The sequence below is a fragment of the Lissotriton helveticus genome, chromosome 3_1, assembly GCF_964261635.1.
Source record: "Lissotriton helveticus chromosome 3_1, aLisHel1.1, whole genome shotgun sequence".
Lineage (NCBI taxonomy): Eukaryota > Metazoa > Chordata > Amphibia > Caudata > Salamandridae > Lissotriton > Lissotriton helveticus.
The window spans coordinates 7,127,016-7,271,194 of NC_136061.1; the positions used below are offsets into that span (position 1 = coordinate 7,127,016).

The 144,179-nt window shown below is 45.8% G+C and overlaps 1 protein-coding gene across 1 annotated transcript; it reads right to left on the reverse strand.

Moving 5' to 3' along the window:
- Nucleotides 1-26,695: 26,695 nt before the first annotated feature.
- On the reverse strand, nucleotides 26,696-120,286 carry LOC144824374 (fish-egg lectin-like). Its single transcript, XM_078683486.1, has 4 exons — nucleotides 120,190-120,286; nucleotides 85,516-85,758; nucleotides 66,060-66,399; nucleotides 26,696-27,123 (listed from the first exon to the last, which is right to left on the reverse strand). Exons 1-4 carry the CDS (start codon nucleotides 120,239-120,241, stop codon nucleotides 26,979-26,981), a joined length of 780 nt encoding a protein of 259 aa, XP_078539612.1. The 5' UTR covers nucleotides 120,242-120,286; the 3' UTR covers nucleotides 26,696-26,978.
- Nucleotides 120,287-144,179: the final 23,893 nt, after the last annotated feature.

Sequence of the window (144,179 nt, forward strand, 5' to 3'; positions counted from 1 at the left end):
GGTTAGATGATAATATAAGCATGGAAACCCAAGCAAAGAAACTCTCAGGTAAATGCTTTGGATTACTACATATGCTCCGAATTACGGAAATTCCTTATACCTGGGCACCCCAAAATATGTCACCCATCAAGTCAAGTCAAGTCAAGTCAGATGATTTGTATAGCGCGCTACATACCCAGAGGGTCTCAAGGCGCTTGAAGAAGGGTGGGGAGTTACTTGTCGAATATCCACGTTTTGAGTTGCTTTCTGAATGCTAGGTGGTTCTGAGTAAGGCGAAGGTGAGTGGGAAGTGAGTTCCAAGTTTTAGCTGCTAGGTAGGAGAAGGATCTACCTCCCATGGTGGTTTTGTTGATGCGAGGTACAGTGGCAAGGGCTTGGTTGGAGGATCGTAGCTGGCGGGAGGGGGTGTAGAAGGATAGTCGTGTGTTGAGGCATTCGGGTCCGATTTCGTAGAGTGCTTTGTGTGCGTGGGTTAGGAGCCGGAAAGTGATCCTCTTATTGACGGGGAGCCAGTGGAGGTTTTTCAGGTGATCAGAGATGTGTTCTTTACGCGGGATGTCTAATATGAGCCTGGCTGAGGCGTTCTGGATGCGTTGTAGTTTTTTCTGGAGTTTTGCGGTGGTGCCGGCGTAGAGGGTGTTTCCCGTAGTCCAGTCGGCTCGTGACCAGAGCGCGGGTGACTGTTTTTCTAGTTTCGGTAGGGATCCAGCGAAATGTTTTTTTGAGCATGCGAAGAATGTTGAAGCAAGATGAAGAAACGGCGTTGACTTGTCTGTTCATCGAGAGTGAGGAATCCAGGATGACGCCCAGGTTCCGTGCGTGGTCCGTCGGGATGGGTGCTTTTCCAAGGGCCTCTGGCCACCAAGAGTCGTCCCAGGCGGAGGGGGAGGTACCTAAGATGAGGACTTCTGTTTTGTCTGAGTTCAGTTTCAGACGGCTGTGCTTCATCCATTCGGCTACTTCTTTCATTCCTTCGTGTAGGTTGGTTTTGGCCGTGTTAGGGTCTCTGGTGAGTGATAGGATCAGTTGAGTGTCGTCGGCGTAGGAGATGATGTTGAGGTTATGTTGGCGTGCGATGGCCGCGAGGGGGCTCATGTAAACGTTGAAGAGGGTGGGACTGAGTGAGGACCCTTGAGGTACGCCGCAGATGACTTCAGTAGCCTCTGACTTGAATGGTGGAAGGCGGACTCTCTGGGTTCTTCCGGAGAGGAACGAGGTGATCCATTCCAGTGCTTTTCCTTGGATTCCGATGTTTTTGAGGCGCTGTAGAAGGGTGCTATGGCAGACTGTGTCGAAGGCTGCGGAAAGGTCGAGGAGGATGAGGGCGACTGTGTCTCCATTGTCCAGTAGAGTTCGAATGTCGTCTGTTGCTGCGATGAGGGCTGTTTCGGTGCTGTGTTTGGCTCGGAAGCCGGACTGTGAGGAGTCGAGGGATTTGTTGGTTTCGAGGAATGCGGCGAGCTGGTTGTTGACAGCTTTCTCGATGACTTTGGCCGGGAATGGAAGGAGTGAGATAGGGCGATAGTTTTTGAGTTCGGTGGGGTCAGCTGTGGGTTTCTTCAGGAGGGCGCTGAGTTCGGCATGTTTCCAGCTTTCCGGGAAGGTTGCGGAGTTGAGGGAGCAGTTGATGACGTCTCGGAGGTGCGGTGCAATAACGGAGTCTGCTTTGTTAAAGATGTGGTGAGGGCAAGGGTCAGTGGGGGATCCTGAGTGGATAGAGTTCATCAGACGGATGGTGTCCTCAGTGGAGATAGGCTTCCAGTCATTGAGGATGATCAGGGGGGGTGGGGGTCCTGCAGGGGATTGGGTGGGTCAACCCATCGGCTGCAGGTGGTTCAGATGCTGCAGCACGGATCTTCCTTCAGATTCCGAGAAAACATTCAGCCAAAACCACTCTAAAGACTTTACACTGGCTCCCAGTTCAGACAAGGATCACCTTTAAAACACTCTGTATCGCCCACAGAGCCATGAATAATAGAGGACCTGCGGTACTAAGAAAACTGGTTGCCCACTACTTCCCAATCAGGGACTTAAGATCCTCAAAAGATCTTCTCATGCACCAAGGCAGAATAAAAAGGGCAGATGGGGAGGAAGATCTTTCCTTCTCCTGGTTCCCAAGATCTGGAACTCGCTGCCCAGAGAGACACGCATGTTAACTTATGAATTAACCTTCAGGAAGAGACTTAAAACACTGCTCTTTCCCTAAAAACCCTACCTGGCGAACTGAACAAGACCACCGTTGTCATACCCTCCTATCGCTGGGAAGCTAACGGGCAGCCATGCGCTTTATAAATCCATAAACATAGCCATCATTTCTTTGCTGCCTTTTTCTTGATCATAGAGTGGAACGTTGAAGAGGTTGTGTACCATTTGTGTGCTTAGTTTTTATAAATCTTACCAGTGTCAAAACTATCCAGCAAGAGCTAAAACAACAATGTAATCTACACACTCACTTCACTGGTATGTATATAACTTTTTATTTAAAAAATATACATTCGAAATGAAGATGTATACGGAAGTTCAAATAAAAAGAGAATCACAGTGACGTGAAAAACAATATATCAGATGCACTGTACCTGGCAGCAGGGATGTGTTTAAGATTGTGGTACAGTTAAAAATTAACATGAGCAATGCCTTTAAAAATGACCATTTTTAAATGTCTAAGAATTATTTGCAGAACAGCTATATCTATATCGTTTGCATTCTGCGAGTTGTGGTAGTTTTAGTCAATCAATCAATCAAAGCATCTTTATTTGATTCACAGAATCATCAAAGCGTAAATAAAATACTAAAAACATTGTTAAAAGCAGGTACAGTACATTAATCCTCTTATTATTTACAGTTAGCACCAACAAAAATTTGTAACGGTACAATATATTTACACAATTCAGGTCTTCAGGTAATTCTGTCGCGAACTCTTGATTCCCAATTTACTACTTTTTTGTGATATATTCCATAAAGTGAGAAGTGCAAACTCATTAAGGCTTCTTTAACTATCCATGATTCAGAAATAAAAAACTGCTTCAATGATATCGAAGAATAATTATAACAGGGAGTCTAAACAATGTGTATCCGAGAATTCACATTTTAAGCAACCTACAACCTAATCGCTAAAATCAAGGGTCAACCCCTATAAAAGCAGTATATGACAATGTAAGCCTTTTCTTCCTCCTCATAAAATTAATAGTCATAAAAATCTACTGACACCAAACACAATTAGCTTGGAGCTATCAGTTTTTAGTGCAACAACATATTGATGTATTTTCTAACACTCAAACTCCTGCCCAAAGGTGTTATCCATTTTCTTCTGGCATTTACATATGCAGGGCAGAAGAATACAACATGTGCGATATCCTCCTTGGTTCCTAAATGGCATAAGGTACACTTACAATCTTTTTCCTCATCCTGTGATTTTCCCCATTTGGATGTGAAAGCCTTTGTCTTGAGAAAGCCATATCTGAATTTCAGATATATCATCTTTGCCAGTTGGGGTTCAATTTCCTCTAAAAATGGCTCAAAACAAGGAGTCATTTTAAACATCAGGAATTGGGTTGTGAAGGTTCCAGATGTGCAATTTACAGTGACTCTGTGCCAAATAAAATATCAATAAAAGGTTTTAATTCTCCGCTTTGAGTCCGCATTCTTGGGTTTTCCCAGAATCTTCTCAGGCCTAAATCAAAAAGCCATTTACGGATATGAGCCAGCCAAGGAAAAGTAAGGTGAATGTCAAGTGTCAATAGTTCGCTCAATGTTTGTGTGTACGTTTTTAATTTCTCTGCGGTACATATTCTCACCCAGTATGACAAAGTCATCCAGATCGCCTTATGTTTGAGTCGTTTTATACCCTGATCATACGTTAAGGGGATCACAGGTGTATTTTGGGGAAGGGCGATTAATCTTCTTAAGACCTTATTTTCCTCCACAATTAAAGGGGAGAGGGATTCTCCCCCCCCCCCCCCCCCCCACAACTCTGAACCATACAATGCAGCAGTTTGGGCCATAGACTTATAAACTTCTAAGGCTGCACTAACTGCCTTTGTCATAGTTGCATACAGTTTCTTTATAACTGGTGCTGAACTTTGCAATAAGATAGATTTTGATTTCTTTCTCTGTGGGTTCCATGAGAGTTTTGAATAAATGGTTACCACTAAGGTAAACGAAACTAGAAACACGTTCTAGAATCACTTCATTCAGCATTATATTATTTTTGAAGCATTTATGGGGTCCTGTTGACATATATTTCGTTTTAACTGGGTTTATTTCCAAGCCTTTTCATCAAGCGTGTTTAAAAGATTTTGCAGTCCCTTTGGGGGTTGAGACAACAAGATTGTGTCGTCTGCAAATGCACAGATATGAGTCCCTCCTAGTTTTGGGGAATCATGTTGGGATTTTTGGAGTAACTAAATCATGTCATTAACATACAAATGAAATAGAGTTGGTGCCAGGACACAGCCCTGGCTTATGCCTCCCTTAACTGGTATCTCGTCTGTGAGTTCTCACCCTTTGCCCCAACAAACTTTTGCAAAATTGCAATCATGATGCCTTATCAGCTGGACTAAACACTCCGTTGGTACTCCCTGCTGCAACAAATGTGTCCATTATAAATCTGTAGGGATTGAGTCAAATGCAGCCTTAAAGTCGATAAAGGCAACATATAAATAGCCAGATCTCAACTTTGTATATTCCCAGGCTATATTTACAAGCCTAAACACTTGATCATTTGTACTGGTTTTCCTTCTAAAACCCGCTTTGCATCGGGAAAGTACATCCTTTTCATTCATCCAGTCATTTAGCTTATCTAAGATTTTCTTGGCATAAACCTTTTGCATTATGTCTATCAGACTAACAGGTCTATAGTTAGTGGCCTCCAGGATTCTGGAATGGGCTGCCCTCTGGCAATTGCATTGCAATAGAGATGTATGTACGGGGCCCACACCCCTGGTGGATGTTTAAGCATGTCCCCTGGTATCATATCGGGACCTGGGGCTTTAGAGGACTGGATAGCAGCTATAGCAAGTGTGGTATCTTCTATGCTGAAGTGTAATCGTACAATCTCATTTGAGGTCATGAGTCACTCAATACTACCTGAGGAATCTTTGACCTTTGCGATTGGGGGGGGGCATATAAATTAGCAAAATGTCTTTGCCTTGTGCAAGGATCTAAATTATAGTCTTGGACCAGATTAGTAACTTTACTACCATGGGCAATAATCCGCCAGAACAGGGACTCGTCACCGGCCTTTGAAGCTATTATCAGGTCCTCCCAACTAGCATCTTCCCAATTTCTATGGTATATTTTCATGGTTTTATTATATGCATTTCTTTCATGTCAAATCATTGGTTTGTAAGGCCCTAATAAGGCATTGTTTAGCCACTACACATTCTTTGTCAAAACATGAATTGGACAACCACATCTTTTTCCTATGATTAGTCTTCCCAGTCTGGGAAATATTTAGGTACGGTTTTATATTTTCTATCAGCTTCTGATGGATATGTGTTATAGGTATGACTTCCAAAAAAGGGGTTAAGAGGTCACTAAAAATAGTATATATATAAGTGAGAGGTTCTACTTGTTCCAGTATGGATGGCCATTTTACTGCCCTTCTGGTGTTACTCACTATGGGCAGTATAACCTCTATACTCAGTTCAAGTTGTATTGATGAGTGTGGCAGAAAACATTTTCCTGTGAGATCTAAACACAGTGGGAAATGGTCACTTTCTCGTCTATCATCAACTTTAAAATCCTGTACATAGGCCCAATGGGCTACACCTATCATGATATAATCTATACGGGATGAGGAAAACCCCCTCAAGAAGGTATTTGAACATTCAAGATCTGAGGGGGATCTGCTATTACAAGACCTTAGGCCTTTCTCTATAGTGAAATTAAATAGTTACATTGCAGAGACAGAACACCCCATAGTCTTTTCTGTCCTAAGAAGTGGGATCCCCATTGCTAGGTCTTCTTCCTCGAAAATGGTATCTAATCCCGACTAAGGTTCGTAGCAGCAGTAAAGTCGCCCCCAACTATAATGGGCTCATTTGATTTAATGGAGTCAACGACAAATGATGTATTAATGGTGATTCTCTCTAACGCTCCCTTAGTCTTATGTTCATATTAAAAAAATACATCCAAGACGTATTTGGTAACTTGAATTTTAAGGCCAGAATATCATTTGAATCAGTGGGTAAAGTTTCTAAAGTTGCATTTATGTGATTTTTTTTATCCGGATTAGAAGACCACCTGGTGGTCTTCCTCTATTTATTCGTTGGCCCTCTGTACTGAATGTTCTATAGCCTACTTAATCTAGTGGCTCCCTTTCCCAAGTCTCTTGAAAAAGAAAAAAATCAAAATTATCAATAAAACCCTTCAAATCAGGTTCTTGGAGTTTTTTTGGAAGCCTACCTAAGTTTCAATAAACCATCTTCACAGATCTGGTGTTGAGTATGTTGGCTTATTGACAGGATGGTCAAAAATAGTTATGCAATTAAGCCCTTGTGAGACAAGAACATTAGTTACCTGGCTTCCATCAAGGTTGTACTCTTCACGATATATATCCGATCTAAGTTGGTCTTCCAATTTTTTGCATCTTGGTTCCTAGCAATTGGACACGATATACCCCCCACTGTGGGATACAATTTTGCCTTCTGGTTCAGTCAATCTACAGCTTCAAGATTGTTTTGCCCCTTTGTAGCTTGTGTGGCAATATTACATCTGTCTATACAGGTTTTGTTCTGCCTAAAGAAAATTTTTGAGTTAAAGGAAGAATGAGTTTGTAGGTTCATAGTTATTAAATTATCAGCGATAGTTTCTGAGTAAAATTTCAATTTTACATCCTCCATATCCCGCTCATCTGCCTGTATCCGTTCAGCGTTTTTTATATTGGATCTTATTACAGAGAGGCACTGCCGTTTAGTTGTAATCCAATGTGTTTATTAGGGAGTCCTTATCTTCCCTAGTACCGCGTTTTAATCTTGGGACATTGGTAAAAAACACATTGTAAGAGTTTGGTATCCCCGGTGTCGAATGGTGAGTTGCCTGGTAGAGTTCATGCCTCTATTTGGGATGCCTATTCTCCCACCCTATTCCCTGGGTAGCTTGTATCGGCCTATTTGTGAGTTGATACTGGGTATGTGTTTGTACGTAGCACCTTTTGATGCAATCGGGGCACTCCAGAGTGATTATACATGTTAGTCGCATGGTGCTTTAAACTAGAAGGGGCTATAGGGTGTTAAAGTCGTATATTTACTCTGATTTAAAGCTTGATTTGGTAGGTGTTTTTTGGTATTGCTCTGGATGACATTCTAGTTAAAGTGTTTTCCGCCATAATGTGGTGAGATTTCTTCTCAGTTTGCTCTCTATTCTCCAATACATTGGTAACAGCTACCATGTTTACGTGTAAATGTGTTGTTAATACCTCAATCATCCATTTAAGAACCAGGACCGCTTCTTGAACTGCATTTACTTTTTGTGCAAAGATCTAACACAAGTGTATGGGTATCAATTGACTGTGTCTGAGCCTCCACTGTACTCCGGTTAGCTACGGATTATCCACTACCCACTTTTTTATTTGTTGCTCTATCTGTATTTCCTCCCGGTTATCTGCTAGGGGTAAATATCTATTAGAACACTCTATATTTAGAATCTCTCTATGTATCGGGCTTCCCTGGTTCCTATCTGTGTTATCCGGTATAAGGGAGGTTACTGAAGAAGGACTGCATCCTGTCTTCGATGGAGGTGTAGTTGATGGTTGTAAATTTGTCATATTATGAGCTTGGTGGACAATGATAGTTGGGCTGTTTGGTCTTACAATAATCACTGTGTTCCTTCTACTATAGTAGGATGAGATGTTGCTTTTTCCCTTAGTCCTTGACTTTTTATTGTTGGACAACATATTTTCTACCTCTTCTATTAGATTGTAGATTTTGTCCCATTATTAAACAGGGGAAGTGTTGTCAGAAATAAAAGTTAAGAAAATGTGCAGCGTCTGTAGATGAATTATAAAGAAGTAATACTTAGGTATGTATTAGGAAACATTTGTCAATGTGGTTTTTAACTTATATGACCCGTTTGTATATGCTTACATAGTGAGATATAGTTTTTGTGGTTGCAGATAGGTACATGTACAATGAGACTCTTGCACCTACTTAAAGATGCAGAGAACGATATCTTTTTGTAAAGATGGCCTGAAAGTGTATCTCTATTATGAAATTACATATATGTTTACATGGTGATTTATGTTGTTTAAGGCTTTTGAAAGTTTCATGTTTGTGGTGAGGGTGGTGTATTTCTTTAAACATGCTGGGCAGAAGTAACCTGAGACGAAAGTCTAACTTTACGACTTTTGGTATTCACAAAGGGCATTCACGAGTAGTGAAGTTAGACATTTGATCTAAGTTTACACCGAAATTCTAACTTAGACCAAAAGTCGAACTTTACTATTACTAAATTTAGGCTTTTGGTCAAAGTTAGACTCCCTGCGCGGTCAAATTTAGACTCCCTGCGAGGCCAGGCTGTTGGCATCAGTGGCTGAGACAATCAACCTAGAGGTTAACACTTTGATCAATCTATCCCTGAGGAAAGCCCCTGTGCCTCTGACCTGCAAGCAAGCCAAACTCTTGCCTTTGCTGAAAAAGCCAACACTTGATCCTTTGATTCCTATAGGCTACCAGCCAATTTCGCTACTTCCAGCCGTGCCCAAAGTCTGTCAGAAGGCGGTAAATAAACCACTTACTGCCTTTGTGAAAGATGAAGGCTTGTTCCATCCAGCTGGATCTGGATTTAGGGCCAATTATAGTACTGAGTCGGCCTTGGTTGAAGTGACTATGGCCATAAGAGAGTTTTTGGACACGGGCAGCAAAGTGGCTCTGATTTTATTAGACCTCCCTGCGGCATTCGATACCGCTCCTCACTCGCTGCTTCTGGCCCGGTTGATTGACATTGGGGTGACAGACTCAGCGCTGAGTTGGGTTGGCTAATTTTTGGCTGCCACAAGTTCTGTCCACCGGAGTCCCTCAGGGCTCTACCCTAAGCTCTCTCCATTTTAACATTTATATGACTCCTCTAATTTATTTGGCAGAGGAGCTGGGAGACAAGATCACCGCCTACGCTGATGACACGCAGCTCCTTTTCACTTGGAGTAAAGATGACTCTTCTCAGTTTCAGGCCAGAGCTTAAGTGCAACGAGGATAAGTCCAAAATCCTCTTGTACTGTACCTTTCCCTCTCAATTCAAAGAATCCCTATATACTAAGGTAAGTCGATGTGGAAGTACCTATATGGGTAAGTTAGTGTGTGTGTATATGGTGTATAGAAGAGTGACTGGGTATTTAAGAAACTGTCTACATGAGATAGTGAGTGTGATAGATTTTGTATTGGTGAGAGAGTGGATGTATCAGTGGATGAATGAGTAAGTAAGGGGCTTTGTGAGTATCTGTATAGTCGACTGAGTTGCTATACCAGTGGTTATAAATGGTGAATGAGAAGGTGCATGTCTCCCATGGTGTTCCACAGGGCTCGGCCTTCAGCCTCATTTTGTTTCATATCTACCTGAAACCCCTGATGAATGTCATTAAGCGTCATAATATTGAGATTGTTAACTACGCGGATGACACTCAATTAATTCTTTCTTTGGAGGGTGCTCAGTCAACCTCCCTTGATGAGTTTCACAGCTGCATGCGAGATACTACACTGTGGCTGAGAGACAACTCGCTCCAATTCAAGGCGTCTAAGACTGAGTTGCTCTATTGCTCCCCGGAAAGGATCCCCTCCGGGTTGCCCAGTAATTTTTTGCCCTCTGATCCCTCCAACATGGTACAGCCTGTGAAGCAGTCCGCAACTTAGGGGTGACATTTGACTGTAATCTCACCTTGGAGGCGCATGTGACGAAAGTAGTAGGTTTCTGTCTGGCTATTATCCGCTCTCTTCAGAAGATCCTACCTCTGCTGCCCCCTACGGCGAGCTCTTTGATAGTTCGGAGCACGGTACTTAGCAGAGTTGATTACTGCAATGCCCTCCTCCTTGAGTCACCAAAGTTTTTACTTGCTAGGATGCAGAGGTTACAGTCAACTGCAGCTAAACTGGCACTAGGCTGGTCTCGGCGGTCCTCTGCCTCCTTGGCCTTGGCAGAGTTGCACTGGCTGCCAGTGAAACAAAGATTCCAGTTTAAATCACTCTGCCTGGTATTTAAGGCCTTGCATGGAATGGGTTATATCTCCTTGCAACGCAAATTTGAGTGGTATGTTCCTGCTAGAAGATTACGCTCCTCTGGGGAAAAATTGATAAAAATCCCTAGATTAAAAAAAGTTAGAGCTGGTGGTAGATCCTTTGAGGTCGCAGCTGCTAAGCTCTGAAACATGCTTCCTTTTGAGCCGAGACAAATTAGTGAGCTTTCGCCATTTAGAAGGAAGTTAAAAACATGGTTATTTCCTAAGATTTAGGATCTCAGTAGGTTTCTGAAGGAGGTAGGCCAGGTCAATTCACTTTTAGCGCCAGGATGCCTGACAGGTGATAGTGCGCTTAAGAAATACAATAAATAATAATAAATAATTAGTGGCTGAATGAGTATTTGAGCAGATACATAAGTGTCTGTATGGGCAAGTGACAGGGTAAAAAAGTGTCTGTCTTGGTGCATCACTGGGTGTGTAAGTGGGTATATGGATGCGTATGTTAGTGACTGCATGTGCGAACAAATGAGTGTTGAGTCATTGTATGAGTGAACAAGTGATTGTGAGAGAGGTTGCATGGGAAAGTATGAGGCTCTCTCAGTCACTGTATAGGTGAATGAGTATATATATATATAAGTATATGTATAAGTAACTGGGTGGCTGTGTGAGTAGTTGTATGGGTGAGTTAGTGGATAAGAGAGTGAATATATGGGTGAGTGAGTAGTTGTTAACTCATTTACTGAGTCAATAGCTGTATAGGTGTATAAGTGGGTGTGTAAGTGTTTCTATGTCTCTATGACTAATTCAGTGACGGGCTGTAACGTTAAGTGTGTAGGTGCATGAGTGGCTATATATGTGAGTAAGTGGTTCTGTTAGTAGCTCTATGGGTGAGTTGATGTGTTACTGGCTGTATGGATGAGTGACAAGATGTGTGAGTGTTTGTATGGCATCTGTGAATGAGTTTGTTAGTGATTGTGTGGGAGTGGGTATATGAAATGTTGTGTGGGGATGTGAGTGGATGTGTCAGTGTTTCTCTGTATTATATCATCAGTGATGTAGTTTATATGTCATCAGTGATGTCATTTGAGATGTCATCCGTGTTGTCACTGACCATGTCATGAGTGATATAATATGTGAAGTCATAAGCAGTGCATTGTGGGGACGTGAGTTATAGTTAGCTCAGGTAACTATAAGTGCTGAATTTCACTGGTTTTGCACAAGTGAAATCTGAGCCTAACTATATCGTCCCTGTAACCTTTGGGTTTTTTCAGTTACTGTAGGATATGGACACCCTTCCTTATAAAGGCATCACCAATTGTATGCTGTATTATGTCATTGAAATGGAGCCTAGATGACCTCCAACCACACTATTTCAGTTTACTGATTGTAATCCTTCTTGGCACTTGATAGGTTATGATGCAATGTTTGTGTGATTGTGACTTTATTCTAATTACATGTTTCGATCCAGTTTAAGTTTTTAAATATAGATTGCAGTATCCAGGTATAATGTTAACTCCTTTATGAACGATGACAGCCTAAGTAGTATTTGTTTATGCAGTAATCATTTTGATCCCGGTTCATACTTTGTAATGTCTGCTTTCAATTTAGTGCCATCTGCTCTGTATTGTATGATTAACTGCACAAGAGCCTGTTAAAAGTGTTGTAAAAACATCACTCCTGGTGGCCGTGTGATATCATAAGCAGTCATAATACAAGTGCCACATCTAGACATTTTCACTTTTATAATCATAACCCTCCTTGGAACTTAGGTTCATGAAACAGAAGATAATAACTTGGTAGCTTAAAAGACAGTCTCTGCTTGAATTTGAGGTTGCTCTTGTCATATTTTCTCAATGCAGTTATAGTTTATAAATAGATGGTATAGTATCCAGATGTAATACTAAATCCTTCATGAAAAACAATAGACATAGCGGTATATGTTTTTACTGAAATCGATATTCGTCCTGCTTTAAAATTTGCAATTTCTGTTTCTAATTTACTTTCATCTGCTGTACATTGCTGTAGCATTAGAATGAAATATTTCCACTTCTTTTTATATGCCAAGATGACAGAAGATCTGATTAACAATTCTTGCTGGTATTGGTCTGTTAAGGTTTTTTAACCCCTCCCATGCTCATGACGAGTTCCGCAAGTCAAGAGGGTTAAACAAACTGTCAAATTTGACTCGTTTGCTTTCCAGTAGCATTAAGTAAATAAATTGCTCTGAAACTATTTCTGTAGTTGATGTAGAAGAACAATTTTCACACTCCTGGTACTGTGAGAAACTAAGTCAAAATAGATACTGAAGATTACCTTTAGAATTTGTGTGCATCTTCTTGAGTCTTTTAGGTGAAGAGTACAGAGCCATTGCGTATGTCTAGAAGGTCTAGAATATGAAATGCACTATGTGTTTTAATTCTATCACTGCAGATGTGTTGTAACAAATCAAACAGCGTGGAGCACAATCTCTTGTCTTTTCTCTGTTTATTTGCACAAACAACATGAGGTAATGTAAAAAGTGTTTTGAGAACCACATTGGCATAGCAGTTGACACCAGAAGGGTTTGACAACTGGTAAACAATAATATTTCCGGGATTGTGAGGTTTTTTTCCCTAAAGAATTTCCTTGTTCTGTTTCTTACACCTCTTCTCAACAACATTCCTATGATCCTTAGAAAGCTTTCACTTTGGGTAGATGATAGGTTTTTCATAAACTAGTTACTGTCCTAAATGAGAACAATAACCACTTCTCAATCAGAAATACTCTTTGACACAATGTGAATATGAATTTGCTTTACGTTCATCAAGGTCAACAAGATACAAAGTGGACGATGTTCTAACTTGTGATAAGGCTACATATGACATACCTTCCTTAAAGAAAGTGGTACAATTATTAATGAATATTGCATCTCTAATTAAACTATAAGATTTATGAATAGTCACATCATATGCTAGAGAAACTATGGAGTGGTTCCTCCATTGTTCACAAGCACCAAATGTGCAACAGTCATTATAATATGTTTTACACCATCAACCTGATGTCATATCTAGGTATTCAACCTCATTTCTGTTAGGAATCCAAATTAAAAGAATTACTTTACCCATAGTACCATTAACTATTCCTTCCTTAAAATTTTATTTTTGACACACAATTACTCCACAGGTTTGAGAAACAGATAACACTTTGCTAATACCACAGTTCCTGAAATAGATGTCTCCAATTAATCAAGTTTTGCTTGTAGTTTTTCACTTAGGAACACTGTCACACTCTGGAATTCCATTTTGTTGATTGATGTTAGTTCCAAAATGTCTTCTTTCTCCATTTTTACTATATTTTCAATAAAAAGGAGCACTCCTGAAGTGTAGGCATTAGGCAGACAATCAATTTCTCTTCTTGACTGGAATTGAACATTAGCTGTACTGCTGTCTTGTGTGTAGGAGATAGTTTCATTAAAAGTTGGCTTTCTAAACAATGGTTCACCTTTTTTGCTAGAACTCCTACGCTAATATTCCTCACTATATTTTCATCTTCCATGTTAGATGTTTGATACATAATTCTAAGTAGGTTTTTGCATTGGAAGTTTGATCAACTGTTTATGTTTCCAATACTTCTCAAGGAATTCTAAGTTTCATCATGGATTAGTGCCTTACATACATGCTGTCCTTTCACAGGATTTAGTTGTCCTTAAAATCTATTGCATTCTCAAGTATACAAAGAGAAGCATTATATTTAACACCATTCTCACCTCATCGATGAATGCAAGTTTCAATGTTATCATTTCTCTTCAGACTTCATGACGAGCTTCACCAGATAACATTTGGGACTCCAGTTAGTTGTCATGTTCTACAGGTAGCATATGTAGCCAATGTAAATTAATACTTTTAAGGTTGTATGGAGCTAATTCAGTTAACGCTGTTAGTCCACATGCCAAATTAGAGTCTGTAGGCCGCTGTAGGTAAGCAGTGAGAACTTCAATTAAAAAGCTTTTTCTAGCACCAGTTTAACCACTGATGTATACTAGTATTGACTTAAATGATATGCATTTACACTCTTTCTTCTCGAGGAGGAATCCATGTTCTATTTTCTCTTTCACCTCCATATATATTTATTTCTGGTCATTAATCAGTTGTCTAACTAACTGTTCCAAATCAACTTTTTCCTATCTTGCTTGATGCATTGCAGTCTCCAACCTATTTAGGGTTATGGCAACTTCATTTTCAATAATTAGTTGTCCAAGAGTATCTTGACTTAGAGGTCCTGAAATGTAGCAGCTTTGAGAACTCTCCTTAGCTTTCTTAGCAGCAATTGTTTCTTCCTGTTTAATCACATCATTCAACATTCTCAAATAGTTTAGAAACACTGATCACTGTATACTATTCTTCACAGTGTTGAAATATTCTTTGTAGCAGTCAAAGTCTCTGAATAATTCTGATTCAGAATGACAAGACTTGAGCATTAGTAGAAGTGCCAAATGGAAAAAAAACTCTCTTTTATCTGTTTGGCAACTTAGTTTTCTGTGGTTAATTAGACTTCTTGTTGTGTGTCAAGCCAAATAACTGTCACAACCCACTACTGAATATTTCCCTTCATCTACCTTTTCTGTTACATCATTTCTATGACTGTCGTGCTGCGTATTTCATAAAGACTCATGTTTTCTAGATGTGAGCCCCTTCTTGGAGTTTATATATATCCAACATATTTGTTTTCACAATGTCTGTAATTTCGAGAATATAATCTGCTAGGTCCTGACTTTCCTGGAAAGACTTCAACTCTCTATTTCACATGCTTGTATGACGTAGACTTACCAAAACAATTTCCCTTGACTTCAAGTACAAACTAAACTAGTTGAGTGCGGCCTATCACAGCATTCATAGTAATCCATCTCCCTATGTGAAACATTTTCAAACTAAAGCTGCACAATTTTTGGGTTAGACACTTTTCACTAGAAATCTCCTCCCACGTCTCCTTCATCTCTGTCCTATCCGATTTTGTTATGTAGGAAGTCACATAACGATCAACAGTGAAGGAATTGTCTTTTTCTGACAAAATGTATATTCACATTGGCATTCGACATTTTGAGAATCACAGGATGATAGTCATTAATATATTTGGAGACCTATGTTCTTCTTAGGTTGTATGTATTTTTGGGAGATTTGCGAGAAACTCTGTGTCTCACCTCAGATAAAATACTGTTCACTCTTCCTTTGGAATTCACAGGTCTTGGAAATCCAAACCTTGTGTAAAAGTTTACTTTGGCCCTGTATTTTTTATGACAGAACTTGCCATATATATGTGCTGTTTTGAAGCTCAGAACTTGTATCCCTGGCGCTTTGATACACCTCTGTAAAAAAAATAGATATCCAGAGATTTTTTATTTTTGCTTTGTGTTCTTGGTTCTTTAGAGAAGTAATTTAGCTTGGGTCGACATTGCTAATCTGAGCCAAATTTGTCTGGATGACATTTAAAAACATTGTGGATGTGTAGCAGTGATGATGTAATATTTCTGGAGCCATGAGACTTATATACTTCAATTTGATATCGAAAGACAGTTTTGGGGGGTAAAGTACTCGTATAGAGATAAAAAATAATTCCTCTGAGCAACCCTTCTGCCATATTCTAAAATGGCTGCTCTATAATGATGTGTTTAAGCCATCATATAGGTAATTTATTTTAATGTTGTTTTTGTTGCAGGTTTCCAGTTGATTCACATTCATAAACATGAGCAAAGCAGGTGGCGCTTTACCTTCTGACAGTTGGTTTCTAACTACAAAATCTGGTGACAAAAAAATATGTGTCATATGCCAAACTTATCCAAAAGAAAAGCTAACAGCAGCTGCCGCAGGACAGAAGCAAGTTTGAGATGTTACAGAAATACGGCAAGACAAAATTCACAAAATATTTAAACTGATGGGTAAATAGACACAACTATTTTATCATTATCACAACAAGATCTAGAAGTCATATACAGTGGAAATAGGTCTGGAAAGGATTTGTCAAAAATTTGCATAAACCCATGACCCACAGCAAGAATCCAAGTTGTAGGAAACTGGCTCTCTATGTAGTGTTTTAAAAGGAAGAACACTGTGCAGAGACTCCAGAGAACCCCTAGTTGGTCCGAAGGAGAAAATACAGAAAATTTGAAGGCAGTTTTTTCTGCTAGTGTGGGCTAGCAGCTAGGATTATCAGAGGGTAGTGCTAAGCATTAAATGGGATGCAGACTCAAGAATAAATATGATATTAAATTGTAAAAAATAAAGATGAGATTTGTATGTATGTTTAGAAACCAAAAACTCTGTTTTAAGGTAAGTACTTTTTGAGTTATGATAACGAGAGCTCAGTTAGGGAAGAGTATCTGCACTGAAACGTATGTTTTTGCGTCCCAGACTTCCCCATCGTTCCTAGCAGCTAGGGGTACATATTTCATCTGTCATGATAGAGCATACACATGGTTGCCCCTGACTTCTCAGGCACATGTTTTGTTTCGTTCCTGTTGCCTCCCACCTACACAGCTGCGGCAGATTACCACAAGACAAGGATAGTTAGAGGTGTCTTCAGTAAAGAAGACACTGCAGGACAATAATTGGGAGATTTCTTGAAGGGTTTTCAGCCGTTTTGGGGACCTATGGTTAACAGCAGGAACATAAGGCAACTGACAAGGGTGGTTGAGTCTACCGAAGTTGAAAGTTGAAACTGCCGGTGCCCTTAGTAACTTGACTGCTGAGCTCCAGTCGGATCGTCTTATGACTCTTCAGAACAGAGTTGCGTTAGATGTCATACTTGCAGACCGAGGTGTGGTATGTAAAGTGATCCAATCAAGTTGCTGTGTTTTCAGTCCAGATAACGCTCCGACAGTGTACCAGACCATTTCCAAACTGTATAAGATCTCTGAATCTATTTACGTGGATAAAGGAGATTGGTCATTGATGGGATGGTTCTGGGAACTGTTATCTGCCTGGGGATGAAAGATTCTAATGGTCATTGGGATGATGTTAGCCATTCTTTTCCTGTTCTGTCTTTGTGTACAGTGTGCTCCTGCTATATGTGGCCTCTGCGCTACATCATGTGTAAGGAAAGCTGTATCGAGGGACCAGCTAAGTAATAGGATGATGCTACAGCAACATCTCAATGAATTTATGAATATAGACCTGGACTCAGATTAGCGTGAGTGTAGGTTAATTGCCTATGTAAGGGCAAAAGGAGGGGCTGTGGTACTGAAAATTCTGGACCCATGCCAATTTCATTGTCGTATCGGGACGATTTTGGTATCAATAGACCGAGAATGACGAGTATACTATACACGAGTATTTTCGTCGTATTCGAGTAACAAGATCACCCTGAAATCAGAGATTCAGTCCTGAACCCTCGGCTTCCATTTTGTGCATGGCAGCCATTTTGTAGTTGCCCTCACATAGGCCGATGACTAAGGCCAAAATGAGTCTTAAGGACACATACACCTTTGCTGAACTTTTTTGTGACCTGGGCAAGCTGACTCCACTGCCTGAAGCCAAACCTGTTCGGCCAGTTCCTTTCCCAGTGGCCGCCCGAGATTAGAATCAAGGCACAACATATTATAAAACCCTTCATTGCACACAACTATGTCTAATCTTGCTCACACCTGTCTCTGTTCATTGCTTTATGACTTGCTTTACGAGGAGGAGGTGCCCGTTTTTATTGGTGGTCCGTTGATATCTGATGAAAATACTGGGCCTTGCCGGGTAATTGATTGTGGGCTGGACAAACAAAATATGGGCTTGTCATCATGACTCTGCTTTTTCTTTGTCGTGAAAATATGTGAATGGTCAACTGTAAATAAAGTATGTTTTGCCTGAAGCGTAATATTTTGTATAAAAAGGGTTGGCTGACTTTGTAAGATAGAGCAGTCTCCTGAGAATATACACCGTGTTGTACTTCTAGGATACCTGTTACTGGCTGCAGCCAATAAATTCGGTCTTTGACTTCACAAAGAAGACTCTGTGTTTCTGTAGTCTGAAACAGGAAGGACTCAAAGTCTTAGGGTGTGTTCCCTGGCACCGCTGGGTTCTGAAAAACCCAGTACTTCATGGTGCAGGCTGAGTGAGTTTCTCCTCCTCATCTAATCTTCCTGCTTTTCTGTTTACCATAAGTGGAGCAGGAAATGGGGCTTGGCCTTCCCCACTATCTGGAGGTTCCTGGTTTGGATTTATTCTTTTTTTCTTCTTATTGAAATTTTAGACCAGATATAAACTATGAACTCTTCACAAAACTGAAGGACCTATACTGATAGAGTGAACGAATCATACTCCCTCTTCTAAGTGAGTATGGATGGACTTTGGGTTATTTTTTTTTTTATATTTTAATTTTGGGATAATAGCCTGACCATACAAATTTCTTATATGTCCACGATATAGATTTGGCTGCACTTTTCAAATATATGTGATACAATTTTTGCGTGAATAGACCATCAACATTCTAGCAATTGGTGAGTTTGTAGACCTTTTGAGACTAGTTTCTCGGGTATATCACTTTTGTTAAACCTTTTTCCTGACCATTCTTTAAGTGTCCAATTAAATGGAGGTTTTGATTCTTTTGTGTTTTTCTGTGGTGATTGGTGGAGGTGACACCTGTTTTCGTGGGTCCTTGATCTGATCACCCTACATGCACTTTCTGTATTTTCTTGTGACACTGTGAATATGGTGAGACACTTGGCATTATGTCTATTTCTCTAGAACCTTTTCATTTATGATTGGTTCTTTTCAGCCACTTGTAGATGTTCTCTTGCTAGCAGGACACTTGAAAATTTGATACATTTTAGACATTGTGATTTTTATATTTATTAGATCATGTATTTTGAATTTTTGATTATATGTAACATACTTTCTAGCCCTGAAGAAGTCTGTGGTCTATACCACTATAGACGAAACACGTGTTGGCGGCTAGACCTCATGAGAAGATTATCAATGGAATAAAATGGAGAAATGAAGATCACTCTACTTGTGATTATTTGAAAACACCTTACTGTGTGTGTGCCCTTAGCTCAGGATATAATCTGTTTGTTAAGCTTATATGGTATTGTTTTCATTACCATTCTGATTGTTGGTAGGTGGCTATCACCGTATCCTTGGAGCTATTCAGACTGTGTTTAAATACTTTTGTCAGAACTCAGCGCAACCATCACCCAGCCACCCATCATTTATTGCCTGGTTTGGATTTAATTGGCAGCATCGCCTTTGAAGCTTCTTTCCTGGGAAGATCAACCTGATCTGGTGGAGGTGTGAAACACCTATGCCCAGAGGAGGTTATGTTTCTGTCCTTTGAGAGTGCTGGCTCTGACCCCATTAGGTCAGACATATATCTGGTTGGAACCGGCCGGAGGCCCCACTAGTGTTTGGTTAGGTTACAGGGAACCATGTGAAAGGGTCTCCTGTGTGAATTTATTCATAAATCTAACACTGGCATCAGTGAGGGTTTATTAAGACTAGAGGTTTGGTCCCAAACATCCTAGAAATCAGTGAAGCTATCATGGAGCTAGGAAACTCGTGTTATGGCTTCCGTTTCACTTACAACAGAATGGACGGGACATTGTAGGGGCAAATCTGCTCATACTGATATGCCCGCACATTGGATATAGAGCCCCCTGCCTTAGGGCTAAAGGCCTGCCTATGGGGTGACTTACCTATTTCTTGGTGGAGAGGCAGATCTGACCCTCTGGAGCTGCTGTACCTCTTCCTGCTTTGGTGCTGCATGAAGGTCATCAGAGAGCAGCAAGATGGCGAACAGGACTTCACAGGATCGGGGCCTGCGGTGAGCAAGGGAGTGATACCTTCACTCCAAGGGAACTACTCCATGATTTCTTGAAGGCTAGAGGTGCCCCAGAGTTCTTGGAGTCCTTGCATGTTTCTAAACAACACACTTTCTGAGAGAGGTGTGGTGCAGTGGTCAGAGTGTCTGACTCCGGATAGCAGGTCTCACAGTTCGATCCCTGGCAGCAACTCAGCTTAGCACCATGTGACTCTGGGCAATAGCTGACTTAATCTACCCAATGCTCCCAGCACCTTGAAACCCTTAAGGGTGATATGTTTGTACTTTACAAATATGAATTATAATTATAATGTATTATTATATGTTATGCATTGCATGAGTTGGCATGCCACACAGGGTAGGGTGCCATGTTGACTCTTCAGATTTTCCTGCCCCAAGACATGAAGCCTGCAATGACTGGTGCACAGCCTTGGAGAGAGGGCCCTGGGGTGGCAGAATCAGTGATGCTGCTCCAGAGGACCCCCTTTCGTACCCATGACCTAGGTACAAGGGGGACCACTTACTAGGGACTTACAGGGGTAACTGAAGATGTGCCAATCATGGGACTGTGCTCTGGGAAAGAGATCTGGCACTGGGGACATGGTTAGCAGGCACCCATTGCACTTACTGTCGTAAATTACAACAAGCATCAGGACAAAAGTGGGGGCTAAACATAGAAACAAGCACTTTCCTACACAAGTCTTCTGAGAAAGTGATGACAACCAAACAATGCCCATCCACTTACAAGATCGGTGGCTACCCCTTGTCCACCCCCAACAACTGATCAGGAAGCAGAAGACCTTCAATTTGTAATTTGTGGTTTATCCAGAACAAGGGCCAAGCGGTTTGATGAAAGAACAAAGTATAGAGTATGTGAGTCTCAAAGGTCCAACAAAATTGTCTTATTTGCAGCTAGTTTCTTCTAGGATGAAGTGTTCAGCTGGTTAGCTGACACAAACAGTGAGGTGAATTTATTTGCAGCAGATTTGTATGCCCACCAGAATTGCATGCATGCAAACATTCGAAAATGTGACTGCACAATGAGCGCCCGGCAGCTGCGTAACCACCAGCCTTCAGTTAAGTTGGCACTCTTTAAAAAAACAAATAAAGTTTTACAACCACTCAGTGAGATCAGTGAAGTAATGGAGATATTGATCAACATTGATTAAACTGTATCGCCTCTCCCCTTCGCAGCCAAAGTTGCAGAGAAAACAGTCAAAAAGGAACTGACACGATTCATCGAAGAGAACGCCATCTTCGACCCGTCTCTATCCCGATTCCGAAGTAATGACACCACCAAGACTGGCGTACTCGCTGCCATCAGTCAACACCTACGAAGACTTCACTGGCTCCCTGTGGAGAAAAGAGTCACCTTCAAAATCCTCACTCATGCCAACAAACTGCCTACACAACAGCGGACCCAAATACCTCAATGACAGAATCAATCTCCACGTACCCAAAAGAAACCTCTGATCCTCCAACGTTGCACTAGCCGAGACCCCCGTGCATCCACAGAGTCGGCAGAAGATCCTTCTCTCACATTGCATCTTAGACCTGGAGTGAGCTACCGGTAGACATCGGATGTGCCCCCTCCCTGAACATCTTCAGAAAGAGCCTCAAGACCTGGCTCTTCGGCTAAAACAGATCTGCGGATCCCCCCACCCCAGTGCCTTGAGACTCTCGCGGGTGAGTAGTGCACTTACAATCCCCCTGACTGATTGATTGCTCCATAATAATGAAATTAAGATTTTTCTGGTGAGAATGTACAATGACAGAACTTGATTTAGCTAGAATGACAAAAAGAAGGAGCCACTTATAGTGTTCTCAGCTGATTGGACTCCTAAAGTTCTTGCTGTGAAAATAAAATAATAGGATGCAGTAAAATCAAGAGGAAGCTTTTTAAGAAAAGTCCTTAAAGATTTAGCACCTGATTCACAAAAGTAATCTGAGACAAAATCATAACTTTAGGACTTTCGGTATTCACAACATGCATTTAGGCGTAGTAAAGTTATGAACACTAAGTTTTACCCACGCACTCATCACCAGCAGACTCGACTATGGAAACACACTCTATTCCAGCATCACAAGTCCCTACGGCAAACTCCAGACAATACAAGTTTTTTCCCTCGCTCACTTTTGTTGTGAAAATTTCCATGAAAGCTAACATAAGGGGTCAGGGTGAAGCTACTCTGACCCCATGTTTGAGAAATAGGGGTGTTAGTGACACACGTTATGTGTACAAAATAGATTTTTTTAATCACGCACGATGTTCGAGACAACGACGGGCCTGTCGGTGCAGCCCCCCAGGGTACCATCGCATGGATGTTGTGATTACAGAGCAACATCGCGATGACCACATACCACCTTCTTTTTCCAGCAACAGAAGCAGTGGTAACCTGCCAACCACTGAGTTAACTTCAAGTTCCAAAATTTGACTTCAAGCCAGCGTTTAATTAAATCCTTGAGCCTGAATACCCTCTTCCACCGATCTGACTACCTCTCTTTTTCTATCCTCTACACAGTCAGTACTGCGTGATTGTGGGGTTTTTCCATTTTCTTCATAATTATGCACCTATTGCACTTGTGACATGTTCCTCTCACTGCTACACAATTTGTATATTTCAACAAAAAAAATGCAACTACCTCAAACAGACCAAAAGTTAATTAAAATGTCTTTATAAATGTCACACATGATTGATTGGTCAGATATCTATTTTTTGTTGTTGCAGTTTTATATAACTCGAACTAGACCCGAAGGTTTCAGAGCTCTATACATGAGCACCAGTTGCATTACAGATGGACACATTTTTTTATATAAATATATAATTTTAGGCAGGGTGAGATTAACTGATTTGCCCAGAATCACAAGATGTTTGAGCATCCCTGCTGGGACTGGAACGTTCTTCCCCATTTTTAAACTCTTTACCCATCTACTGGATCAAAACAATTCCTGCATTATTAATGCGAATCCTACTTACAACAAATATATTGTTATGAAAACTGCAATTATTTAAAAAAGAAACCTGGAGGTACAGAACAAGTACAAAACATTTGACGTTTTCTAAGGTTGGATGTCTTCAAGCCTGCCAGTGTGGCACTAATATCAAACATATGAAAGGTGACCTCAGGTCTCAGAAGGATACTTTTAACTAGAAATAATTGCTACTAGGAGTCCACAGTGTTGAATGAGACCCAAAAATGTACATGAGTTTTAAAATGTAACCCATGTTAGACAGAAAAGGAGAGGGCCATGTCTTACTGCATGAAGTGTTCATAACTAAGTTAGTATTCTGCTGAGTGAAGCATTGTGGGAGTTACACAAAATATTGTATCCTGGGAGGTAGAAGGGACATTGTTGCTATACTGGAACTTTCCTGAAATACATTTCAGGTGACGCAGCTCAGGGTCTGATTAAAACCAAAAATCAATCCTGGAAAAAAATGGCCAAACCAAATTCCGCCTCCAGGGGGCAGTGACTATGATGGGGCCCCAGGGACATGGTGGGTCATGGCCGTCCATCCTGATCCTATAGCAGCCCTGGGCATGGATCATACCAGGGGAATGCCAGCGTGGCACAATGGCCAGTCCAGTCTTGACCATGCTTACAATTCTAGCCTCCCCTTTGGTTGGCACTTCTTTGTGCCCGCGGATTCATGCCCTGTGAGGTTATTCATTAACAGGTTCAATCCTCGGCCTCCGCAAACGAAGTAAAATGGCTCCAATTAATATTTGGGATGCTGTTTTGCAGAAAAGCAGTAGCCTCCTCCCAGTGGCCCCACAACTCAAGGGGGCCCTCCTGCAAATTGCATGCAGGGCCCCCCTCGCCCCGGACACAGTCTGGAGCTCTCAGGGCACCTCTATGGGCCCACCTAGTGCTCAGGGGGCCCCCGCACCGCAGGGGCTGCGGGGACTTTTGTTATGCCACTGCCTCCTTCCCACATCACTAAAGTTATCAAGTCTGCATCATAGTTGACAGCTATGTTTCCTCCAGTAAAGATTACATTGAAAAGATTTTAGGATGCTTGACTACCTTTCCATGGGTCACCAGGACCGGCTTAACCATTTCTGGACAAAGTTTCGAGCATTCACTATCTACTCATGTAGTTCTGTATAAAGGGCTCAGGACACTCCACCCACCTTCAATGGATTCTCTGGTCTGTATAAAGGGCTCAGAACACTCCACCCACCTCCAATGGATTCTCTGGTCTGTATAAAGGGCTCAGAACACTCCACCCACCTCCAATGGATTCTGTGGCCTGTATAAAGGACTCACAACACTCCACCCACCTCCAATGGATTTTCTGGTCTGTATAAATGGTTCACAACATTCCGCCCACCTCCAATGGACTCTCTGGTCTGTATAAAGGGCACAGGACACTCCACCGACCTCCAATGGATTATATGGTCTGTATAAATGACTTAAAACACTCCACTCACCTTCAATGAATTCTCTGGTCTGTATAAAGGCTCACAACACTCCACCCACCTTCAATGGATTCTTTGGTCTATATAAAGGGCTCAGAACACTCCACCCACATTCAATGTATTCTCTGGTCTGTATAAAGGGCTCAGGACCCTCCACCCACCTCCAATGGATTTTGTGGTCTGTATAAAGGATTCACAACACTCCACCCACCTCCAATGGATTTTCTGGTCTGTATAAATGGTTCACAACATTCCGCCCACCTCCAATGGATTCTCTGGTCTGTATAAAGGGCTCAGGACACTCCACCCACCTCCAATGGATTATATGGTCTGTATAAAGGACTCCGAACACTACACCCACCTTCAATGGATTCTCTGGTCTTTATAAAGGCTCACAACACTCCACCCACCTTCAATGGATTCTCTGGTCTGTATAAAGAGCTCAGGACACTCCACCCACCTCCAATGGATGCTATGGTCTGCATAAAGGACTCACGACATTCCACCCACCTTCAATGGATTCTCTGGTCCGTATAAAGGCTCACAACACTCCACCCACCTTCAATGGATTCTCTGGTCTGTATAATGGGCTCAGGACACTCCACCCATCTTCAATGGATTCTATGGTATGTATAAAGGATTCACAACACTTCACCCACCTAGAATGGATTCTCTGGTCTGTATGAAGGGATCAGGACACTCCATCCACCTCCAATGGATTCTGTGGTCTGTATAAAGGACTCACAACACTCCACCCACCTCCAATGGATTATCTGGTCTGTATGAAGGGCTCAGGACACTCCACCCACCTCCAATGGATTATCTGGTCTGTATGAAGGGCTCAGGACACTCCACCCACCTCCAGTGGATTCCCTGGTCTGTATAAAGGGCTCGCAACATTACGCCCACCTCCAATGGATTTTCTGGTCTGTATAAAGGGCTCAGGACACTCCAGCCACCTTCAATGGATTCACTGGTCTGTATAAAGGGCCCAGGACAATCCACCCACCTCCAATGGATTCTATGGTCTGCATAAAGGACTCACAACATTCCACCCACCTTCAATGGATTCTCTGGTCCGTATAAAGGCTCACAACACTCCACCCGCCTTCAATGGATTCTCTGGTCTGTATAAAGGGCTCAGGACACTCCACCCGCATTCAATGTATTCTCTGGTCTGTATAATGGGCTCAGGACACTCCACCCACCTCCAATGTATTCTGTGGTCTGTATAAAGGATTCACAACACTTGACCTACCTACAATGGATTCTCTGGTCTGTATAAAGGGCTCAGGACACTCCACTCACCTTCAATGGATTCTCTGGTCTGTATAAAGAGTTGAGGACACTCCTCCCACCTCCAATGGATTATATGGTCTGTATAAAGGACTCACAACACTCCACCCACCTTCAATGGATTCTCTGATCTGTATAAAGGCTCACAACACTCCACCCACCTTCAATGTATTCTCTGGTCTGTATAAAGGGCTCAGGACACTCCACCCACCTCCAATGGATTCTGTGGTCTGTATAAAGGACTCACAACACTCCACCCACCTCCAATGGATTCTCTGGTCTGTATGAAGGGCTCAGGACACTCCACCCACCTCCAATGGATTCTCTTGTATGTATATAGGACTCACAACACTCCACCCACCTCCAATGGATTCGCTGGTCTGTATAAAGGACTCAGGACAATCCACCCACCTTCAATGGATTCTCTGGTCTATGTAAAGGGCTAAGCATACTCCACCCACCCTCAACGGATTCTCTGGTGTGTGTATAAAGGGCTCACAGCACTCCACCCACCTCCAATGGATTCGCTGGTCTGTATAAAGAGCTCTGGACACTCCTCCCACCTCCAATGGGTACTCTGGTCTGTATAAAGAGCTCAAGACACTCCACCCACCTCCATTGGATTCTCTGGTCTGTATAAAGAGCTCACGACACTCCACCCACCTTCAATAGATTCTCTGGTCTTTATAAAGGGCTAAGGACACTCCACCCACCTCCAATGGATTCTCTGGTCTGTATAAAGGGCTCAGGACACTCCACCCACCTCCAATGGATTCTCTGGTCTGTATAAAGGGCTCAGGACACTCCACCCACCTTCAATGGATTCTCTGGTCTGTATAAAGGGCTCAGGACACTCCACCCACCTTCAATGGATTCTCTGGTCAAGCAAAGAGCCGCTGGAGAGCTTGTAAACTGCTTCTACCCACATGCACAGTGGAAGTCAGATCAAAGAACAACCATCAAATGTGGAAGATCTTGAGACACATAGGTTCATTGGTAAGGAGTCCTTCTGCAATAAACTTTAATGCTGACTTGTATTTTTTAAATGTTTGAGATTTTTATTGCAGAGTTCACTGACACAACAACAGATGGTGTGAGTGGGATTGTAGAAAGGAAATTCATTGTGTCAAGAACATGCAGGTAAAAATGTGAAAAAAAGATGGAGGTTGGAGGGGAGAGAGAGAGAGGCATCAGTAAAGGGGATCCATGAGAGAGACACATGCCCTGGCGCAAGAGAGAGGAGGACATGTCAAGGGCAGTGTGAATCTTGCTGATGGTGGATGCAGACGCTGGGACCTCTTCACTCGCTTTCGATTTAGAGAGCGCATATGTAGGTCTTCTGATCAAAGAGGACCAGCCAGAGCCGGTCCATATCTTCTGACACGTGTTTGATCTTGAATGATTTGAAGTCCAGCTGTTCCCAGTCTGTTCCAATGGGGTTATCATCGCTTATTCCAGTCCTAAGAACACGTCAGAAGATGCTTATTGTAGAGATCTGCTGGCACAGAATCAACATTTACAGTAGATGCACCTTTAGGACTCTGCAAGCCCTCATCCACCCCACAAGAGGCTTCTCCACCCTGGCTACAGACATTTGACATCCACATACTGGCGGAAGGATACTGTATACTAGAGCCCCAGACTCAGCAAGGACTGATGAAAAAACATTCTACTCAATGTTCTATGCAAAGAGTTTAAAGCAGTATTACCCACCAAATTAACAATTCTCAGAAAATGAAAGTGATGCTGAGTGGGTGTTCTTGTGCCCATGGTGGATGTGTAACCCATTGTTACAATCCATTGGGTTGTGGCGTGCTCTGCTGTCTGAGGTCATGGTGAAAACGTTGCAGAGATCTGTGGGGTCAGACATTACTGCAATGTGTATCCTTTCAGTATGGGAATCAATGTATAGACACCAAAGAGTCCACTTTATCAACAAACATCCGAGTGCCAGAGTGGGTACACATGGACACATGGCAGGTACATGGCAAGACTGACAGACATCCACAATGTGCACTGCAGTCTTTTAGGGTGAAAAGCAAGGTTTATCTATATAACACTTCAAACAATTGTGGAATTATTAGCAAGACCTCCTGGTGAAATGAAGCCGAGCAATTCTGTTGAAGCCCAACAGGTCAGGTCAATGCACAGGCAATGTGCAGCACAATGCAAGGTCTACCAGCATAACAAAGGACCCTGACCAGAACACCATTAATGAGCTCATAAGCTGCATCACTGATGACATCACGTGGGACACAGTAGCAGACATTGGCAAAGACTCCACCTATTTTACAGCAAGGTCCATGACTGATCACTGGAAATGCTTTTGGGGTGCCCTGGCATTGAACTTCTCTAGTCTCTCTAACTTAGCCACACTCACCTGATCTTAATTGAGGATTTTAATTACCAGGCAGAAATTCTTAAGGTGGGAGTCGAGGATATTGAATTTCTGGAGGTATTCTTGTCCCGACATTTCACCAAACGGATCCATACTCCTAGTCGTGACTCAGGTTATATTTTGGATACAATATGGAAGTGTAATATTAAAGGGACAGGGTCTTTTTCCTGTACAAGATATGATCATTCCTTAATTAGGCTACAACTTGCAGCTTCATATTTGCATAGTGATGCACTTGTGCAACTGGTGCCTTCGACTAAGGAATGAGATAGAAAAAGGCGTAATCGGCACCTGGGTTTAATGATGAACTTACACTCACAAAATCAATCTACTCCACTTAGAAAGACAGTGGCACAGGCAATAAAACCTCATGGCTTTGGGCTGCATATGTCTATTGAGACATATTAGGATATCAGCACCTTACTAAAGGCTTGAGGTGCTTAATATGGTACTGTAGCCTGCATTATCTGAAAACTCTATTATACCAAGTCACTGCACCCGCGTCTCCCCGCTACAGTGGTACCTAGGCTACAGGTTCTCAAGAATGGAGCTGCACGCCTTGCACAGAACACCCCAAAACAATCCATGCCACCCATTCACTTAAACATCACTATTAGCTAGCTGTTGGATTTAGGGTGCAATTTAAGGTACTCTGTCTTCAAGGCTCTAGATAGCCTTGGTCCTTCATTTATTTCCAAGAGCATTATATGATACTCTCCATCTCACACGCTAAGGGCCTCTTCTACACTCCTCTTGTCTATCCAAGAATTGTCACATCTATATTAGAAGGAAGGACCATTTCGGTCTGCACACCATTCATTCGCTGCCTTTCGGAAGATCCTTAGAAGCCTGGCTCTTTCCGTAAGCCTTTGCATGTGAACCCAAGTGAGACTCGCAAGTTATTGCCAGTCTCACACAATCTCACACTTTGGTGATTATCAGTACCACGCTGGCAGTCTGTGCAATTGTAACCTCAACCTCTTTTTGGCTGGTGCCAAGAAACCTTTTGTTGAATGTGCATTTTCTCAAATATCACCAACATAACAACACACAGCATCACGTGGAGTGTCACTTACAAAGCCATAGGTGACTTCACAAAGTAGGTCCCCATCACCTGCACTGCAATAAATCCCAGTGACTCCAGTGTGGTAGGAGTACACCGGAATCTAGTAGTATTTCCATATCAAACCTCTATGGGATGTGGAATATCTGCAAGCACTTAACATGACAACCCTGACCCCTCAGGGATTGTGGAAAAAGATTTAGAAAACACTTTTGCTCAGTCACTTTTGCACTCTTGTTCTCAGAGAAATATACTGAATACACAATGGGATGTTTTTAATATTTTTATTGAACCAGTGTTATTCTTGTATAAAATACACATGCTGCGATAATCTGTCGACAGAAGCAGATGAAAGTGATTAAGAGCACCAAATTAGTAAACTGCAGGTATAATTCCTCCATGGTGTTAAAACAGTGTGTATATGGAGGCATATCAAACAGGGTGGTAATTAAGGTTGGGCACATATTACTGAGTTCCGCTAAGCGGGACTCTGCGAAGTGCAAAAAAACTCTGCTGCGCTATGTGGAGCTCTGCAAGTGGTGGAGTTATTTTAGCTAAATTCTGTTCGCAGTGATTTTCAGTGCCAGGTGCTTGTCCACACTGTCCAGCCATCGGAAACTGTATCATGCACAGCACAAGCGGGTGCTGCTTCCTTTCTGCCGCTTGAGTACATTTTTACTCGAGCAGCAGCTTTCTCAATGAGAACGGGCAGTTTTTCAACGCAAGTGTCAGAGCATACGTGACCACTCGCAAAGAGAAATCGGATTGCCTGCACTGAGAAATCTCACCAGGAGATTGATTTTCCCCGCTCGTGCTTGCCAACTTGATATTAACTAATGCAAATGAGGAAAAAATCTTGCCGGGAGGTGGATTTTCCTCACTTGTGCAAAAAAACTTTGCCGCACGGACCTCTGCAAGTGAATCAGTTTCTTAAGATGAATGCCATTCGCAGTGATTTTCAGTGCCAGGTGCTGGTCCGCACAGTGCAATCATCGCGAACGGCATCATAGACACCGGAAGCGGGCACTGCTTCCTTTCTGCCACTCAAGGGCATGTTTCCTCGAGCAGCAGCTTTCTCAATGGGAACAGGAAGTTTCTCAACAGGAGGGTCACAAGCTTACATGACCACTCGCAATCAGAAATCAGACTGCCCGCGTTGAGAAATCTCGCCGGGGGTTGATTTTAGATGCACATGCTCACCAAGTTGCTGTTAATGATTTCGAACTATGAAAAATCTCGCCCGGAGCTTGATTTTTTTGCTCACCCTCGCCACGCTCGTCGTGGACCTGGGTCAGCAGACTCGATAATTCTCGCTTCAGTTCTTACTCTAATCAGGGGTTCCACTCGGCAACTCTGGGCATTAGCTTGCCTAATCTCCACAACGGCCCCATCAATTCCGGGGATGCCTGGCTCCACCTTAGGGACTCCTAGCAGGGACCATCTCACAGGGAAAGCCAGGATGGGTTCCCCAGAGTTATACAGCGCCAGGAGACCTATAGACGGATAGTAGTGCGCTTTACAAGCTCAAATACATTTGAGTTTGAGTTTTGAGTTTAAATCATTTGTAAAGCGCGCGTTCACCTTGCGGTGTCATGGCGCTATGGTTTACTGAATCTCAGAGAGCAAGAAGATCGGGGGGAGTAAGGAGGATGTATAGTGGGAAGGCTTGTAGAAAGAGAAAGGTTTTTAGCGCCTTTCGGAAATGAGAGTATTGAGTAGAAGATCTGAGGTGGGCCGGTAGAGAGTTCCAGAAGGTAGGGGCGAGTGTGGAGAATTTTGAGCCCCCCACTTTTTGCGCCTAAAGCGGGGAACTGTCAGCAGATGTTGGGAAGACGAGCGCAGTTCCCGGGCGGGGGCATAGGCTTTAATTTCTGAGGAGATAAAGGCAGGGGCAGAGCCGAGCCGAGCCTGAAAGGTGATACAGCCCATCTTGAACTGGGATCGTTCTCGAATGGGGAGCCAGTGCAGGGATTTTAGGAGCGGGGTGACGTGATGGAATTTGGCCAAGTTGTAGACTAGGCGGGCGGCCTGGTTTTGGACCAGCTGTAATCGCCGTATATTGTATGCGGGCATGCCGCAGTATAAAGCGTTGCCATAGTCTAAACGGGAGATGACGATAGCCAGAACGAGGAGTTTTAGGGCAGTGAAAGAAAAGAAGCGGGAGACCTTACGGATAGTACGAAGTGAAAGAAAAGAAGAGGACACCGCTGAGCTCACCTAGGAGTGCAGTGTAAGTTGATCGTTTAGCTTGATCCCAAGCGTTTTGACAGAGGAAGATGGAGAGGGAGGGGGACCTAGGGAGGGAGGCCAAAAGAGGGGGGTCCAGGGACTGGAACAACCACCTGCCAAGACCAGTTTGGTTTTGTCAGGATTTATTCTCAGGTGGTTCTAGTTCATCCAGTCCCGGATGAAGATCATAGTGGATTGGAAGTTTGTCATGGCGTCAGGGGATGGTGACAGGGAAAAAATAAGCTGGAGGTCGTCCGCATAGTTGTATACGGAGACCTCCATTTGCTGAAGAGCGAAGATCAGGGGGGCTATGTACAGATTGAACAGAAGTGGGGAAAGGGAGGAGCCCTGAGGAACCCCGCATTGTACCTTCCGCGGGTCCGCCGAGAAGTCACCCAGGCGCACCGCTTGGGTGCGGTCCCTGAGGAAGGAGGACAGCCAGACCAGGGCCGATCCCCCGACCCCGGCCGCCCTGACACGGGAGAGTAAGATGGAATGATCAACCGTGTCAAAGGTGGCGTAGAGGTCGAGGAGGACAAGGGCCTGGGGAAGGTTGGTGTCCATGCCTTCTCTAAGGTTGTCAAGGACCGATAACACCACCGCCTCCGTGGAGTGAGCGGGGCGAAAGCCGGCCTGACGGGGGGCTAATACTCCATTTTCCTCCACGTAGGAGGTGAGCGTTCTGGTCACATGTCGCTCCAGTACTTTCCTTAAGAAGGGTAATAGAGTGATGGGGGCGATAGTTGACCAGAACGGAGGGGCCAGCACCAGGTTTTTTGAGGATGGGGACGATGATAGCTGTTTTTAGATATGGAGTAACGATGCCCTGAGACAGAGAGCTGTTAAGAAAGGTAAGAGGGGGTTGCACACAGGTCGCGTAGATGTGCCTAAGAATATGAGCAGGACAAGGGTCTAGAGGAGACCCTGATTTGACCAAGGGAAGAAGGGAGAGGAAGGTCTCTTCCGTCAAAAGGGGGAACGAGTCAAGGCGTGTCTCGGCTGGTGGGCACCGGGGGTCAAGAAAGGCAGGGGAGGGAGGGGGGATATTAGCTATGATTTTAGAAATTTTGTCCAGAAAGTAGGTATTCAGGGAGTCGCAAAGAGCCTGAGAAGGGGAGGAATTGAGGGTAGTTCTGTCAGAGTAAGCGAGATTGTGAACAATAGAGAAGATTTCCCTGGGCTGGTTCTCTGCAGCCAAAATTTTTGAGGAGAAGTAGGCCGTTTTAGTGGTCAGAATAGCTTTTTTATATTGGGACAAGAGGGTTGTGTACTGAGCTTTAAGGTTGGGGCAATAGTGTCGTCTCCAGGCTCGCTCAGCGTGGCGGGCTGTAAGTTTTAGGGCCTTCAATTCCCCGGTGAACCAGCAGTTGGCTTCGTTCGCCCGTCTGGCGGACACTCGCCTGAGAGGGTGCGACCGAGTCGCAACCTGACAGAAGCCAGGAATTGATGGAGTCGGCTTGTGCTGAAATTGACAGACCGAGTAATCCTGGGCTGGAGGAAGAGGGTGTGGCGGACAGTGAGGCCGCATCCATCCGACCCCAAGAGCGTGCCCATATGTTTTTGGGAAGAGGAGGCTTGGTGGCTGGGCTAAGGTGTAGGGAAAAAGAGATAAGGGAGTGGTCGGACCTGGGACAGGGGGAGATGGACAAGGAGACTATAGGACAGTTGAGGGACCAGATCTGATCGAGGATGTCGCCCTGAATGTGGGTAGGGGAGTGGACGTGAGAGTTAAAGTTAAGGGAACGAAGGGTGTCTGAGAATTCTTTGGAAGTGGAGCATTCTGCACGGTCAGAGGGCCAAAAGTTGAAATCCCCTAATACCACAATGGAGGAGTTGTTGACCGCTAAGATGGCCTTGAGACCCGGCAAGAAAGAGTTGGGAGGGTTGGGGGGGACGATATATGAGCAAGCAGGTAAGAGGAACTTTAAGGGATAAGGAGCGGACGACTAAGAAGTCAGATGAGCCAATAGAGGGAAAAGTTAGAGGCTGAAAGGGGAAATCTCTGCGGGCGATCAGGGCGACACCACCGCCCGATTTGCCGGAGGGTCAGTCTGTGCGCAGTACGTAATATGTGGCGGGGAGAGCAGCTAACAGGGAAGGGAGGGAGCTGTCACAAAACCATGTCTCTGTAAGAAATAAGAGATCTGGTTTCTGCAAGTCCAGTAGGACAAAAAGTTCTTGGCAGTGCTTGACTGCTGAGCGAGTGTTGAGATAGTAGATGGAGAGGGTAGTAGGCTCGGGGGCAGGAAGGGGATCGGCAGAAGGGCTGAGGGGGGGAGGGGAGGAGCAGGGCGAGAGAGGGAAAGAGGGAGAGGGGCTTAAGACCGTCAATCCCAGTCTGTCAATGTGCTCAGCCACAGTGGCATTTACAGGCCATGGGCCTTGGAGTTTATGTAGTTGTGCAGAGGAGTATTGTATCGCCAGGGCATGGTGGGGGGGCCCTTGGCCCGGCTGGTCGCGGATGGGCACAGACGGGCTTGCCATAGGCGTGCCTTCGGCGCGCAATCGTCGCGCCCGCTGTGCTCGTCCGCTGCGCGTCCGAAAGAGGCACATGATTTATAGGGGGTAATGCGGTGGTGGGGGCGTGGCCTATGAGAAGGGGCGTGGCCTCGGTGCTCGCCGGAATGGCGTCAAGAGGTGGTTTTGTTAATTCGAGCCGCGGCAGCGTGAAGTCGGCTGTGCGGGGAACTCGAGGCAAGTGGTGAGTTGTTAAAAGTACAAGTTATACAAGTGATAAACAAATTTTAAAAAGAACCAAGTCGCGCTCCCAGCTTCCGCCTCAGGATGTTCGTGTAAACTGGTCTTGCGCTTGTAATCAGCGTCTTGTTATATGCGGCGGCGGGGGGCGTGGCCTCTGAGAAGGGGCGTGGCCTTGGTGCTCGCCGGAATGGCGTCAAGAGGTGGTTTTGTGAATTCAAGCCGCGGCAGCGTGAAGTCGGCTGTGCGGGGAACTCGAGGCAAGTGTTGAGTTGTTAAAAGTACAAGTTATACAAGTGATAAACACATTTTAAAAAGAACCAAGTCGCGCTCCCGGCTTCCGCCTCAGGAGGTTCGTGTAATCTGGTCTGGCGCTTGTAATCAGCGTCTTTTTATATGCGGCGGCGGGGGGCGTGGCCTCTGAGAAGGGGCGTGGCCTCGGTGCTCGCCGGAATGGCGTCAAGAGGTGGTTTTGTGAATTCGAGCCACGGCAGCGTGAAGCCGGCTGTGCGGGGAACTCGAGGCAAGTGGTGAGTTGTTAAAAGTACAAGTTATACAAGTGATGAACACATTTTAAAAATAACCAAGTCGCGCTCCCGGCTTCCGCCTCAGGAGGTTCGTGTAATCTGGTCTGGCGCTTGTAATCAGCGTCTTTTTATGTGCGGCGGCGGGGGGCGTGGCCTCTGAGAAGGGGCATGGCCTCGGTGGTCGCCGGAATGGCGTCAAGAGGTGGTTTTGTGAATTCGAGCCGCGGCAGCGTGAAGTCGGCTGTGCGGGGAACTCGAGGCAAGTGTTGAGTTGTTAAAAGTACAAGTTATACAAGTGATAAACACATTTTAAAAAGAACCAAGTCGCGTTCCTGGCTTCCGCCTCAGGAGGTTCGTGTAATCTGGTCTGGCGCTTGTAATCAGCGTCTTTTTATATGCGGCGGCGGGGTGCGTGGCCTCTCAGAAGGGGCATGGCCTCGGTGCTCGCCGGAATAGCGTCAAGAGGTGGTTTTGTGAATTCGAGCCGCGGCAGCCTGAAGTCGGCTGTGCGGGGGGAACTCGAGGCAAGTGTTGAGTTGTTAAAAGTACAAGTTATACAAGGGATAAACAAATTTCAAAAAGAACCAAGTCGCGCTCCCGGCTTCCGCCTCAGGAGGTTTGTGTAATCTGGTCTGGAGCTTGTAATCAGCGTCTTTTTATATGCGGCGGCGGGGGGCGTGGCCACTGAGAAGAGGCGTGGCCTCGGTGCTCGCCGAAATGGCGTCAGGAGGTGGTTTTGTGAATTCGAGCCGCGGCAGCGTGAAGTCTGCTGTGCGGGGAACTCGAGGCAAGTGGTGAGTTGTTAAAAGTACAAGTTATACAAGTGATAAACAAATTTTAAAAAGAACCAAGTCGCGCTCCCGGCTTCCGCCTCAGGAGGTTCGGGTAATCTGGTCTGGCGCTTGTAATCAGCGTCTTTTTATGTGCGGCGGCGGGGGGCGTGGCCTCGGTGCTCGCCGGAATGGCGCCAAGAGGTGATTTTGTGAATTTGAGCCGCGGCAGCGTGAAGTAGGCTGTGCGGGGAACTCGAGGCAAGTGGTGAGTTGTTAAAAGTACAAGTTATACAAGTGATAAACAAATTTTAAAAAGAACCAAGTCGCGCTCCCGGATTCCGCCTCAGGAGGTTCGTGTAATTTACATTTACATTTACAACTTGATGTTGGGGAACGCAGGCAAGGAAAAAAACTCTGCTCTGCTATGTGGAGCATAATTTTTCGGACCTCTGCAAGCTCAACTTAACACGGAGTGCCAAAAATTATTCAAAGTTCGCGAGCGGCGCGGAGTTCTCCGCCCAGAGTTAGTGGGCTACTCTATGTGGAGGGGCTCTACTAGTGATGTGAAGGTATGCACCATGTGGAGAAGCTAGACTAGTGATGTGAAGTTATGCATTCTTTTGCAGGACCAGTGATGTGAATGTGAATGTATTGACAGTGCTGAGGGTCTGGGCCACTGATTTGAAGGTATACATCATGTGGAGGGGCTGCAGTAGTGATGTGAGGTATGCATTCTGTTGCAGGGCTAGACCAGTGATGTAAATGTATAAATAGTTCTGAAGGGCTGGACCAGTGATGTAAATGTATATATCATGTGGGCAGGCTGGACCACTGATGTAAAGCTACAACCCATGTGGAGGGGTTGGACCAATAATGTGAAGGTATACATCGTGTTGAAGAGCTGTCCCACTGAGTTGAAGTTATACATTGTGCTGACAAGCTAGACCACTGAGATATAGGTATACCTCCGATTGCAGGGCTGGACTAATAGTGTGAAATTATACATTGTGTTGAAGGTCTGTCTCAGTGATGTGAAGGTATACGTCCTGTTGAAGGGCTCTCCCAGTGATGTGAAGGTATAAATCATGTTTAAGTGATGTCACAGAAATGTGAATGTATACATTCTGCTGACAATCTTGTTATATTCTATGTAGATGGCCTAATATAGGCTCAGGTAACAACCTTTCCTTTCACGTACATTCTCCCCTACACTACATGTATAATGGTTCTTGGTGACTGACTTTTTACCTAGATAACATATCATAACATGTGTATTTGTAAAGTACACGTTCATCACTACAGGTATCTTGGCGCTGAATAACAGATGTTTGCTGTTACCCAGCTCAATGGTACTCATTTTATCGACCTCAGATGGATAAAAGGCTGAGTGGACTCGCCTGGATTTGAACCTGTGACCATGAGATCGAACACAGGCCCCTGCAGTAGACGCATTAGTCAACTGAGCCACCAGACCCGGGTCTGCACTGCACGCAGGACGCTGGGTTTTCCTTAGTAAAAGCCTCATATATTATGCATGAGGATTCTTGGAAACTCAGCAGGACTACTATCTCCTGCGTAATAACTATGTATAAAGTTCATTCGTGACTTCATCCTACATCCGACACTGGCACAGGACGGTAGATCTGCTGAGGAGACCTGTTGGTATATATACATTGCATCTCACTGAAATAAAGGAGATCAGGAGTTCCATGCGACATACTGACACGATATGCTGACGTTCATGAAGGCAGACACTCCAGCTCGCAGTTGTCTGACATCCCTTGCGGGGTATCCAGCTTGAGACCAAGACGGGGTCACACAGTCTCTCACTTCAGGTAATGGGGTTGACTTTATCCTAGAGGGATTCTTGCTGAACACCTACACATATGCTAGGTACACCGAGGTACATCTAGTTAGGGTTGCATCGTAGGAGTACGCATTTTGTTGTCATGTATTATATATACCTGCCTATATTTATGATTTTAGCATAATGGTAAAAGTCTACCATCCTTTTACTTTCCTAGTGCTTCTAATCATTTATATCTGTTATTGTCTTATGGTTATTTCAGCACACCTATTTTACACTAGAATAACACCTGATCAATAAAGGCTTTTTCAAAAACATCTATACCATTTATTCTGTGTAACTCTCTGAGACAAAGTGAGCACGAGTGACTGAGCGAAAAATATTGCACTGTTTCCACAGTCCTGAGAGATCAGGGTTGTCATGTTCGATAGATGCCAAGAACTATTCTCTCCTTGGTAAGAGGAGTTTCTAGTGGCACTGTTATGTTATGTGATGTTATTATTGTCTTCTATATCGCATGGCTACTCAACAAGAGTGTCCCGGCGCTTTATTGACAGCCTAAGAAGGACAAACACAACACAGAGACACAAACGGGAACTGTTAAAAAAGGGAGTCTAAAGGGCAAAGAGCCAGGTTTTCAGGCCCTTCCTGAAGGCCAGCAAGTTCGGGGTGCTACGTAGGACCAGAGGCAAAGTGTTCCACAGCTGTGGGGCCCGCAGCCGAAAGGAACGTCCTCCAGTACGGGCCTTCTTCACACGAGGGACCAAGGCAAGAAACAACGATTCTGATCTCAGAGATCGTGCCGGATGGTAAAAGGCAAGCCTCCTTTGCAAATACTTAACCCCAGATGCGTGAAGAGCCTTATGGGCCAGGGTCAAGGTCTTAAAAACTATCCGCTTCCGGATAGGCAGCCAGTGGAGAGACTGCAAAAGGCCGGAGGCTCTGGCTCGCCTGTGAAGGCCAAATATGGCTTGCGCGGCCGTATTCTGGACCACCTGCAGCCGTTGCAAGAGGTACTCCGGCAGACCAAGGTAAAGGACGTTGGCATAGTCCAATCCAGAACCAATTAAGGCCTGTACCGTCGTCCTCCTGTGATCCTCAGAAAGCAAAGGAAGAAACTTCCGAAGCATCCTGAGGAGAGCAAAGCAGGTGCCAGTAAGGGCAAGGATCTGAGATCTTAAGGTCATACCATTGTCTATCTTGATCCCTAGGTTCTTAGCCAACTGAGACGAACGATCTGGAGGAGACATATCGGCAGGCCACCATTCCTGCCAGTCTGGATCAGATTGACAACCGAAGAAGAGTACCTCCGATTTATCTGAGTTGCACATGAGGCTGTTCAGCTGGAACCATTTTAAAACAGCCCCAAGGCACTCACGGATACTCTTCTCTCCATCAAAATCCTCTCCTTTCCCGCAGGTAAAGAGGAGCTGGGTATCGTCAGCATAGGATACGATCTGGGCCCCAAAAGATTCAGCCAATGCCGCCAGAGGGGTCATAAAGATGTTAAATAGAGTCGGGCTCAGTACCGAGCCCTGCGGGACTCCGACTCCCAAAGGCGGCATCTCAGCCGAACTGGATGTTCAGACCGTTTGTCGACGGCCCGCTAGAAACGATCTAAACCAGCTATGCACCGTCCCCCTCAGACCGATCTCATGGAGTCTGACGAGCAGACCCTCGTGGGGACAGTGTCGAAGGCCGCCGACAAGTCAAGCATTACCAGCATGGCTTTGCCGCCCGAATCCAGTGTCTCCTTGATGGCAACGCTGTCTCAGTACTAAGATTAGGGCGAAACCCAGATTGCGTGGGGTGAAGCAGATCGTACAATTCCAGGAAGTTAGAGAGCACACTGTGCACATGCTTCTCCAAGATTTTGGCGAGCGCAGGGAGGAGAGAGATGGGCCTATGATTGGCCAAAACCCCGGGATCGAGACCTGGCTTCTTAAGGAGGGGGATGACCATTGCCTGCTTCCAGGCCAGAGGGACCACCCCCCGGTACAAGGAGAGATTCATGAGGGGATTTGCCAACCGATTAACCACTGCCGCCATGGTCGCCAGAAATTTGGCCGGGCATGGGTCAAGCGGCAAGCCTGACTTAAGATTGGCCATGAGTGTCAATGACGAAGAAGCTGAAATAGGTGGAAAGTCTGACAGGACTGGCCCTGGAGGGACCGATGGAACTAACTCGACATCAGAGCCAGTGGTGATTACAACCTGCCCTAATGGAAAAGAGTCCTGCATTAGCTTTATCTTTGTAGTGAAGAAGTTGGCGAGATCAGAAACCCACAGCTCAGAGGGAGCGGTCTGGATCGAATTCGACCGCGGGGCCGTGAATTCCCTGACAATCGTGAAAATCTTCTTGCAGGAATTAGAAGCAGCCTCAATCCTCCTAGCAAAATAGCCTTTCTTCTCTAGGAGGATATCCCGATGGTAGGCTCTGACCGTAGTTCTATACGCGAGCCTGGCGGCAGAGTCGTACTGAGCACGCCAAGCCCTTTCGGCCACCTTACACTGCCTCCGAGAGGCCACCAGCGCTTCAGTAAACCACGGGGCAGAGACCCGTTTAGATATTGATCGGGGGGCCATCGCAGGGGCTAGATCATTCAGCCTGTCCAGAAGCCGTGCCTGCAGAGACTCCAGATCCTTGTCCAAATCCCTGATGAGGGGGCAAGGATGATCAAGAGATGCCTGAGCCAGCATATCTGGGGTCACCAGATGGTACGCTCTCGATGCTAGTCCATGTTGTCTGAGGGCCATGCTCGAAGGCTTCTTAGTACCCAATACATGAAAACTGATCAGCCGATGGTCTGTCCAGAGGACCGGTAGAAGAGCCGTCACCTCTATAGGGGATGTCGAAAAAACCTGATCCAAGGTATGGCCTTTTTCGTGCGTTGGTTCAAAGAGATAGGGGACTAAACCCAGAGAGGCCGTGACATCGGTCAATTTGATCGCATCTGGGTCTGCCTCCACTGTGAGCTAGCTGGTATACAGGCTAACATACTCGGTATGGGTGCTTAGAATCTGTCTGGCACCAATCCTACAGCATATGTTGTCTAAACTTGTATATCTTAAATAGGTTTTATACGAACTAAACAAAAAGTAATTGTAAAGGTATACATCCAGTTGAAGAGATGGACCAGTGTTCTGAAGGTATAGATTGGACTGAATAACATAACCCATGATTTGATGTCATACATGGTGCTGAATACCTAGATCAGTGATATAAATATATGCTCAAGGGCTGGACTAGTCGAGTTAAGATATACATAATGCTGAAGACCCAGTGTCAGGGATCGGAAGTGAAACTCTTACCGCCAAGACTTGCACAGGAGCAGAGTCGCTAATGTCCCAACTCCCTCCGAAGGATGCCCCAGAGTCCGTTAAAAAACATGACCCTCAGGTACCCCATGGGGGAAGGGGGAGTGGATAAAATAAGAAACAACAGAAGAGACCGCTCTAGTACTGTTATTTCTGCTTCTCTTGCTAAGTCTGTTCCGCAGACATAAACTTCGGAGAAGCCTTCAGTGATATCAAAGAACATACATTAACACATTTCCTAACCTACTCTATACTCTATCTCCATATCTTATCTATTATACCTTATGTTCCAGATAACTTGCTTCTCCTCTTTTCTTATTATTTGCTCTCTTGTCTTTTTTCACTTCTTAGTATGATGACAGCTGTTTTAACAAGATAAAGATTACTTCGGTATTCCAATTTAATTGTCTTTTTAAATGGTCTTATAAATGTACCTCTTACCATCTAGTTTTTACTTCATAGACTTTTAATCAACCGACATTCTTCTTTTAAGGGATCTGTAAATGATATCCTCATGAACCTAAATTCCTATCTACTTGAATTATGAATGTCTGACTATTATCCTAAATACCTAATGAACCTATACTAAATGATGCGCGCAAACTAATTTATTCTAATTACCCACATATTACCTAACCTATGAATTGTATTCCTAACCTGTATATTTTGAATAACTATGTCCGTTTCTTTACTTTCTATTAGATGTCCAAAAGGTCGCTATTCTCAGGTAAATACTCTTCCTGGGTTGTCTTTTCTTTCTTAATCTTCTTGATGAATTTTTAGAGTTCAAATTAATATTGCCTTTAGATTGAACATAGCATTAATGATCTTATCTCTGTTTATCTTCTTCTCCTCAGGAACCGCTCCCGATGGAGGCCTCTTGTTGAAGATACTACCAGAAGGTAGACTGAAGAAGGAAATTGAGAGGATGCGCAATTTTCCTTTGACAGGTAATGCTGGGTTTATTCTAAGAAATCCTTTCCGCTCCCGCTATCTTTAAATACGCGGTGAAAGAAAATGTTGAAAAATGGCACAACTACAGGAACGAGGAAAATATCTCGAAGCTCAGCAAACGTTTGTCCGACTTGGAAAACTTCTTTTGTGAATTGCGCATTAGTTAGTGATCACGCGCTTCACCTAAGCTCAATACCTGTGGAGGAGCATATCAACTAGACCGTCACCTTGTTATCTTGATCGGCTGCAATCTTGGAATTCCGCCGATGACTTAGATCTCTCCAAGTATTTTCCAAAGGATATTTTTTCTTGCCAACCCAATGTGAATTACATTTGAAGGTAGATGTTGCATTAATTGTCTGATGTGGAGTTCTGACAAAACACCCCAATAAAGGAGATCCTTCCATTCTTGGTTTGGTTGGAAATCTTTGGTGGAAAGCCTTCACTAATCTGGGGGCATGGACATCTGACCATCATTCCCAAGACCGTTTTTCAGGTCCATAACCTTTCCAATCCGCCAAATAATACAGTTGTCCTTTAGTCTTCTTGGAGTCCAGAATTTCTTTGACTTCATAATCTAATCCAGACGCAAATTGGATTGGTTTTGATGGCACATTTTTTCGAAGATCTGGTGACTTCTCTATTAGTAAGGAAACATGAAAAACAGGATGAATTTTCCATTTAGCTGGTAGTTTCAAATTGTAGGTTACAGGATTTACCTGTTTGTCAATCGGATAAGGACCTATAAATCTATGTAAAAATGTTCTGTTCCCTTTTAACCTCAGATTTCTAGTGCTTAACCAAACCTCATCTCCTTCTTGTAAACTAGGACCTACTCTTCTCTTTTTGTCTGCGTAAATCTTGTACTTCTTTTAGCTTGTTCTAAATGTTGGGAAGCAGTTGGATGAACCTTTTTTAAATGAGTTACTAAATCTCTTACTGCTGGGACAGATATTTCTGTATGGATAACAGTAGAATTTGGATGCCTACCATAATTTAGATAAAATGGAGAATAACCCGAAGAAACTTTTTAGCATTGATGTGTGCAAATTCTGCCGCCCAAAGGTAATCTGGCCAATCTCCATCTTCTTTCAAAAGGAAAAAAATCAGATACTGCTCTAATTCTTAGTTAACCCTCTCAGTCTGACCGTCCATCTCGGGATGGAAGCTGGTGGAATATCGAGGCTCAATTCTTAAACCTGCCAGAAAAGCTCTCCAAAAAAATGACAGGAATTGAGAACCTCGATCTGAGATGATCACTCTTGGAATTCCGTGAGTTTTGACTATATGTGTGCTGAAATAATTGGCTAACTGCTTAGCAGTTAGTACCCCTTTTAAGGCAAAAATATGTGCCATTTTAGAAAATGCATCCACCACCACCAAAATTGTAATATATCCTTGACTGGAAGGCAAATCGACTATCAAATCTAACGTGATGGAATGCCAGGGACCAGGAGGGGTGGGCAGGGGCTGCCAAACCCCTTTCGGGACCTGTTGTTCTAATTTTCCTGAGCGCAGATTTCACAAGTCTTAACATAATTCTCAATATAAGTAACCATTCAAGGACACCAACAATGTCTCTTGACTAGTTCCTCAGTTTTAGATTCACCTTTATGTCCGGCTAATAGGTTGTCATGGCCTTCGTACATTACTTGATGTTGTAATTCTTTAGTAGGTAAGTACAGAGTTCCTTTGAGATAAGGCAGTTGGTGTCAAATTTCTCTGTTGGGTTCTTCCTGGACCCACTTCTGCATATTCTCTGGACTAATGACTTGGACAATCTGTTCATTCACAGTGATGGGTGTAGTGGTACAAATGATTCTTGAATCTTGTATTATTGTCTGACTTTCTTCTGGAGGCTTACTGATATCCGTTCCCAACTAGGACAAGGCATCTGCTTTTCCATCCTGAGCCCACGGTCGGTAAGTGATTACAAAATCATATTCTGAAAAATACAGCGACCCCCTAATCTGCCTGGGCATTAAAGTTTTAGCTGATTTCAAAAACTTTAAATTCTGATGATCGGTAAAAACCATCACCTAATGTCTAACTCCCATAAGGTAATGTCGCCACTCCTTGAATGCATCCTTTAATGCCAGTAACTCCTTTTCAGTTATCATGTAGTTCACTTCTGCTAGTGTTAATTTTCTAGCTCGGTAGGCAACTGGATGCAGTTGTCCCGTTTCCTTTTGTCGTTGGGATAATAGTCCATCAATTGCTTGATCGGAAGCATCTGTTTCAACAAAAAATGGTTCTGATGGATCCGCAGATAAAAGTACCGGGGCAGAGGTAAAACTTTTCTTCAGCAATTTAAAAGCTTCTTCTGTCCATTTGAAACAAAATCCTTTCCTCAACAACCTTGTGAGGGGTAGTATCTGCCGTGAAAATTCACTGATAAACCTCCGGTAGAAATTTGCGAAACCAATAAAACTCTGCACCTCTTTCACACTTGCAGGATATTTCCAATTAACCACTGCTTTGATGTTTCTTTCGTCCATGTTCATACCGGTTGGTGAAAGAATGAATCTCAAAAATTTCACCTTGGAGACATTAAAAGCACACTTTTCTAGTTTTACAGATTGTCAATTCTCTTTGAGCTTTTGTGAAATTCTTCTCACTTGTTCGAGGTGCTTGCTTTTGTCATTGAAGTAAATTAAAATGTCGACAATTTAAATTATTTCACATTGATCGATGTACTCACTGAGGATATCATTGATAAAGTGCTAAAAGGCCGCCGGGGCATTACACAGACCATATGGCATGACTTGGTATTCAACTAACCCAAATCTTGTTCTGAAGGTGGTCTTTCACTTGTCGCCCTCTCTCATTCTAATCAAATGGTAGGCTCTTCTCAGGTCTAATTTAGTATATATCTGGGCTCCCTTGACTTGATCTAATAAGACTGAGATGAGAGGGAGTGGGTAACGATAATTCTTTGTGATTTTATTTATGACACGATAATCTATGCAGGTTCTCAGATCTCCCTATTTCTTTTGTACGGAAAACAAAGGCGAGGACACCGGCGATTAAGACGGCCATATAAAACCATTCGCCAAATACTTATTCAAATATTCCTTCAGAAGTTGATGTTCTTTTTCGGTTAATGCATAAACTCGGCTGCATGGCTGTTTGGCACCAGGTTCCAAGTCAATTTTACAGTCGTACACTCGATGGGGGGGTAATTGTTTGGCTTCTTTCTCATCGAAAACATCTGCAAAATCCTGGTATTCCGGAGGAATTTCCTGAGAATTAATAATGCACACTGATGCAGCTGTCATGCATAAAGAGTGAGCAGGATTCGTCTTGCAGCACTTCTCATTTCCCACAAAACAATTCTCCTTGCAGTAGGTAGAATCCATCGTTATTGTTCGTGCACTCCAATCGATGGTAGGGTTATGCTCTGTTAACCACGGTAATCCTAAAATAAGCTGGAACTGTGGTGCATCAATTAAATTGAATTGGATTATCTCTTCATGGCCATCATTCGAAATCAGTTGTATTTGTTCGGTATGGCTTTCAAATGGGCAGGACGATAAGCTAGTACCATCAACGGCTCGAACAGGTTCACTTTTGTTTTTTTTAATCGCTCTCAATCTTATCTTAGTTGCAAACTTTAAATCGCAAAAATTTCCCGTAGCCCCGGAGTCTATCATCACAGAAACTTCAGTCGAGGTGATTTGCCGGAATCTGATTTCCATGGACAAAATCAAGTGGGGTGAAGAGGACTGCAAGGAATTCGCCAACAAGTGTTCCTTTGGAGTTGATTCTTGATTAGCATCCACCTGTCCAAATCCTTCTACAGGTGGTGCTGCGAGTTTTCCTTCAGTTTAAATGATGAATTGGGTTAATTTAGACAGTTTCTTACGAAATGTCCGTTGGAGCCACAATACATACAAAAATTTCCAGCTCTTCTATTCTCTTTTTCTTGTTTAGTTAAAGGACCTCTAATAGTTGAAATCTGAATCGGCTCTGGATTGGATGGTCCATCAATAGTTCGATTATTCTCAGATTTTGCTCTATCAAATCTTGGCACTACTGATTTAAAATCTTTTCTCCTTTTACCTCTTCTTTCTCCTTGGCGAAAGTCAATTTCTAATACCAAATCCACTAATTCAGAAATTTTTGTAGGTCTATTGGGTATTTGGGCTAAGACATCCTTGAGTTCGTCACACAGCCCACGATAAAATACTGCAGCTCTTTTACTCTCCGGCCAATTTGTCTAAATTACCAATTTATTAAATTGAGCCAGGTAAGCCACTAAGTCACGATTACCCTGGCGTAGTTCCAGTAATTCGTTGTCGACAGGTTGAGAGATTCTCCGCCTGTCAAAAAATAGCAGAAACTCTTTTTTAACTCATTGTAATTCTGCAGTATGGAGTCAACTCTGGAAACTAATGGCATCGATCATGACGCTGCATAACCGCTCAGGTATGATAAGGCAAACGCCACTCTGGACTGCGCATCTGGGAAAATGGAAGGGGGCGGCACATAAAGTGAAGAGAGTAATGGATCAAGAATATCTGTGCCTTTTGGGGGTCCCCACTAAATCGCTCAGGTAGGGCTAAAGGAATGACTGGGGATCAGGAATGAATTAATCGTGTGGTTAGTCTATTGGAACCTTCTGCTAGGGTATTCACGTTTTCCCTTCCTGAACATAGTGGTTGTCCTCCTCTCTGAGCTAACTCTGTGGTTTCTTTCCCGGAATTCGCCATCTCTTGTCTGAGACTCTGATTATCTTCTCTAACTGCTACCAATTTTTTTTGGATAGCCTCTAAGACTGTTCCCAGGATTTGTAAGTTAATGCCCTCAGCCATTCTGTTCGGGTTCAAGTATACCACACGTGGGAATTTCACTATGTCAGGGATCTGAAGTGAAACTCTTACCACCAAGACTTGCACAGGAACAGAGTCGCTAATATCCCAACTCCCTCGGAAGGATGCACCAGAGTCTGTTAAAAAACTTGACCCTCAGGAATCCCCCAGGGGGAGTGGATAAAATAAGAAACAACAGTGGAGACCGCTCTGGAACTGTTCTTTCTGCTTCTCTTGCTCAGTCCGTCCTCCAAACATAAACTTCAGAGAAACCTTCAATTATATCAAAGAACATACATTAACACATTTCCTAAGCTACTCTACACTCTATCTCTATAACATATCTATTATACATTATGTTCCAGATAACTTGCTTCTCCTCTTTTCTTATTATTTGCTCTCTTGTCTTTTTTCACTTCTTAGTATGATGACAGCTGTTTTAACAAAATAAAGATTACTTCGGTATTCCAAATTAATTGTCTTTTTAAATGGTCTTATAAATTTACCTCTTACCATCTAGTTTTTACTTTGTAGACTTTTAATCAACCGACATTCTTCTTTTAAGGGATCTGTAAACGATATCCTATTGAACCTAAATTCCTAGCTACTTGAACTATAAATGTCTGCTAATATCCTAAATACCTAATTAAACTATACTAAATTATGCTTGCAAACTAATCTATTCTAATTACCTAAATATTACCTAACCTATGAATTGTATTCCTAACCTGTATATTTTGAATAACTATGTCCGTTTCTTTCTTTTCTTTTAGGTGTCCAAAAGGTCGCTATTCTCAGGTAAACACTCTTTCTGGATTGTCTTTTCTTTCTTAATTTTCTTGATTAATTTTTAGAGTTCAAATTATCATTGCCTTTAGATTGAACGTAGCATTAATAAACTTATCTCTGTTTATCTTCTTCTCCTCAGGAACCGCTGCCGGCGGAGGCCTCTTGTTGAAGATTCTACCAGAAGGTAGACTGAAGAAGGAAATTGCGAGAACGTGCAATTTTCCTTTGACAGGTAATGGGTTTCTTTTAAGAAATCTTTTCCGCTCGCGTTATCTTTAAATGCGCGGTGAAAGGAAATGTCGAAAAATGCCACAACTACAGGAACGAGGAAAATATCTCGGAGCTCAGCAAACATGTGTCCAACTCAGAAAACTTCTTTAGTGAAGTGTGCATTAGTTAGCGCTTCACCTAAGCTCAACACCTGTGGAGGAGCATATCAACTAGACTGTCATCTCGTCATCTTAATCGGCGGCCATCTTGGAATTCCGCCGATGACTTAGATCTCTCCAAGTATTGGTCAAAGGATGTTTTCTCTTGCCAACACAGTGTGAATTGCATTTGAAGGTAGATATTGGATTAATTGTCTGATGTGGAGTTCTGACACGCAGAGCAGTGGTGTTGGCAACTTTGAATATATATACGAATTACAATTGATGCTAAATGGTGATATAAATGTATACACCATGTGGAGGGGCTGGACCAGTAATGTGAAGGTATACACCATGTGCAGGGACTGGACCAATGATGTGAAGGTATACACCATGTGGAGGGGCTGTACCAGTGATGTGAAGGTATATACCATGTGGAGTGGCTGGACCAGTGATGTGAAGGCATACACCATATGGAGCGGCTGGACCAGGGATGTCAAGGTATACACCATGTGGAGGGACTGTACCAGTGATGTGAAGGTTTACACCATGTGGAGGGGCTGGACCAGTGATGTGGAGGTATATACCATATGGAGCGGCTGGACCAGGGATGTGAATGTATACACAATGTGGAGGGGCCGGACCAGTGATGTGAAGGTATACACAATGTGGAGGGGTTGGACCACAGATGTGAAGATATAAATTGTCTTGAAGAGCTAGATCAGTCATGTAAGGGGTCTTAATGTGGCCCATACCATGAGGAGGAAAGATGCTCAGCCAAAGGAGATTGCTTAGATGAAAGAAGCGTGAGTTAAGAACTTGTGAAGTGCTAAATTAGTTTTTATTGCCTGCAGTGTTAGTTATTTATGAGTAGGAAAGTCTTTTTGATTCTGTCTATACTTTAATGAGCCCTATCGGTTGCAGGGTATGACTCTCCACAACAAGTGTGTTCTGTTCTGGCACTTGCTAAGAATTGGACAGAATGGATGCTGAAAAAGGTGTTTAATGAATTAAGGGTTTTGAATACAATGTTTCTGCAAGAGAAGATTCAGGGGAAATAATTCAGTATAGGTCATGTGTATAGCTTCATTAGACAGCACCACCCTCTAAGAAAAGTGTCAGGATACAAGAATTCATAGTATGGGGGTATTGCCTGGTGCCGAAAAAGATGGCAGCACAATAATGGAGCGCCCATGAACCTGCAGCCCATGGCCTACCATCCTTCCTGATATCTGGAATTCATGCAACTGTGCTGTACACATAGATTACGGAGAACTTGCAACATCCCAGAAGAAGCTGATTCTGAAACATCAGCTCCAGACCTGCAATACATGCCTGGCCGGACTCAACGTGACGAGGGTGGGAGGGCCCATCCCCATGGAGCGGCCTACATCAGTGCGGAGCTATCAGAGGCGACAGCCCTCCAGGAACACAGACAGAGAAAGTTTCAGGTGAGCTAACAACTTTAAATTCCTAGTGATGACGACCTGACCCAGGAAGGGAGATGTGCACGCAGCTCTTCTAGCGAGTCCCAGGACCGCTCAGCGGTTGGGGTTGTGGTATCTTGGGCACTAGGCCCACATACTAGCTTAATTACTGCACAGACACACTGAGTATGGTACTGTAACTGGCCTAGGGCACGTGCGCCCAGTCCCTTTTATTGACAGGGTCACCTGACTTGTGACGCCTGTGATGGGTGGATGTTAGTTTGTGCTTAACAGGGTAAAACACTAGAACGTATCCAGACGGACACTACATCCCTCCCAAACTTTAATGAAAAAAAAAGTCCATCCTATAAGAAAACAAATAAACAACACATAGCACCAAATGAGTCTCTTCAGGCTATAAGCCAGGCAGCGCTGGAGCTTTGGTCGGGAATCCTTCAGTCGCTTAGGCGATGCTCTCTACACTGGCCTGGTCTTGCGGTGTTGAAGTTTATGTACAAAAGTTCAGTGTCAAAGCATCTGGAGCTTTGGTGAAATCCACTTTGGATTCGTAGACAATCTCTGTGTGTGAGGCCTTCTTGTGAGGGTGGCGTGCTCAGTGACCCTCCTTACTCCTGACTGCTGAGCGACTTTTGACTTGCCTCTCTTGCCTGGACTCCTCTGCCACTGGAGCCTCTGGGATGGTTTTCCTTACTGGCTGTCATGGGACCGTGCGGGGCTTCCCGTGATCCACGCAAAGGCGTAGCTGCAGAGCTGCCAATGGATTCAAAGCCAAGTCGCTCATGTAGCTTCCAAGGGTGGTGTCATTGACTGGCCTCCTCACAGTCAGGACTCAGGTTCTGTGCCTCCCTCTGGCGATCTTGTGGGTGACCAGTCTTCCGCCGTGACCTTCATATTTCTTGCACCTGGTGTGGAGCTGTGGCCGACGCATCTCTCCTACATGGACCCCCTTCGCACGGGAACTCCGTCGAGACCCTTGTCCCCTTGACTGCCACGTGACCACGTGGGCTGTGAGGTCAGTCTTGTAGGCCACACTTAGGGGTCGCTGCAGAACTACCAACAGGGCCACGGCCAAGTCTTGTCTAGTCGCCAAGGGCGGATCTTCCATTGGCCAGGTGTGCTCGACTTCGGCAGATTGTAGATTAACTGGGGTGTACAGACTGTTCCTGGGTGTTTTGCCTCCTTTAGCTCTGGTTGTTCTGGGTGTGTGTGGATTCACTAGGGTAGTGGGATGCTCCTTGGTGATGATGCACGTGGGAGGTGGTAACAGGAAGTTTGTTTTCTTCAGTGGGCAGACAGGCGGTGATCTTCTGTAGGGGTGACCTTAGGGAGTGAGGAGGACTTGAGGGACTTTGTGGCCCTGCTCCGTTGTCTGCAGGCAGGTGCACTGCGAGGTGGGGTGCTATCGATACCAGGCAGCTGGTGACAGGTGAGAGGACGGTCGAACTATGAAGCATGGGGCCAGGACGCAGATTGAGCAGCTAGCGGTTTACGGTCAGTCTTCCCACTGAGCTGTCTCCAGTGACGTCTCTGCACCCCGGTGGCTGGATTGTGTGGATGAACACCTTCCTCAGTGCTGGTGCGAGTCCTGGTCCTTTCGCTATCCTCTGTTCCAACTTGGGCACCTGTGGTGGTTGTCTGCCCTGTGGCGTCATGTCACTGTTCTTTCCTCCTTCTTCCGACCAGATATTCACTTGGATGTGGCGTCCTGCCACCTGACATGTCACTGGTCCATCATTCATGTGGCATCTTTTCTTTTCATTTGCAGGTCTGTTGCAGGCCTGTCCTGTCGGTAGGACTTGCTTGTTCCTCTTGGGGACTTTCATGGTCACCATCCCCTCCTCAGGGATTTTGCAGTGGTCTGAGTCTCCCCGCTCGAGGGCGTTGTGCTTGCACCTCGGGTCTGCGCCGTCGTGGCGGCTGCTTCTTCCTTTCTTCCGGTGTGCTTGTCCGGACTGGTCACTTTGCATGACAGGCTCCTTGTCTGCTGTGCGCTGTGACGTCTGGTCACGTGTTACCATGCTGTCGGAGCGCCTGTTGTTGTTGCAGCCTGCCACATGAAGTGTGCGACTCCTCTCTTGCCTGTCTTGGGTCCCTGCGGACTCTGTCGTGAGTCAGTATGAGGGAGGACACTGTTTCCTTCGGTCCTCTGCGGGGTTTCGCTAGGGCAGTGGAGACGTAGATGCTCTCCTACCTGTGTTCAGCAGTGCTTCTTTGTGGAGATTCCTCTGTCTCCCAGGCACCTGCCAGTGCCGTTACATTCGCTGGTGAGTCTTCCTGCGCACTCCTGGTTCTGCGGCCTCCGTCCACTGTGTGGGCACCCTCTACTGGCACTCGGCGTGCACGCTCTTCTTTCTTGTGGTGGTGGCAGTTCACCACTAAGGGTGGGTAGCACAATTTCCCTTGCTTGAGGTGGCATCAGACAGCCAGTGGGAGTTGAACGCTCTGTGCCCGTCCTCCACAAACTATGGGGCTTACTTTCCCTTCTTGGGCTTTGTTGTTCATGACTGCTTAATGCTGGTACAGCTTTGAGGTTCTTGGGGCTCTTGGCGAGGTATGACGGTCTTTCTCCTTCGAAGGTAGAGGTAGCTCCTTGGGGTATGTAGAGCACTCTTCTTCAGTCCTGGCTGTCTCTCTCATGCTGTTTTGGCTGCTGTTTTGGGCAAGGACACCGTCGCTCTCCTTACGTTTGCTGGACCTTGTTTGGCTACTTGATGCTTCTCTTGGTTGAGGTATCTTTGTGCGTGTTGGGTCTCTCAGGGGTTTACCAGTCTCTTCCCCTTGTCTTTATTCAGCCCAGCTGAGGGTTTCATGCTGTGTACGCTTTTCATATGGGGCCGGATTTATTTTGCTTCATTTTTTTTTTTGAAGGGCAGTTATTTTAACACATGCGGTGCTTTATTGCTTGTCATGTAGAATATTGCCTTTGGGGGTGTTTCTGTCACTTTTCTGCAGGCCAGTGCAGCTCTTCTGAGGCTGTGGGCTTTTTCATTGCTAAGTGCTCCCTTCTCATGGGTGCAGTAACCGGAGATGTGGAGCAGGTGGCACTGCAGTGCAATGTTCTCCCAGGCGGGCAGGCTTGGCTAAAGCTGGCGATCGTGCTGGAATGGAGATGGAGTTGCGGGGCCCTGTGCAACGCTGGGCGGGCCTGGTAAAAGGCTGTCTCGCACACTATTCCTGGTGAGCGGTGCTCCTTATTTACCTTTGGGGGCCATGCAATCTGCTTAATACTACGGGCCATGTTTAATTCACTACTGAGCACACAGGTGTTGCTCCGGCCGGTTTCATGACCTCTGTTGCCGTCTTGCTGGTAGTACGGGCTTTCAGTGCAGGGAAAGGCGTGTCCCGCCTCGCTGCAGATGCAACCGTTTTCTATGCCCCAGCACCATGCTCATCACCACAGAGCTGCAGGGGCGGGCGCTATGCAGTTGGCGGACTTGAAATAAGTGCAGCCCTTTCCTCACTCCGTCATGGGCCCACAGGGCTCCCACATGACCAGCGGGTTGTAGTAGCCTTCCCTGTGCTGTGGGATACACCTTTTATTACAGGCTGTGCTTGACTTGCAAGTGGGTGGGGTGAGTGTGCCACTCACGTCAATTCCACTCACCGCATGCTGGCCACCTATGGTTGGAGAGGCAAGAAATCCATTGGGGGCCCACAATGCTCTGGGGACCAGGCTGAGCTTCCTCTCTGTTGTGTCTTGACTCCTAACGATGCTCTCCACAGCAGTGAGGTAGTCTGACCGCTTCAGGCCAGAACAGTTTCCTTTGTAAGATGGCCTTGCAGCTTAATTTTGGGGATGGGCAGTTCGGTGCAGCGGGATTGGGACATTCAGCTGGAGCAGGCATAGTCCTACTGGGTGCTGCGCTTCACTGTCTCAGCCGGGTGTATGTCCCTCGGGCGTCGCTCACCTCTTGCATGCTGCTGCCTGTGTTGATCATCTCACGCCCAGCGGGTAAGTGGGCTCTGCATCTGGTTCACCTCTGCCTTACTTGGGTCACTGCAGCAACATTTCTGTCTGCTCCTCCGTTGCTCTTACACTGACTGGCCTCTTCCTGCAAGGCTGGGCAGTGCTGTGCCAGTGGGTCATCCACTTACAGGTGCTGATGTTCCCACTAGTGTGATGGCAGCATGCGGAAGGGGTGTCTTGTCCACAGGCTATCCTTCCCCTTCAACAAAACAAGAAACGTCCGACAGCACATGCACGGGGCTTGACCCGCTCGTCGCTATTGTGGTATCCTGGGCGCTAGGCCCACATACTAGCTTAATGACTGCACAGACAGGGGACACCAACCTTGAAAACTTGGACGCCGTGGCTGGACCCTAGCTGCTGCTTCTTTGCTTTGCCACCGTCAGCCATCTACCGCTCGCCGGACCCGCTGTGCGGGTCCCGCAGCGCACCATCACCTGCAGGAGCTGTGGAAGGGACTGCGCCTTTGTGGAGGAACTTTGTGGGCAGTGTTGCGGCGGAGCAGGGATGCGAGTGCTGAAGCAGGGACTCCATCTCCCAGGAGTCCCTGTGCGTCCAATTGCTACCACCTGGGCCGCTCTCCCTGCTGGACACGCCCCCGCCCACCGAGGTTAAAGTGGTTGCTTGCATCGTCCCGGTGGGACACCAACCTTGAAAACTTGGACGCCCTGGCTGGACCCTAGCTGCTGCTTCTTTGCTTTGCCACCGTCAGCCATCTACTGCTCGCCGGACCGGCTGCGCGGGTCCCGCAGCGCATCATCACCTGCGGGAGCTGTGGAAGGGACTGGGCCTTTGTGGAGGAACTTTGTGGGCAGTGTTGCGGCAGAGCAGGGCTGCGAGTGCTGAAGCAGGGACTCCATCTCCCAGGAGTCCCTGTGCGCCCAATTGCTACCACCTGGGCCGCTCTCCCTGCTGGACACGCCCCCCGGACATCTACCTCCCTATCTTAGCCAGCCACCAATCCCGCTGTGCGGGAGCGGGCCGGGGGCACGCCGGAAGAAGCCCGGGACAAGGGCGGGATCGTCTGTGGCCATCCGTGGTCGGACGAGGTTGGGTTGGGCCACCCCCCTTGATCTGTGCTATTAATTAGTTAGATCCCTATCCAATGTCTTTGGTATAATTATGCCTTTACGCTCTGGAAAGGAATGAACTGTTCAGTTGCAGACAACTAAGGGGGTGGTTTCTGGCCCCTTGGACGCCTTCATCACTAGGGCAACAGGCATTTTTGAAAAAGAGATAGCTATGGCTGAAAAACGGCTCTCAATTGATTTAGTTGGTGGGAAACGCTCTTAGTTGGGCACAATTGCTACAATACCTAACCCAGATGCACCGGTGCCGAGTGCTAGTCTTTTTTTGGTTACCGCACCGGTGGACGTGCATCGAGAGGCGGAGGGGGAGGGCTCGTCCCTAATCTTCTCTGATAGTGAGATCAACCCTGGTAATTTACATGGCAGTGGGGCAGAGTGTAGTGTGCTTCTGGCTAGTCAATCTCAGCCGGACTCTTCCTCGGACGAGGACTCCATGAGAAACCTATCACGTAAGAGGAAGAGACGCAAGGGCCGTCAGATGGGAGGCGCAACCAAGATTTTAAAAACAAATGGTTTATCTCACCCAACCATTACTCCCGAAGTGATCCCTACTGCACTTCCTGCCTTGGTCTTAGACGACCCCCCGCACCCTCCAAAGTATCCTTTTGGGCTTTCAGATCCTTGTCCTACGTGTTTTCAATAGCGACGATGGCTTGTTGGGTAAAATGGAAGCTTTATTTAAAACTCTTTTACTGCCCGTTTTGGAAAGAACTAGATTGATGACCGCAAAATTGGATGCACTTGAGAACCTTGTCAACACCAGCACTGGTCCTTTAAAAAAACTAGTTAACTCACAAAGTGCTATGGCGAATTCCATTCCCTCTAGTAATCCCAAATTACAGGGAGCAGTGGCCACGGGTAAGTCTCCTTCTATAGTACCGGCTAAGTCAGCATCCATAAGACCTGCTCTAAATAAACCCGATGGGCTGAGGGTAGGGGGCAGAATTGTGAATAGTGATAAATTACCCACATTGGCCAAGACTATACAGGTCCCAAAGAAGGCTAGTTCTAAATTCAACCCCTTGGGACAGCCAAGTATCCCCAAGCCCGCTGTGGCCACGCAGGCCCAAGCCCACGTGAGGGGCGATTCTAATACCTCTACACAGCCCAAAAGAAGTAATGGAGTATTGGGGAGTAGACCTATCAATCCTTCCACTCTCGCTTCAAAGGTACAAAATCAGGGTCCCCCCAGCACAGACCTACCTGTTGAAGCCACCCCATATACGATTGTCCTAACAGGTGTCGCACCCCTCAGGGAGGACCAAACTGAATACTTTGAGGATCTTAAAAACCAAGTTGTATTTTGGTTAAATAAACATCGTCCCCTTCCTCCATCCTCAGCCACAGACATACTGAATGTGCGAAGAGTTGATTGGGTGGGCCACTGTACTAAGGACTTTGAAGGGGATTGTATTATCATATCCTTCAAGGACCCTTGGGTTGTGGACTTCATACGCAGGGAAGCTAGTTTTGGCATATTGAGTGATGTGCAGACATTGGGTCTTGGGTATTTTTATCCCCATCGATTTTGTGAGTTTCCCCCCAATGGTATGATCCCAATAAGACCTATTAAGAGATACCAAGCGGATAGAATTCCCTCTACCCCGTATTATCCCATATTGTTCAACCGCTTCGAATCCCTTTCTGGCCTAGAGGGCATCGATTGACTTCATCCTGTTGTTGGAAGTGTGAATGATTCCAGCAATTGTGTAGTCTGTACTATGGCACCGTGTCTGGGGGGAGGCACCCTGGAGATAGAGAATGGGACAGCCCCAATATATAATATGGTCGCTAATCTAAAGGGGGGCCCTCAACCCATTAAGTGTGAGAATTCGGGAGTGGCCCATTGTGTTCAGAACGCCACGGCATCCTCTAGTCAAGTGGTGTCGCTTAAATTAGCTTCATGGAATATAGCGGGGTTAAAGGGGCGCTTGGGTTCAGAGGATTGGGTAGAGTTTATCGACACGTATGACATCCTATTGTTCCAAGAGAGCTGGGCACCTGGTCCAATCCACAGGGTAGGGTTTCTAAATTTTTTTAAACCGGCAGTGAAGGGTCATATGGGTAGAGCATCAGGGGGCCTAGTTATCTGGGTCAAACAGTCTACTGGCTATCGGCCAATGGAAATTGTTGTGGACAACCCGGATATGCTGGGAATTAAATTACGCAAGGAAAACTGTCAGGATGTTGTAGTTATTAACATCCATGCCCGAGGCCGCCCTGGAGGGCGTAGTCCTATTATACTAAATGTATTAGATTCTTACCTCGAAGGGATTGGGAGAGACAAGTTTCTCATCTTAGCAGGGGACCTCAACTGCACCTTTGAACCTTTGCTTAGTGCGGGGGAGGACCTAGGGCTGGAGGATGACACCGTGTGGAATATCCCGATGTTGTCCTTGAATAATATTAAAAGGGGCACAGAGGCGGCCTTACATTGGGCGGGATTGTGTCTGGACTGGGGTTTGAGAGACGATAATGGTCGTACGGCCTCTAATAAATCCGGCAAACCCACTTTTGACAATGGGGTTAGTAAAAGCAGAATAGATTATATTCTCTTAAAAATTGAAAATTGGTAATTTCTCGACGACATGGAAGTCATGGTTTGCCCCGAAAGTGATCATAACCCTTTGTCACTTAGTCTAAGACTTCCTGGTGTCCACGGTAGGCTTACTTCTGCTGTATATATAACGGGCGATTGCATCCTGACTAATGACAGAAGAAGGCTCAAATGGTCAAGGGTTGTGGAGAATCCCTCCCTCTTAGATGGTATAACGGAGGTAGTATCATCGACTATGAGTGATATTTTGAAAGTATCGCACACCACGGCTGCCATAGACCAGATCTGTGATCTACATGAACAGTGCTTTGACAAACTTAAGGCCCTTCTAACCCTCAAATTAACACGAGGAAAGGTGAAGGCATAGGGCTGTCAAGAAAAATGTTATAATAAAAATTGTAGGGTCGCGCACAGCGACTTAATCAAAGCTGTTAAATCTAGGATCACTAGTGACATAAAAGAGGCACGTTTAAGGTACAAAAAAGTTCAGTGGGAGGCGAAAAAAGAGTGGGACGAACGCCATTGGTTAGATCTCTTAGAGGCTTACAGTTCCTCTAACCAGGTTAAATTCTGGGAAATAGTGAAGTGGGGTAGAAACCCCGATTCACAAATTCCTGCTAACCATGTGTCTGTGGAAGCATGGGTTGAATTCTATTCCAGTCAGTTTTTGGATCCTGACTTGGAATCTTGTACCGGACAAGTCATGTGGGAAACTTCCTTCCACACTCACAACCAAGTGTTAACGTTTACACCCTTAGAAACTGAGTCTGCAATCCATTTGGTTCAGCGTGGGAAAGCGCCAGGGATGGATTCCATCCCGGCTGATCTATTTAAAACCAATCTCCAACTCTGGGTCCCTTACATAACTTCAGTAGCGAATGCCATTGCTAAGGGGGCACGGATCCCAGATTCCTGGAAGGGGGCGGAAATTCTTCCCATCTTTAAAAAAGGGGACCGTTCGGTCCCGGGCAATTATCGCCCCATGAGCTAATTCGACTCCCTTCAAAAAATCATTGCTAGGATGGTCCTAGCTAGAGTCCAGGGCTGGATGGAGATGGAAAGTATTCTTTCTCCCATGCAGGCCGGCTTTAGATCAGGCACCAGCACCATCGACCAGGTATTCAGATTTACTCTGATATACTGGAAGGTGGTGCTGCTGGGCGGCGGATCCATCTATGCCGCCTTTATAGATCTAAAGTCGGCCTTTGATCTTGTGCCTAGGGTTAAACTGTGGGCTGTCCTGAAAAATCTGGGACTGCCGCCGGAAATGCTTGACTTGGTAGTAAGATTACATGAGGGCAACTTCGCTAGGGTGAGGTGGGGAGGCCAAGGGTAGGTGACGGATTGCTTCCCCGTAACCCGAGGCGTCCGTCATGGGTGTGTATTGGCACCCACGCTCTTTTTGTTGTTTATCGATCAAGTGGTGAAGTTCTTTGCCGATACCCCCACTGATGCTCCTTCACTGGGTGGGAGTAAGATCCCCATGCTCATCTTTGCCGATGACACTCTGCTCCTCTCAAAGACCCGCAGTGGCTTGCAAACTGCATTAAATAGATTTGAGGAGTTCTGTTTGGTCAATGATTTGAAAGTCAATGTGAGTAAGACCAAATTTATGGTCTTAACTAAAAGCCGCCCAATTAAAAGTTATGTGAGCATGAATGGAGTAAGTCTCGAACAAGTAGAGGTTATAACCTATCTAGGAGTAACCTTGGACCACCGCCTCAGCTGGAAACCACAGGTTGACACACTTTACCTAAGATTTGCACGCCTTACTGGTTGTCTTCTGCAGGATCAAAAAAGATCCCTAACCAAACGGGTTAAACCCGCCCTCAGGATTTAGGAAGCTAAGATCAGCTCCGCAATTTTCTACGGGGCAGATCTTTGGGGGTTTATGGACCAATCAACCCTGGTAAGGTTTCAAAACACATTTTTGTGAAGGTTGGTTGGACTTCCCCAATCCACTCCGACAAAACCACTTTGTTTGGACATGGGGTGTAAACCAATCAACGAGATGGACCGATATCGGTTAGTAGCTCTGTGGAGACGCATTTGGACATCACCAGATTTAAGCCTCTTTGCTAGGGAATTAGAGGAAGTGAGAACAGCTTGGGGGTCTGGTAATATACCCTGGCTGCGCGAAGTCAAAATAATTTTAGAAGGCATGGGCTGTAACCAGCTGTGGGTCTCTCCGCAGTCCACCACCTTTCCCTCCAAGCAAGATTTCAAAGCACTATACTGGGCCTCTGTTTGACAGGTGTCTGTTATTGGCTCAGATGCCACCAGTCTAACTGGTATATTTCTGTCCCACAAATTGGACCCTTCCTTTGAGAATTATTGGGACCTTATAACCAAGACATCAGATAAAAAGCTGTACCACCAGTTTTGAGTCGGGTCTTTGCCTTTAAGGTCTTTCAATAAGAAATGGTCCGACCTTTCAATTGACCGCTGCCCTTGGTGTATTGACCATAAGGAGAGTCTTGGTCATTTTCTATTTGCATGCCCCGCCTATTAAGCACCAAGAAACAAATGGATTAGGCCCATCTGCCTCCTTCTCAAAGTACGAGGGAGTGTTGAGGCGTTGTGGGCGCTACGTACCACCACCTCCGAGGTGGTAGTCGTAGGTGTTGCCAAATTCCTGGGGTGGGCATGGGTTATTAGAGCAAGACATTTACAGGTATCCTGATTTTTAATTCTCTAATGGGTTTTTGTATATGTGGTCTTTATTACACTGTTTAATTCTTTCTTAATGATGATTTGTACCATGTAATTATGTTGATCTTAAACTCAGTATTTTATTTTATTTTATGCATGTTTATTTCTTAGTTGTCTTTTATGATGTAAAAATCGCAATAAAGACTTTAAAACCTGAACCTGACTGCACAGACACGCTGAATAGGGTACTGTAACTGGCCTAGGACACGTGCGCCTGGCCCTTTTTATTGACAGGGTCACCTGACTGGTGACACATTTGATGGGTGGGTGTTAGTGTGTGCTTAACAGGGTTAAACACTAGAATGTGTCCAGCTGGACACTATAGGTGTGTCAGACAGGTGCGCAGGAGAACCAGCTTGACTCCGAGGCCCCAGGTCAGTGCGGCACACTAATCCCTGGCTGCAGGAGGGCACAAAGCTGTCTGAGAGTGGAGCAGGAGACCGGCATGGCTGGGCCTGGCCTGCAGCTGTAGCCAAAATCGGCCTCGCAACACGCTGAGACACTGTACAAGACCCGGGACACAGGCAATCGTGGAAGAGGAGGGCTGTGCTTGAGTGTGACAAGAGGAACCCAGGACAAGATGAGCAATCCGTCAGAACAAGACGAGCAATCCATCAGGACCAGACGAACAATCCATCAGGACAAGATGAGCAATCCATCAGGACAAGACGAACAATCCATCAGGACCAGACGAGCAATCCATCAGGACAAGACGAGCAATCCGTCAGGACAAGATGAGCAATCCATCAGGACCAGACGAGCAATCCCTCAGGACAAGACGAGCAATCCGTCAGGACCAGACGAGCAATCCATCAGGACAAGACGAGCAATCCATCAGGACAAGACGAGCAATCCATCAGGACAAGACAAGCAATCTGGCAGGACAAGACGAGCAATCCATCAGGACCAGACGAACAATCCATCAGGACAAGATGAGCAATCCATCAGGACAAGACGAACAATCCATCAGGACCAGACGAGCAATCTATCAGGACAAGATGAGCAATCCATCAGGACAAGATGAGCAATCCATCAGGACCAGACGAGCAATCTATCAGGACAAGATGAGCAATCCATCAGACCGCCACTAATAGGGAGTCCTCACCATGTGACAGCAGATCCCACGCCAAAGAGACGACAGGAGGGCACAAAAGGAGACGTCAACCAGCAAGACTTGACCTGCCTCAGCTAATTCTTAATCCCAGAAGCACACAGGAGGCATAAGCATGTTACAAATATGCGACTAGAGACTGGAGGATAAAACCAGGCACGCTGCAACGAGCAGAATGCCTGGATATGGCAGGTATGGTGGACCTGGGGAGGGCCCGGGGAAGGGGGATCGGGGCATGATTGCAGAAGTGAGATGCTAAATACCTTGACTTGATTCCCTTCCACTCTTCAGTCATCTCCGGCCAGGTGAACAGGGGGGCAAAATGGCCCCCGAGATATGGGCAGATGAGGCCGGTGCCCCCCTGGTAAACAGAGGGTGAGTGGGCTGTGTTGGCTCATGAGACCTATTGGGGCACCCAACCCCTTAACATCCTTAGGCTATAGTTAAGGGTGACAGGTGCTCTGTAAATTGGGGAGTCGGTCAGTTTTAGCCCCACAGTGCAGTGTTGCAGGGAAGGGGAAGTTGAGGGAAAAGTTCACTTTCTTAAAGTTTTAGCAGCAGTTACATGGGACATAGTGACTCACAAGAGAACACACTCCATGTACATGGGGAGTGAACTCACACCAAGCTGAGAGATCCAGGCCAGGAAAGGTATAGCTCATGAAACAATTCACAATGGGGTTGCACAAACAAACTACACTTAAAATTATATCCTGAAATGTCAACGGGTTTGGGTCCAACATTAAGCATACATTGGTGTTAAAATAATTGAAACATCAGAAACCCAATCTAGTCTTCCTGCAGGGAAACTCACCTGTAAAGGGCAAAACTGCTGGGCCTTGGACAGGTGTGGGTACACCCTAATGGCGCATGGGGGCAACTCTATTTTATTTTATTTATTTATTTAAGGATTTGTAGAGCGCCTGGTGACCCGAGGGCATCCCCGCGCTATAAACTGTAGGTTGACTAAGAGGGGAGAAAGGGGAAAAAGGAGGAGCGGAACTCTTTATTTGGGGTCAAGGGGCACAATAATCCTCCTTCGTCCACAACAGCATATCCCCTGGCAGAACCTGGAGAGACCCTCTAGATAGATTTGTACTCCAGACGGGTTAGGGAGCTGTATGTACCCTACCAGGGATGCAGGGAGACATCTCCTGCTCCCTCGGTGTGGCACTTCTCGATCCACAGTTAGGTTCTTGAATATGGAAGGAGACAATGGCATGTCTCCGTCGGAAGACAGATGGCTGGAAAAAGGAGATACCAGGAGAGGAATCATCCTTTAAACTTTTGCAGAGGCAGTGGGGTGGGCTGACTTATGGAGGACCTAGAACATGACGGAATGCCGATACATACACTTATCAGCAAGACACTGCAGACTTTCAAGACTAGATTACTTATTCCCTCAGGGAAGGAGTAGGGTGCTTCTGCAACACTTGATGTGAGGCATATCTATCACTCTCCAGTGGCAACATGGGTGCTGGGACAAGTGATGGACAATGACAGGAAATTGAGTACCATCAAGTAGAGGGCACTGAATGGTACTTCAAACATAATGAGGGGTCTATGTAATCATAGTGTACCCTCTGGGAGGCATACAAAGCGGCGATATGGGGACAGTTCTATGCCATAATTGGGTTAAAGAGAAAGGGAGACAGGCTGCGATATAAGACACTATAGTTAAAGATAAAATCCATAGAAGCAGAGATAATAAAGGAAGGAAAGCGGGGACGGGATTTGTTAAATCATTTGCGCTCCCGGCAACAAGAGTTAAAAGACTTTGTAGAAAATGCAGGTAGCAGCACAGAGAAGGTTCTATAAAGCAGGGGACAATGCTACAATACTCCTTGCTTGGTTGGACAAGCGGGATAATGGCAAAGGCAGAGATCCACAACCCGGAAGGCAGTGTATACAGATATAGCTGAGACATTTGCAGTCCACGACGAAGAAACATATGCCTCTAAGTCTGGGGCAGGTTGTGCAAAACTCCTGGAAAGTGTGACATTAATTACCCTGTTCGGAGAGTACCGGGAGACTTAGAAGGCAAATTGACATTAGAGGAAATAGAAGGAGCGCTCCTGGGGTTAAAATCTGGGAAAGCGCTGGGATGTAACAGCGTACCCCTTGAGCTGTTTTAGAGGGTGGCCCAGAAAATTGTGCCCCGCCTCCTTAATTTGTTGCTAGTTGCCAAGGACTCTGGGACCTCCCAGAGGATCAGAGGTAAGCCACAATAGTAGTAATCCCACAAAAGAGGAAACCAGTGAAAGACTGTGCCTCATACCGTTCCATCTCTCTGCTTAGTATTGAACCTAGAGTGCTGGCTAAGGTCCTTGTGAACCGACTGTGGGGAGGTCATACCATAAGTGATTCACCCGCATTAATCCAGGATTGTGCAGAGATGGAGCACCCGTCTTAAATCTGTGGCGCCTATTTGGGGTACTCTGCCTGATGGCGCAGCAGAGAATGGAGGATGCAGCCGGCCTCTCTCTAGATGCAGAAATGGGATTCAATGGGGTTCAATGGGATTACATCTTCGCGGTACTGCCCTGACTGGGATATGTCCCTAACTTCTGCTCCTTGGTCCAACAGCTATACAATGCACCACTGGCCAGTGTCCAGGTGAACAGCTTCACCTCCTGCATCTTCAAACTGGGCAGGAACACGCAACAAGGATACTCCTTGTCACCTATGATCTTTGCCCTAGCCCTAGAGCCCCTGGTAGATTGGGTTTGAGGAGACCCTCTAATTCAGGGAATTACTGTAGGACAGGACTGTGAGGAATTGATATCCCTCTCGCTGATGACATCCTGCTCTATGTGACAAATCCCTGTTTCTCAATACCGAGAATTCTTCACATATTTGATCTCTTCAAGAGCTACGTGGGATACCAAATTAACTGGGATAGGTCCCTGAATTCCCTCTCTCGACGGGTGAGATGAACCTGCCTCCGTCGCTGCCCACCCCGGGGGAGAGGGAAGGTGTCAGATACCTAGGGATCTACCTAACCAGAAATGAGAAAGACTTTCTGGATCAGAACTTGCTCCCCCAGATAGACTGCTTCCATGTGGATTCGATTCACTGGCGTACATTACCCCTTTTGTTATTGGGAAGGGCCGTCCTCTTCAAAATGATGACCCTCCCACGCATGCTCTACATACTCCAAAACACAACTTACAAAATCAGCAGCATAAAGAGGTCACTATTGTGGGACGGAGGCGCTGCACAAATCTCCTTAACAAAATGACATTGTGGAGTCTTTGACGTTGACCAAGAGGTCCCAGACCTCTATTCCTTCTATCGGGCGTCCCAGCTGGTAATGGTGAATGAATGACTAGTGTTTGGAGGGAAAGACAAACCAGCATACAGGGTCGATCATCGGGCCATGGGGAAAAGAGGCTACCCAGCACTCCTCTATGGGAGGGAAAAGAAAGGATCGCTCCCGATCCACACTCAACCAGTACTGCAGGCATGGAAAGCAGCCTATCGAGGTCTGGGGTGGAATGACAAACTAACAGTGGAAACCCCACTGTGGGATAGCAACAGCTTGGGAGAAGTGATAAAGCTACCTCTACACACACTATGACCTACAATAGGATTAGACAAATTGGGAGATGTTTGGACAGTGCTATCATTCAGAGAACTGCAGTCCGAGTACGAACTAGAGCAGGGGGAGATCTTCTGATACAAACAACTACAGCACGCCTTAAAATTCCATCTGTTCGAGGGGGAACACATCCTGGACAACTCCCCCATGGAGGACTGGCTGCTCCTATAGCATGCCCACCAAGGCAGCCTCACTAATATATAAAATGATAATGAACAACTCACCAGACACACTTGTCAAACCGATAGAGTCCTGGATGGAAACCTTGGCTCCTGGAAGATGACGATTTGAGTAAGGCTCTGCAGTGACCCAGAGAGATAGCCATAGGAGCACTATTCCGCCTGGGTCAGCGTTGGGTACTACATAGGTCGCATCTCTCTAGGTCCAGAATATACGACATAGGCCATAGAGAATCAGCTGAATGCACCCGGAGTTGCAACAGCACAGGCACTTTTTACCACACACTCTGGACCTGCCAACTGACGAAACATTTCTGGAAAGGGGTGATAGAGGTGATGTAGAAAGTAACAGGTCTATCAGTCGCACTAGAGGCCAAGGGGCTGTTGCTGGGCATAACGGGGGAAGAGAAGTGCCCAAACACTCACACACCTGGTTAAACCCCGCTACAGGGGTAGCAAAGCGCAACCTGGCTTGACTCTGGGGAACCACGGATCAGGACAAGGAGCAAGACCTTAACTGGTGCAAATTAGCTGAATGCCAAACATACTGGGCCCCGGGCTGCCCTGGCAAATTCGAAAAGAATTGGGGGGCATGGATGCAATACAGAGGAGCTAATGTAGCAGGAGGAAGAGGGAGGTAGGGGGTGATGGGTCAATGAGGTGAACAGAACATGGGTCAGCAGCCCGCCATACTATGCAATATGTTACTCATGGGGAGCGGGGAGTGGGTAACACATTGACAATCGTCGATGTCCAGGACCCCTGTGAGCGGCATACAATGTTGTCGCTAATCTACCCGTTAATGGTCTGTGGTTCTCAAATAACTGCTTAATAAAAAGAATGTTTAAAAAAATAAAAAGAATTACAAAGTACATCCTATGTACATCTCTAGTAGACAAGGGGGCATCTACCCCTCTGGTTGAGGCACGTTGGAGTAAAATATTATACCCTACTGCCTCTGTATGTCTATAGTAGATAGGAGTGTACACAACCGCCCTCTGAGAGGGAAGTTAGGGAAAAATAATTAAACGTACCTTCGGTGTATATCTATAGTACTACAGGGGAATGCAGGCTCACCCAGGAAACATTGGTTACAACGTTGTTGTTACCACGCCGGTAGGTAACAACACGGTTGTTACAACAACTGTGTTGTTACCACACGGGGCTTTACATCACAAGTCGTTTCTATCACTTGCGCTAGGTGGTGCGCAACACCAGGGAATTGGTCGGATTTTAAATCCAACACATTCCCTGCAGTTGCGCTAATCGGAGTAGGAAGAGTAGTTTATATTATGCCTATGTCCAGCGCGGCATCTAGTGTGCAAGTCATAGAACTGACTTGCAATGTAAAGCCACACGTGGTAACAACAACGACCGCACACCCTAGTAGAGGAGTGTCAGGGTAAATCAGTTCAACCTACCTTCTCTCTATGTCTATAGACAGGGGTGAGCGCCCTCTGAGAGGCTAGTCAGGGAAAAATAATTCAATGTACCTCCTGTGTATATCTAAAGTATCGGAATTATGCATAGACCCACGTTCTCAGAGTAGAACGAGGGTAAAATACTTCAGTGTACCTCCTGTGTATATCTATAGTACTACAAGGGAACACCTATCCACCTGTGTAGAAGAGCGTCTGAGTTAATTAATATAGCCTACTTCCGCTATAAGTCCATTGTAGACAGGGGTGCACATAACCACGCTCTCAGAGGGGAGTCAGGGTAAAATACTTCACTATACCTCCAGGGTGTAGCTACCTTGTGCAGGGGAGCACAGGACTCTGGGACTGGCCTCTGATCAGTCTCTGCACCAGCTTCCTGCAGATAGTGCATGGAAAAGGATATTGTGTCACCTCTTTTGCAGCACAGTCAAGAGATGAATAGATGGGGCTGCTGCTCCATACCTGCAATTTTTACTTACTTATCCAGGTACTCTGCTTGTACAAGTGAATGGTAGTACTATTGGTTATATCATAGATGTCTACTTTAAGACTGACTTTACCTGCGATACAGGGCCCCCACGTTGTTCACCCCATACACAGAACCTCTGCTGCCAACCTCAATCATGTTGAGGTTTCCATCAACAGGTTGCCACTTGGTGCCACCACAAGCTTCTCGCTCAGTGCCCATCCGGTAGGAGATGCTGTTTGCGTCATCCACGCCCCAGCAGCCTTTAAGACCACAGCTGTAGTACTTCATTTTGCCTTCAATCTTGGTCCAGGGCAGCAATGTTGAGGACTTTGCAAACAATGTGTCATTGTGACTCAGACAAAACACTTCATTTGTGAGACTGATACCGGCTAGAAACCCATCTCCACCGGCATCGATCTTCTTAAAGCGTTCTGAAAAGGAGTGAAGAAGAAAGCTTGTGAGTTCAAACTGAAGGCTGGTGGATGCTTCTCATGCAATCCTTCACGGAACATCTTCCCAAAGCAGAGAATAATTCACCATTGTGGTCAGGAAGACAGGAAATCCAAAGTCCAGGGAGGGTCGCTGTAAGTCCCCCCACCAGCCACATGATGCATAGATTCCCATTGAATATCACAATTTCAAAGTCAAGAATATTGACCTACGCATATAACAACTCATAGCTAACACCACCAGCATATTGTCAAGATAGGCATATAAAGGGAAGTATAAGTTTACTATTCTTAACTTCATATTTACTTACTCTGAAGATGTCTTGGTATTTGATGTTGTAGAGAAGATAGAGGTACAAGTCAGTCATTTGACAGGCACTATGTGAGTCACGCTCTTCATTTTATGAGAGTCACCATCGAATCAAAGGTATATGGATTCCAACTGCATATTCTTGTAGTTACTTTGCATCATCGTAAATCATATTGTAGAAAACGTTGGTACATCAAAGTGCAACAACATTTCTGAAATGTTTAAAAATTGGGCATGCCCTTGCAGGGGAAACAGGAGCACTAACATGCTACAATGAGAGCCTTACTCAATTTAAATTAAGATGGAAGCCGCCTGTCATTCATTCCGGGCTCCCACGCCTGGACACATACTCTCCCCACAAGCTCCGCAGAACACAGCTCAGTTGTCATGTATCAGAATATTCTTTGCTGTTCTTGTCCTGTTTAAGGTGAACGTTCCTAACTCGGAAGTAAATTGCAAAATGTACCACATCCCTCTGCTTCAATTAAATTGTATTTTATTGATTCTAATGCTTTGGGAGGTGCTTTAAAAAAAGGGAGGAGGAGTTGGACTAACGGCTAGGGAGATCGACCTCAAATCTGGGGAACCGCGTCCGCGTCTCTGCAATGAACATCATGTGATTCTGGGCAAATCACTTAATCTCCCTGTGCCTAACAAACATGAATGTGTGTCCTCATGTAACTTAACCCGTGCAATTTAAAGCCCTCTGATACCCGATTTGGGTCAACTTTGTGCTATCTAAAACTCTGCAAAAAACAGAAAAAAGGGGGCACGTTGCCTCATAAAATTGAGGTTTACCAGTTGTTAGAATCGGAGGTCTCTGGTTGGCACAGGTGTGACAAGCAGGGACCTTCTCCTCTAGTCAGGGCAAGGGAACTACTCCGTAAGAATAAACCCTGCTCCCCCTCTAGGTTGCGTGGCGCGAGCAGACAAGGCTAATCCTCAGGACGTTAGTTAGTTAAGCGCGATAGTTAGTTTAGCATTTATTATCACATACAGTAAACCCACTGATCCACCACAAACGGACACCAGTCGTAAGATTGTATCAAAAATACATAGACTTTATATAAAAATACTTCATATGCAGAATTATCACAAGACCATATAACGTTTAGCGATTGAGGTCCACCAGATTTAAATAGGCAATTGTTTTTTAAGTGTTCTTGGTTAGCAAGGTACAATGACAGGGAAAACAAATGTTGCGGACCCTGGATCCGATGCGAACTCGGGATAGAGTTCAAGTGTACCTTATGTTGAGTGTCCGAGGCATTTCAAGTGTGGCTACTGGTGAGGGCGGACCCGGGACGAGGCCAACGGTTCTCCAAAGGATCTATCCGGCTCGGAGCCCCCTCGGGGTGTGAGGCGGGTGAGCGGGACAGTGTGGAGGGTTGTGGCGATCCGGGATCTGATGCAGCTCATGGGGCGAGGCGCCGTTCAGGCCGGCGGGGCGTACTACTTCTTAGCACGCCAGGTCATACCTGTGGATCTGTGAGGGGCGACGTGTTCTCGGGCAGACGGGTGCAGCACCGGGCCTCCGGTACCACTGTATGGAAGGCCTTTCTTGAGGTGCGACACGAGCCTTGATATGCAGGAGGGCAAAGCGAGACAGTCGGGTACGTTACGACGTACGGACCGTCCGAGGCTATCAGATGCGCTCCGTGCAGATTACAGCGGGAGAAGATGAGAGGTGCACAACGCGCTCCGTAGCAGGCGAGGTGACAGGAGAGCGGGCGGCCCGGCACTCAAGCTTGAGCGGGGCTCTCGGCGGCAGGGCGACCAGGCTCCGATCTGTCACGACCTTAGGAGGGGCGAAGGCACCCGGGTCACAACTCCGGCGAGGGAATAAGAACTAAAGGCCCAACAGCAGACGGGCACAGGCAGAATAGAACCCAATGGTCCTGGGGTTCCGGTCAGGGGGAAAGCTCGTGATCAAGCCCTTGGAGATTGTTTCAGGCACAAGTCTACAAAGTCCTCTCTGGTCTTTTCCTCTCCGTTCTCAGCAAGGCACCACTGCAGGCCAGTCCTTCAGGGCAGAGACCTGTTTCCTTCCTTCAGCTTCTCTTGGTCCTTCTAGTTAGGCAGAGGTACGTCGTGGACAAAACAGGATCCGATTTGTTAGGAGCAGGGCTCCTGTATTTATACTCAGTTTCTTTTGTCTTTGCAGGCCAGGGGGCCTGAGCTTTGTTCAACCCAGCTCTGGAGCACTCTGTTGACAGGAAGCTGCCGTCTTCTTTCAGGGTGCAGGGCAGGGACATCAGACGCTCTGCAGGAGGTGGAGCCAGCATTGTGGTGGTGGAGCACAACCCTATTCAGAGTCAAGGACTACTCCGCCCACCCATCCTGGTGTAAGCATCCTATTCACCACCTGGTAACCACGACTGTCCCCGGGAATTCCCCAGCCCTGTTAATCACACAAACCCAGACAGCAGATACACATCCTGGCAGAGGCGGGCTGAAATAGTTAGGCGAGCAAAGGCTAACTTTCTAAAAGTAATCTTGCTAAAGGAAGTATTTTATTATTCAGTTCAGTTCAGGCATACTAAACTCGACGTGCCACCGTGTTCCCTGAGCCTGCCGGGACTATAGCGTGTAATAATTCCGGCAGCTCACCATGGCCTAAGAGAACAGGCAGCCCTTCAATAGTGAAGAACGAAAAGGGCGGTAATTCACTATTAGGACATGCCACACACACCATGGCTTGTCCTACCTTACGCTTACAATGCACCCTGCCCGTACGCCTACCATAGGGGTGACTGATATGAAGGTTAGGGAAGGTTTAGGGACTGGCAAGTGAGGGCACTTGCGCAGTCAGCGTGACAGTACCAGACTGTACGCAGGGTCTGCAATGGCGGACCCGAGACATATTTTACGAGGCCGTTTCTGTGGGTGGTGCAACCAGCGCTGCAGGCCCACTGGCAGCATTTGTATCTACAAGCCCCGGCACTCCTCGTGCACCTTACTGGGGACTGACAGTAAACCAAATAAGCCAATCATGGAAATCAATTACGGATACACTTTACATTGGGAGCTCTTGCACTGCGGCACGGATTGGCCATGGCACAGCGACCTGAGCATTGAACACCAGCAAAACATCTGAGGCACATCAGCAAAAAGTGAAAGGGAGACTCAAACCAAGGTGCCAGGTCTAACACCAGTCTTCAATCTAACTTGGGCGAACTAAGGCAACTTTTGGGGTGTCTTAATTTTGGGGGACAGTGTTTTACTTAAACATTGAGGACAACATGTAAGTAAAGATGGAAAACAAAGTGAGGAAATCTATCCAAGAGAGCCGAGTAGAAGAGGAGGGCCTGGTCATCCATTATGAGAAGCGTGCCCAGACAGCCGAGTGCATCTTTTGTTGCAGTACAAAGGCTGGCTGGGGCTAACGAGGACTGCAACCAAAGCCACTTGTCGCTGCTCTTTTTGTCACTGAGTCTTCTGCATATCCAAAGGCAGGTGCCAAAAATGCACTTTTACATTGGCATCACCCACCCTGGCACCCAGCCTCTCCACTACAAACGAGCGACAGCTTCAGAACACAGGGGGCATAATTCAACCCACGTGCACAAACAACTATAAAGTACCAGTTTGATCACGCTGTTTTTATACAAAGAAGATAATCCAAAGTTGTGTAGTATCATTCCTCCTCAGGCGAGTGTCGCTGAGGGAAGAAGCTGTTTTGGCCAGTGGACATGTTGGCACATCACTATGACAGTAACCCTGGGCGAAGCACTACGCTACGCTCGCGCAGTTTGCGAAGTTTGCGCAATTTCGCACTACGCGAGCTGCACGTAGTACAGTGCGAACACGCGTAGTGCAGCGGTCATTTTTTGCTTGTTCGCGGTCCTCAACATCATATTCGCGACCGCGAGCAAGCAAAATTACATCCCGGCGAGACTCTCAACGCGGGTAGGTCAGGTTTCTGGATGTATGACGTTACAACGCATACTTTTACAACACCTACCTTTACATCGCAAGTTTTACAACGCATACCTTTACAACGCATAGTGCTTTTAGGCGCTGGATAGTGAATAGTTTAATTTACTATTCCAACTCCAGTCCCCGTGGATAGTAGGGAAGGTGTTGGATAGTACATTAAACCTATTCCCTATCCTAGAGCGCCCCCCAGCGCTATGCGTTGTAATAGTTTGCATTGTAAAAGTTGCGTCGTAAAGGCACTGCGTGGTAAAAGTTGCGTTGTAAAGGATGTTTACCCAGGTTTCTCATTGGGAGTGGTCGTGCATGCTCACGACCGCTCGCAATGAGAAAGTACCAGTTCGCGTTGAGAAAGCTGTCGCTCGAGTAAAAATCTACTCGAGCAGCAGAAAACTACAGCTCGCACTGTGCAAGATGCTGTTTTCAATGATTGCACAGTGCCCGATGCTTGTTCGCACTGTGCAATCATTAAAAATGCATCTTGCACAGTGCAAACATGCTACTATGCAGCTCACGTAGTGCTACGTGAAGTTCGCGTAGTGCACTTCGCGTAGCTTCGCGTAGCGCTACTTCGTGAACTACGCCCACCCTTATATGACAGTCTCAGTGACTGCCACTACTACAGGCAGGAAGGACATGTTTGCAACACTTGCACTACAACGTGCAGCTGGCCAATAAACCACACACTGTTGGAAGCAAAGTCAAGTCAAGTCTTTTTTTTTATTTAATGAGCACAGCGCCGTCTTCACGGACACCGTACTATGCAATGCAATAGGTGTTGCTTTTGGGATTGTAAATACCAATGGCTTTACATTTTATATAAGGCATTGCCATTTACAATACCATTAGCTCCAAAATTTGCAGTTCCGAGACCTATTGCATTGGAAATGCTTGTTCCTTCTTTTGTAAATATACTTCCCCCGTGAGCGCATGATCCCTCAAGCGCCACTTTTCCTCTCTCCCGGTGCCCTGTGACCCCACTGGTTCTCTCACCACCCAGCAGTGTTATCCTGCTTCACTCGGCCTTCCCCTTCCCTAGTTTTCCCTTTTTTTATCAGCTTCCGGCAGCTCCTGTGTACGGCTCTCCTCAGCTAGCCTCAAGAGCCTGGAGGCACCACTGACCTGCATCTGTTCTCTCTCTTTCTGATAATATCTGCATTTATGAACTGGGTCATGTCTGGAGGAATTTAACCTTCTCCTTGCAAGTGAGCAGTGAGTATGCCTTAGATCACTTTTTCTGTCCGTATTCCTTCATCTTAGGACACAGATGTTATTTTTTCTTCTCTCTATAGTTCAGCCTTTCTACAACAATAATTTTCTATGTTGTTAATATTTAGTAAATTGTCTGTTTTCAACTCAAGTAAAATGAGAAGAGTGGTCTTAAGAGGCTGGCTGTTTCAAAACCTTCAGTAAATTAAGAGCCTTAGGAAGCTGACTCCTCTGTGAAAGGCCAGGAAGGGCCTTCTAGGCAGGAGTCTGCCTGGGATCAACCAGTTATAGTGCTGGATCTAATTCAGTCCACTGTTTGGGCATTGATGCAGGATAGATTAATTCACTCAAATGTCACCTCCTTTCAAAAGCTAATACAATATTTACCCCCTTACCCAAGACAAGACTTTCAAGTGCCTAAGGGACGTTGGGACCAATCTGCAAAGCAGGCAAATGCCTCTCCTAAAAAGCGAATGGCTGAGGCGTCTCAGTCCCAGGGGTCTTCTATATCCTTGTCCTAGTCTCCCTATGATTGTTCTCCCTCACAAATGAGAAAGGTCTTTCTCTGAATCCATACACACCACAGATAATCACTCAGATTCTGATAATTCTTACTCTGTCAATCCTCATGATTCAGATGATGATAATGCAGAGGACATAATCCCGCCCCAGGTCCCAGACAAGGTTCCGGCACCGCCGTCTGAGGCCCTCCCGGCTCAGGTGGCCTCTCCATATTTTCTTGACGCAGATATAATTCCTCATCTTACATCATGCGAAGGGACCCCGTCTGCTCCTTTTGCTGCAGTCCTTGCTCACTGGATTCGAAAGTCCATGGGAAAATTGAATCACAATAAACTGCGAGCAGAGTGTCCCAGACCTCCTCTCACTCATAAATTGGCATCTACCCTAGACATCGACTCAGCTATGGCTGCCTTCCTTTCTAAAAAAGGAAAACATCTCAAAAAAGGAACTGATAAAGTGTTTAGTCACTGCCAGGATAAATGAGTAGATAACCTGGGTCTTTTGACACAAATTTTAGAAATATCAGAAGATGCTTATAGGCACTCCTGTCAATATGCCTCTTCTCAGAGGTTGGAGCCAACCGGCTACCTGTCTCTTGGGCAACGCCAATGCTGCTCTATCAGTGGAGAGGAAGAAACCTATCCTCATGAGAATAGATCCTGAGCTGGTGGACATATCACAGAAGGAGCGTGGTTCTGAAGCTGAAGGTCATCTCTTTGGTGGTCCCTTTGATAAGGACACATCTGCCGACGTACAAACCTTCACCTCTGGACCGGGCACAACAAAATCTCAAGAAAGTCTTTCACAGAGCTGTACGTGGAAGAGCTCGCTCCAATGGCAATTCTCAACATAGCTCATGCAGACCATCCTTTTATGCCCCCAGACGTGGGCACACATCTGGATTCAGTGAAAAAACATGATATGATCCTATCTAGCTGCAAAAAGGGACCAACTACAGAGGCCGTTAATTGTTGCTGTTTTTTTACCGTTATATTTTATTTATCACAGAGGTGATTTTTAATGGGGTAGAGGAAGATCATGTGCAAATACAGGTAGGTCATGTTGTTTTAAATCGTGTTTCTCCAAGAAAGCTGATGTCTTTCTAAACAACTGTGGACAAATTACTTCAGACCAGTGGGTTTTATAAAAATTCATGAATATGAGATGGAATTTCATTTCATTTTATTCCAACCGGTCCCTCCTAATCAAATGAAGTTCTGTTCCGAAGAATCTGATCTAATAGCTCAAGAGGTTCTAGATTTGTTATTCAAGGGAGGAATAAATAAAGTCCCATCACACTACCAGGGGTTCCTCAGCAATCTCTACCTATGAAAAGAAAGCAAACAAAGGGTTTCAACAAGTAATAAACCTCAGATCCCTGAACCGTTTTGTTTTGTACAGACATTTCAAGATGGAAGGGATATATTGCCGTAGAGGCTCCCTTCAGGGGAACAATTAGATGATAAAAATAGATCTCAAGGATGCTTCTCTATCCATTCATCATTTACATTCTCGTTGCCAACAATTTCGGCCTGTCTTCAGCCTTCTACTGTTTCTCCAAACTCCTGAAGCCAGTGGTAGCCTTGTTACGTCTTCTTGGAGTATGATTAATTATATATCAGTACGATATGTTAATAATGGTCAATTCCAGGAAATTGCTACAAACACAGACAGTGTGGGCAGTATCTCTTCTCCAGAATCTAGGGTTTGTAATACATCAAAGGAAATCAATTCTAAGTCCATCTGAGATAATTCAGTTGTTAGTTCTCTTTATAGACTGCAAGAAGTCAGCTCTTTTTCTTCCTCTGCAGAAGATCAAAGGAATCAAAACAAAGTTTTATTCTGTTCTAAACCTAAATACGCATTCTCTACGCACACTTGTAAGAATTGTGGGCCTTCTTTCAGCATCCATTCAAGCAATATTTCCAGCTCCTTTTCATTATTGAGCGCCCCAACGCCCCAGGGCTCATCATCTTCAAAGGAGCCTCCCTTACTCAATGTTAGTTTCCCTTTCAGCAGATGCACAGGACGAGCCAAAGTGGTGGCTTTTTCAGAATGAGGTCTGGAATGGTAGATCCATTTTTGGCCAGGCCCCAGATATCATGTTAGAATCCGACACCAGATGATCAGGCCGGAAATCATGGTGCGGAAATGTTGGAGCTGGAGGAAAATGGTCCCCAGAAGAAATGCAACATAATATAAACTGTTTATAGCTGCATGCACAGTCCACTGCTGTAAAAAGCCTATCTCTGTCAATAGTAAAGTGCTGTATTCTTCTGGCCTTCACAAGTGTGGTTCCCTCAACTTCTAGAACTCTCTGTGGACTTCCCGAGAATAATTCTGACATTTCCCAAGTCACTATTGTCCCCTAAAGGTCATCTTCATGATTTGATTATCAAAGGACAATTGCATCTGATGACCTAGAAAATGTAAGGCCAGCCTGGAATGTCTCAGGACTTTGGTCACGCGCAGTGTCAGTTATCAAGGATTCCTGGACTCTTTCCATTCAAACCAGTGATAAATACGCCTGGGCTTCCTGGGTTAGCTGGTGTGTGAAGCGAAATATTATTCCCATTTGTGCATCTCGTGTAGACATGGTCAATTTCCTTGCTACCCTTTTTGGTGGATGGGAAAACCTACAGAACAGTCAGTTCTAGCTGCTTAGCTTTTTCTTCAGGACTTGTTCTTTTCAAAGAAGAACCAGCAGGTAAACATTTTTGGTAAGTAGAGCTCTAAAATCAATCAGACTCATAAATCCCCCAAAATCCAAATAGTAATCTCTTTGGCATGTGGAGATGGCATTGTATCACTTTCTTTCTTGGCCTCATATTGAATTCCTTTCTTTGAAACAATTGTCTACAGAATTAACAATGCTCTTGAGTTTGCTCTCTTTCAGAAAAGTTTCTGATGTTAAAGCTTTTGATGTTGATAATAAATCATTCTATCCACAGGGGATAGCATTTTATCTTACTAGACGTACACACTCAAATTCATCCTACCTTTTTCACCCTGCTTTCCGTGAATGCGAGAAGTTATGTGTCGTCTCTTGCCTTCATTGTTATGAATCCCAGACTGCTGCTTTTCGCACTACTGCACTATCCCAACTGCTAATATCTTTCAAGAAACCTGTGTCTCCTTCTACTTTGGCCTGGTGGGTTAGATGGATCATGGCGGAGGCGGGCATAGACATTACCTTGTTCGGCTCCCATTCAGACAGAAGATCTATGGCCTCAAAATCCTTTATTTCATCACGCCATCTGGAAGATATCCTTAGCTCCGCAGATTGATCGAGAGCGTTCACTTTCTGAACATTTTTTTTAAAACAATTGATCATGTTTCTTCTAATGTTATTGCACAGCTTTAAACTTGTCATAATCGAGCCTCCAGTCTTGTAATAGTCTTGTAATAGAATGTAAATCTACCCAACTAACCTGACAGAAGGTTTGGAATCTGTTAAAGACACAGAGGTGAAACTTATCACTCCCTTCTCTCACAAATAGTTAACAATACTTTTATCTTCTGCAGTTGGCGGATCCAATGTTGTCTTAGATGGTGGCCTTTTCAGGTGGATACTTTTCTACGGTCGAATGTTTCAAGTTTATTGCTTATATTACGAGTCAAGGCATGTCTAAGATGGACTGCTTGGATTGCGCTGATATTGTAAAGAGGAGGATGGTTGCTGCTTACCAGGCATAATTACACCAAATGCTTTCACTGATTGGAAAATAACACATGAGGTCACAGCTGATCTAGAAAGCTGACTTCCTTCATATCTTTGCTTATATTCTTTCTTCCATGGCAGTGGTTCCCAAACTTTTGACTCCTGAGGACCCCCACTGAATCACTACTGGAAGTCGGGGACCCCCAAGCAATTTGTACAATTTAAATTTCTTTTTAAAAAATGCCCTTTGAAGCAGAGGCAATTTCAAGAGGGAGACAGCCTGAATTGGGGTCTAATGGCATGGACATGTATGCATACAGCAGTGTATTATTTAGTGGTACCCAAGGGCTTGTGGAAAGTGAGCAATCAGACAGCAGCACAAAAATCCTACTGCTGATCCTGGCTGCATCTATTTTTACCTGCCTGCCAAGTAACGTTAACCTATACACATGTGTCTTTCAACGTTTTATTGCTTTTATTGTATTGCCTCTATTTTCATTGTTGTGTCTGTGACTGCTGTTGTCTGTCTTCCCCCGCTGCCTGTACCTGGTCCGTGCCCCTTTTTCTTCCCTCTGTTCCCCTTGCTGTCCCCGTGCTCTCTCTCCCCGTTCTTTCCTTCTGTGCCCCTTGCTGCCCCGTGTCTCTGCCCGGTTTTCCCTTCTGTTCCCCTCGCTGCCCCGTGCCTCTCAGCCCGTTCTGCCTTCTATTCTTAGCTGCCCCTATATTTCTGTATTCTGTATTTTTCCTCTGTGCCATTCATTTTTTGTGCCCGTCTGCCTTCTGTGCCACTAGTTTTTCCTTTGTTTTTGTGCCCCTTTTGCCTTCTGTTCCACTTGTTTTTCCCTCAATTTTTTTGCCTTTATTCACTCTGTTCCACTCGTTTTTTGTGCCTTTCTGCCCTCTGTTCCTTTCATTTTTCCCTCGTTTTTGTGCCTTTCTGCCCTCTGTGCCACTCTTTTTTCCCTCATTTTTTGTGCCTTTCTGCCCTCTGTTCCACTTGTTTTTCCCTCATTTTTTGTGCCCTTCTGCCCTCTGTTCCACTCGTTTTTTGTGCCTTTCTGCCCTGTGTTCCACTCATTTTTCCCTCGTTTTTTTGTGCCCTTCTGCCCTCTGTTCCAATCGTTTTTTGTGCCTTTCTGCCCTCTATTCCACTCGTTTTCCCCTCGTTTTTGTGTCCTTCTGCCCTCTGTTGCACTTGTTTTTTGTACCTTCCTGTCCTCTGTTCCACTCGTTTTTTGTGCCTTTCTGCCCTCTGTTCCACTCATTTTCCCCTTATTTTTTGTGCCCCTCTGCCCTCTCTTCCGCTTGTTTTTTTGTGCCTTTCTGCCCTCTGTTCCACTCGTTCTTTGTGCCTTTCTGCCCTCTGTTCCACTAATTTTTCCCTCGTTTTTGTGCCCTTCTGCCCTCTGTTCCACTCATTTTTTGTGTCTTTCTGCCCTCTGTTCCACTTTGTTTTCCCCTCGTTTTTTGTGCCCTTCTGCCCTCTGTTCCATTGTTTTTTTGTGACTTTCTGCCTTCTGTTCCACTCAATTTTTGTCTTTCTGCCCTCTGTTCCACTAATTTTTCCCTTGTTTTTTGTGCCCTTCTGCCTTCTGTTCCACTTGTTTTTCGTGCCTTTCTGCCCTCTGTTTCACTTCGTTTTCCCCTCGTTTTTTGTGCCCCTCTGCCCTCTCTGCCGCTCGTTTTTTTGTGCCTTTCTGCCCTCTGTTCCACTCGTTCTTTGTGCCTTTCTGCCCTCTGTTCCACAAATTTTTCCCTCGTTTTTGTGCCCTTCTGCCCTCTGTTCCACTCATTTTTTGTGTCTTTCTGCCCTCTGTTCCACTTTGTTTTCCCCTCGTTTTTTGTGCCCTTCTGCCCTCTGTTCCATTGTTTTTTTGTGACTTTCTGCCTTCTGTTCCACTCAATTTTTGTCTTTCTGCCCTCTGTTCCACTAATTTTTCCCTTGTTTTTTGTGCCCTTCTGCCTTCTGTTCCACTTGTTTTTCGTGCCTTTCTGCCCTCTGTTTCACTTCGTTTTCCCCTCGTTTTTTGTGCCCCTCTGCCCTCTCTGCCGCTCGTTTTTTTGTGCCCTTCTGCCCTCTGTTCCACTCATTATTTGTGTCTTTCTGCCCTCTGTTCCACTTTGTTTTCCCCTCGTTTTTTGTGCCCTTCTGCCCTATGTTCCATTGTTTTTTTGTGACTTTCTGCCTTCTGTTCCACTCGTTTTTTGTCTTTCTGCCCTCTGTTCGACTAATTTTTCCCTTGTTTTTTGTGCCCTTCTGCCTTCTGTTCCACTTGTTTTTCGTGCCTTTCTGCCCTCTGTTTCACTTCGTTTTCCCCTCGTTTTTTGTGCCCTACTACCCTCTGTTCCACTTGTTTTTTTTGGCCCTTCTGTCTTCTGTGCCACTCCTGTTTTCCTTGTTTTTGTGCCCCTTTTGCCTTCTGTTCCGCTCGTTTCCCCAGCCGCTGTGCCCTCTGCGGCCCTGCCCCCCTGACTTCCCACTGCCCATTCGCTGCCCCCGCCTCCCAATTATTGTTGTGGTCTCGCTGCCCTTGCGCCAACATTCACAGCTCTTGTGTGCTGTGAGGACGCATTGGTGTTTCATTTTTCACTACGACAGGCACTGGAGTCCTGCGGACCCCCTGGGAATGTCTCACGGACCCCTAGGGGTCCGCGGACCACAGTCTGTTTCATGGTATGTTATATTTCACCTTGCTGCAAGAGCTACAAGTCAATACGTTTAGTCATAATTAGGCTGTGGTGTTTTAGGTTTAAACCTATAATAACTGATAAAACCCCACTGAAAGAAAAATAGCCCTCACCGGTGAAAACATATAAACACTGAAAAAACACCTGCACAACCACAAACTAAATGCCATTCAAAGAAAGGAAAAAGAAAGTGAAAGAGTAATTTTGTTCTTACTGAAGGGGTCAATAAAATGTAACTTTGTTATACAAGCTAGCAGTAAGAAAGACTTGCTAACCTAATTCTGCTTGAGTTTTGTTCTTTAGGGATACCACTTAAATATTGTTTCTTCTTCCTTTTATTTTTTTCAGTTTTATGGCCTTTGGTCTAAAGATGCAGGGTTTAGTTTCACGTTTTAGGTTTAGTTAATTATTTTATAAACTGTGGAGAATCAGGACATGTCAAACTCACATTTGATATTTTGGCTGCATTTGATTCTTTCACCGATAGGTAAAATGGCTAGTTTCATAAAAATCTTTCCTAATATGTGTCATCACATTTACCCACAGAGAATGGGTAAAAACCCTTAATACATCAGACCATAGTTTCTTGTGGGTCAGTATTGATAGTAGGTGAATTGCAAACACCTCAGGCTTTAAACATTAAATGCAAGGTATAGTGACAAGTATATATATCACCAAGCATCTGGGATAGTGTTGAAAACGTGACACCAGACTTTTGGAAAACATGGAACGCATTGTCACTTATTATGCTCTGCAAAAAAGGTTTTTTCCAAGTTCAACAAAGATTGGAGTGATATTGTTTGTATTTGTAGTGATTCAGCTACGTATATAAAAAATTTGTGTGATGACCTGTCAAAATTGATACCCGAGCTTAAGTGATTCCCTGTAGGAGATCCTTGCCACTTGTTAGATGGTATGCTGAAAGCATCTTTATAATCTTCAGAGTTAATGAGGGATGCTATTGACTTTTTAGTCCATTCGGGTGCACTGTTTGCTTATGCCCAGGAACTAAAATGCAAATATTTATCATTTCGAGCTTTATGTGGCATCAAAGAAAGAGTCATCCCAACTGTGCCCCTTAACTGACGGTTCTCAGCCCAAGGGGCTATGAATGCTGAGAGGACCTTTTCACAGAAATTTACATGGGAAGGAAAGCGCGAGCGCACATGACCAAAGACTCACTGAAGAAGTATTGTATGGTGTACTACAATAAGATTAATTTGCAAAAATCTCTTTGGACGTCATATACACTATACGTACACTGTCTATATACCATGTTCTTTCAGTGCAGAAAGCAAGCAATGATAAAAGCAAAAAGTTCCATAAACACCGGAAAAACACTTTTTATGTTATTTTTAGTGGCGTGAAAATATGTAACCACTGATAACAACTGCTTTTTAAGATATTGAAAACACTGAAAAAAAACCTCCAGAATTTACCAAGAATAGAAACTGAAAACAGGACAGCCTAGTCATAATCTTCGCCTCTGTGTCTTTAATAGAATCCAAACCTCCTGTCAATTTAGTGGGGGAGATTTACAATATGTGTGAGTTAATCATCGACTTGTGACATTTGTATGCACCTTGAAGTTTGAGTGTTATGTGATATGTGATGGTGATGTAAAACCTGGGGTCATATTATCAACAAATAGTGATATTAGCGAAGTAGGGTTAGCGGCAAATTTTTTATCACTGTGTATTTCCGTATTTTATCGCTGAGATAACGTGCTATTAGCTACGTTTATCTCAAAAGCAATAAAATCCTGGGCGATAGAGACAAAATCCGTGAATATCGCTGAGAATACAGCAATATTCACACATTATTGCTAACAGGGTCTTATCCATTATATCCACCTCCTATTGGATATAATGGCTACGAACTGGTCTGAGCAAGTGTTAGATTTTGGAGATATTCACGCTTAGCGCGAATATTTCCATCGCTACGCCTGTGTTGGTAATAGGCTATAGGGATGTTAGCAACTGCTTTCAGTCGCTAACAGGTTAGGTACGCCCACTTTGCATGTCATTAGCAATAAATATCGCTGACTTGCAAAGTGGGCCCCAAACCGCTCGCTTTTGCCTACAAGCTGTCGCTAACTGCTGTTAGCGACAGCTTGCTAATAGGGCGATAGTATTATTGCCGCTTAGCGGCCGAAAACGGCTGCTAAAGTGGTGAAAATTGCCTATCGCCCTCCTTGAAAATATGCCCCCGGATTCCTTAATGAGTCACAAAAGCAAGATTTTGCACTAGGAAGAGATCAGTTGGAGTCACACTTCAGCCGCTGTTGGTGGCATGACCTCCTAAATTAAAAATTGGGTAGTCATACAGTGTATTCGTGGATCATGTACTTAACATACAGACCTTCTCTGAGATCTAAGATTTGGACTGGTTAAGAGGTCCCTACTCAGAGTGATCTATAAATACATTTACAACTTCATTGGCTAATATTCAAGAAAGATTACATCATGGTCCACTAAACCTAGGTTGACCATGTGACTCCATGTCACCAGCTTTCTACTCCTCCACTCTCCTCTTGTATGTCTGAATGTATTAGTACTTGTAGCTGAGTTGGTTTTATGGTTCTGAAATATAAAATTTTATAAAATGTACATATTGTGGGGGAGAAAAATGGGACAGAGGGTAAAAATCATTCCAGAGTGAGCTATGAACGAAACTACGGTTAAAAACATCGTTGATCAGAATTTACTGTTGATCATTGGGCATCACGGTTCGTAGACTTAGAGAAAGCCACCTTGGGCCCCCGCGGGGGTGACATCCGCAAAATCCTGAATGTCCAGTATGTTCGTGCAGACGTGTGCCTTTTATTTCACCCCTCCAACGCGGTGTATGGTCATGTTTTAAGAATGTCCCCCTACCCCTTAGATCGCCCCCGACTTGTTCCGCTTGCCTGGAGCTAGGGCCCAACAAACACCATGAAGTCTACAAACCGTGATGCCCAATGATCCAGGGTAAATTCTGATCAACAATGTTTTTAACCGTTGTTTCATTCATAGCTCACTCTGGAATGATTGTTACCCTCTGCACCATTTTTCTCCCCCACAGGATTCAGGCCCCCACCGTTTTTTGTCCTGATGAATACCCCAGCCTAAGGGTTTCAGTTTCCCTAGAACAATAGGGGTCGAAACGTCAACGATCTTCCTCATTCTACCACATCCGCCCACATTATGATAATGATCTAAGTGGTCATTTTGTGAGACTGTGTAACAACGTTGATTGCCATTTATGTACTGAATGTGGCTGAACATAAGAGCCAACATGCTGTGTATTTTTGTGGTTTAAATTCGGGTCCTACTGACCAGTTTTATATCACCATTTTTGTTCACCAATCCCCACGTATCCTTGCACTTTCCACCCGTCCTCCCTGGGGCACTGCTTCTTGGTCAATATGTGATGAATATTGAACCTAACAATTAAAATGTAATGTTTGAACACACATTGTGTTTTGTGGATTCTATGTGAATGGTAACATTGTAATCCTATATATTGCTTTGAAAGTATTCTTTCTAAATTTTACATTTATCTTCTCTGTCTCTTCTAAAGGTTCCACACTGGGACCACTGGTATTTAGAACCCAGGTCCCAGTGACTGTTTTGGGTATACGCCTCTTTTGTACCACGATTCAGAAAAGGGGGTGGTGATGGACAGAGCATCTGAATTAAACAGAACACTCATACCCAGTCAAAAGATCAGGGCTTGATCCATCACCGTTTTTTAGCTCACTGCACCACAACAGCTAGTCAAAGCCTCATCCCTTGAGGGCACTTTCTAAGCATAAATATGGCATCCTTGGCACTCGAAACCTCGGATCACGATGAAACTGTAGAAAGGACCAAAGAAGCACTACCCTGATATCCACTGGATTTGGCAACAGAGGCGGCCCTGATTGCTGGACTGCACCTGATGCACCTTGGGCTACCAAAGACAGGACTGTGCCTGTGGCCCCTGGCGAGTGAAAATATCTCTCCTGAGCCAAACCGAAGAAGTAACTCTAAGGGTCAGTGGGCTGCCCTTCTGGAACCAGCACCAGGGCAATCAACACTGAAGTAGCCAATTCCGGCAAGTCAGCAGCAACTTTCTGTTAATTTCCTCTGGCTGACACTGGGCACCACAAAAGACTGAGCCTTGATAGCCAACAGTTTCACCCAAGTCTGCTCAACACGGGAGTGACTTCTGAGACCAGATTGGTCGCCAAGAGGGACACCAGCCTTCACCAATGGATGCGGCTGGACCTACTTTGTACAGAGATTGGTAGTCCAGCCGCAGCTGGTTTTCTACTGGTTCAAAGAGGTCTTTGAGGAACGCCAACCCCTGTTGCCAAAGTCGCCCTACCTTATCTGTGGACCGAGGAATAACCACAAAGACATCCCCCTCGACCGCACAGCCCTAGAGCCTTTTTGACAATCCTAAGCATTCTGCATCCTCAGCCTCAGAATCACTCCATTAAAGTCTACGGCAATCTTGAAGTAAAATATGGAACTGGATTTAAATTTGCCTTGGTGATCAGGTGACTGTTCAAATTCTTCTTAGTGGCCTCACTGACCTTGTCCATGTCAGATCTATTAACCCCATTCGGGCCAGAGTAGGCAAACACAACTCTTTAAAACTTTTCAAAAGTTTCTAAACTTTACAGTTTCCAATGCTTGTTTGCACTTTGGACTCAAAAGCTGGGATTTACATTTTACTTTAAATGCTATAGTTGTGGAACTCTCTGGTGGACGTTGCTCATCTTTGTGTCTATGAATTCGTAAAAATATGATTTATATTTATACATTTGTGTCAGATTTCTTTTGTGTTGTGTGGCCTTCTTATTTTATTGTTTGGTGCTTCTGTATAATTTACACTAGTTCCTTTGTTTAAGTCTCACTGCTCAAAGCCACAGCTACTAAGGGTTGATCTAAATATTTTACAAATTATTTACTAGACCCAAGACAGTTTTGCGAGTGTATTACACAGTTTGGCTTCACATCCTTGCCACATAGGACACCACAGTTCTCATAGTGAGATTTAGGCTAAGATTAATAAGAATAATATTAGTAAGAATTAGAGTAAGAATAAAGTTACAATTATAGTAGGAATACAAGTTAGAGTAAGAATTTGAATTAGAGTAGGACTAAGTGTAAAAGTAAGAAAAGAATAATAGTAAGATTAAGAGTAGAAGTACAATTGAGAATAAGCATACTAATAAACTGAATAAGAATATTAAGAATATAGTGAGAATATGAATAAGAATAATAGTGAGATCAAGATTAAGGAAAAGAAACAATAAGAATAAGAACAATAATAAAAATAAAAATAAGAATATTAGTAAAAATAAGAAAAATACTCAGAGTAAGAATAAGAATGATAAGAATCATATTAAGATTAGATTAACACTAAGCATAAATATAAGAGTAGGAGGAAAAATAAGAATACGAGTAAGAATAACAATATGAAAATGAATAATAAGAATGACAGTAAGATTAAGAATAAGATTAAGAATAAGAAGAATATTAAGAAGAATAAGAAGAAGAATGAGTGAGAGTACGAATAAGAGTAAAAATAATAATAATTGTAAGAGTAAGACAAATAGTAATAGTAAGAATAAGAAAAGGAATATGATTTAGTGTTCAATATATATTTAAAGTAAAACTACACTATGACTATGACTAACTAGAATATGAGTAAGGGTGAAAATATTAAGAATAATAGTACCATTAAGTTTACGCATATTAATAAGAGTAAGAGTAAGAATAAACAGAATAAGAATACAATATTAAGAATATTAGTAAGATTAAGAATAAGAATAATAGTAAGATTAAGATTAAAACTAAGCACAAACATAAGAGTAGGAGTAGGAATAAGAATAAGAGTAAGACGAAGATTAAGAGTAAGACTAAAAAGAATAAGAATATTAAGAATAATATTCAGAATATGAATAAGAGTATGAATAAGAATAATAAGAGCAACAGTAAGATTATGAATATGAATAATAAGAATACAAATAGGAATAAGAAAAAGATTAAGAATAAGAATAGAAAAAATAAAAAGAATAATGGGAATAAGATTAAGAGTAATAATAATAATAATAATAGTAAGAATAACAGTAAGACAAATACTAATAGTAAGAATGAGAATTGGAAAAAGAGTATTAGAGTTAAAGTTAGATTTAGAGGAAAACTAAGTCTAAAAAGAATAAGTAAGAGTAAAAAAAAGATATTAAGAATAACAGTAAGATTAAGATTAAATATAATAATAAGAGTAGGAGGATGACTAAGTGGAAGGGTAAGAATAAACAGAATACAAATAAGAATAAAACTAATAAAAGTAAGAGTAGGAATAAGAACAAGATTATCAAGGATAATATTAAGAATAATAGTGAGAATAAGAATAAGAATAAGAAGAATAACAGTAAGAGTAAGATTACGAATAGGAAAAGGAATATGAGTTAGAGTTCAAGTTAGATTTAGCGTAAGACTAAGAATAAAAAGAATAAGATTAAGATCAAGACTGCAAATCAGAATAGGAAACAGAATAAGAGTAAACATTTGGATAGTACCTTTTATCGAGAGATTCATACTGAGCTTCTATTCTTTCTAAGGTTTACAAATAGCATGTGTAACATTAATCAATTTTAATATAATCAAATTATTCACGCCAGAAAAATAAAAGGTTGAGTTTGTCACGCTGAAAATTGAGTCTGCGACCAGCAGATGACTACATGTCTTAAGGGGTTCTGATCATTGAAAATAAATGTAAATAATGATCCACCAACCTCCCTGGGTCTTGACCCAGTCTCCACTAATCATCTTGAAGGGATAGTTATAGGCGCTGACACCCCACACTCCACCTGCACCAACAGTGATATGGAGGAATTTTCCCTGGAGCTTAGTCCAGAAAAAATTGTTCAGGATGGAAACAATTCCAGCTTCATTCCTTCCGAACACCTGGCCATTGCCGGCATCAATCTGCACCAGGGAACCACTGATTTGATCACACTTCAGAGATACAACAGCACCTACAGGGTGAGAAGAGGAAGAGGACACCTGAGCACTGAAATTATAGACAAAGGACACATGTTCTGCCTATTGTTACCAATTCTTTAAAATAGACATCGAGTTAGATTTGGCTCCACCCAGACGAGTAGTACTGCCTCACTTCATGCTATTATCTGTTGGTGTAACATTCCTCTTCCTAAAGAGCGCTTGCGTTATTGAGGAACTAATATCCACGTGCAAACTCCACTCATTCATTACACACCCAAATTCTATACCTCTTACATGCATTTTAAGCAGAAAGCAATCTGTTTCTATTTTGCTTTTTTGTAACAAAAAGCATTTTAAAATGTTCTAACAACACCATTAAACTGCATCATCACCACAATACCAAAATTACTGCCTGTGGCCTCCTGGGAGGAAAGGCCTGAGGGGGCTGAGCTGTGAGCTGTGCTGTGTTATGGGGTTTCAGGGATGTCTGAGACATCTAGCTCCTCAGTTTCTATATCTAGACGTGGACACCACTACGGTCTATGGCTATTAGGTTCTTCATGTTTTTTCTGACTTACTTGTATTCAGTGTCTTTCTTCTCTTTCACAGGAATTGGTCCCACCTTTAAGGCCAATGATGAAGAGGGTATGACGTACAAAACAGATCCCCCTCAGTTTGCATCTATCCAACTGCTGTTGATGTACCGTAAACGTGAGCAGATACCTGCATGAAAGGGTGTGATATTTACAAAGTGACATTAGGCCACGCAAAGAGGCTGAACACCGCTTTGGGAATATGGAGCAGGGGACTGCGACACTGAAGCCTCCTAATACGTGAGACTCCGGTGGCGCAATGCCCATGTCAATATGCACCCTCAGGCACAAAGGGGAAAATAGTGTCAACAGATGTTAGTGTAGGTGTGTACATTATTTAAGAAGCGCACTGAACACCATGGGGTGAGGTAGAATGGGGTTTCATCACAGGTATCATGATATTTACTACAGATGTACAACCGTGTCTTTGTAAGTGCAACCATAAATTGGATGAATGTCACTGATAGAAAAGGGAGTTGGTAATTTCTCAAAAAATGTGACATTTTCAAACTTCCATGTAGATCCTGCCCCATTTCTCCCAATCCTCTGAAAAAAAGAAAGTCATATGATTCACTGAGATCGGGGCATCTTCTGGGTTCCTTCATTACCATCTGTACTGCTGTGGCACATTTGAAGTTTAAATGATGGGCGTGCTGAGGCTCGTAAGTTTTTTTTCTTGAACTGCCCTAGTGTAGTTGAAGTAATAAACATATGTTGCCCTTATCTAGATTCCCAGATTGATTCGGTGGATTTGCAAAATCCCATTTACACGCCATTACCCAAATTGCCCTGCATTACTTTTTGCACATGCATCAGTTCATGTCACGAGTGAGGCTAGAAGACTACCCTTACAAAGCTGGATACAGCAGGAGCGATGCCAAAGTAAACTTCTCCCCTCCTCCTTAGCGTCCACACCCACAAGTTAGTATATACACACTCGTCAGATGAGACCCCAACGGGGGAAAGGGAAAAAATGGAGAAATAAACCAAAACACAGTGGCAGCCAGAAACCATCTACAGCTTGGGTTGAAGGTAAGGTAGACTTCTCTCTACAGTCTGTATCAGGTACCTTAAATATGAGACACAAAAAGACAATCATGAGACTTCCAACCTATGCCTCCCGTGATTTGGCACTATAACTATATATTCAATACAAGCACTCACTTATTATGCTGCCACTAGCAATCCAAGAAGAAAGGGACAAAAGGCAAAAATAAAGTAAATGCAAAAGAAAATTCAATGTCTGCAATTTCCTGTAATCAAGATAGGAAAGTCACCATTTGGAAGAAAAAGGCACTCAAAAAACCTTTACTTAACTGACACTGGTCTTTTCTTAATTCCTTAACAGATGTGGAGGGAAACACAGTGTTCTTCTGAGGATAAACCCTTCAGAATATCCATGCGATGAAAGAAAGCCCAAAAGCAGTTAAAGAACTTCAAAAATGCTTCTCAAAACTGTTTTGCTAGTTCCTTCACTAGCGTTGTTCAAATGGCATCGTTGGGGTTAAACAAGGAACGAAAACCGACGTCCTCAAATCTCCAGGCAGAAGCTCTCACCGTTCTGCCAGCAAGACATGTCCACACAGCGCGGATCTCCAATGCTGCAGAGAAGGTCAAAGTTCGCGTATGCGCTCCAGCGCTTTCGCAGACTTGCCAAAATGCTGAAAACACAACAGGTTTAGTGCAGTCTCAGCTATACTCACGGCTCCAAGGAATGGCCGAACAAGATGTAAGGATTGTCTGCGAGGATTCTGTAGGCTGGTTGAGAGTAACAGGCTCTTAGAATTCTTCCGTGATGGACTCCCCCTCAGTAAGTAGGTGACAAGCCCCGAGCAACCCAAAGGGAGGAGCCTAAATAGGAAGTAGGCTGTAATAAGATAAGAAGGAGAAGACAGACAGAAATGCAGGCATGCTGGGAGATGTAGTCCCAGTGTTCTACTGTTATCCTCATTCCGTTCAGAACCTCCTATCTTGCTACAATCGTGACAGAACCCCCTCTCAACGACCGACGTCTCGGCGGTCTACCTGGTTTAGAAGGGAACACCGTTTGGAAACGCCGTAAAAGCCCTGGACAGTGGAGATTGCTGCCCGGCTCCCAGAATCGGTCCTCGGGGCCATACCCCTTCCAGTCAATTAAGTAAAACAATCTCCCCCTCACATATTTCGAATCCAATACAGCCTGGACTTCATACTCCTCCTCCCCTTCCACCTCCATGGAACCAGGAGGCGCAGAAGCCCTGGTCCCTTGTATATAAGGCTTCAATAAAGACACATGGAACACTGGGTGTATATGCCAGGTGTTCGGAAGTTTCAACTTTCAAGCCACAGGGTTGAACACATCTGTTATGAGATAGGGCCACACATATTTAGGCTGCAACCTCGTGTTACCCTTAAACTTGAGATGTTTGGTACTCAACCATACCTTGCCCCCTGTCTTGCAATCAGGCTCAGGGGTTCTCTTCCTATCGGCATATTGTTTATCCCTGTTTCTGGCTGCCTCTAAGTGTTCTTTGGCATCTAGGAGGATTGTTCTTAGATGTGCATGGTGTTCCTGGATAGAGGGATGGTTGGAAAGCCCTGGTTGTTCAAAAGGCAGCAAGTTGGGATGATACCCTAGTAGGCAAATGAAAGGGGAACAACCTAGCGAGGAATATGTTGCCCTATTATATGCGAACTCAGCAGTCCACAATAAAGTTCTCAATTTTTCACCCAGCTCTAAGGTAAAACACCGTAGATACTGTTCCAGTGTTTGGTTGAGCCTCTCTGTCTTACCGTCTGTTTGGGGGTGGTAGCTTGTAGATAGACGGGCATCAATCTTCATGATGTCACAGAGAGCCCTACAAAACCTTGACGTAAACTGGGATCCTCTGTCAGTAATAAGGATGGAGGGAATGCCATGTAATCGCACAATTTGTTGCAGGAATACTGTGGCTAGTTCCCCGGATGAGGGTAACTTGGTTAAGGCTATAAAGTGGCCCATCTTAGTCAGATGATCTACCACCACAAGTATAGTGTTGTTACCAAAACTGAGAGGCATTTCAACAATAAAGTCCATGGATACTGTGTGCCAAGGAGTGGGGGCTATAGGTATAGATTGTAGTAACCCACTTTTTTGGTGCTGCGTTTTGGCCTGTGAGCAGATGGGGCATTTCGCGACATAGTCGTCAGTGTCTTTGTGCATGGATTCCCACCAGAAATACCTGGATACTGCTTGAAATGTCTTTAGTTTACCCATGTGACCACTCAATGTTGCAATGTGTCATGGGTCCCTTGCAAGGCTTGTTTTTGCAAGGTAACGTCTGGGACAAATAGTTGTTTGTTATGGAACAGCAGCTGGTCTTTTGTTGATCGTTGTAACGGTTCTTGGGCTATCAATGCCTGTCTGTCCATTGAATCCGTTTTGTCCTTCACTAAATTCAAGAATTCGGCAGAGCTTGTGATAGCCATTATGTTAGGTGAAAAAGACGTTTGTTGGAGGATATGCGGTGGGTCTTCTATTCTGGAAGGATCAGTAATGGAGCTTGGCAGTGGCCTAGACAGTGCGTCAGCTTTTCCGTTTTGGGGCCTGGGTCGATATTTGATTATAAAATCAAAATCTGAAAAGAACAGGGACCAACATAACTGACACGGTGTTAAGGCTCTTGCACTTTTGAGGAACAGTAGGTTACGGTGGTCTGTATAGATTTCCACTGTGTGTCGAGCCCCCAATGAATGATGTCTCCACTCCTCACACGCTCTCTTGATTGCCAACAATTCCTTATCAGTGATAATGTAGTTGATTTCACAGGGTGAGAATTTCCGGGAAAAGAAGGCGACAGGATGTAATTGTCCTGTGTCTGGGTGTCTTTGGGATAGAATACCTCCAATGGCGTAGTATGAGGCGTCAGTTTCCATCACAAAAGGCTGACTTGCTACAGGATGTCTGAGAATGGGTGCAGTGGTGAAGCATTTCTTCAAAGTCTGGAATGCTTGTTCTGCAGTCAGACCACTTGAAAACCGTTCCTTTCTTCAGCAGATGCCTCAAGGGTTGTATAATTTTGGAGAATTCATTTATAAACCTCCTGTAAAAATGTGCAAAGCCTAGGAAGCTCTGCAAGGCTTTTATGCAAGTAGGAGATTCCCATTGGATGATGGCCTGTATTTTCTTTTGATCCATTCGTAATCCATTAGGCCCAATGACGTAACCTAGGAACTCCACCTCTGTGACATGGAACATACATTTCTCCAGTTTGGCGTATAACGCATGTGTCTTCAGTCTTTCCAATGTTAATGTTAATGTTAATGTTATGGTGATTTGTATAGCGCACGGCTGCCTCAGCCAAGGGGCGTCCCGGCGCTGTGAACAAACAGTTTACAGAAGAAGAGAGGCGCAGAAATGGAACAGTTAAAGAAGAGATGAGTTATAAAATGGAAAAGTTATTGAAAAAGATGGGTTTTGACAGCCTTTCTGAAGGCTAAGAGATCCTGTATCCCACGGATAGCTTCAGGCAGGCTATTCCATAACTTGGCCGCCAGAAAGCTAAAGGATACTGCTTTTACATGGAGGACATGTTCCTTAGGTGTAGCGGAGTATCTGAGAATGTTGTCTATGTAGACAATACACGACACATCCAACAAGCCTCTTAAAACCTCATCCATAAAAAACTGGAACGCAGCTGGGGCATTGCAGAGACCAAAAGGCATCACACGGTATTCATATAGCCTGAATTTTGTGCGAAAGGCGGTTTTCCACTCAACCCCCCTTCGGACTCTTACCACATGATATGCTCCTCTGAGTTCTAGCTTCGTGAATATCCGGGCATCCATCAATTGATCCTATAGTACCGTTATCAGTGGAAGGGGGTACCTGTTCTTTTTAGTGGCCCTGTTGAGAGCTCTGTAATCAATGCAAGTTTGCAGACCCCCTTCGCGTTTTGGGATGAAGAACAATGGCGAGGAGGCAGGCGAAGTCGAAGGACGAATGAAACCTGATTCTAGAAGCTTCTTCAAATATTGCTGCAAGTAGGTAGTCTCCGTCTCTGTAAGGGCAAATATTCTGCTGCATGGAATGCTAGCCCTGGGTTCCAGTTCAATTACACAATCATAATCCCTATGGGGAGGCAGTTTGTTAGCCTCTTATTCAATGAATACCCCTTGGTATTGGGAATAAACTTCTGTTAGAGTGGTAATAAGGCATACGCTTAATTCTTTACCTCCACTTGCTAAGAAGGCAGCTGTATTCTCCTCCACGTAAGACTCACGTACATTATCCAATATACAATGGTCAAGACAATAAGTCGAACTAAGGGTAACTGTGCGAGCTGGCCACTTAACCACTGGATCATGTTGTGTAAGCCATGGCATGCCCAATATCAGCTTAAATTGAGGGGCGTCGATAGGATCAAAGCGTATATACTCGTAATGTTTTTTTCCAACTTGCATAAGGAGTATTCGTGTATGAAGGCACACCGGTCCCGATGTTAATTCCGACCCATCAACGGCCTTCACAGGCTCAGGGATCTCTTTCCGTATATATGGTACTCCCAGTTTCTGCGCGTAATGCTGGTCAATGAAATTACCCATAGCCCCTGAATCCAATAATGCATGTACCATTACGGATTGCACCCCTGGCCACGCTATCATAACGCATACGTTCATATGAGGCACGGAATAATGCATAGTGTTGGACTTGCTCTTCTGGCGGGTTCATCCCTAATCTTTTTGCTTTTAGTATGTGATCTGTGTTAGTGATTTTTGGGTCTCTGCGCACTTTTACCCTGTGTCCCAGAGTAAAGTGCGTGCGTGTAGTAAGGCTGGCCTGCTCTCCCATAGGAATGCATGGGGAATGTGTGTGTCCGAGTTAGTTCCTGATGTGTGGGGAGTGCAGGCTCAAGTTTGGTATGTGCGAACTCGTGAGAGTGAATGCTGCGCAATGGTATGTGCGGCGTGTATGTGTCTAGTGGGGAAGTGCCACTTCTAGACATTGATGTGTGTGTGCAGTGAGGGTGCTGGAGCGTGATTGGCTGGAGCTGGCTTGCAAGCCTGGCTCCAGGAAGTCTGGATTGGTCTGCCCAGGAGTGAGTGGAGAGATCAGCATGAATGATGTGAGGGAGGCTGCACCTGGTTCCTGAATGGGGCTGGGCTTTCCCCACTCAATGCTGGCTCCGCCCCCTGTGGTGCGTCTAACTACCCTAGCCTCCCTAGTGAATGAAAGGGGTGGTTGAGCCATCAAGGGTGCTCCAAAACCAGCTGCGACTGGTTTCCCCCCACCCTGCACCTACAAACAAAGGGTTTCATAGTATAAGAAGGGGCTGTGTCCCCATGAATGTTGTTCTCTTCCAGGATCCTGCCAGAGGGGGCTGCTGCTGTTGCTGGGGCCAGGAGGACCACCACTTGGTATGCCTCCCTGCCTGGAGGTCCAGTGAGCTGGCTCTGGGCCCAGCCTTGCCCCCCTGTCTGCCTCCAGAACCTTGCTGGAAGCTTTGCTTTTGCCCATAGCGCTGAGAGCGCTTTACTTTTGCCCCTAGCGCTGAAGAGCACTTCATTCTTGCTGCTAGCACCTGGGAGCGCTCGATTTTGCTTATAGCGCTTGGCAGCGCTTTTATTTCCCTCTAGCGGCTGCCCACGCCACGTATTGCGGTGTCCTACCCCTAATTTGCCTCGTGGCCACTGTTGCACCCTAGCGGGTGATCACCCCACCAGGGATTCCGTCTTGGACCGGGAGCCCACCCCGGATTGTGCCCGAGATTGCTCCCACCGCCGCCCGGTACCCGAACCGGAAGTCAGGCAGGCCGGGACGAGTGGGACAACAGGAAGCTGACGGGAGCCCACCCCGCGCTCCTGCCGCAGAGGAGAGAAGCCGGCGTCTGTTCCTTCCCCGGGGCTCCCAAGAGTGAGGGAGAGCCCTGGAGAGCGCAGGAGGAGGACATCCAGAAGGACAGAACCTCGCCACCAGACAGAGACCCGGTGAGTGAGGCGAAGTTCAGTATCGGGGAGGAGGGCGTCGGGGCACATTGCCGGTGCCCACCCCTCCCCCCAGCGTGTAGAGCCTGTTGAGGCTCCGGGAGCAGTTGGTACTTTTTCGAGTCGCCCAGGGCGCAGTGTGCATTTGGAGCCCCGAGAGGCTCCCCATGCCCTCAAGTGGTTTACGAGCCTGCGAGGCTCGAGGGGGCATTTGCAATATTGAGTCCCCCGAGAGGGACTCCGACGTTCCGGGCACAGTTGCTACGAGCCCAGAGAGGCTCGAGTGCCAGTTCTTTGTGTCACGAGCCCTGAGAGGCTCTGGAGGGCCAGTTCTTTGTTCAGAGCCCCAAGGCTCCTCACGCCCGCAGTTGTGTTACGAGCCGAGAGAGGCTCGAGTGCCATCCTGTGTTCCTGAGTCCACGAGGCTCCAACGTTGGCCCATCAGTATTCTCAACTGGCCAGCACTTCGTGGGCAGTTGCTACGTTTAGGCTTGTGTTCTTGGCTGCCTGTGCAGCCGGCCTGGCATTTGGACAAAGGGCATTTCAGCCCCTGCGAGGCCAGTTGGCCTGGGGGACAGTTCTAGTGTTGTGCCATGTGATTCTGGCGCATTTATGATTTACTTGCTAAATGTGATTTCTGCGCAATCGTTATTGCTACACCTCTGAATGTTTTTATGCATCATGTGTCTTGCTCTTCTTTCCCTTTGCTATGTGTTGATACGTAGGTGATTACTTTTCCTTCCATAGGTCCTGATAATAAGGTCCTAGTTCCCTGCGTGATTTTCCTAAGGTGGTTAGGGTTGCGTAGGAGGTATTTACCATTTTACCCGGAAGTCCTGGTTGTGTGCTACATGTACTATTTTGATGCTACAGTCAGTATATGCTTTATGTGCTGAATATTATTCCTACAAAGTATTATTTCTACAAGTGCTAGTATTAAAAGTGCATACCCCTGACAGTGGTCCAGGTGGCCATGTCCTGTACATAATCCCTTGTAAATTCTGCCCGTGCCTGTTGGCACATTGTAGCAGTGTTTGTTTTATCTAATGTGTTTTTATTATAATACAAAGGCTATTTTTATATAACCTTGTGTGGAGTTTCCTTTGTGGTGGACCTTGGGTGTTGTTGCTGGGGGTGCGCGCGCAAACACTTAACCTACATAGCCTCCAAGTTTAGCCTGGCTGCCCGCGTCACGTTACCTATAGAGTGAGTAGGGGTTATCTTGGTGTGTGACTCCCTTGCCCTGACTTGGAACTGGTGGTCTCTGATTGACTTTGGCGCGAGCCCTGGTAAGCCAGGGATCCCGGGTCTAACACATAGTATTAGCTACTGCATGGAAGATCTCTTCCTCATTAGTAAGGCTCAAACAAGGGGTCTCAATCAGGCTTGAGCAAGATCGTTTCCCGACATACTGGAGAGGTGCTCCATTACGGGAATAGTTTTAGCGCTTCTGTCTTCTTTGTATCCAGCCTTGGATTTAGATTTACAATCCTTTATAAAGTGTCCTGCCTTTCCACAGTACATACAAAGTTTTTGATTTCGTCTCCTGTTCCTCTCATCCATACTTAGAGGGCAACGCACACCTCCTATTTGCATAGGTTCGGAACCATCGCTCGGAGTGTAGGCTCCTTCTGGGTACATTTTCAATCTGGGTGTAGTATACCTTGTTTCATAACAATTTTTATTGCCCTTTCTCTCCTGTAGCCTGTGGTCCAATTGTACCATCAAATCTATGAGCTCCTCACAAGTGGTGGGAATATGAACCACCTGAGCAAGAACATCCTTCAATTCCCCTCTTAGTCCCTGGTAATACAAGGATGTTCGTTTTTCTGCAGGCCAATCAGTTTCGATAACAAGACGATTGAAACTCATGATATCACTTAGGAGGTCTCGTGATCCCTGTTTAATAGTGATGAGTTCCTTATCTAGTGAAAGCATATGTGCCTTGCGATCAAAAAGCTTTCACATTTCATCACAAAAGTTTGCGAAATTGGACAATACTGGATCGTTTTTCTCAATAAGAGGAAAAGACCAGCTCACCGCATTGCCTCCCAAATAAGACATCATAAAAGCTGTCTTTGCTTGGTCATCATGAAATACTGTGGGTTTACACATGAAGTGCAGTTTACATTGCCCTAGAAAGGTACTAAATTTCTTAGGATCCCCCAAGAATCTCTCAGGAGGGGCCAATGGTAATTGAACTGGCTGGATTAACTGAATAGTAGAAGGGTTTATACCTCCCTGCGGTGTAGAGGAACCGGAATGTGCAGGGGGGGTAAGGTGTAATCCTTAATGTAACTGGCCCTTCTAGTACTGGTTGGACTCTGCCGTACTACTCCTGCTACCTCACGTCTTAAGGTTCCCATCTCATTTCTCATCTCTTGGGTTTCTCCTCTAAAAGCGTCTACTTCCATACGTAATGCGGTAAGGGTTTCTAATACGGACGTTAACACAGTATTAGTATCCATTGCTCGGGCTGTAAGAAACCGTGGGATTGTCACTCTGTCACGAGTGAGGCTAGAAGACTAACCTTATAAAGCCGAATACAGCAGGAGCGATGCCGAAGTAAACTTCTCCCCTCTTCCTTAACGGCCACACCCACAAGTTAGTATATACACACTTGTCAGATGAGACCCCAATGGGGGAAAGGGAACAAAAGCAGAAATAAACCAAAACACAGTGGCAGCCAGAAACCATCTACAGCTTGGGGTGAAGGTAAGGTAGACTTCTCTCTACAGTCTGTATCAGGTACCTTAAATATGAGACACAAAAAGACAATCATGAGACTTCCCACCTATGCCTCCCGTGATTTGGCAGTATAACTATATATTCAATACAAGCACTCACTTATTATGCTGCCACTAGCAATCCAAGAAGAAAGGGACAAAAGGCAAAAATAAAGTAAATGCAAAAGAAAATTCAATGTCTGCAATGTCCTGTAATCAAGATAGGAAAGTCACCAATTGGAAGAAAAAGGCACTCAAAAAACCTTTACTTAAATGTAAATGTAAATGTATGTGTCTTGTAAAGCGCACTGCTGCCCTGAGGCGTTGTGGCGCTGTAGACCGCTGGGGAACCCGTCCTGGCTATCCCTGTGAGATGGTCCCTACTGGGTATCTCCAAGGTGAAACCAGGCATCCCCGGTGAATGTGGGGGGCCGTTGTAGAGATGAGGCAAGCTAATGCCCAGAGTTGCAAAGTGTGATCCCTGGTTAGATTAGGCACCGAGGCGAGAATTATCGAGTCCGCTGACCCTGGTCCACGACCCTGCCGCATCAGGAATTGAACCCTGGTCCCGGGCCGTTCTCTGCTTCCGGGTCTGCCGCCTCTAACCAGTGAGCCACACCACTCCACTGACACTGGTCTTTTCTTAATTCCTTAACAGATGTGCAGGGAAACACGGTGTTCTTCTCAGGATAAAGCGTGGGATGCTTCTACTACCCTTCAGAATATCCACGCAATGAAAGAAAGCCCAAAAGCATTTAAAGTACTTCAAATATGCTTTTTAAAACTGTTTTGCTAGTTCCTTCACTAGCGTTGTTCAAATGCCATCGTCGGGGTTAAACAAGGAACGAAAACCGACGTCCTCAAATCTCCAGGCAGAAGCATTCACCATTCTGCCAGCGTGACAGGTCCCTGCAGCGCGGATCTCTGATGCTGCAGAGAAGGTCAAAGTTTGCGTTGGCTCTCCAGCTCCAACTTAACCCTAGCAAGATGGAAGTCATGCTTTTCGGGAAGGCTGAAGCGGTCTGGACCAATGAGTGGGGGCCATTACAACTGGGCCCCCCTCCCATTCCAAAGCCATGTGTAAATAATCTGGGCATAAAACTTAATCAGTCCCTGTCCATGCATGACCAGGTGGCCGCAATATATGGGCCATGTTACTACAGATTGAGGCTATTGCGAAAGATCCTGCCTTTCATCCCCACGGAACATCGGAGAACCATAACTCAAGCCTTAGTCATGAGCCGTATGGATTATGGCAATGCTTTGTTGGCTGATGTGGGAGCCACAGCCCTGCAAAAACTGCAGGTCATTCAGAACACGGCAGCAAAGCTGGTCCTGAATATGCCGGCAGGCACCCCTCTCGACCACTTCTACGTCAGCTGCATTGGCTGCCGATTAAACAAAGGGCGTTCTACAAGATCTGTTGCCTCACTTTCGGCGCGCTGCAAGGTCATGGCCCTCAGTATCTCCAGATCAGACTAGTTAGATACACTCCATCTCGCCTGTTAAGATATGGCTCATTGCAGCTACTTCAGGTTCCCCGTATTAGATGACAGCGATCAGGAGACATGGCATTTTCGTACATCGCCCCTAAATACTGGAACAGTCTCCCCCAATCGCTACGAGAAATCCCTTCATATCTTAGTTTCCGGAAACACCTAAAAGCTTTTCTGTTTTAACAAGCTCCTGCTTCCTAACAAACTCCGCCAATGAGGTGACCCAGAGTAAAGCGCCGAGATCCCCCCGGTGATTCGTGCGCTGTAAAAGAAAGAATAACATAACATAACATAACATAACATAACAGCGCGTTGACGGACTTGCAAAAATGCTGAAAACAAAACAGGTTCAGTGCAATCTCAGCTATACTCGTGGCTCCAAGGAAATGCCGAGCAAGATGTAAGGATTGTCTGTGAGGATTCTGTAGGCTGGTTGAGAGTAACAGGCTCTTAGAATTCTTCCGTGATGGACTCCACCTCAGTAAGTAGGTGACAAGCCCTGAGCAACCCGAAGGGAGGAGCCTAAATAGGAAGTAGGCTGTAATGAGATACGAAAGAGAAGACAGACGGAAATGCAGGCATGCTGGGAGATGTAGTCTCGGTGTTCTACTGTTATCCTCATTCCGTTCAGACCCTCCTATCTTGCAACAATCGTGACAGTTCATGGCTCAAAGTTCTTGAGGTGAGGTAGGTACAGATCCAAATGCATCAAAACGCATTGCTCAATCATAGAGGAAGATTCGGAAACATGATGAACAGAATTATTTTAAATTTGGAAAAGAGATAGAACTTTACTCAGAAAGCCTGATTTTTGTGACTTGACGTACATCCGTTCAGATGTTTTCAAGAAATTTGCATTTATAAAAGTGTTCAGGTGGTCATGAAGGGGTTTAATCTTGTAAAATGATAGACAATTCTGGACCATTGGTGTCCAGAAATGCTCAGATTGGCCAAACCAAAATGGAGAGCTGGATCCTGATTGCATGGTCACAACATGGAAAATATATTGAGGCAATTATTACAGGACTCAGAGGCATTGGTCCCCAAGTCCTGAAAAAAGAAATGAAAGACCTCTTAAGGGGTAGGGGGAACCCTGCCAACAACCGAGATAAGCAGAGGTTAGGCACCTGTGCTGTTATGGGTACAGTGTTGGGCCATAAGCTAGGTCTTATGCCCAGCCTCCTACAGTGTCCTTCCAATGGTCATGCACAGCAGAGGTTAGGCACCTGTGGATGGATGGGTACAATGTCTTGTCATAGGCTAGGGACTTCACCCAGCCTTCTATTGCACCATGCCAACGCCCGTGATCAGCAGAGGTTAGGCACCACTGGGAGGATGGGTACAATGTCTGGCCACAGGCTAGGTTCTACTCTGAGCCTTCTATTGCGCACTGCCAAAGGCTGGGCACAGTAGAGGTTGGGCAATGTGCGGTATGGGTACAGTGTTGGGCCATAAGCTAGGTCCTACACCCAGTGTTCTATTTTGCCCGCCAATGGCTCTGTACAGCAAGGGGAGCCTGGCTGTCTATGGGCTGTTGGGTGAAGGGTGTGGGCACTGTATATACGGTGCACCAAAAGCCCCAATGCATACTGTTGAAGGCCGTAAGAATTCGAGTTTGGACATCCCCAAGGCGATGAGCGCAGGGTATAGCTCGAGTTTGGGTGTCAGCGGGGGGTTTAGGCACTTGAAGAGCTTTGGGTGCAGTGGCTACAGCTCAATCCCCTGCTGTGCACACCCATTGGCCATGTGTAGTGGGCTAGGAACACCCGAGAGGGAATGGGCTTGGGGCCTGGCTGGTAGTTGTGCACACACAGAGGTTTAGTGCATGGCCTGACCTCCTAGCCTCACCCTGCTCCAAACCCCCACTGCACACAGCCAAATGTCATGCACAGCAGGGGTTTAAACACTTGCATGGGGATGGGTGGAGTGCCTCACAAGAGGCTGGGTACCAGCAGGTGGTTGGGCACCTCTGGAGAGTCGGGTGCAGTTCCTAGACTTGCACAGGCTAAAAGGCCATGTGATGTAGGGTTTAGGGCAAATGTGGGGGAAAGGTTACAAACTCTACCCAGGGCAATGCTGATGCACTTTGCTTGAGCTGTAATTGTGAAATCTCTTGTTAATATACATCTTGAATGGGACTTGCTCTTCATTTGTTCCTTTGCTTCCAACTTACATTTCCTCCGTATCTATTGGCTGTAGCATACTATTTCCTGTTGTTCCTTGAGTTTCCCCCGTATCAGTCTCCCGTCTCACCTTTGACATACCTCTCACCCGGCTCTCCCATTCCTCACACCCCTCCACACACCTCTCCCCCTGAACTCAAACTGCTCATCCTGCACTTATACTATTGACATACTGCTCACCCTATGCTCACACACCTCTTACCTCATGCAAGGTAACATCTCTAACAATGTACATGTAAGGCATTTACCAGTGCTTGTTCAAATTTCGGCCCGCTGGATCAACTGTCAATGTATAACACTTTCAACTCCATACTGAACACTTCAATATATGCAAATTACTCAAAAATGTCTGAACAGAATTACAGAAAATCACAAAAAGCACACTTTCTGAGTAAAGGTCTAACTTGTTGCCTAATGTAGTGTAGTTCTCCTGCCCATGGGTTACATGATTTCGTAAATCTGGGGCAGAATCAAAAAACAAGGATGTTATGTGAGAAAACCCACTGCAAATCACATGGATGCAGAGTAAAGCAACGCGGCGCTTTGCACTGCCGTTCCTTTGTCCATATCAATCAATAAATCAATCATGCCATTTGTATAGCGCACTACTCACCCGGGAGGGTCTCAAGGCGCTTGGGGGGAGGGGTATGCTACTGCTCGAACAGCCAGGTCTTGAGTTGTTTCCTGAAGGCGAGATGGTCCTGGGTCAGCCGAAGGTGGGTGGGGAGGGAGTTCCAAGTCTTGGCAGCCAGGTAAGAGAACGATCTTCCTCTGGCGGTGGCTCTTCGGATGCGTGGTACGGCGGCGAGGGCGAGGCTGGTGGACCGTAGCTGGCGGGTGGGCGTGTAGAAGGTCAGGCGGTCGTTGAGGTACTTGGGGCCCAGGTCGTGGAGAGACTTGTGTGCGTGGGTGAGGAGCCGGAACGTGATCCTCTTGTCGACGGGGAGCCAGTGCAGGTTCCTCAGGTGGCTGGAGATGTGGCTGCGTCGGGGGACATCCAGGATGAGTCGGGCGGAGGCGTTCTGGATGCGTTGGAGTCTTTTCTGTAGCTTGGCTGTGGTTCCGGCGTAGAGGGCGTTTCCGTAGTCCAGTCGGCTGGTGACGAGGGCCTGGGTGAGAGTCTTCCTGGTCTCGGTCGTGATCCAGCGGAAGATCTTGCGAAGCATACGCAGGGTGTTCAAGCACGATGAGGAGACGGCGTTGACTTGTCTGGTCATCGAGAGGGAGGGGTCCAGGATGAAGCCCAGGTTGCGTGCGTGGTCGGTTGGCTTGGGTGCGGTGCCCTGGGCTGGGGGCCACCAGGAGTCGTCCCAGGCGGAGGGCGAAGATCCCAGGATGAGGACTTCCGTCTTGTCTGAGTTCAGTTTCAGGCGGCTGTCCTTCATCCACTCAGCGACGTCTTTCATCCCTTCGTGTAGGCAGGTTCTGGCGGTGTCGGTGTCTCTGGTGAGGGAGAGGATCAGCTGGGTGTCGTCGGCGTAAGAGATGATGTTGAGGTTGTGCTGGCGTGCGATGGCTGCGAGAGGTTTCATGTAGATGTTGAAGAGGGTGGGGCTGAGTGAAGATCCTTGCGGGACGCCGCAGATGACTTCGGTTGCCTCGGAGCGAAACGGGGGGAGGCGGACTCTTGGCGGACATATGTATGAAGCCACGCAAAGCCACGCAGGGTATATATGATTGAGAGGCTTGAGCCGCCTGAGTGTCAGAAACAGTGCCGCAATGGCTGCGCAGGCTGCTTGTAAATAAGCCCCTTAGTACAGAGATTGATTAAACCCTCTCTAATGTAGTAGTAGTAGTAGTAGTATGAGCTTTATTTGATAAAGATTTATCATAAAAGCATATACATCGAAAATTCATATTTTAAAATCATATTGTACAGCATAATAAATAACTCCTACTATACATCATACAACTACAATTAAAAATGAGTTAATCTAATGATCTAATGGTAAACAACTGGATGGCACTGATGAAAAAGGTGGTTCTGTCAAAGCTTCTGTACCTCTTTCAGACTTTCCTCTTACACTAGTCGTAGTAGAAAAGCTTTATTCGATTTCACAGAATATAAAATCATAAAAGCAGCAAATTCATTTCACAAGCAGTCAAATTTCATAGATACATCTTTTAAAACCAAATACATAAATATTAAAAACTAATGAAACTTTTCCTTTTCCTCAAAATGCTTTTTAAAAAGCCTGTCATTGTAGCAACACAGTATACATCGTTTAAAGATTGTAAAAACAACAATGCCGAACGGCATTGTCTCTCCAGGTCACTTGTTTTTTTTAGAAGTGGTTTTATCCATCTAGACCTTTCTACAGCATAAAATTTACAGAAACATATCACGTGCAGGGTAGATTGGTCTGACGTGCAATCGCACGGACACTTACAAAGTGATCTGGACCAATCGTTTACAGTAGGAAATGTAATTAGGCGAAAAAAGACATCAAATCTAAATCTTGTCAATATATATCTGTCAAAGCCGTCTAGGCACCAAATTAAATAAGGTTGAATTGTACACGTTGCTAAGGTAAGTTGATGTTGCTGTACTGTTTTTTTGTTTATTTCTAAACTTAACCTTAATGATTCTAGATGGTTCCAACAGAGCAACTTTAAATCCTTCCTTGTTATAGTACTCAAGGATTCCGGATGTCCAAAAAACTCTGGTCTCCCCAGATCGTTAGTAAACTTACAAATGTAGGACAGCCATTGTATCCTGATAGCCTTGTCCAAGCCCAGCGAGTCAGAGATGATGTCTCTGTTTAATACAAGATCGGGCAAAGTCCAAACTCTATGCCATAGTAATATAGGTTGCAGACTAATCAGATCGCTAATGTACCGCATGCCCAGCTCCGAATGACAGTTAAAAACAGAAGAACTTTGAGGAATGGCTAAAATGAATCTTAAAAAAGCATTTTCTACCTTTTGGATAGGTGAGGAGTCGTGAATTCCCCAGACGCCTCCCCCGTAGATGGCAGTACTTATGCACTTAGCCTGGTAGGTCTTTAACAGGATTTCAGGGGGTCTTTGCCCCATTTTTTTGGCAAATATCATGAGTGCAGCCGTAGCTCTCTTAAACATTGGTGACCTACTTCTGATAGCTTGACCCCAGGAACCTGAATCCTCTAATACGATACCCAGGTAGGAAAGAGTTTTAGTTGGTGCAATTTTCTCTTTCCCAGCGAACAGAGAACAGTCTCTGTTCTTTCGTCACATTGAGTTTCAGGCCCCTGTTATCCATAAAATGTATCTATGTATCTAATGCCGTTTGTAGGCCTATTTGTGTTCTAGCCATTATCACGGCATCATCTGCATACAGGAGTGACACAATCTGTTTATGGTTTACCTGCGGGGAATCTTTGACCTTAGCCACCAGTTCTTTTTCCAGATCGTTAGTATATAAGGAGAAAAGAAAAGGGGTGAGTATGCAGCCTTGCCTTACTCCTCACTTCACATGGAACGACTTAGTGCATTCCCCATTGACCCCGTATCTCACTTTTGCCCTAGCGCCTGCATAAAGTTGTCTTAAAAAGGGTATTAACACCTCATCCACCTTCATATCTGTTAAAATCTGCCATAATAGGCTGTGGATTACACAATCAAACGCAGCGCTACGATCGACAAACACTGCATACAATTTGCCGTCCTTTGCCTGCGTATATTTACCTAATAGCATGGAAAAATTAAAAACCTGCTCTAAAGTACCCCGCCCCTCCCTGAACCCATATTGTACCGAAGATAATATATTTTCATCTACTGCCCATTGCTGCAAGCGATTCAGTATAACCCTGCCCGTGACTTTCATGAACGAATCTAAAAGGGATATGGGCGATAACAAGAGGGGTTTTTGCGATCCCCCTTTTTAAAAATAGGTATAATTACAGAATCAGACCAGGTTTTAATTAGACCCAGTTTGCAACTTGCCTCAAGCTCTCGCGTTAGCAATGGGGACCATTGTTCTATCGTGTGCTTGAATAGATCAATTGGGGTGCCGTCGGGGCCTGGAGCTTTGCCATTCTTGCTTTGTTTGATAGCTTCCATAATTTCTTTATTGCTGATAATTATGTTAATTTCCACAAATGTTTTAGGGGCCTCTTGGGGTAATGGCCCCATATCTACAATTTTATTAACCCCTCCTGGATTATAGACTTCTGAAAAGAAGTCTATCCTTGTGTCTTCTGTTATCGCGACCTCAATTCTGGGCTAAAAAAAGGTGCATTGACTGCTCCCCAGAAAGAGGAACTTCCCTTTTTAACGAAGCCTCATATAGATTAGACCAAGCCTCATTTTTAACTTTACGCTTACAGATCTTTCTAGCTATATGCTATTGCTCCCTGCACTTTTTTACTTCTTCGTGGTTTCTCGTAGTATTATGGAGGGCCCTTTTCAGCTGTGAGTGAGCCTTTGTACAAGTTGAATCAAACCAACTATTCTTACAGGTTTTAGGATCTCTGTTTGGGCGCTGTAATTTTTCTTGTATTATCCTGGTGATATCTGCAAAGGAGTCCAATATATCTGAATGTGAAGTCTCCTCTTGTAGACATTTCTTGATCGGTAAGATCGCACCCTTAATTATTTTTATATTGGTGACCTCCGGATCGCTCTTCACCCATCTAATAGAGTATCCGTTTTGCCTACCCAGTGCGCATACTTTAGTCCAGGCTAATCTTTCTACCAGAGAACGTTCCTTATCCTGTGGGAGTAGAATACAAAAGCTAAGTGGGAGATGATCACTGATTCCTATCGTGTGAGTTACGAAGTCAGCTATCCAGGTTGCATGGCTGTTAGAAATAGCAATAAAGTCAACCAGGGTGCTGTGCCCTCTCCCCACAAAAGTGGGGCTAAAGTCCACAGTAGGTGTACATAACCCAAGTTATGAGTAGCCATCACCTCGTTTAAGGAGTCGCCCCCATTAGGATGGGCAAAATGGGGCTGGTGTTCAGTACCGTCTTCCTCATAGTCACCACATCCGCTCAAGAACTGTTGGCAGAGGTTATGGTTAAAGTCGCCGCCCCAAATAACAATGGATTCCCTCCGTGAATTATCGGTCATACTCATAACATCCCCATTTAGGGCACGGACCATGTCACTTACTTGGGCCTTTTCTAGATTGTTATACACGTTGATAATTATTAGCTCAACCTTGGGAGATGCTTTCATAACAATAATCTGGTATTGACTACACGTTCTCATCATTTTAATCGTTGCTGTCCCCATTAGATTTGTAACATAGACACAGAGCCCCCCTTTGTGCCTCCCATGGCTGGAACACCCTGCTGGGACATGATATGTTTTAAAACCGTCAATATGGATTTCGTCCAGAGACCAAGCTTCTTGCAGGCATAGAATATCTATGTTTTTAATGAAATCTGCCCAGATCGGGTTGTTTAACTTAGAACGAAGGCCTGATATATTCCAGAATGTTACCCTACACAGATAGAAAGAGGCGGTAACAAGGATAAATAAGGATATTTCTTCTTGTCATGCCTCACCTGGGGAGGTGCAGGTTTTTGGCACATTCCTAGGTCTTCGCAGGGTGTTCAAGCACGATGAGGAGACGGCGTTGACTTGTCTGGTCATCGAGAGGGAGGGGTCCAGGATGAAGCCCAGGTTGCGTGCGTGGTCGGTTGGCTTGGGTGCGGTGCCCTGGGCTGGGGGCCACCAGGAGTCGTCCCAGGCGGAGGGCGAAGATCCCAGGATGAGGACTTCCGTCTTGTCTGAGTTCAGTTTCAGGCGGCTGTCCTTCATCCACTCAGCGACGTCTTTCATCCCTTCGTGTAGGCAGGTTCTGGCGGTGTCGGTGTCTCTGGTGAGGGAGAGGATCAGCTGGGTGTCGTCGGCGTAAGAGATGATGTTGAGGTTGTGCTGGCGTGCGATGGCTGCGAGAGGTTTCATGTAGATGTTGAAGAGGGTGGGGCTGAGTGAAGATCCTTGCGGGACGCCGCAGATGACTTCGGTTGCCTCGGAGCGAAACGGGGGGAGGCGGACTCTTGGCGGACATATGTATGAAGCCACGCAAAGCCACGCAGGGTATATATGATTGAGAGGCTTGAGCCGCCTGAGTGTCAGAAACAGTGCCGCAATGGCTGCGCAGGCTGCTTGTAAATAAGCCCCTTAGTACAGAGATTGATTAAACCCTCTCTAATGTAGTAGTAGTAGTAGTAGTATGAGCTTTATTTGATAAAGATTTATCATAAAAGCATATACATCGAAAATTCATATTTTAAAATCATATTGTACAGCATAATAAATAACTCCTACTATACATCATACAACTACAATTAAAAATGAGTTAATCTAATGATCTAATGGTAAACAACTGGATGGCACTGATGAAAAAGGTGGTTCTGTCAAAGCTTCTGTACCTCTTTCAGACTTTCCTCTTACACTAGTCGTAGTAGAAAAGCTTTATTCGATTTCACAGAATATAAAATCATAAAAGCAGCAAATTCATTTCACAAGCAGTCAAATTTCATAGATACATCTTTTAAAACCAAATACATAAATATTAAAAACTAATGAAACTTTTCCTTTTCCTCAAAATGCTTTTTAAAAAGCCTGTCATTGTAGCAACACAGTATACATCGTTTAAAGATTGTAAAAACAACAATGCCGAACGGCATTGTCTCTCCAGGTCACTTGTTTTTTTTAGAAGTGGTTTTATCCATCTAGACCTTTCTACAGCATAAAATTTACAGAAACATATCACGTGCAGGGTAGATTGGTCTGACGTGCAATCGCACGGACACTTACAAAGTGATCTGGACCAATCGTTTACAGTAGGAAATGTAATTAGGCGAAAAAAGACATCAAATCTAAATCTTGTCAATATATATCTGTCAAAGCCGTCTAGGCACCAAATTAAATAAGGTTGAATTGTACACGTTGCTAAGGTAAGTTGATGTTGCTGTACTGTTTTTTTGTTTATTTCTAAACTTAACCTTAATGATTCTAGATGGTTCCAACAGAGCAACTTTAAATCCTTCCTTGTTATAGTACTCAAGGATTCCGGATGTCCAAAAAACTCTGGTCTCCCCAGATCGTTAGTAAACTTACAAATGTAGGACAGCCATTGTATCCTGATAGCCTTGTCCAAGCCCAGCGAGTCAGAGATGATGTCTCTGTTTAATACAAGATCGGGCAAAGTCCAAACTCTATGCCATAGTAATATAGGTTGCAGACTAATCAGATCGCTAATGTACCGCATGCCCAGCTCCGAATGACAGTTAAAAACAGAAGAACTTTGAGGAATGGCTAAAATGAATCTTAAAAAAGCATTTTCTACCTTTTGGATAGGTGAGGAGTCGTGAATTCCCCAGACGCCTCCCCCGTAGATGGCAGTACTTATGCACTTAGCCTGGTAGGTCTTTAACAGGATTTCAGGGGGTCTTTGCCCCATTTTTTTGGCAAATATCATGAGTGCAGCCGTAGCTCTCTTAAACATTGGTGACCTACTTCTGATAGCTTGACCCCAGGAACCTGAATCCTCTAATACGATACCCAGGTAGGAAAGAGTTTTAGTTGGTGCAATTTTCTCTTTCCCAGCGAACAGAGAACAGTCTCTGTTCTTTCGTCACATTGAGTTTCAGGCCCCTGTTATCCATAAAATGTATCTATGTATCTAATGCCGTTTGTAGGCCTATTTGTGTTCTAGCCATTATCACGGCATCATCTGCATACAGGAGTGACACAATCTGTTTATGGTTTACCTGCGGGGAATCTTTGACCTTAGCCACCAGTTCTTTTTCCAGATCGTTAGTATATAAGGAGAAAAGAAAAGGGGTGAGTATGCAGCCTTGCCTTACTCCTCACTTCACATGGAACGACTTAGTGCATTCCCCATTGACCCCGTATCTCACTTTTGCCCTAGCGCCTGCATAAAGTTGTCTTAAAAAGGGTATTAACACCTCATCCACCTTCATATCTGTTAAAATCTGCCATAATAGGCTGTGGATTACACAATCAAACGCAGCGCTACGATCGACAAACACTGCATACAATTTGCCGTCCTTTGCCTGCGTATATTTACCTAATAGCATGGAAAAATTAAAAACCTGCTCTAAAGTACCCCGCCCCTCCCTGAACCCATATTGTACCGAAGATAATATATTTTCATCTACTGCCCATTGCTGCAAGCGATTCAGTATAACCCTGCCCGTGACTTTCATGAACGAATCTAAAAGGGATATGGGCGATAACAAGAGGGGTTTTTGCGATCCCCCTTTTTAAAAATAGGTATAATTACAGAATCAGACCAGGTTTTAATTAGACCCAGTTTGCAACTTGCCTCAAGCTCTCGCGTTAGCAATGGGGACCATTGTTCTATCGTGTGCTTGAATAGATCAATTGGGGTGCCGTCGGGGCCTGGAGCTTTGCCATTCTTGCTTTGTTTGATAGCTTCCATAATTTCTTTATTGCTGATAATTATGTTAATTTCCACAAATGTTTTAGGGGCCTCTTGGGGTAATGGCCCCATATCTACAATTTTATTAACCCCTCCTGGATTATAGACTTCTGAAAAGAAGTCTATCCTTGTGTCTTCTGTTATCGCGACCTCAATTCTGGGCTAAAAAAAGGTGCATTGACTGCTCCCCAGAAAGAGGAACTTCCCTTTTTAACGAAGCCTCATATAGATTAGACCAAGCCTCATTTTTAACTTTACGCTTACAGATCTTTCTAGCTATATGCTATTGCTCCCTGCACTTTTTTACTTCTTCGTGGTTTCTCGTAGTATTATGGAGGGCCCTTTTCAGCTGTGAGTGAGCCTTTGTACAAGTTGAATCAAACCAACTATTCTTACAGGTTTTAGGATCTCTGTTTGGGCGCTGTAATTTTTCTTGTATTATCCTGGTGATATCTGCAAAGGAGTCCAATATATCTGAATGTGAAGTCTCCTCCTGTAGACATTTCTTGATCGGTAAGATCGCACCCTTAATTATTTTTATATTGGTGACCTCCGGATCGCTCTTCACCCATCTAATAGAGTATCCGTTTTGCCTACCCAGTGCGCATACTTTAGTCCAGGCTAATCTTTCTACCAGAGAACGTTCCTTATCCTGTGGGAGTAGAATACAAAAGCTAAGTGGGAGATGATCACTGATTCCTATCGTGTGAGTTACGAAGTCAGCTATCCAGGTTGCATGGCTGTTAGAAATAGCAATAAAGTCAACCAGGGTGCTGTGCCCTCTCCCCACAAAAGTGGGGCTAAAGTCCACAGTAGGTGTACATAACCCAAGTTATGAGTAGCCATCACCTCGTTTAAGGAGTCGCCCCCATTAGGATGGGCAAAATGGGGCTGGTGTTCAGTACCGTCTTCCTCATAGTCACCACATCCGCTCAAGAACTGTTGGCAGAGGTTATGGTTAAAGTCGCCGCCCCAAATAACAATGGATTCCCTCCGTGAATTATCGGTCATACTCATAACATCCCCATTTAGGGCACGGACCATGTCACTTACTTGGGCCTTTTCTAGATTGTTATACACGTTGATAATTATTAGCTCAACCTTGGGAGATGCTTTCATAACAATAATCTGGTATTGACTACACGTTCTCATCATTTTAATCGTTGCTGTCCCCATTAGATTTGTAACATAGACACAGAGCCCCCCTTTGTGCCTCCCATGGCTGGAACACCCTGCTGGGACATGATATGTTTTAAAACCGTCAATATGGATTTCGTCCAGAGACCAAGCTTCTTGCAGGCATAGAATATCTATGTTTTTAATGAAATCTGCCCAGATCGGGTTGTTTAACTTAGAACGAAGGCCTGATATATTCCAGAATGTTACCCTACACAGATAGAAAGAGGCGGTAACAAGGATAAATAAGGATATTTCTTCTTGTCATGCCTCACCTGGGGAGGTGCAGGTTTTTGGCACATTCCTAGGTCTACCACTTCTGGCAAATCTTGGAATTCTTCAAAATCCATGGTTGTGGCGTGGGAATACCTGTGCAGCACCCGTGGAAAGGACTCCCTGGTACAGAGTAGGGCACTGCGGTGATTTGTGCAGCGTTGCATTGATCGAGATTTAAGAAGCCACTCAGGGTCCTGCAAGGCGGCCTTGTGTGACTTTATGTATCATATTTTTAAGATGTCTCTCCTGCACCAAGTTTTGTGGCACAAGAACGACACAAAGAGGCACATAAATATGCCCCCTTTATTTCTGTGTACTGGAGGACTGACCCAGTAAGAAACCTGTGAATAATGTACCAAAGATACATGCTACCATCATAGAGGAGAAGTATGGGGTGTGTCGACTTTGTGCCTCGTGTATTTTGCTGACGGAGACCTCCCTACCTGCGCTGAGCATCCAATGAACAGCACTGCAGTTAGAGGTGGCAAAATGTCTGTGCGCGGGTGGGGAGGGGAGAGGAAGAACAAAGGACAACCCCCTTAAAAATATAAATGGCAATCACTGCGTGGCAGACACTGGCATTGAGAGTGTCTTGTTTTTGCCCAACAGTGAATTGTCTGAAAGTCAAATCCTGGGACATGTTTGAGAACTGTTACAAACGTAGGGCCTCATTTACGAGGAATTGGCGTGAGGCATTGTCCCAAGTGGTCTTGGTGCGCCGCCCTACGCCACCGAGACCGGCACAAATGCATCATATTTATAAAATTCATTTCATGCATTCCTGTCCATCCCCCCTGCTCTGGTGCACAGTTTGCTTCCTAGCGCCAATGTAGGCAGCCTTGCTCCATGCGAGGGCGCCTCCATTGCAGGCAGGATTGTTTTTTGTGCAGCAAGGGGCACCTTCCTGCATAAACATAATGCTGAAAGGTATTTTCTCGTTCTATGAGTGCTGCACAATGTAGCACACGTGGAAGAGGAAAGAAATTATGAGAAATAACATATTTCTCCTTGTTACGCCTGCTCGGGGGAGGCATACGTTTTTGCCGCTGCTCATGGGTTACGTGATTTCATAAATCTGGGACAGAATCAAAAAATATGGATGTTATGTGGGAAAACCCACTGCAAAGCCCATGGATGCAGAGTACGGCAACGCAGCGCTTTGCACTGCCGTTCCTTTGTCCATATCAATCAATCAATCATGCCATTTGTATAGCGCACTACTCACCCGGGAGGGTCTCAAGGCGCTTGGGGGGAGGGGTATGATACTGCTCGAACAGCCAGGTCTTGAGTTGTTTCCTGAAGGCGAGATGGTCCTGGGTCAGCCGAAGGTGGATGGGGAGGGAGTTCCAAGTCTTGGCAGCCAGGTAAGAGAACGATCTTCCTCCGGCGGTGGCTCTTCGGATGCGTGGTACGGCGGCGAGGGCGAGGCTGGTGGACCGTAGCTGGCGGGTGGGCGTGTAGAAGGTCAGGCGGTCATTGAGGTACTTGGGGCCCAGGTCGTGGAGAGACTTGTGTACGTGGGTGAGGAGCCGGAACGTTAACCTCTTGTCGACGGGGAGCCAGTGCAGGTTCCTCAGGTGGCTGGAGATGTGGCTGCGTCGGGGGACAGCCAGGATGAGTCGGGCGGAGGCGTTCTGGATGCGCTGGAGTCTTTTCTGTAGCTTGGCTGTGGTTCCGGCGTAGAGGGCGTTTCCGTAGTGCAGTCGGCTGGTGACGAGTGCCTGGGTGACAGTCTTCCTGGTCTCGGTCGGGATCCAGCGGAAGATCTTGCGAAGCATACGCAGGGTGTTGAAGCACGATGAGGAGACTGCGTTGACTTGTCTGGTCATCGAGAGGGAGGGGTCCAGGATGAAGCCCAGGTTGCGTGCGTGGTCGGTTGGCTTGGGTGCGGTGCCCTGGGCTGGGGGCCACCAGGAGTCGTCCCAGGCGCAGGGCGAAGATCCCAGGATGAGGACTTCCGTCTTGTCCGAGTTCAGTTTCAGGCGGCTGTCCTTCATCCACTCGGCGACGTCTTTCATCCCTTCGTGTAGGCAGGTTCTGGCGGTGTCGGGGTCTCTGGTGAGGGAGAGGATCAGCTGGGTGTCGTCGGCGTAAGAGATGATGTTGAGGTTGTGCTGGCGTGCGATGGCTGCGAGAGGTTTCATGTAGATGTTGAAGAGGGTGGGGCTGAGTGAAGATCCTTGCGGGACGCCGCAGATGACTTCGGTTGGCTCGGAGCGAAACGGGGGGAGGCGGACTCTTGGCGGACATATGTATGAAGCCACGCAAAGCCACGCAGGGTATATATGATTGAGAGGCTTGAGCCGCCTGAGTGTCAGAAACAGTGCCGCAATGGCGGCGCAGGCTGCTTGTAAATAAGCCCCTTAGTACAGAGATTGATTAAACCCTCTCTAATGTAGTAGTAGTAGTAGTAGTAGTATGAGCTTTATTTGATAAAGATTTATCATAAAAGCATATACATCGAAAATTCATATTTTAAAATCATAGAGTACAGCATAATAAATAACTCCTACTATACATCATACAACTACAATTAAAAATGAGTTAATCTAATGATCTAATGGTAAACAACTGGATGGCACTGATGAAAAAGGTGGTTCTTTCAAAACTTCTGTACCTCTTTCAGACTTTCCTCTTACGCTAGTCGTAGTAGAAAAGCTATATTCGATTTCACAGAATATAAAATCATAAAAGCAGCAAATTCATTTCACAAGCAGTCAAATTTCATGGATACATCTTTTAAAACCAAATACATAAATATTAAAAACTAATGAAACTTTTCCTTTTCCTCAAAATGCTTTTTAAAAAGCCTGTTATTGTAGCAACACAGTATACATCGTTTAAAGATTGTAAAAACAACAATACCGAACGGCATTGTCTCTCCAGGTCACTTGTTTTTTTTAGAAGTGGTTTTATCCATCTAGACCTTTCTACAGCATAAAATGTACAGAAACATATCACGTGCAGGGTAGATTGGTCTGACGTGCAATCGCACGGACACTTACAAAGTGATCTGGACCAATCGTTTACAGTAGGAAATGTAATTAGGCGAAAAAAGACATCAAATCTAAATCTTGTCAATATATATCTGTCAAAGCCGTCTAGGCACCAAATTAAATAAGGTTGAATTGTACACGTTGCTAAGGTAAGTTGATGTTGCTGTACTGTTTTTTTGTTTATTTCTAAACTTAACCTTAATGATTCTAGATGGTTCCAACAGAGCAACTTTAAATCCTTCCTTGTTATAGTACTCAAGGATTCCGGATGTCCAAAAAACTCTGGTCTCCCCAGATCGTTAGTAAACTTACAAATGTAGGACAGCCATTGTATCCTGATAGCCTTGTCCAAGCCCAGCGAGTCAGAGATGATGTCTCTGTTTAATACAAGATCGGGCAAAGTCCAAACTCTATGCCATAGTAATATAGGTTGCATACTAATCAGATCGCTAATGTACCGCATGCCCAGCTCCGAATGACAGTTAAAAACAGAAGAACTTTGAGGAATGGCTAAAATGAATCTTAAAAAAGCATTTTCTACCTTTTGGATAGGTGAGGAGTCGTGAATTCCCCAGACGCCTCCCCCGTAGATGGCAGTACTTATGCACTTAGCCTGGTAGGTCTTTAACAGGATTTCAGGGGGTCTTTGCCCCATTTTTTGGGCAAATATCATGAGTGCAGCCGTAGCTCTCTTAAACATTGGTGACCTACTTCTGATAGCTTGACCCCAGGAACCTGAATCCTCTAATACGATACCCAGGTAGGAAAGAGTTTTAGTTGGTGCAATTTTCTCTTTCCCAGCGAACAGAGAACAGTCTCTGTTCTTTCGTCTTCCGCAGGTCATAACAAAAGTTTTAGTCACATTGAGTTTCAGGACCCTGTTATCCATAAAATATATGTATGTATCTAATGCCGTTTGTAGGCCTATTTGTGTTCTAGCCATTATCACGGCATCATCTGCATACAGGAGTGACACAATCTGTTTATGGTTTACCTGCAGGGAATCTTTGACCTTAGCCACCAGTTCTTTTTCCAGATCGTTAGTATATAAGGAGAAAAGAAAAGGGGCGAGTATGCAGCCTTGCCTTACTCCTCACTTCACATGGAACGACTTAGTGCATTCCCCATTGACCCCGTATCTCACTTTTGCCCTAGCGCCTGCATAAAGTTGTCTTAAAAAGGGTATTAACACCTCATCCACCTTCATATCTGTTAAAATCTGCCATAATAGGCTGTGGATTACACAATCAAACGCAGCGCTACGATCGACAAACACTGCATACAATTTGCCGTCCTTTGCCTGCGTATATTTACCTAATAGCATGGAAAAATTAAAAACCTGCTCTAAAGTACCCCGCCCCTCCCTGAACCCATATTGTACCGAAGATAATATATTTTCATCTACTGCCCATTGCTGCAAGCGATTCAGTATAACCTTGCCCGTGACTTTCATGAACGAATCTAAAAGGGATATGGGCGATAACAAGAGGGGTTTTTGCGATCCCCCTTTTTAAAAATAGGTATAATTACAGAATCAGACCAGGTTTTAATTAGACCCAGTTTGCAACTTGCCTCAAGCTCTCGCGTTAGCAATGGGGACCATTGTTCTATCGTGTGCTTGAATAGATCAATTGGGGTGCCGTCGGGGCCTGGAGCTTTGCCATTCTTGCTTTGTTTGATAGCTTCCATAATTTCTTTATTGCTGATAATTATGTTAATTTCCACAAATGTTTTAGGGGCCTCTTGGGGTAATGGCCCCATATCTACAATTTTATTAACCCCTCCTGGATTATAGACTTCTGAAAAGAAGTCTATCCTTGTGTCTTCTGTTATCGCGACCTCAATTCTAGAATTATCCCCTGGGCTAAAAAAAGGTGCATTGACTGCTCCCCAGAAAGAGGAACTGTCCCTTTTTAACGAAGCCTCATATAGATTAGACCAAGCCTCATTTTTAATTTTACGCTTACAGATCTTTCTAGCTATATGCTATTGCTTCCTGCACTTTTTTACTTCTTCGTGGTTTCTCGTAGTATTATGGAGGGCCCTTTTCAGCTGTGAGTGAGCCTTTGTACAAGTTGAATCAAACCAACTATTCTTACAGGTTTTAGGATCTCTGTTTGGGCGCTGTAATTTTTCTTGTATTATCCTGGTGATATCTGCAAAGGAGTCCAATATATCTGAATGTGAAGTCTCCTCCTGTAGACACTTCTTGATCGGTAGCCTTAATTATTTTTATATTGGTGACCTCCGGATCGCTCTTCACCCATCTAATAGCGTATCCGTTTTGCCTACCCAGTGCGCATCCTTTAGTCCAGGCTAATCTTTCTACCAGTGAACGTTCCTTATCCTGTGGGAGTACAATACAAAAGCTAAGTGGGAGATGATCACTGATTCCTATCGTGCGAGTTACGAAGTCAGCTATCCAGGTTGCATGGCTGTTAGAAATAGCAATAAAGTCAACCAGGGTGCTGTGCCCTCTCCCCACAAAAGTGGGGCTAAAGTCCACAGTAGGTGTACATAACCCAAGTTATGAGTAGCCATCGCCTCGTTAAAGGAGTCGCCCCCATTAGGATGGGCGAAATGGGGCTGGTGTTCAGTACCATCTTCCTCATAGTCACCACATCCGCTCAAGAACTGTTGGAAGAGGTTATGGTTAAAGTCGCCGCCCCAAATAACAATGGATTCCCTCCGTGAATTATCGGTCATACTCATAACATCCCCATTTAGGGCACGGACCATGTCACTTACTTGGGCCTTTTCTAGATTGTTATACATGTTGATAATTATTAGCTCAATCTTGGGAGATGCTTTCATAACAATAATCTGGTATTGACTACACGTTCTCATCATTTTAATCGTTGCTGTCCCCATTAGATCTGTAGCATAGACACAGAGCCCCCCTTTGTGCCTCCCATGGCTGGAACACCCTGCTGGGACATGATATGTTTTAAAACCGTCAATATGGATTTCGTCCAGAGACCAAGCTTCTTGCAGGCATAGAATATCTATGTTTTTAATTAAATCTGCCCAGATTGGGTTGTTTAACTTAGAACGAAGGCCTGATATATTCCAGAATGTTACCCTACACCGTCCCTTACCAAGTGTACCTTAAGATCTAGGGTGATCTGTTAAGCCCAGATGATTAATTAAAATAGCTGCCTTTATGTGTTCTACAGCAGCAGGCTGATTTTCACAAGAGGTAACCCCGCTAATTTGTGTTGGAAGTCAGTCAACTCCTTCCATACCACGTAGCACGGAGAAACGGTTAGAGGTAGGGATACTAAAACCGTAATGGGTAAAATTAGGACCAGAGGGAACGCGAGAATTAGTGGGATAATCCAACATGGATTGTGGATAAAAATAACTTAGGTCGTGCGTTGCAATTTCATCCTTCCCTCCCGCAGAGTACCAATCGTTGATGTATATCACAGCTCCACGATCCCTGAAATTGACCAGGAGGATGTCCCCTCTAAGGTCCTTTGGTCTCTTCCCCACCTAATCCAGTCTCCTAACATTAAGGATTTCGCCATTAAAATTTGCCGGTAGTGGTCTGTTGTTACACAACCAAAAGATTACTTTATTCTTTAACTGATGGTAATCTTCGTCTTTTCTTTCCATTAGTTCTGGCCCCCCAGTTAAAACCACTACGTATGGTACCGCCTCGGGTGGTAGATCTATCCTATGTAGATTTTTTCTGCTACGTTTTTTAGGGGAGGGCCCAATATTGGTTGTCTCAGAAGTACCCTGTTTACAATCCTTTGCTTCTTCTCTCTCCCCCCTACTAACAACCGCACCTTTATCTGTGTCCTGAGCTACTGGATTGTTTTGTCCTTGAGCGGGACTTCTATCCCCACCAATCATCTCAGTGGCTAATATCTGTCCTGATATGATGTCCTGACTAGGAGTTACGTGTTTACTATGTCCTATGTCACCAATCAATTTTGAGTGTATTACCGTTTCCGCTTCTATTCGTCCTAATTGATCACCCATTCTTTTTACTCTTTCTTCCAGTGGAAGTATTGGTGACTTAATCAGCTGTTCCATGCTCCCCATCAATTCTTTTATTGTAAGTGTAGACGGGAGAGACTGTTCAGGGATTGTCTTTTTTGTAGATGTAGGTTTATTCCCTGCTGGACTCTGCGATGTTTTTGATAGTTTTGCGCATCTATCTCCCTTGCTATCATTCCCGGGCTTTCTTTTTTTTAAAGTGGGACCTGGTTCTTTGGATGTACTGGATAAGTACTCTTTTGAGGTGTCCATCTCAAGAGTTACCAATGGTACTATCTCGATAGGTGTATCCGCTGAAGTTTCTAAAATCATATCATTTGATTCCGCCTCATTTGGGGATATTTGAATCGGTTGGGTACTTATCAGACAATGTGGCTGCTTGAGAACTTTCGTCCCAGGGTTATGCTCATTATCTATACTGGAACTCAGAGGGGTGACTACTAATCTAATGGCACCCAGCGAGGATTGCTTTTTATGTGCAAGCTCGGTGGAAAGGCGTTTTTCTGCCATGACTATTTCCTTTTCCAACTCTGATGTTACCCTAGTAATGTAGTTATCTAAGGTTCCCCTTACTGCACCTCCCACCAATGTTGTCTTCCCTAGGGTATTACGTCAACTCATGGTATCGTCGGGTATGTAATCGTAGGATTATACAGCTTAAGCAACAATGAAATAAATAATTGAATTCTAGTATGGTGATTACTGCGTAAAGGGCAATGCTTTTAGTACTGAGTACATAGACTAGATATAAGACTGCTATGACATCGTTAAACGGTGCACTTTTAACTCACAGTCTTTTGTCGTTAATTGTCCCGGATCCAAACGTTGGTGGGGTGGCCCAGCCCAGCCTCGGACGGCCACAGACGGTCCCGCCCTTTTCCCGGGCTTCTCCCGGGCTACTCCTGCGCGCTCCCGGGCAGTGGGTGGAGAGATGAAATAAGTAGCAAGTAAGAGGGACGTGGGTGAGGCTTCATGCCGAACGCGTGACCAAATGTAACGGGTCAGGCAGGGACTCCTGGTACTTGGAGTCCCTGCAGCGTTCGGCGCTTTCGTGTGTCCTCCCCCTCGGCCCCCAGCAGCTGCAGACGGCTCCTCAGGCAGACAGAGTCCTTCATGGGTAGCAGGGACCACGAAGCGGCACCCGCCAAGCAGGTGCGGCGAGGAGTGGCTGCAGTGGTTCAAGGGTTCCAGATCCCACGGCAGCAACAACAACAGGTCAGAGGTGCTTTGCTACACCCCCTCAGGTTAGACGGTGATTCCCAACTGTAGCTCTTGGCGGGGCAGTGTTAAGCAAGCAGGCTGTGTGGGCGGGGCTTCAAGCAGAACGCGTGACCAGCTGTAACGGGTCAGGCAGGGACTCCTGGTACTTGGTGTCCCTGCAGCGTTCGGCGCGTTCATGTGTCCGCCCCCTCGGCCCCCAGCAGCTGCAGACGGCTCCCCAGGCAGACAGAGTCCTTCACGGGTACCAGGGACCACAAAGCGGCACCCGCGAAGCGGGTGCGGTGAGGAGTGGCTGAAGAAGTTCAAGGGTTCCAGATCCCACGGCAGCAACAACAATAGGTCAGAGGTGCTCGCTACACTCCCTCAGGTTAGATGGTGATTCCCAACTGTAGCTCTTGGCGGGGCAGTTTTAAGCAAGCAGGCTGTGTGGGCGGGGCTTCAAGCCAAACACGTGACCAGCTGTAACGGGTCAGGCAGGGACTCCTGGTACTTGGAGTCCCTGCAGCGTTCCGCGCGTTCGTGTGTCCGCCCCCTCGGCCCTCAGCAGCTGCAGACGGCTCCCCAGGCAGACAGAGTCCTTCACGGGTAGCAGGGACCACGAAGCGGCACCCTCATAGCGGGTGCCGCGAGGAGTGGCTGCAGAAGTTCAAGGTTTTCAGATCCCACGGCAGCAACAACAATAGGTCAGAGGTGCTCGCTACACTCCCTCAGGTTAGACGGTGATTCCCAACTGTAGCTCTTGGCGGGGCAGTTTTAAGCAAGCAGGCTGTGTGGGCGGGGCTTCAAGCCAAACACGTGACCATCTGTAACGTGTCAGGCAGGGACTCCTGGTACTTGGAGGTCCTGCAGCGTTCAGCGCGTTCGTGTGTCCGCCCCCTCGGCCCTCAGCAGCTGCAGACGGCTCCCCAGGCAGACAGAGTCCTTCACGGGTAGCAGGGACCATGAAGCGGCACCCTCATAGCGGGTGCCGCGAGGAGTGGCTGCAGAAGTTCAAGGTTTCCAGATCCCACGGCAGCAACAACAACATGTCAGAGGTGCTTCGCTACACCCCCTAAGGTTAGACTAGAGAAAGAAAGTTCTCCTTACCCGTCTTCAGCTACTATTGATGACTCTGGCTGGAAACAACCACGTCTTAGCTGGTCCAAGGTACAAAAGCGACACAAACAGGGTTGTTCTGATGCTCCAATATTTGAGATTTACAATTTCTTGGCGCAGGTGCACATTGCTCATCATTGGATACATAACTGTACAAACGCACCATAATATGACTTGGAGTGTAGCCCGGATGAGACGCTCCCTAAACAGACTGCCAAAGGCCAGCATGTCCGGACCATGAAGTACAAACAGTAAAGTGCTTCGGGTGAGAGTGGGGGTGACTGGCTGTGCAGGGGGTAATCCGTCGTAGTACTTTCTGCAGACTGAAATCACACACTTGCTCCTTGCTAAGGTGGGTGAAAAATTCCACTCTCACTGGCAGAGTTATGCTTATAATGCAGAGTTCCGGCAAAACTCCACCAACCACACTACCGAGACACCTCAGGGAAGTAGTGCACTTTATACATTTAATTTAATTTTCATTTAATTTCAACCTCCACATGGCAGAGCTTTTTCTTACCGTCCGCTTGCCAGCGTTAAGTTGTTGAGCGAGAATTGGCATCCCCTACCACACATTTTGGACACTAGGATGGCACCCAGTGATATTTTCTCAACGCAGGTGGTCGAAACCGCTCGCGATGAGAAAGCTCCAGTTTGAGTAGAAAATCTACTCCAACGGCAGCAAAGAAGCAGTACACTCTGGCCTGCCTTATGGGGTCCTTCATGCCGATTTTGCAGTGTGGAACAAGCTCTTGGCTCTAAAAAATCAGGATGTATGCCGATTCTGCCTGCTTAACAAACTCTGCATGTCACACTATTAACATACGAGCTTCTAGTCGTACATATGCCCCAGGCATGCAAAAATGTGGAGAGAACACATTTTCAGGGCACAGCAGTGGTGTCGCAACACTTTACAAATGCAAAATGCAACACAAGTCAAAACCAACAAACTGAGGCCAGAAACAGTATAAAAGTTGCTCAGCAGCTCCAAAACTGGCTTGTGTCACCTTCGTGACATGTGTGGTGTAAGAAAGACTCATGCTCACCAACTGCACCTAGTTATTGTGACACCTGTGTGGTGTAAGAGTCAGAGCCACAAACGTCACTACATCATTTTTATACCTGTGTTGTGTAAAAAAGAATCGTCCCACAAACTGCACCTCTTTATTGTTGCACCTGTGCGGTTTAAGAGTCAGACCCACAAACTATACCTCATTATTGTTGCATTTATACCACTGAATCCCTTCTATGCTCCCCTTATCCTACAGCACATGCATGGGTCTACCCAGACTGTGTGTGATCCTGTCACACAAAGCCATACTCACAGCGTTGGATGGGGGACCTCACCTGAGCATTCCACCATCAGGGCCAGAAGCTGCAAAGTTATGGAAGTCGCCATTGTCTGTCTGTCTGTCCGTCTGTTTGTCTGACCTGTCCACCCTTCAGGAACTTCTGCAAGATGAGGAGAGAACTATGTGCTGGGCCTTAAATATGCTGCAATTCCCAGCCCCACCCAGGAGGTGGGACCAGAGGACACATCTGATTGGGCATCAGCTCATGTGCATCTGAGACTCAGAGATGCTGAGAAAGTGCAGGTTCAGCTGCAACAAAGCGAAGCTGCTGAGAGAGTGACAGAGAAAAGCTGCTGAGAGAGTGACAGAGAGAAGCTGCTGCTAGAGTGACAGAGAGAAGCTGCTGAGAGCGTGACAGAGAGAAGCTGCTGCCAGAGTGACAGAGAGAAACTGCTTCCAGAGTGACAGAGATAAGCTGCTGAGAGCGTGACAGAGAGAAGCTGCTGCCAGAGTGACAGAGAGAAACTGCTTCCAGAGTGACAGAGAGAAGCTGCTGAGAGAGTGGCATAGAGAAGCTGCTGAGAGAGTGTCAGAGAGAAGCTGCTGCCAAAGTGACAGATATAAGCTACTGAGAGTGTGACAGAGAGAAGCTGCTGCCAGAGTGACAGAGAGAAGCTGCTGCCAGAGTGACAGAGAGGAGCTGCTGCCAGAGGGACAGAGAGAAGCTGCAGCCAGAGTGACAGAGAGAAGCTGCTAAGAGAATTTCAGAGAGAAGCTGCTGCCAGAGTGACAGAGAGAAGCTGCTGCCAGAGTGACAGAGAGAAGCTCCTGCCAGAGTGACAGAGAGAAGCTCCTGCCAGAGTGATAGAGATAAGCTGCTGAGAGAGTGACAGAGAGAAGCTGCTGCTAGAGTGACAGAGAGAAGCTGCTGAGAGAGTGACAGAGAGAAGCTGCTGCCAGAGTGACAGAGAGAAACTGCTTCCAGAGTGACAGAGAGAAGCTGCTGAGAGGGTGGCATGGAGAAGCTGCTTAGACAGGGCCAGAGAAAAGCTGCTGCCAGAGTGACAGAGATAAGCTACTGAAACAGTGACAGAGAGAAGCTGCTGAGAGAGTGACAGAGAGAAGCTGCTGCCAGAGTGACAGAGAGAAGCTGCTTCCAGAGTGACAGAGAGAAGCTGCTGAGAGAGTGGCATAGAGAAGCTGCCGGGAGTGTGTCAGAGAGAAGCTGCTGCCAAAGTGACAGAGAGAAGCTGCTGAGAGAATTTCAGAGAGAAGCTGCTGCCAGAGTGGCAGAGAGAAGCTGCTGAGATACTTTCAGAGAGACGCTGCTGCTAGAGTGACAGAGAGAAGTTGCGGCAAGAGTGATGGAGATAAGCTACTGCCAGAGTGACAGAGAGAAGCTGCTGCAAGAGAGACAAAGAGAAGCTGCTGAAAGAGTGACAGAGAGAAGCTGCTGCCAGAGTGACAGAGAGAAGCTGCTGAGAGAGTGACAGAGAGAAGCTGCTGCCAGAGTGACAGAGAAGAATTGCGGAGAGAGTGACAGAGAGAAGCTTCTGCCAGAGTGACAGAGAGAAGCTGCTGCCAGAATGACAGAGATCAGTTCTGGTACAGGAGATCCCTCTGGTCAAAAATGCAGCAAGGCCAGGCCAGTGGAACCTCGAGGGTCTGACCCACTGATGACATCAGCAGACGAGAGCCAGGACCCTGGTCTGTGGCAGTGGAACCAGGGGTGCGGGGCGCTGCTGCACCCATCGAATGATGAAGTGACAGAAACAAGCAGAAGTATAAACCTCCAGGAAGAGGCAGCCTTTCTTTTGATTGATCATGTGCTGGATCCTTTGGGTGAAATCGAACCCACACACAATGAGCAGTGTTTGTTGAGAACTCACTGGGACTTTTTATTTATTGGGAAGGTACAAATGTTTCAGAAAGTAAAACACTTGAATGTTGCAGACTCCCTACAAGAGGGACGCTCCTCACAAGAGGGACACTCCCCACAAGAGGGAAAATCCTAACAAGAGGGACACTCCTCACAAGAGGGACACTGACCACTAGAGGAACAATAGCCACAAGAAGGACACTCCTCAAAAGAGGGACACTCCTCACAAGAGGGACACTCCTCACAAGAGCGACACTCTCCAAAAGAGGGACACTCCCCACAAGAGGGACACTTCCCACAAGAGGGACACTCCTCACAAGAGGGAAACTCCCCACAAGAGGGAAACTCCTAACAAGAGGGACACTGACAACAAGAGGAACAATAGCCACAAGAAGGACACTCCTCAAAAGAGGGAAACTCCCAACAAGAGGGACACTCCTCACAAGAGGGAAACTCCCCACAAGAGGGACACTCCTCACAAGAGGGATACTGACCACAAGAGGAACAATCTGGGGCACAATAATTTATTTATCTATTTTATTTCAAAAGTTTTATATAGTGCTGACTAGACCCGGAGGTATTAGAGCGCTTCACATGAGGACGCAAATTGTGCCAGAGCATAGTTACCAGTTACATAGTTACAAGTCATCCAGTTTGAGAGCATAGTTACATGTTGCTGGAGCATAATTACATGTGTTAAAAACATATACGCAAGAGAAAATGCAGGCAAGGGCAGAGATGCAGGGGAGAGAGGATAGGAGCAGAGGAGGTAGACAAAGGATGAAAGGTGGAAAAAGGTGGGGGGTGAAGGAAACGGAATCGGGAGACGAGAAAAAACAGTGTCCAACGTCCGGTGTGCTGTGATCCCAGTGGAAATGGTGTCATTCCCACACCTCCGCTGGGTGTGGCTCCCTTTATGCTTTGGAGTCTCTCAGAGGGGTCTCTGAGGCTCCAGGGCATAAATATCATATGAACTGATGAATGGTCAGTCCTCAAACATATCATAAGCAGGAGTTCAATAGCTCGCTCTGGGTATTGCGCGTTCGTGGAAAACAAATAAACTCTGTATGTTCCTTCAACTAGATGAGTCTGCTGAATGTAAGGGTTTAATATGTTTACACAACAGCCATTGGGGCAAAAGAATTATAGATGAAAAGGTCACATTTGTTTGACTCTACTTATTTTCATTGATTTTTTTACTTCAACAATAATAAGTCAATAATGTATTGACTCCAGTTTATTTATAATCCTGACCATCATCTGTATGCAAAAAACACAGTTGATGGACAGAATGTAGAACAATGTCATACATTCACCCCAGTACAAGGATCTGGGCCTAAATCCATCTTTTTTTGCACTCCACACCACCCTGGGTTAGACACTTTTTTACTTCTTCGTGGTTTCTCATAGTATTATGGAGGGCCCTTTTCAGCTGTGAGTGAGCCTTTGTACAAGTTGAATCAAACCAACTATTCTTACAGGTTTTAGGATCTCTGTTTGGGCGCTGTAATTTTTCTTGTATTATCCTGGTAATATCTGCAAAGGAGTCCAATATATCTGAATGTGAAGTCTCCTCCTGTAGACACTTCTTGATCGGTAAGATCGCACCCTTAATTATTTTTACATTGGTGACCTCCGGATCGCTCTTCACCCGTCTAATAGCGTATCCGTTTTGCCTACCCAGTGCGCATCCTTTAGTCCAGGCTAATCTTTCTACCAGTGAACGTTCCTTATCCTGTGGGAGTAGAATACAAAAGCTAAGTGGGAGATGATCACTGATTCCTATCGTGCGAGTTACGAAGTCAGCTATCCAGGTTGCATGGCTGTTAGAAATAGCAATAAAGTCAACCAGGGTGCTGTGCCCTCTCCCCACAAAAGTGGGGCTAAAGTCCACAGTAGGTGTACATAACCCAAGTTATGAGTAGCCATCGCCTCGTTAAAGGAGTCGCCCCCATTAGGATGGGCAAAATGGGGCTGTGTTCAGTACCGTCTTCCTCATAGTCACCACATCCGCTCAAGAACTGTTGGCAGAGGTTATGGTTTAAGTCGCCGCCCCAAATAACAATGGATGAATGAATTATCGGTCATACTCATAACATCCCCATTTAGGGCACGGACCATGTCACTTACTTGGGCCTTTTCTAGATTTTTATACACGTTGATAATTATTAGCTCAACCTTGGGAGATGCTTTCATAACAATAATCTGGTATTGACTACACGTTCTCATCATTTTAATCGTTGTTGTCCCCATTAGATCTGTAACATAGACACAGAGCCCCCCTTTGTGCCTCCCATGGCTGGAACACCCTGCTGGGACATGATATGTTTTAAAACCGTCAATATGGATTTCGTCCAGAGACCAAGCTTCTTGCAGGCATAGAATATCTATGTTTTTAATGAAATCTGCCCAGATCGGGTTGTTTAACTTAGAACGAAGGCCTGATATATTCCAGAATGTTACCCTCAACCGTCCCTTACCACGTGTACCTTGAGATCTAGGGTGATCCGTTAAGCCCAGATGAATAATTAAATTAGCTGCCTTTATGTGTTCTACAGCAGCAGGCTGATTTTCACAAGAGGTAACCCCGCTAATTTGTGTTGGAAGTCAGTCAACTCCTTCCATACCACGTAGCACGGAGAAACGGTTGGAGGTAGGGATACTAAAACCGTAATGGGTAAAACTAGGACCACAGGGAACGCGAGAATTAGTGGGATAATCCAACATGGATTGTGGATAAAAATAACTTAGGTCGTGCGTTGCAATTTCATCCTTCCCTCCCACAGAGTACCAATCGTTGATGTATATCACAGCTCCACGATCCCTGAAATTGACCAGGACGATGTCCCCTCTAAGGTCCTTTGGTCTCTTCCCCACCCAATCCAGTCTCCTAACATTAAGGATTTCGCCATTAAAATTTGCCGGTAGTGGTCTGTTGTTACACAACCAAAAGATTACTTTATTCTTTAACTGATGGTAATCTTCGTCTTTTCTTTCCATTAGTTCTGGCCCCCCAGTTAAAACCACTACGTATGGTACCGCCTCGGGTGGTAGATCTATCCTATGTAGATTTTTTCTGCTACGTTTTTTAGGGGAGGGCCCAATATTGGTTGTCTCAGAAGTACCCTGTTTACAATCCTTTGCTTCTTTTCTCTCCCCCCTACTAACAACCGCACCTTTTCTGTGTCCTGAGCTACTGGATTGTTTTGTCCTTGAGCAGGACTACTATCCCCACCAATCATCTCAGTGGCTAATATCTGCCCTGATATGATGTCCTGACTAGGAGTTACGTGTTTACTATGCCCTATGTCACAAATCAATTTTGAGTGTATTACCGTTTCCGCTTCTATTCGTCCTAATTGATCACCCATTCTTTTTACTCTTTCTTCCAGTGGAAGTATTGGTGACTTAATCAGCTGTTCCATGCTCCCCATCAATTCTTTTATTGTAACTGTGGACGGGAGAGACTGTTCAGGGATTGTCTTTTTTGTAGATGTAGGTTTATTCCCTGCTGGACTCTGCGATGTTTTTGATAGTTTTGCTCATCTATCTCCCTTGCTATCATTCCCGCGCTTTCTTTTTTTTTAAAGTGGGACCTGGATCTTTGGATGTACTGGATAAGTACTCTTTCGAGGTGTCCATCTCAAGAGTTACCAATGGTACTATCTCGATAGGTGTATCCGCTGAAGTTTCTAAAATCATATCATTTGATTCCGCCTCATTTGGGGATATTTGAATCGGTTGGGTACTTATCAGACAATGTGGCTGCTTGAGAACTTTCGTCCCAGGGTTATGCTCATTATCTATACTGGAACTCAGAGGGGTGACTACTAACCTAATGGCACCCAGCGAGGATCGCTTTTTATGTGCAAGCTCCGTGGAAAGGCGTTTTTCTGCCATGACTATTTCCTTTTCCAACTCTGATGTTACCCTAGTAATGTAGTTATCTAAGGTTCCCCTTACTGCACCTCCCACCAATGTTGTCTTCCCTAGGGTATTAAGTCTACTCATGGTTTCGTCGGGTATGTAATCGTAGGATTATACAGATTAAACAACAATGAAATAAATAATTGAATTCTAGTATGGTGATTACTGCGTAAAGGGCAATGCTTTTAGTACTGAGTACATAGACTAGATATAGGACTGCTATGACATCGTTAAACGGTGCCTTTTAACTCACAGTCTTGTGTCGTTAATTGTCCTGGATCCAAACGTTGGTGGGGTGGCCCAGCCCAGCCTCAGACGGCCACAGACGGTCCCGCCCTTGTCCCGGGCTTCTCCCGCGCGCTCCCGCGCAGTGGGTGGAGAGATGAAATAAGTAGCAAGTAAAAGGGACGTGAGCGGGGCTTCAAGCCGAACGCGTGACCAGCTGTAACGGGTCAGGCAGAGACTCCTGGTACTTGGAGTCCCTGCAGCGTTCGGCGCGTTTGTGTGTCCGCCCCCTTGGCCCCCAGCAGCTGCAGATGGCTCCTCAGGCAGACAGAGTCCTTCACGGGTAGCAGGGACCACGAAGCAGCACCCGCCAAGCAGGTGCGGCGAGGAGTGGCTGCAGAGGTTCAAGGGTTCCAGATCCCACGGCAGCAACAACAACAGGTCAGAGGTGCTTCGCTACCCCCCCTCAGGTTAGACGGTGATTCCCAACTGTAGCTCTTGGCGGGGCAGTTTTAAGCAAGCAGGCTGTGTGGGCGGGGCTTCAAGCCGAACGCGTGACCAGCTGTAACGGGTCAGGCAGGGACTCCTGGTACTTGGAGTCCCTGCAGCGTTCGGCGCGTTCATGCATCCGCCCCCTCGGCCCCCAGCAGCTGCAGACGGCTCCCCAGGCAGACAGAGTCCTTCAAGGGTAGCAGGGACCACAAAGCGGCACCAGCGAAGCGGGTGCGGCAAGGAGTGGCTGCAGAAGTTCAAGGGTTCCAGATCCCACGGCAGCAACAACAATAGGTCAGAGGTGCTCCCTACACTCCCTCAGGTTAGACGGTGATTCCCAACTGTAGCTCTTGGCGGGGCAGTTTTAAGCAAGCAGGCTGTGTGGGCTGGGCTTCAAGCTGAACGCGTGACCAGCTGTAACGGGTCAGGCAGGGACTCCTGGTACTTGCAGTCCCTGCAGCGTTCGGCGCGTTCGTGTGTCCGCCCCCTCGGCCCCCAGCAGATGCAGACGGCTCCCCAGGCAGACAGAGTCCTTCACGGGTAGCAGGGACCACGAAGCGGCACCCGCAAAGTGGGTGCGGCGAGGAGTGGCTGCAGAAGTTCAAGGGTTCCAGATCCCACGGCAGCAACAACAATAGGTCAGAGGTGCTTCGCTACACCCCCTCAGGTTAGACGGTGATCCCCAACTGTAGCTCTTGGCGGGGCATTTTTAAGCAAGCAGGCTGTGTGGGCGGGGCTACAAGCCAAACGCGTGACCAGCTGTAACGGGTCAGGCAGGGACTCCTGGTACTTGGAGTCCCTGCAGCATTCGGTGCGTTCATGTGTCTGCCCCCTCAGCCCCCAGCAGCTGCAGACAGCTCCCCAGGCAGACAGAGTCCTTCACGGGTAGCAGGGACCACGAAGCGGCACCCGCATAGCGGGTGCGGCGAGGAGTTGCTGCAGAAGTTCAAGGTTTCCAGATCCCACGGCAGCAACAACAACAGGTCAGAGGTGCTTCGCTACACCCCCTCAGGTTAGACTAAAGAAAGAAAGTTCTCCTTACCCGTCTTCAGCTACTATTGATGATTCTGGCTGGAAACAACCACGTCTTAGCTGGTCCAAGGTACAAAAGCCACACAAACAGGGTTGTTCTGATGCTCCAATATTTGAGATTTACAATTTCTTGGCGCAGGTGCACATTGCTCATCATTGGATACATAACTGTACAAACGCGCCATATTATGACTTGGAGTGTAGCCCGGATGACACACTCCCTAAACAGACTGCCAGAGGCCAGGGTGTCCGGACCATGAAGTACGAACAGTAAAGTGCTTGGGGTGGGAGTGGGGGTGACTGGCTGTGCAGGGGGTAATCCGTTGTAGTACTTTCTGCAGACTGAAATCACACACTTCCTCTATGCTAAGGTGGGTGAAAAATTCCACTCTCACTGGCAGAGTTATGCTTATAATGCAGAGTTCCGGCAAAACTACACCAACCAAAGTACCGAGACACCTCAGGGAAGTAGTGCACTTTATACATTTAATTTAATTTTCATTTAATTTCAACCTCCACATGGCAGGGCTTTTTCTTACCGTCAGCTTGCCAGAGTTAAGTTGTTGAGCGAGAATTGGCATCCCCTAACATACATATTGGACACTAGGATGGCACCTAGTGATATTTTCTCAACGCAGGTGATCGAAACCGCTCGTGATCAGAAAGCTCCAGCTTTGAGTAGAAAATCTACTCCAACGGCAGAGAAGAAGCAGTACACTCTGGCGTGCCTTGTGGGGTCGTTCATGCCGATTTTGCAGTGTGGAACAGGCTCTTGGCTCTAAAAATCAGGATGTATGCTGATTCTGCCTGCTTAAGAAACTCTGCATGTCACCCTATTAACATACAAGCTTCTAGCCGTACATATGCCCCAGGCGTGCAAAAATGTGGAGAGAACTCATTTTCAGGGCACAGCAGTGGTGTCGTAACACTTTACAAATGCAAAATGCAACGCAAGTCAAAACCAACAAACTGAGGCCAGAAACAGTATAAAAGTTGCTCAGCAGCTCCAAAACTGGCTTGTGTCACCTTCGTGACATGTGTGGTGTAAGAAAGACTCATGCTCACCAACTGCACCTAGTTATTGTGACACCTGTGTGGTGTAAGAGTCAGACCCACAAACATCACTACATCATTTTTACACCTGTGTTGTGTAAAAAAGAATCGTCCCACAAACTGCACCTCTTTGTTGCTGCACCTGTGCGGTATAAGAGTCAGACCCACAAACTATACCTCATTATTGTTGCATTTATACCACTGAATCCCTTCTAAGCTCCCCTTGTCCTACAGCACATGCATGGGTCTACCCAGACTGTGTGTGATCCTGTCACACAAAGCCATACTCACAGCGTTGGATGGGGGACCTCACCTGAGCATTCCACCATCAGGGCCAGAAGCAGCAAAGTTATGGAAGTCGCCATTGTCTGTCTGTATGTCCGTCTGTTTGTCTGATCTGTCCACCCTTCAGGAACTTCTGCAAGATGATGAGAGAACTGTGTGCTGGGCTTTAAATATGCTGCAATTCCCAGCCCCACCCAGGAGGTGGGACCAGAGGACACATCTGATTGGCCATCAGCCCATGTGCATCTGAGACTCAGAGATGCTGAGAAAGTGCAGGTTCAGCTGCAACAAAGCGAAGCTGCTCAGAGAGTGACAGAGAAAAGATGTTGAGAGAGTGACAAAGAGAAGCTGCTGCCAGAGTGACAGAGAGAAGCTGCTGCCAGAGTGACAGAGAGAAGCTGCTGCCGGAGTGACAGAGAGAAGCTGCTGCCAGAGTGACAGAGATAAGCTGCTGAGAGAGTGACAGAGAGAAGCTGCTGCTAGAGTGACAGAGAGAAGCTGCTGAGAGAGTGACAGAGAGAAGCTGCTGCCAGAGTGACAGAGAGAAACTGCTTCCAGAGTGACAGAGAGAAGCTGCTGAGAGAGTGGCATGGAGAAGCTGCTGAGAGAGTGTCAGAGAGAAGCTGCTGCCAGAGTGACAGAGATAAGCTACTGAGACAGTGACAGAGAGAAGATGCTGAGAGAGTGACAGAGAGCAGCTGCTGCCAGAGTGACAGAGAGAAGCTGCTTCCAGAGTGACAGAGAGAAGCTGCTGAGAGAGTGGCATAGAGAAGCTGCTGAGAGAGTGTCAGAGAGAAGCTGCTGCCAAAGTGACAGAAATAAGCTACTGAGAGAGTGACAGAGAGAAGTTGCTGCCAGAGTGACAGAGAGAAGCTGCTGCCAGAAGGACAGAGAGAAGCTGCTGCCAGAGTGACAGAGAGAAGCTGCTGAGAGAATTTCAGAGAGAAGCTGCTGCCAGAGTGACAGAGAGAAGCTGCTGCCAGAGTGACAGAGAGAAGCTGCTGACAGAATTTCAGAGAGAAGTGGCTGCTAGAGTGACAGAGAGAAGTTGCTGCAAGAGTGATGGAGATAAGCTGCTGCAAGAGTGACAGAAAGAAGCTGCTGAGAGAGTGACAGACAGCAGCTGCTGAAAGAGAGACAAAGAGTAGCTGCTGAAAGAGTGACAGAGAGAAGCTGCTGCCAGAGTGACAGAGAGAAGCTGCTGAGAGAGTGACAGAGAGAAGCTACTGCCAGAGTGACACAAAGAAGCTGCTGCCAGAGTGACAGAGAGAAGGTGCTGCCAGAGTGACAGAGAAGAACTGCGGAGAGAGTGACAGAGAGAAGCTGCTGCCAGAGTGACAAAGAGAAGCTGCTGCCAGAGTGACAGAGAGAAGCTGCTGCCAGAGTGACAGAGAGAAGCTGCTGCCGGAGTGACAGAGAGAAGCTGCTGCCAGAGTGACAGAGATAAGCTGCTGAGAGAGTGACAGAGAGAAGCTGCTGCTAGAGTGACAGAGAGAAGCTGCTGAGAGAGTGACAGAGAGAAGATGCTGCCAGAGTGACAGAGAGAAACTGCTTCCAGAGTGACAGAGAGAAGCTGCTGAGAGAGTGGCATGGAGAAGCTGCTGAGAGAGTGTCAGAGAGAAGCTGCTGCCAGAGTGACAGAGATACGCTACTGAGACAGTGACAGAGAGAAGCTGCTGAGAGAGTGACAGAGAGCAGCTGCTGCCAGAGTGACAGAGAGAAGCTGCTTCCAGTGTGACAGAGAGAAGCTGCTGAGAGAGTGGCATAGAGAAGCTGCTGAGAGAGTGTCAGAGAGAAGCTGCTGCCAAAGTGACAGAAATAAGCTACTGAGAGAGTGACAGAGAGAAGTTGCTGCCAGAGTGACAGAGAGAAGCTGCTGCCAGAAGGACAGAGAGAAGCTGCTGCCAGAGTGACAGAGAGAAGCTGCTGAGAGAATTTCAGAGAGAAGCTGCAGCCAGAGTGACAGAGAGAAGCTGCTGCCAGAGTGACAGAGAGAAGCTGCTGACAGAATTTCAGAGAGAAGTGGCTGCTAGAGTGACAGAGAGAAGTTGCTGCAAGAGTGATGAAGATAAGCTACTGCCAGAGTAACAGAGAGAAGCTGCTGCAAGAGTGACAGAAAGAAGCTGCTGAGAGAGTGACAGACAGCAGCTGCTGAAAGAGAGACAAAGAGTAGCTGCTGAAAGAGTGACAGAGAGAAGCTGCTGCCAGAGTGACAGAGAGAAGCTGCTGAGAGAGTGATAGAGAGAAGCTACTGCCAGAGTGACACAAAGAAGCTGCTTCCAGAGTGACAGAGAGAAGGTGCTGCCAGAGTGACAGAGAAGAACTGCGGAGAGAGTGACAGAGAGAAGCTGCTGCCAGAGTGACAGAGAGAAGCTGCTGCCGGAGTGACAGAGAGAAGCTGCTGCCAGAGTGACAGAGATAAGCTGCTGAGAGAGTGACAGAGAGAAGCTGCTGCTAGACTGACAGAGAGAAGCTGCTGAGAGAGTGACAGAGAGAAGATGCTGCCAGAGTGACAGAGAGAAACTGCTTCCAGAGTGACAGAGAGAAGCTGCTGAGAGAGTGGCATGGAGAAGCTGCTGAGAGAGTGTCAGTGAGAAGCTGCTGCCAGAGTGACAGAGATACGCTACTGAGACAGTGACAGAGAGAAGCTGCTGAGAGAGTGACAGAGAGCCGCTGCTGCCAGAGTGACAGAGAGAAGCTGCTTCCAGAGTGACAGAGAGAAGCTGCTGAGAGAGTGGCATAGAGAAGCTGCTGAGAGAATGTCAGAGAGAAGCTGCTGCCAAAGTGACAGAAATAAGCTACTGAGAGAGTGACAGAGAGAAGTTGCTGCCAGAGTGACAGAGAGAAGCTGCTGCCAGAAGGACAGAGAGAAGCTGCTGCCAGAGTGACAGAGAGAAGCTGCTGAGAGAATTTCAGAGAGATGCTGCTGCCAGAGTGACAGAGAGAAGCTGCTGCCAGAGTGACAGAGAGAACCTGCTGACAGAATTTCAGAGAGAAGTGGCTGCTAGAGTGACAGAGAGAAGTTGCTGCAAGAGTGATGGAGATAAGCTACTGCCAGAGTGACAGAGAGAAGCTGCTGCAAGAGTGACAGAGAGAAGCTGCTGCCAGAGTGACAGAGAGAAGCTGCTGAGAGAGTGACAGAGAGAAGCTACTGCCAGAGTGACACAAAGAAGCTGCTTCCAGAGTGACAGAGAGAAGGTGCTGCCAGAGTGACAGAGAAGAACTGCGGAGAGAGTGACAGAGAGAAGCTGCTGCCAGAATGACAGAGAGAAGCTGCTGCCAGAGTGACAGAGATCAGTTCTGGTACAGGAGATTCCTCTGATCAAAGAATGCAGCAAGGCCAGGCTAGTGTAACTCTGAGGGTCTGACCCACTGATGACATCAGCAGACGAGAGCCAGGACCCTGGTCTGTGGCAGTGGAACCAGGGGTGCGGGGCGCTGCTGCACCCATCGAATAATGGAGTGACAGAAACAAGCAGAAGTATAAACCTCCAGGCAGAGGTAGCCTTTCTTTTGATTGATCATGTGCTGGATCCTTTGGGTGAAATCAAAGCCACACACCATGAGCAGTGTTTGTTGAGAACTCACTAGGACTTTTTATTTATTGGGAAGGTACAAATGTTTCAGAAAGTAAAACTCTTGAATGTTGCAGACTCCCTACAAGAGGGACACTCCTCACAAGAAGGACACTTCTCACAAGAGGGATACTGACCACAAGAGGAACAATAACCACAAGAAGGACACTCCTCAAAAGAGGGACACTCCTCACAAGAGGGACACTCCTCACAAGAGTGACACTCTCCACAAGAGGGACACTCCCCACAAGAGGGGCACTTCCCACAAGAGGGACACTCCTCACAAGAGGGAAACTCCCCACAAGAGGGAGACTCCTAACAAGAGGGACACTCCTCACAAGAGGGACACTGACCACAAGAGGAACAATAGCCACAAGAAGGACACTTCTCAAAAGAGGGAAACTCCCCACAAGAGGGACACTCCTCACAAGAGGAACACTCCTCACAAGAGGGACACTGACCATAAGAGGAATAATAACCACAAGATGACACTCACCTCAAGAGGGACACTAACCACAAGAGTGACACTTTACACAAGAGAGAAACTCCCCACAAGAGGGACACTCCTCGCAAGAGGGACACTCCTCGTAAGAGGAACAATAACCACAGGAGGACACTCCACACAAGAGGGGCACTAGCCACAAGAGGGACACTGACCACAGGAGGGACACTGACCAAAAGAGGGACACTGACCACAAGAGGGACACTCCTCACAAGAGGGACACTCCTCACAAGAGGGACACTCACCACAAGATGGACACTCCCCACAAGAGGTTTCCTCCTAACAAGAGATTCACGCCTAAAAAGAGGGGCACTCCTCACAAGATAGACACTCCCTGTTGGACCTGGCCCTCTTGGCAGGGTCATCCCTGAACTTTTTGCCTTCCTCCAATATTCTCTCTGACCTGTTTTTGTTGGTTTAATGACTCTTGGCACTTTACCACTGCTGACCAGTGCTAAAGTGCATATGCTCTCCCAATGTAAAATGTATATGTGATCGATTTCCCTGATTGGCTCATTGAAATGAAATTAAATGAATGGAATCTTGTAATGCGCGACTAAGCCCGAAGGCACCAAGGCGCCCAGAGTGGTGGAAGTGGCGCAGAGTAGCCCAGCTAGGTGCTGAAGTAGTGAGAGGGGTGTAGGGCCTCACGTCCTGTCCTTAAGGGGAAGGAGTGAGAATGGGTTTTGTACCGGTAGTGCCCAACCTCAGTCTCAGAGCCTGGATGGTTCTTTAAGGGAACACCAGGTGGGGAGCCTAGGCTGTCCGGATGAGTCACGCTCTGAGGGAGATCCCCCAGTGGCTAGGGAACGTGGAGGCTCTGTAAACAGAGCTCCAGTAGTTCTGGTGTCTGGCAGTACCCCTCCAGTTGGGAGGGTACAGAAGTCCATAAGGAGGGGCGAGAGGGGGAAAGAGTCCCCAGTGGAAGAACCAGTGGGTCAGGGGCCAGCCACCAGGGCTGCGTCCCCAGGGAATGACCATGGGGACACCACTTCTGTCCTGGGGGATCTTCCCGCACTGTCAGAGGGACAGGGGTTGGGAGGTCTGCGCCAGGCAGACTGTAGCACGACACATGAGCTATGTGCCACCCTCAGGGGGGGCATACGTGCTCCCCGGGAAGTCCTGGTGCGCCAGGCAATTGTTCAACTGCAGGGCTGGGTCCCTGAGTTGGAGAGCCAGATTCAGGTGTTGTCTGACCTGGAGGGTGGGACCACTGTAATCAGTGTCCTGACCCATGTCACTTCTAGGGGTACCGCTCCAGTGGGGAGTGGGCAGTACTCTGGAAGGGGGTGCAGAGGGAGAGAGTCCTCGCCTCTCACCCTGGTTCAACTAGAGGGTTTAGACATTAGGATAGAGGGCCAGGTGCAGGGTGTCCCCCCTGACCTGGTACCCCAGTTGCAGGATAGCACCCCTGAACTGGTGGGCGAATTGTGCAGGTCACCTGCCACAGGCGCCCTGACAATTCTGGAAGGGGGTACCACTCCAGGTGGGAGGGTACAAAGCCCCAAGGGAAAGGACCGAGTGTGGGAAAGCCCACCCCAGTCTTTGGTCCAGCCGCCAGGTACAGGCCTGGGGCTGGTGGATCAGTGCCAGGATGTCATACCTAAGCATGGGCGTAAAATCCGTTACGCTCGCGGATTTTTCGTATTTTCGGAGAATCCGCAATCCGCGAACTCTCGCGGATGCGGCGAGAATACGCAAAATCCGCGCGAAGCGGATTTTTTGTTTGTGTTCGCACTGCTCGCGCTGCTCGCGGTCCGCGGCGCGGGCAGGAACAATCTCGCACTAGCGAAAGTACAAAAATTACTTAGTAAAGGAAGTGGCCCAGTCTCCAACTTCCTGTTCCTGTCCAGCAAGCTCCTCCCATAGGGGTGGGGTGAAGGAAGTGCCCCAGTCTCCAACTTCCTGTTCCTGTCCAGCAAGCTCCTCCATTTCCTGGCCACTTTGATTTCGATCTTGACTGGGAAGGATTACTTTTTGTGGTTGCTGCTGGATATTTGGATTTGAGGCCTTTTGGATTACTTTTGGATTCGAATTTTGATTTCACAAAGAAGTAAGTCGATGTTGTTTGTTTGTGGTGATTTTTGTGTGTGTTGTTTTTTTCGACTTTTTTGGGGGGAAAATCTGCAAGTTCGCGAGCTGAGGATGTGTTTTTGCTTGTGTTCGCACTGCTCGTGTCCCGCGCAGCAACAATCTCGCACTCGCGAAATTGTAAAAATTACAATTCTGCTGCACATGAATTGAAAACCACCAGGCTTATTTATGGGTGCATGGATGATACAACTGTTTTGTTGAAATTATTTTTGTTAACATGATTCTGGCCAGGGCATGGATGACATTGGATTGTGCTGATTTTTGTGTGTTTTAGGACTTTTTGGGGTGGTGTTGGGGGCTTGCTATGGGGGTGGGGGCCATTTTATTGTCTGGTCCCGTGTGGGTGGGGGTCTAGGGGCCATTTGTAAGTTGTGTGCTTTGTGCCATAGGCCTGCACCCACTGTGCTCTGATGTCATCCATTATGCCCAGGGGGGCCCAGAATCGGTCTGTTCGCGGATTTTGTGGGTTTTTGCCACGTTCGCGCCGTGAAGCAACAATCTCGCACTCGCGAAATTGTAAAAAATGCAATTTTGCACCGGAAAACCACCAGCAGGCAGCATAAGCCTTCTGAAAATGGATGGATGGCATTGGATTGTGGTGATTTGATTTGTGTTGTGTGTTTTCACTTTTTGGAGTAGGGGTTGGGTGCTGGCTATGTTGGTGGTGGCCATTTTGAGGCATGGTCCTGGCCATGTGGATGGGGGGGGTCAAGCGGCCATTTTGAAGGCAGGCAGTGAGCTTTGAGACATAGGTGTGCCTTGCTTTCACCCATTGTGCCCAGGCGGAGTCAGGGGTACATGAAAGCACAACCCTCTGTGTGTGTGCTCTCTTGGATCAATGTTAAATTCCTGTTTCCCAAAAATTTAGCAAATCCTAATTTTGAAAATTCCATATTGTGTGGTGTGCACGTGTGTATTCATAAATAACTACTTGCTAACTGTTTATTCAAGCGCTACATATGCAACATTTATATTTACTGATGTTCCTCTGTCTTCGTTTGCGTTTAGGTGCACAAAACTACGCATCATCATCGTTGAGCATCAGTGCCAGGAAGAAGTGCTGCTGCGGCCTGTTGTTCCGACATCTGAAGAAGATGGCTCCAAAAAGAGGTGCCCGTAGGTCCTCTTCCAAGAAAGATGTCTCTACTAAGGAGAAGAAGAAGCAAGTGGCACCACTTACCAAGGCGACTGGTTGCTCAACCAAGACATTTTTTGGGCAACAACAACCAAAAAAACAAAGGCCCACCATGAGTGCTGCACAGGTAGCCTGTTTAGTTGTTGAATCACCAACGACCAGTGATGTTGGATCATCGCAAGAAAGTAGCAGCACGCCATCAACACAGGTTTTAACTCATCTCACAAGTACTATTCAACAACCAAAGCCGCAACAACAACTGCATGGGCTACTAGTACAAGCAGAAGTACATGCGCAAGGAGCTGTCCGAGAAGGAGCTGTCCGAGAAGGAGCTGTCCGAGAAGGAGCTGTCCGAGAAGGAGCTGTCCGAGAAGGAGCTGTCCGAGAAGGAGCTGTCCGAGAAGGAGCTGTCCGAGAAGGAGAAGGCCGAGAAGGAGCTGTCCGAGAAGGAGCTGTCCGAGAAGGAGCTGTCCGAGAAGGAGCTGTCCGAGAAGGAGAAGGCCGAGAAGGAGAAGGCCGAGAAGGAGAAGGCCGAGAAGGAGCTGTCCGAGAAGGAGAAGGCCGAGAAGGAGAAGGCCGAGAAGGAGAAGGCCGAGAAAGAGAAGGCCGAGAAGGAGAAGGCCGAGAAGGAGCTGTCCGAGAAGGAGAAGGCCGAGAAGGAGCTGTCCGAGAAGGAGAAGGCCGAGAAGGAGAAGGCCGAGAAGGAGAGGTCCATGGAGACTTGCAAGTAGAGGTCAGTGAAGATGGCCATGGAGCGGTGCAAGTGCCCACAATGGTTGTTCTTCCAGAAGTAGGGGCACAGGAGGAAATTGACTTTGGAGCCGGGGTATCATGTCAGGAAGACGAAGCCACTCCTCCTGATGATTCATTTTCTCCCAGCTCCCCAGCAAGGAAAAGATCAAGGAGGGTGTGTAGAAGTTCCTCTTCAAGCCCCGCTCCATCAGATGATGATCTGGATCTGGATTGGCAACCATCTCCGACGTCTGAGAGGGAGGCACACCATGAGCTGCGAATGGTATCAAATCTTAAAAGGAAGGGCCCTGGAAAGCTCATACTTATGGATCCGAACGTCGGACTTGATGAAGTGGTGCATTCTGATATTGTTGAAGAGGATGACAGCAATGACCTAGTCATCACACATGTCAGTCCAGCCACACCGGCCATGCAGCAGACAGACATTTACACCCTATCCCGACGTCATGCTGAGCGTGACCCTGGCGACGTGCCACTGGTAGCACCACCAACGCAGTCAAGTAGTACCACAAGTTCAACAAAACCTACAGCTCCCATATTTTCTCCCCGGAGGGGGACTCCATCCAGCTCGACTCCCTCAAGTAAGGTTGCTGCAATAATTGCACAACCCAGTAGATGTCTGCAAGGCTCATCCACCACTGCTTCATCTGGCATTGGCAGCAGTATCACCTCGTGCGGCAAAACCAGAAGTTTCCAGTCCCCAGTTTGGAACTTTTTTAGTGTCCATGAAAAATATGATAACATAGCCGTTTGTTGCATTTGTAAGACTAGCGTTAGCCGTGGTAAGACTGGTACCAACTATGGAACCGGAGGCCAGATAGGTCATCTTGAAAGAAAGCACGCTGTCGAATGGTTTCCGCACCTAGCAAACGTCAAGGGAAAGCGATCCCAAAGGGCAAGTGGCCAAAATATACCCATAGTAGGTGTTTCATCTGAAGATGATGGGGAGGTAGAAGAAGCGTCAGACATGTGTCCGGTTGCACCCAGTACCCCTTGCAGCACCACACCCTCCGTAACACATAGCAGGCACACTGAGAGTCTGGGAGACACACCAATGCGGAAAATGTCAACACTGATCAGAAGTGGGTCGAAGAAGGCATCAGCATCATCCCGTAAATTTGTCCAGCGCACCATTTCAGCCATGTTCTCCTCAGATGCGCAATTTCAACGCAACCACCCAACTGTACGCCTCTATAACACTAAGCTGGCAAAAATGCTAGCGGTGGACCTTCTCCCTTTTTCGTTTGTCGAAGGTGTGGGTTTCCTTGAACTCGTGGCAACATTGGCCCCTAAATGGAAGGTTCCTAGCCGGTACTATTTTGCCAGGGTTGCTGTTCCAGCACTACACAAAGAGGTGCTTGAGTTGGTGGGGGCAGCTTTGCAGAAGAGTGCTGTTCACACTATACACCTGACAACAGACATGTGGACCAGTTGCGCAGCCACTGATTACATGTGCATCACTGCACACTGGGTCTCTTTTTCAGGGGTTATTAAACAGATAAATGCAGGTGGTGACTTGGTCGAGATTTTTAAGGGTGCTCGTAAACATGCAACATTAGCCATGTTTGGCATGGAGAAAAGTCATACTGCAGTCAACATTTTGGCTGACTTTAACAAAAAGGTCTTGCAATGGCTGCGCCCAAGACATTGCAAGGTTGGTTATGTTTCTACAGATAATGGCAGCAATGTAGTTAGGGCCATGGCGGACGGTTTCTATTTCAGAGTGCCGTGTTTGGCGCACTGTATCAACCTTGTTGTGCAAAATTTTTTGAAAAAAGAACTTGCAGTCGACAAAACACTGACCATCTGCAGAAGAATATGCACACATTTCAACCATTCTTTTAAGGCCCGGAAGGAGCTGAGGCGCAAGCAAAATGAACGTAGAATGCCAGTGAAAGCACTTATCCAGGAGGTGGCAACACGTTGGAACTCAACCTTCTACATGCTTGAGCGTCTGCATGAGCTGTTTCCAGTAGTCAATGAGTATTTCTACAACCTGGGTGGTGATACGACAGGAATGATACTAGCGGTGGAGCAATGGCAGCTAGTTAAAAGCCTGACAGACATGCTTCGGCCTTTTGAGGTCTTCACGCGTGACGTGAGCAGGGAGGACTGTTCTTTGAGCAAAGCTATCCCACTGTTGCTGAAGCTCGAGCACCAAGTCAAGGTGGTGTCTTCACAATTAAAGGACGTTGGAAAGAACGAAGCACATGAGTTGGCGCAGAGATTATTACAACGCCTAGTTAGCAATGAACGGCTTGTAAATATCAAGAAACAACAGCACTACATTTGTGCTACTATTCTGGATCCACGTTACAAAAAGCCATTGTTTGGCAAAGTAATAATTCCTTTTGAAACATCGGATGTTACAGAGTACAAAGGTTGGCTAGCTCAGTCAGCCATTCGTTTTGAAATAGAACGGAAGGAAACTGTAGGAGAAGACAGTACTACTAGTGAATCAGCAGGCGATCAGGCGTCCCAAAAAAGCACTTCACCATCTGTGCCTGTGGCAGAAGTGAGTGATTTTTCCTCTGAGCCGTTAACCACACCAGCAACCGTATCATCTCCACCAGGCGCATGCGATATGTCTGAAGCGAGTTGGCTAACTCAGCTAGGGTTTCCTGGTCCTAGAAAGGACACAGAAGTGCAAAGTACAGGAATCCGGGAGGACATTCTTTCAATGGTGCAGGCCTATCTGGATGATTCAACAGAGGTCAATATTACTGAGGACCCATTGGCGTATTGGCATGGGAAAAGAAAAATATGGCGAGAGCTCACCAACCTGGCTATCAATTACTTGTCTTGCCCACTCGCAAGCGTGTCTTCAGAACGTGTTTTTAGTTCTGCTGGTGGCATTGTGACTTCCAAAAGGTCCCGCCTCTTGCCCGCAAATGTGGAGCGGCTCACCTTGATAAAGATGAACCAGCACTTCATACCACCAGATTACAGAGTACGAGAATGCACGCAGGAAGAAGAGGACACCGCCCTACCCGAGGAAAGTTCTCCTCAGTTACCAGAAGTAACCCCGACTGATGAGTTAGCAGAGTATGAGGACGAGTTCTGCTTCCCTGACAGCGAGTTCTGAAAATGACTTAATCATTCATTAATTGTAAATAGTCCTCCTTATTCACTTTTATTCCTGTGTGTCTGCCTTTCTTTAGCAAGTGCTTCATCACATTCCCAACAAAACTGTAATCAACCAATAAAACAACAAGCCCATCAACAGAACTATCTTGATTTTGATGCCGCAGCATTCCTCAGGTTCACAACAGTTAGTTGACAAGAACTCAGTCCTGGTCGTCTATCCTGAGTCCTCCTCCTCCAGACTCACCCTATCCATTACCCATAATGCTGATGCCTGGATTCTGCACAATGAAGAAATGAAGGAGCCAGCCCTCAAACACAAATTACAGGTAAGATAAGCTTTTGGATGGGAGGTAGTATAATGGAGTATTCGGAGAGGCGAGAGAGTGACAGTGGTACTAGCAGCAAAGTCCTAGGGCTCTTGAATTAACAAAGTCTGTGACAGGCATTTACTTAGGAAAACATTTGGCCTATTGCACGTGAACGTGTAGGCGTTATATTGCTCGCTTGCCTGTCTCAGGGGTGCTGTCTCTGGGGCTTCTAGGTTTTAGGGTTGTGTCAGCAGCACCGCTACCACATTTCTAATGTTGATTGCTTTTGTTTTGCAGAAAATCCACGCCGGGAAACTCCAGTTGTGGCCCTGCTGCAGAACGCGTTAGGACTCTGTGAATTCCAGGTGGAGCCAGCCCTCAAACACAAATTACAGGTAAGATAAGCTTTTGGATGGGAGGTAGTATAATGGAGTATTCGGAGAGGCGAGAGAGTGACAGTGGTACTAGCAGCAAAGTCCTAGGGCTCTTGAATTAACAAACTCTGTGACAGGCATTTACTTAGGAAAACATTTGGCCTATTGCACGTGAACGTGTAGGCGTTATATTGCTCGCTTGCCTGTCTCAGGGGTGCTGTCTCTGGGGCTTCTAGGTTTTAGGGTTGTGTCAGCACCGCTACCACATTTCTAATGTTGATTGTTTTTGTTTTGCAGAAAATCCACGCCGGGAAACTCCAGTTGTGGCCCTGCTGCAGAACGCGTTAGGACTCTGTGAATTCCAGGTGGAGCCAGCCCTCAAACACAAATTACAGGTAAGATAAGCTTTTGGATGGGAGGTAGTATAATGGAGTATTCGGAGAGGCGAGAGAGTGACAGTGGTACTAGCAGCAAAGTCCTAGGGCTCTTGAATTAACAAACTCTGTGACAGGCATTTACTTAGGAAAACATTTGGCCTATTGCACGTGAACCAACACGATGACAGTGTTCAGTTAAATGAAATTACTGCAAAACCACCACCCACCCAGCTCAAAAGTAGTAAAAAAACAGGTATGCTCAGATAAAGTTTGAAAAAGTATATTTATATCCCTAACAAAATAATCTCCCGCAAGACCCTCCCTAACCCCAACAAATAGTCCTCAAAAGTCCCCAAAAAACCCAACTCCCAATTCCCACCCCCCAAAAGTCTCAAAAAAAGGGGCAAGGGACACTCTAGGGATGCAAGCTGGTAAGTTTGGCCTCCAGGGCATCATGCTTTAGGGCCAGGGCATCATATTTTTCTTGGAGGATGGCTTGCTCTAGGCGGAGGCCCTCCACCACATTTTGAAATTTGTGCCATTTCTGGACCTCCGCCTCTAGGTCTGACACTCTGCGGAGTGCACGGCGCAAGCGACCTTTAACAGTGCTGCGAGGTGCAGCTTTTGCTGCTCGGCGGTGGCGTCTTCCGGCACGGCTCCGGTTCGCTGGAGCACTGTGCTTACCGGCAGAACGTGGGGTAACAGAGGAGGATGTAGACGATGTTAAGTTGGATGCACTGGAGTGCGTGTCATCCCCCTCAAGTTCCACCAGTCGCCGATATTCCGCAACAGTTGCTTCCAGCCTCCGTTGCCGGGCCAGTACAGCCAGCATACTCCTCGTTGGTTTGGAGGTTTTAGTATTGCCAACTATATGAAGAAAGAAAGACATAATCTGTAAGCAATGCTCTTTAGGAATATGATTAACACAAAATGATTCAGCAGGAAGTTGTGTCACAGTACAACTAGCAACTAGCCAGGGCAGTACAAAACTATTCAGGCCAGTATCATGGGCGTCCGCAGGGAGGGGCGCTTGAATCACCATTTCCCTTCCCACAACTCTCTTGTATCCTTGGTTTGGTGCTCTTTCATATGAAAGAGATGTGGCAGAAGTGAGTGATTTTTCCTCTGAGCCGTTAACCACACCAGCAACCGTATCATCTGCACCAGGCCCAGGCGATATGTCTGTTTCCCTCCCTCTCTCTCTCTCTCTCTCTCTCTCTCTCTCTCTGTCTCCCTCTTTCTGTCTCCCTTTGTCTCCCTCTACCTCGCTGTCTCTCTCTCTCTGTCTCCCTCCCTCACCCTCCCTCTGGCTCCCTCCCTCTCTCTCTCTCTCTCCTTCTGTCTTCCTCTCTCTCTGTCTCTGCCTCTATCTGTCTTTCGGTCCCAGCCTGCTGTAATTACCATATTGTAATTTGTCACTGGGCCACCACTGGATACACATCATATCCTATCTAAGAGTCAGATAGTACCATGATCCAGCTTACCTGTACTCGCCACCGCCACTGTCTCCTTCCTCACAGTCTGTACTTCTTCTTGGTCCGACTCCTCTAGCGCCGCCTCCTCCCCAGATTGACCCTCGGACTCCGAGTCAATGATGACCACATCCGAGCTGGCCCCGCCACCAGATGTTCCACCTACAAAGTAGATTTAAGAATGTTAGATTACACCACTCCACTAGTATTTGGTCTATGAATGAAAAAATGTGAAAACAACTGAAAAAGTAATTGACTGTCTACTCTAGTCTAAAGTAAATGTCCCTCCTTCCAGGGAAAGCTGTTGTCTTGCTTAATTTTTTTGTCACAATTGTTGAATGCTTGCTTAATTTTAACACACATTATTTTTCTCTGAACAGACAGAAACTGGACTTCTAAGGACAAGAGGAACATCAACTTGAAACCAGGTGAAAGCTCGGCTCGACCACAAGAAATTTCTACCAATCCAGTACTCATCAACTCTGCACCAAGCACTTTTCCATTTCCAACTAACTTTATTTTAATATATGTGTTTACTTAAACTTTTAATAAAGCTTTTAAACTTGAATTGACTCTGTAGTTTTTCCTCCAGAGAGTCCAGACTAGAGTGACTGAGCGAAAAGTTTTGCAATTTTTGGAAGGAGGAATCTGTGCTGCTGACACTACCAGGTTTATTTATACAGTGTGCCAAACACGCCACTCTGAAATATTATTACTCTGGTCTTTGGTGTCCATAGTTCGGTTTGTGGAGAAGTGTCCCTGCAACAGTAGTATTATGGATTTTGCTCCTATCTAAACACTATTTCGAAACAATTAAATTAGGAATGCTTGGACAACAATAGGTCCTCTATATTTAAATGAAAACTTACTGGGGCCAGCAAAGGAGCACTCGCCGCCCTGGCCTGCATCCTCCTCCTTTGGAGCCACTGCTGCATCCTCCTTTTCCGCCCGCTTGCCCCTGGGCGGACCTGACGTACAACATGAAAGAAATAACAGAAAACATTGATGATTGCTGCTTGCCGATGTCCTTGTCAACCAAATCAAACATTTAGAAAGAACAAGAACCTACTATTTCAGCCAAAAAGAGGGCTACAATGGAAGGACTGCACCTGAGCCTCTACTCTAGGGGCAGATTTACAAGCCCCTTGCAGCTCTTCTGCTCCATTCTTGCGTCAATTTTGTGACGCAGCGCCACAAGAGAGGCGCCATGGTCTGGCGTATATTAACAACGTGACGCATATGGGAGATGCATCCCATTCTAAAACCCTGCGCCATTAGGGAGCATTCCATCGCAAGGGATGGCGTTCCTGCGCAGGAACGCATGCTAAAAGTGGCTATGGGGAATATATAAAATTTCAATCAGTCATTTAGGACAATGATGAGTCACTGAAACCCTGCGCCTGCATGAAGCAGACTTACGGCTTGACGCAGCATTGCTGGAGCTGCGCCATCGTTGCAACGCAACTCCATCAAAG

Coding starts and splice junctions, on each gene's coding strand:
- LOC144824374 (XM_078683486.1), bottom strand. CDS start 120,241: ATGGCGACTTCCATAACTTTGCAGCTTCTGGCCCTGATGGTGGAATGC. Junction 85,759..120,189: donor CCTGATGGTGGAATGCTCAG/GTGAGGTCCCCC, acceptor CTCACCCTGTAG/GTGCTGTTGTATCTCTGAAG. Junction 27,124..66,059: donor GTGGGGGCCCTGTATCGCAG/GTAAAGTCAGTC, acceptor ACGTGTTCTTAG/GACTGGAATAAGCGATGATA.